The sequence below is a fragment of the Hevea brasiliensis genome, chromosome 2 (assembly GCF_030052815.1).
Source record: "Hevea brasiliensis isolate MT/VB/25A 57/8 chromosome 2, ASM3005281v1, whole genome shotgun sequence".
Classification (NCBI taxonomy): Eukaryota; Viridiplantae; Streptophyta; class Magnoliopsida; order Malpighiales; family Euphorbiaceae; genus Hevea; species Hevea brasiliensis.
Window position 1 is genome coordinate 58,304,950 of NC_079494.1, and position 144,179 is coordinate 58,449,128.

The 144,179-nt window shown below is 35.2% G+C and overlaps 2 protein-coding genes and 1 pseudogene across 10 annotated transcripts; all 3 read right to left on the reverse strand.

Annotated features, from left to right (window-relative positions):
* Positions 1–2,587: 2,587 nt before the first annotated feature.
* Positions 2,588–8,977, reverse strand: LOC131177909 (uncharacterized; annotated as a pseudogene).
* Positions 8,978–49,219: 40,242 nt separating this feature from the next.
* On the reverse strand, positions 49,220–75,744 carry LOC131173334 (vacuolar protein sorting-associated protein 26B-like). Of its 7 annotated transcripts, XR_009143633.1 has the most exons (7): positions 74,546–75,218; positions 74,035–74,069; positions 73,850–73,924; positions 73,437–73,511; positions 73,252–73,324; positions 50,016–50,079; positions 49,220–49,440 (listed from the first exon to the last, which is right to left on the reverse strand). XR_009143633.1 is itself a non-coding variant. In XM_058135571.1 (6 exons), the coding sequence occupies exons 2-6, from the start codon at positions 74,035–74,037 to the stop codon at positions 50,033–50,035; spliced, it is 273 nt and encodes a 90-aa protein (XP_057991554.1). In that variant the 5' UTR covers positions 74,038–74,069; positions 74,546–75,213; the 3' UTR covers positions 49,719–50,032. The 7 variants fall into 7 exon arrangements, 5 of the variants coding, with proteins under 5 accessions (XP_057991554.1, XP_057991565.1, XP_057991551.1 ...); XM_058135571.1 differs by lacking the exon at positions 49,220–49,440 and having other exon boundaries at positions 49,719–50,079; positions 74,546–75,213; XM_058135582.1 differs by lacking the exons at positions 49,220–49,440; positions 50,016–50,079 and adding an exon at positions 68,759–69,613 and having other exon boundaries at positions 74,546–75,204.
* A 740-nt stretch (positions 75,745–76,484) lies between these two features.
* On the reverse strand, positions 76,485–89,452 carry LOC110657112 (RNA-binding protein 1). 3 transcript variants are annotated; one of them, XM_021814196.2, is made up of 7 exons: positions 89,142–89,433; positions 84,217–84,338; positions 83,894–84,128; positions 83,753–83,814; positions 83,557–83,638; positions 82,560–82,685; positions 82,171–82,439 (listed from the first exon to the last, which is right to left on the reverse strand). In XM_021814196.2, the coding sequence occupies exons 1-6, from the start codon at positions 89,233–89,235 to the stop codon at positions 82,582–82,584; spliced, it is 699 nt and encodes a 232-aa protein (XP_021669888.2). In that variant the 5' UTR covers positions 89,236–89,433; the 3' UTR covers positions 82,171–82,439; positions 82,560–82,581. The 3 variants fall into 3 exon arrangements, with proteins under 3 accessions (XP_057991515.1, XP_021669888.2, XP_021669890.2); XM_058135532.1 differs by lacking the exons at positions 82,171–82,439; positions 82,560–82,685 and adding an exon at positions 76,485–76,781 and having other exon boundaries at positions 89,142–89,452; XM_021814198.2 differs by lacking the exons at positions 82,171–82,439; positions 82,560–82,685 and adding an exon at positions 83,227–83,420 and having other exon boundaries at positions 89,142–89,439.
* Between the last annotated feature and the right edge of the window lie 54,727 nt (positions 89,453–144,179).

Genomic DNA, 144,179 nt, shown 5'->3' on the forward strand with positions numbered 1-144,179 from the left:
TTTCCTCTGAATAGTGACGACAATCAAACACAGCTTCTACCTTCCTTTCCCATTCAAGATACACATCCGGATCATTTTTCCCTTGGAAAGAAGGGATGCTCATTTTAATACTTTTGATATTGTCATCTACCCTATTCCTCTCTCTTTCCTCTCTTCTTATCCTCCTATCCCCATTCCTCCTATCTTCAGCTCTTCTCTCATATCTACCCCTCCTAGGTCTTTCAACCTCAAAATCATAGTTATCAACCTCAACTTCATCAGATTCAACTACTGGAGGTACAAGATCCCTCCTATTTGGCCTTCTCTCATTTTGCCTATCTCTTTGCTCCAATCTTTCCAACCTATCTATGATTTCATTGCACACAACATTCATTCTTTCAAATTGTTGTCTGACAGCCTGCATGTAGAATGGATTTTCACCTTCCCCCTCACTACCATCACCCCTTCTAGACATGTTTTCAGACCTGCAAGAAAATGGTTAGTGTAAAGAAAACACCTCACTCACTCCCTTACGTGTTTACACTCAACTCGTGTTTAACTCAACAAGGCTTTTTCCCTCTTATGAACTCACCACTCTGTGCCTTTTACCTCTCTTGGCTATGTCCACAAGTTCTTATCAAACTTGAAAACCCACATTCAAGAATTAAATGAACAATATGGAAAGCACCAAATCAAGATGTATGAATTTGAATCTTTGAACCAGCACAATCAGATTGTTGTGTAATTCAAAGAAAATATCAGAAATGGGATTCTTGACCTAATTCATATGGAGAATGAATAAACCAAGAATATTATGCACATTAAACCTTGCAAGATAGAATCTCAGCAAGTTAATGAGCTTCACAAGAACAAAGACAACAGCCAATTTACTCACTAGAGGAGCAGAAACAATCTCTCATTAATATTCAAGTGTGTCCTCCACTCTCTCATTACACTTGTATTTATAGCCTCTTGGCTTCAAAGCTAAAGACAAAAATATCCCTACTTTTGTAACAGCTGTAGGGAGCTTTAAGTCCAAACAAAAATTAATCTATCAAAAGACTAAAAACTCCTTACAAAAAGTAAATTTAATGCAGCAGCAAATAAGGGCATTTAAGTCCAAAAGAGAAGTGGTTATAACAAATGGAATATTCCTTGAAATAGGTGCCAGCAGATACATGTACATGGGTTGGATCTGGTGCATGCATGTCCACAGGTTATTCCATGTAATCTAATGCTCCACATGACACCTGGTCACTTCTAAGCATAATTTTCACCAAATTTAATCCCTTACATTTTTCTTCATGCCATTCCAGCTTATAATCCTTGCTCCTTATGATTTCACAAATTAAATTCTGAAGTGATTTAGCTCTAGCCCTAGTAATTGGACCTTGGATGAAATCCTTTGTTGTGGATGTAGCTTGATTCTCATCACTAACTCACGCTTTCCTTAAACCGTGTTTTAGTTGATGCTCATCAATCCTGCCCAAAATTCGTTCGAACTGTGCAGTCGCCACAGTTGCATCCCAAAAAGACTCCATATTAAATTTCACACCAAAATTACATGATTTGCCTAGTGATCTAAGATCTCACCCCAATCAACCTTTGGCTCGAGATCAGTATGAAGCCTTTTCATATGTTTCCAAACCCTTTATTTTACCTTTAATATAATTACTTTAGAGTTTTTAAATTGACTGATCATTTTTTTGAGCACTTGCTATTCATGATTTGTTTGGCTTTTGGCATTTCTTTGCCACTAAAATGATCCTAGTTGCTTGGAAAGCACAACTAATAAGTTTTCCTTCAGTCAAAAGCAACTTTAAAATATCCCAAATGTCGCCTCTATTCATTCCGATTGAATCTTTGGTTCCAAATCCGCATGAAACCCTGTCAAATCTTTCGAACCCTTTATCTTACCTTTAATATCATTATTTCACCGTTTTTATGTTGTCTGGCTCTTATTTCAAACGTTTCGCTATTCATAACTTCTTTAGTCTTTGCCATTTCATTACCACCAAAAAGATCTGTTACCTTAGTCCCTCGATAGCATATCAATTAACTTTTATTTTTGTCATAAAGTAGTCCTTAAATATCCTAAATAACTTGTTTTAGCTTTCTGAAATGTCATCTTCAACCCTGGTCTTTTTTAAAACTTGTTTTAGGGCCTGTTTTAGCTAATTGGCAGCGAACCTGCCCATAATTCTTTCAAACTTTACGATCACCTTAGCTGCGTCCCAAGTGAACATGTTTCTAAATTTCAGGCAGAACTTCCATCGGTTGCCCAGCGATCTAAAATCTCCCCTCAATTCGCCCCAATGGAACCTTTAGCTCCAAATCTGTTGTGAACGGTGCAAAATCAATCCTGTTCCTTGATTTTTCCTTTGATATCATTATTTCAGTGCTTTTAAATTTTCTGATCATTATTTTATGCGCTTGCTATACATAATTTGTTTAGTTTTTGTCGTTTCTTTGCCGCCAAAATGATCCTAGTGGCCCGAAAAGCACATGTAATGAGTTCTATTTTGGTCAAAAGCAACTACCTTAAGATGTCCCATATAACCTATTTTCAGCTCCTGCAAACGCGATCTTCAAGTCAGAACCTGATTTTCTACAAAACACGTTTTGGGCGCTGCTTTAGTGAGCCCTGGTCAAACTTGTATGGAATTTGTTCCAACTTTAGAATGACTTTAGCTGCATCCCAAATGGACCCCATTTTAAATTTCACGTCAAAATTACATCACTTGCCTGGCGAGCCAAAATCTATCCTCAATTTGCCCCAATTGAACTTCGGTTCCAAATCCGTATGAAACCTTGTCAAATCTTTGAAATCCTTTACTTTGGCTTTCATATCATTATTTCATCGATTTTAAGTTTTCTAACTCTTCTTTTTTACTATTCATAACGTGTTCAGTCTTTTATTGTGACGTTGCCGCCTAAACGATGTGCGACCTTTGTGCCTTCGATAGCACATCGATTAACTTTTATTTTCATAAAAAACAATCTTAAAATATCCCAAATAACTTGTTTTAGCTTCCAGAAATGTGATCTTCATGTCCTAACTCACGCTTTCCTTAAACCGTGTTTTAGTGGATGCTCATCAATCCTGCCCAAAATTCGTTCGAACTGTGCAGTCGCCACAGTTGCATCCCAAAAAGACTCCATATTAAATTTCACACCAAAATTACATGATTTGCCTAGTGATCTAAGATCTCACCCCAATCAACCTTTGGCTCGAGATCAGTATGAAGCCTTTTCATATGTTTCCAAACCCTTTATTTTACCTTTAATATAATAAATTTAGAGTTTTTAAATTGACTGATCATTTTTTTGAGCGCTTGCTATTCATGATTTGTTTGGCTTTTGCCATTTCTTTGCCACTAAAATGATCCTAGTTGCTCGGAAAGCACAACTAATAAGTTTTCCTTCAGTCAAAAGCAACTTTAAAATATCCCAAATGTCGCCTCATTTCATTCCGATTGAATCTTTGGTTCCAAATCCGCATGAAACCCTGTCAAATATTTCGAACCTTTTATCTTACCTTTAATATCATTATTTCACCGTTTTTATTTTGTCTGGCTCTTTGATGAGCACTCCTAGGATGCCAAGAAACACAACATCTAAATATTGGAACCAAGATCTTTAATCATCCAAACAAGGCAGAATTTCAGATTGAAAATCCCAAGTGTCAATACACAAATAGTAACAAGCTAAAGCATATTGATCATCAAAATAAGACTAGCAAGGGGTTCATGCTGCTAGAATCCAAGTTCTTTCAAGAAACATGGAAGAAACATAGAAGAAACTCAAGCTCCAGCAATGGAGTTCTCTCCCTAATACTCACACTTAAACTAGAAAAATGAAGGCTACCCATACAATCTGAATATCTTGGGTTATATATAGCATCTCTAAAACCCTAAAAGTGTGCCAAAACCCTAAAAGTGTGCCAACATGGCCAAAAAGACAAAAATAAAAGGCTCCTCAATCAGATGGGGCGTTTCCATAGGGGGGGGGGGGGACCATTTGGGACCACTTGCTTTATGGCAGCCCTTTATGTAGTGGGGACCATAAGTTGGCGAGAACACTTTAGGTGGTGGTAGCCTTTTTAATGTAGTGGGGACCAACAAAGGTATCGACACATGGCAAATCCAAATAAGAAGCTCCTCCAATCCACTTGGCCAAATGGTCTTGTGCCAAGTCATGCTGATGTGGCGAAGTCACGCTGATGTGGCGCCACTTGTCAAGTCTCCCATGCCAACTTGTGTGAGAATGATCCACCTAGATTCCAACAATATGCAAGAAAGTCCAACATGGCAATTTCGATCCCCCTTGTGCTCACAATGCTCCAACACCAATGCTTGCAGCTCTCTAGCTCGGCTCGTGATGGGTCCTCTAAATAATGGCATAGGCACTGGTGCTTCTTCATCATCCCCTCCTCCTTTGAAAGAATTCGTCCTCGAATTTGGTCCTGCATCAATGCAAGGGGAAAGATCAGTAATGTTAAAAGAATTCCTAACACCATACTCACCAGGTAAATCAATCTTGTATGCATTGTTGTTGATCCTTTCTAACACTTTGAATGGACCATCACACCTTGGCTGTAATTTCGACTTTCTTAGGTTTGGAAACCGCTCTTTCCTTAAATGCACCCAAACAAAGTCACCTGGTTCAAACACAAGAGGCTTTCGGCCTTTATTAGCATGAGTAGCATATTGTGCATTTTTCTTTTCAATTTGTAACCTGGCTTGCTCATGCAATTTCCTAACCAAATCTGTTTACCATCAAGACTATTAATATGATCAACAGGTAAAGGCAACAAGTCTAATGGTGTCAATGGATTAAAACCATACACAATCTGAAATGGTGAAAATCCGGTAGAAGAATGCACTACTCTGTTATAAGCAAACTCAACAAAAGAAATGCAATCTTCCCAAGATTTCAAATTTTGTTTAACCATCACACGCAATAAAGTAGTTAAGCTTCTATTCACTACTTGTTTGTCCATCACGATGCAGGGATGACAAGTAGTTGAGAACAACAGTTTAGTACCTAACTTACCCCACAACACCCTCCAAAAGTGACTTAGGAACTTAACATCTCTATCACTTACTATAGTCCTAGGTATACCATGTAACCTGACTATCTCCTTAAAGAACAAATTGGCTATGTATGTGGCATCATCTGTTTTGTGACACGGTATGAAGTGTGCCATCTTAGAAAATCTATCAACAACCACAAATATAGAATCATGACCTCTCCTAGACCTAGGCAAACCCAAAATAAAATCCATAGAAATATCAGTCCAAGGTTCCTTAGGAACAGGCAAGGGTGTGTAAAGACCATTTGGCATTACTCTAGACTTTGCTTTCTTACATTCAACACACCTAGAACACATTCGATCAACATCTTTCCTCATATGTGGCCAAAGAAGTGTTCTTGCAATATGTTTAAAGTCTTAGCAACACCAAAATGTCCCATCAAACCACCACTATGTGACTCCAAAACAAGCAAGTCTCGCATAGAGCATTTAGGCACACACAATTTATTCTCCTTAAACAAGTATCCATCATGCCTATAAAATTTCTGAAATGCACTTTTCTCACAAGCAGCATATACATTACAAAAATCTGCATCATCAACATACAATTCTTTCATGAACTCAAAACCAAGCAATTTAGCATCAAGTGTAGACAAAAGTGCATGTCTCCTAGAAAGTGCATCAGCTACAACATTCTCTTTTCCTTGCTTGTATTTAATCACATATGGAAATGACTCCAAAAATTCAATCCACTTAACATGCCTTCTACTCAACTTATTTTGACTCTTAATATGCTTCAATGATTCATGATCTGAATGTATGACAAACTCTTTAGGCCACAAATAATGTTGCCAAGTTTTCAAGGCCCTAACTAATGCATACATCTCCTTATCATAAGTAGAGTAATTCAAGGCAGCTCCATGCAATTTCTCACTAAAATATGCTATTGGTCATTTCTCTTGCATGAGAACCGCACCAATTCCTACACCACTTGCGTCACATTCAATCTCAAAAGTTTTATCAAAATCTGGCAAACTCAACAAGGGTGCAGAACACAATCTATCTTTAAGTTCAGAAAATGCATGTTCATGTTTCTTTTTCCACTCAAATGCAACATTCTTTTTCACCAATTCATTCAAAGGAGCAGCAATTGTACTAAAATTAGGCACAAATCGCCTATAGAAACTAGCCAATCCATGGAAACTCCTAACCTCAGACACATTCTTAGGATTTGCCCAATCTCTAATGGCTTTGATTTTCTCTTCATCAACCTGTACACCTTTACTACTTACAACAAAACCAAGAAAAACAACCTTATCCAAGCAAAATGAACACTTTTTCGCATTCGCATACAAATTCTCATTTCTCAACACATCAAAAACAAGTCTCAAGTGATGCAAATGCTCGTCTATGTTACTGCTGTAAATCAAAATGTCATCAAAATACACAACAACAAATTTTCCAATGAAATTCCTCAACACATGATTCATCAAAGCATAAAATTGCTTGGAGCATTTGTGAGCCCAAATGGCATCACCATCCATTCATACAACCCATATTTAGTTTTGAAAGCAGTTTTCCACTCATCACCAATTTTCATTCTTATTTGGTGGTAACCACTTTTCAAATCTATCTTAGAAAACACACTTGCACCATGCAACTCATCAAGCATATCATCAAGGCGAGGATTGGGTGTCTATACTTTCTGTGATTTTATTGATGGCTCTGCAATCCACACACATGCGATAACTCCCATCCTTCTTAGGCACTAGCAACACAGTACAGCACATGGGCTCATGCTCTCCTAACATAGCCCTTCTCCATAAGCTCCTCCACTTGCCTTTGTAACTCCTTTGTTTCTTTAGGATTTGTTCTATATGCTGGTCTATTCGGTATTTGTGCTCCAGGTACCAAGTCGATCTGGTGCTCAATCCCTCTGATAGGTGGCAATCCTGGTGGCAACTCATTCGGGAAGACATCTTCATATTCATGTATAAGAGACAAAGCATCACTAGGCAAATGTGAATCAAGGTGAGTAACACATAAATTAACCTCCTTGTACATAAGTACACAAAGAGGTCTTCCTGAATGTAAAGCCTCTCTAACTTCTCTTTCCTTCACATACAAACTCATTCTTTTCTCTCCACTCTCCTTTTGCCTCGAGCTTTCCTTTTTCTCATTTGTTCTCATTTTCTTTTCTTTTGTTTCTCTTTTTCTCTCTTTTTCTTCTCTCTTCTCTTTCTTTTCACTCTCATCCAGCTCGGCCTCTCTAAGTTTTTCTCTCCAAGTTTCTTTCTTTTCTTCAATGGATCTAAGAATCCTCATTTGATCTTCATGCACTTGACCTGGTGTCATAGGAAGCAATGAGTATGTTCGACCTTCCTTAGTGACCGTGTACCTGTTCTTCCTACCATCATGCACAACACTTCTATCATACTGCCATGGACGGCCCAACAAAAGATGCGTAGCAACCATAGGCACAACATCACAAAGTACCTCATCATTATACTTGCCAATGGTGAATGGCACAACCACCTGTTTTGTAACCCTCAACTTCCCACAATCATTCAACCATTGCAAGCCATATGGTTTTGGATGTGTAGTAGTAGGCAAACCCAACTTGTCCACCAAGAGTGAACTAGCCACATTACAACAGCTCCCACCATCTACAATCACACTACACAACTTGTCATTCACCAAGCACCTAGTATGGAAGATGTTCTCCCTTTGCATTTCATCACCACACTCCATACTCACTTGTGCACTTAGTGTGCGCATGGTGACAAGGATATTGCCATCCATAGGTGGCTGATCTCCCTCATCGTAGCAATCATCCTCATGCTCATCAACATTATCAGATTCTTCCTCCCTTTCCTCTTCACTTTCTAACTCTCCATTTTCCCTAACAACCATCACTCTTTTATTTGGACATTGTGAGGCATAATGTCCATTTCCCAAACACTTAAAACACTTCAATTCTCTAGTCCTAGTAGGAACTCCCTTATTCTTCTCCTCTACTTTCTCCTTTCCTTTCCATTCTTCTTTCTTGAATTTGGGAACTTCTTTCTCCACCCTTGAGGGAGCAGACCAATTCGACTTCCAATTACTCCTAGGAGCCGAATGGTTGGCTGGTGCATATCTAGCCACATTCTTCCTTTTTAGTTGCTTCTCCACTTTAAGTGCCATTTGTAGCATATCCTCCACCTCCACACAAGGTTGCAGCTCCACAATATTAGCAATTTCAGGATTTAACCCATTCAAAAAGCGAACCATTGTAGCTTCCCGATCCTCCTCAACATCAGCTCTAATCAACGCTATCTCCATGGCCTTGTAGTATTCTTCGACACTTTTAGTACCTTGAGTGAGTTTTTGTAACCTTTGAAGCAGCTCTCTGTGGTAGTAAGGTGGCACAAACCTGTTTCGCAAGATTCCCTTCATTTCGTCCCATGTCTCCACGGTTCGTTGCCCATTTCTCCTCCTCCTACTCAACAACTGATCCCACCATACAATTGCATACTCTTTGAATTCTACAGCTGCTAACTTCACTTTCTTTTCTTCAGAATAATGGTGGCACTCAAAAATCAACTCCACTGTCTCTCCCACTCCAAATAAACTTCTGGATTATCCTTCCCATGAAAAGGTGGAATTTGCATCTTTATACTAGCTAAATTCCCATCAACTCTCTCCTCATTTCCATCTCTATCCCAATGATCACCGAGCCTAAAATTTCTGCCACCCCTTCTTCCCCTAGGCCCTCTACCCCTAGGTGGTCTATGCCCTCTTCCACCATAATGGTAGTTCCCATAGTCATAAGCTTCATCATACTCATCATCATTCCATTCAGCTTCTTCATACCCTTCATTCCTATGTTCTGCCCGAAATCTACCTTCATTTCTATTCTGATTTCCCACATTTGCTCCCCCATCATTCCTCCTATTTCTATCTTCTCTGTCCCTTCTCATCTCTTCCATAAACCTGGTAATCTCATTTCTCATTCCCCTCAATACATCCAATTCATCTCTAAAGTCATTCATTTGCACATTCATCCTTTCAAAGCTTTGTGCTACAGATTCTTTAAAAATTCGATCATCAGGAAACTCCCTTTTTTCTTCATTACCTCCACTACTACCACTTGTCTCTTGTAATTGAGACATGATTTGGCTGCAAGAAAACGAAGTTAGTAGAAATGGCTCACCCTCTCAAGTGTTTAGCTCAAGTGTTTTCGCACAAATTTCTGGCTCTTACCCTCTTTTGGCACTCACACACTCTTGCCTTTTACCACTCAAGAGTTTGCTTCCCTTGTTCCTTTGGGAACTAAAATTCACAAACAAGCACAAATACTTGCTAATTTTATCAAAATAATCAACAAACGAAACTGGAAGAAACGAAATTGCAATAACTAGAGAGTGTGACACTAGAGCCAAAGAAATGGAAGACGCCAAAGTAGAAGCAAATGTGAACGAAATGGTATGATTTTTGAAAACTGTATGAGAGACAACCCAACAGAATGATATCAAGCTCAAACTTCCAATTTCATAGCCAACTTTGCACAAATACCAGCAGTTCACACAATTAACAAAAAATATGCAACAATTTTGGTTCACCACACAAACGAATATATTTTGATCTGAAATTTGGTAGACATACGCATCCCAATACTGACTAACTACTGGTAAAATTTCAGGAGTTTCTGGATGAGTTTACTAGGTGAACGAAATTTGACGAGGTCTGCCGTAAAATTTTGGTTCGGTAGGCAAACAATGTCACAAAACCCTGAAAATTGACACAAAAGCTACTGAGATAGAGTATAATCAGCCTGCAAAATTTCGGAGCTTTCTGGGTTGGTTTGGTGTGTTAACTCAATTTGATCAGGTTTGCCGCAAATTTTAGTTCGGTAGGCAAACAATGTCACAAAACCCTGAAAATTGACACAAAAGTTACTGAGATGGAGTATAATCAGCCTGCAAAATTTCGGAGCTTTCTGGGTTGGTTTGGTGTGTTAACTCAATTTGATCAGGTTTGCCGCAAATTTTGGTTCGATAGGCAAACAGTGGAATTTTCACATCAAATATGGCATGTGATGTGTCTAGTAATACCCAAAGTTGTTGGTAGATTATCAGGCTCAAATTCAATGTTTAACTCCACAATTCACAATTTCATCACTTATGTCAGCTTGTCAATTTTTTTTTTTCAGCACAACACAACTCAGCTTACAATCCAATCTCCTTTTCTTTTTTTTTTCTTTTTTTTTTTTTTATACTGATGCAAAGGATAAAAATTGCAGAATCAAATACTGATACCACTCAAGTATTTTAGCAATCCAAATCAAGCTCTACCCACTAGCACACAGGCACATCCCAAGCATTAATTACCCAATTTAACATACTCAGACTTGATATCATATAACTCAAGAGGCAAATAGCTAGTGTCAAAGATAGGTTTCAGCTTGATTAACTCTAATCCTACATACAAGCTCAAAGAAAACAAGATGAACAAGAGATTTAATCTAAGATTAAGCAAAATCCTACACTAAAATTAAGACTACCAAGTTTCAGCCAGCAAGAGTTCAAACAAAAAAAAAGAAGAAAAATCAGTACCCTAAAATGCAGATTTGATTTGGCTACAAAGAACAAGGCACTAGATGATGAAACTAATAGATATCTAAAGGTCCTACAATGGCTGACTATTATAGTTAACCAAACAGAAAAGAAAAAGAAGTTTTAATGGATAAATACCTTGTTAGATGCCAAGGCTCTGATACCAAAATGATGAGCACTCCTAGGATGCCAAGAAACACAACATCTAAATATTGGAACCAAGATCTTTAATCATCCAAACAAGGCAGAATTTCAGATTGAAAACCCAAGTGTCAATACACAAATAGTAACAAGCTAAAGCATATTGATCATCAAAATAAGACTAGCAAGGGGTTCATGCTGCTAGAATCCAAGTTCTTTCAAGAAACATGGAAGAAACATAGAAGAAACTCAAGCTCCAGCAATGGAGTTCTCTCCCTAATACTCACACTTAAACTAGAAAAATGAAGGCTACCCATACAATCTGAATATCTTGGGTTATATATAGCATCTCTGAAACCCTAAAAGTGTGCCAAAACCCTAAAAGTGTGCCAACATGGCCAAAAAGACAAAAATAAAAGGCTCCTCAATCAGATGGGGCGTTTCCATAGGGGACCATTTGGGACCACTTGCTTTATGGCGACCCTTTATGTAGTGGGGACCATAAGTTGGCGAGAACACTTTAGGTGGTAGCGACCTTTTTAATGTAGTGGGGACCAACAAAAGGTATCAGCACATGGCAAATCCAAATAAGCATAAGAAGCTCCTCCAATCCACTTGGCCAAATGGTCTTGTGCCAAGTCATGCTGATGTGGCGAAGTCACGCTGATGTGGCGCCACTTGTCAAGTCTCCCATGCCAACTTGTGTGAGAATGATCCACCTAGATTCCAACAATATGCAAGAAAGTCCAACATGGCAATTTCGATCCCCCTTGTGCTCACAATGCTCCAACACCAATGCTTGCAGCTCTCTAGCTCTGGCTCTGGTGATGGGTCCTCTAAATAATGGCATAGGCACTGGTGCTTCTTCATCACTCTTATTTTAAACTTTTAATATTCATAACTTCTTTAGTCTTTGCCATTTCATTCCCACCAAAAGGATCTGTTACTTTAGTCCCTCGATAGCATATCAATTAACTTTTATTTTTGTCATAAAGTAATCCTTAAATATTCTAAATAACTTGTTTTAGCTTTCTGAAATGTCATCTTCAACCCTGGTTTTCCTTAAAACTTGTTTTAGGGCCTGTTTTAGCTAATTGACAGCGAACCTGCCCATAATTCTTTCGAACTTTACGATCACCTTAGCTGCATCACAAATGAACATGATACTAAATTTCAGGCAGAACTTCCATCGGTTGCCCAGCGATCTAAAATCTCCCCTCAATTCGCCCCAATGGAACCTTTAGCTCCAAATTGTTGTGAACGGTGCAAAATCAATCCTGTTCCTTGATTTTGCCTTTGATATCATTATTTTAGTGCTTTTAAATTTTCTGATCATTATTTTATGCGCTTGCTATACATAATTTGTTTAGTTTTTGTCGTTTCTTTGCCGCCAAAATGATCCTAGTGGCCCGAAAAGCACATGTAATGAGTTCTATTTTTGTAAAAAGCAACTACCTTAAGATATCCCAAATAACCTATTTTCAGCTCCTGCAAACGCGATCTTCAAGTCCGAACCTAATTTTCTACAAAACACGTTTTGGGCGCTGCTTTAGTGAGCCTCGGTCAAACTTGCATGGAATTTGTTCCAACTTTAGAATGACTTTAGCTGCATCCCAAAAGGACCCCATATTAAATTTCACGTCAAAATTACAACATTTGCCTTGCGAACCAAAAATCTCGCCTCAATTTGCCCCAATTGAACTTCGGTTCCAAATCCGTATGAAACCTTGTCAAATCTTTGAAATCCTTTACTTTGGCTTTCATATCATTATTTCATCGATTTTAAGTTTTCTAACTCTTCTTTTTTACTATTCATAACGTGTTCAGTCTTTTATCATGTCGTTGCCGCCTAAACGATGTGCGACCTTTGTGCCTTCGATAGCGCATCGATTAACTTTTATTTTCATCAAAAACAATCTTAAAATATCCCGAATAACTTGTTTTAGCTTCCAGAAATGTGATCTTCATGTCCTAACTCAAGCTTTCCTTAAACCGTGTTTTAGGGGATGCTCATCAATCCTGCCCAAAATTCGCTCGAACTGCGATGCCACAGTTGCATCCCAAAAAGACTCCATATTAAATTTCACACCAAAATTACATGATTTACCTAGTGATCTAAGATCTCACCCCAATCAACCTTTGGCTCGAGATCAGTATGAAACCTTTCCATATGTTACCTTCATTTTACCTTTAATATAATTACTTTAGAGTTTTTAAATTGACTGATCATTTTTTTGAGCGCTTGCTATTCATGATTTGTTTGGCTTTTGCCATTTCTTTGCCACTAAAATGATCCTAGTGGCTCGGAAAGCACAACTAATAAGTTTTCCTTCAGTCAAAAGCAACTTTAAAATATCCCAAATGTCGCCTCTATTCATTCCAATTGAATCTTTGGTTCCAAATCCGCATGAAACCTTGTCAAATCTTTCGAACCCTTTATCTTACCTTTAATATCATTATTTCACCGTTTTTATGTTGTCTGTCTCTTATTTTAAACGTTTCGCTATTCATAACTTCTTTAGTCTTTGCCATTTCATTCCACCAAAAGATCTGTTACTTTAGTCCATCGATAGCATATCAATTAACTTTTATTTTTGTCATAAAGTAATCCTTAAATATTCTAAATAACTTGTTTTAGCTTTCTGAAATGTCATCTTCAACCCTGGTTTTCCTTAAAACTTGTTTTAGGGCCTGTTTTAGCTAATTGACAGCGAACCTGCCCATAATTCTTTCGAACTTTACGATCACCTTAGCTGCATCACAAATGAACATGATACTAAATTTCAGGCAGAACTTCCATCGGTTGCCCAGCGATCTAAAATCTCCCCTCAATTCGCCCCAATGGAACCTTTAGCTCCAAATTGTTGTGAACGGTGCAAAATCAATCCTGTTCCTTGATTTTGCCTTTGATATCATTATTTTAGTGCTTTTAAATTTTCTGATCATTATTTTATGCGCTTGCTATACATAATTTGTTTAGTTTTTGTCGTTTCTTTGCCGCCAAAATGATCCTAGTGGCCCGAAAAGCACATGTAATGAGTTCTATTTTTGTAAAAAGCAACTACCTTAAGATATCCCAAATAACCTATTTTCAGCTCCTGCAAACGCGATCTTCAAGTCCGAACCTAATTTTCTACAAAACACGTTTTGGGCGCTGCTTTAGTGAGCCTCGGTCAAACTTGCATGGAATTTGTTCCAACTTTAGAATGACTTTAGCTGCATCCCAAAAGGACCCCATATTAAATTTCACGTCAAAATTACAACATTTGCCTGGCGAACCAAAAATCTCGCCTCAATTTGCCCCAATTGAACTTCGGTTCCAAATCCGTATGAAACCTTGTCAAATCTTTGAAATCCTTTACTTTGGCTTTCATATCATTATTTCATCGATTTTAAGTTTTCTAACTCTTCTTTTTTACTATTCATAACGTGTTCAGTCTTTTATCATGTCGTTGCCGCCTAAACGATGTGCGACCTTTGTGCCTTCGATAGCGCATCGATTAACTTTTATTTTCATCAAAAACAATCTTAAAATATCCCGAATAACTTGTTTTAGCTTCCAGAAATGTGATCTTCATGTCCTAACTCAAGCTTTCCTTAAACCGTGTTTTAGGGGATGCTCATCAATCCTGCCCAAAATTCGTTCGAACTGTGCAGATGCATACGCTTGCATCCAAAAAAGACTCCATATTAAATTTCACACCAAAATTACATGATTTACCTAGTGATCTAAGATCTCACCCCAATCAACCTTTGGCTCGAGATCAGTATGAAACCTTTCCATATGTTACCTTCATTTTACCTTTAATATAATTACTTTAGAGTTTTTAAATTGACTGATCATTTTTTTGAGCGCTTGCTATTCATGATTTGTTTGGCTTTTGCCATTTCTTTGCCACTAAAATGATCCTAGTGGCTCGGAAAGCACAACTAATAAGTTTTCCTTCAGTCAAAAGCAACTTTAAAATATCCCAAATGTCGCCTCTATTCATTCCAATTGAATCTTTGGTTCCAAATCCGCATGAAACCTTGTCAAATCTTTCGAACCCTTTATCTTACCTTTAATATCATTATTTCACCGTTTTTATGTTGTCTGGCTCTTATTTTAAACGTTTCGCTATTCATAACTTCTTTAGTCTTTGCCATTTCATTCCCACCAAAAAGATCTGTTACTTTAGTCCCTCGATAGCATATCAATTAACTTTTATTTTTGTCATAAAGTAATCCTTAAATATTCTAAATAACTTGTTTTAGCTTTCTGAAATGTCATCTTCAACCCTGGTTTTCCTTAAAACTTGTTTTAGGGCCTGTTTTAGCTAATTGACAGCGAACCTGCCCATAATTCTTTCGAACTTTACGATCACCTTAGCTGCATCACAAATGAACATGATACTAAATTTCAGGCAGAACTTCCATCGGTTGCCCAGCGATCTAAAATCTCCCCTCAATTCGCCCCAATGGAACCTTTAGCTCCAAATTGTTGTGAACGGTGCAAAATCAATCCTGTTCCTTGATTTTGCCTTTGATATCATTATTTTAGTGCTTTTAAATTTTCTGATCATTATTTTATGCGCTTGCTATACATAATTTGTTTAGTTTTTGTCGTTTCTTTGCCGCCAAAATGATCCTAGTGGCCCGAAAAGCACATGTAATGAGTTCTATTTTTGTAAAAAGCAACTACCTTAAGATATCCCAAATAACCTATTTTCAGCTCCTGCAAACGCGATCTTCAAGTCCGAACCTAATTTTCTACAAAACACGTTTTGGGCGCTGCTTTAGTGAGCCTCGGTCAAACTTGCATGGAATTTGTTCCAACTTTAGAATGACTTTAGCTGCATCCCAAAAGGACCCCATATTAAATTTCACGTCAAAATTACAACATTTGCCTGGCGAACCAAAAATCTCGCCTCAATTTGCCCCAATTGAACTTCGGTTCCAAATCCGTATGAAACCTTGTCAAATCTTTGAAATCCTTTACTTTGGCTTTCATATCATTATTTCATCGATTTTAAGTTTTCTAACTCTTCTTTTTTACTATTCATAACGTGTTCAGTCTTTTATCATGTCGTTGCCGCCTAAACGATGTGCGACCTTTGTGCCTTCGATAGCGCATCGATTAACTTTTATTTTCATCAAAAACAATCTTAAAATATCCCGAATAACTTGTTTTAGCTTCCAGAAATGTGATCTTCATGTCCTAACTCAAGCTTTCCTTAAACCGTGTTTTAGGGGATGCTCATCAATCCTGCCCAAAATTCGTTCGAACTGTGCAGTCGCCACAGTTGCATCCCAAAAAGACTCCATATTAAATTTCACACCAAAATTACATGATTTACCTAGTGATCTAAGATCTCACCCCAATCAACCTTTGGCTCGAGATCAGTATGAAACCTTTCCATATGTTACCTTCATTTTACCTTTAATATAATTACTTTAGAGTTTTTAAATTGACTGATCATTTTTTTGAGCGCTTGCTATTCATGATTTGTTTGGCTTTTGCCATTTCTTTGCCACTAAAATGATCCTAGTGGCTCGGAAAGCACAACTAATAAGTTTTCCTTCAGTCAAAAGCAACTTTAAAATATCCCAAATGTCGCCTCTATTCATTCCAATTGAATCTTTGGTTCCAAATCCGCATGAAACCTTGTCAAATCTTTCGAACCCTTTATCTTACCTTTAATATCATTATTTCACCGTTTTTATGTTGTCTGGCTCTTATTTTAAACGTTTCGCTATTCATAACTTCTTTAGTCTTTGCCATTTCATTCCCACCAAAAGGATCTGTTACTTTAGTCCCTCGATAGCATATCAATTAACTTTTATTTTTGTCATAAAGTAATCCTTAAATATTCTAAATAACTTGTTTTAGCTTTCTGAAATGTCATCTTCAACCCTGGTTTTCCTTAAAACTTGTTTTAGGGCCTGTTTTAGCTAATTGACAGCGAACCTGCCCATAATTCTTTCGAACTTTACGATCACCTTAGCTGCATCACAAATGAACATGATACTAAATTTCAGGCAGAACTTCCATCGGTTGCCCAGCGATCTAAAATCTCCCCTCAATTCGCCCCAATGGAACCTTTAGCTCCAAATTGTTGTGAACGGTGCAAAATCAATCCTGTTCCTTGATTTTGCCTTTGATATCATTATTTTAGTGCTTTTAAATTTTCTGATCATTATTTTATGCGCTTGCTATACATAATTTGTTTAGTTTTTGTCGTTTCTTTGCCGCCAAAATGATCCTAGTGGCCCGAAAAGCACATGTAATGAGTTCTATTTTTGTAAAAAGCAACTACCTTAAGATATCCCAAATAACCTATTTTCAGCTCCTGCAAACGCGATCTTCAAGTCCGAACCTAATTTTCTACAAAACACGTTTTGGGCGCTGCTTTAGTGAGCCTCGGTCAAACTTGCATGGAATTTGTTCCAACTTTAGAATGACTTTAGCTGCATCCCAAAAGGACCCCATATTAAATTTCACGTCAAAATTACAACATTTGCCTGGCGAACCAAAAATCTCGCCTCAATTTGCCCCAATTGAACTTGGTTCCAAATCCGTATGAAACCTTGTCAAATCTTTGAAATCCTTTACTTTGGCTTTCATATCATTATTTCATCGATTTTAAGTTTTCTAACTCTTCTTTTTTACTATTCATAACGTGTTCAGTCTTTTATCATGTCGTTGCCGCCTAAACGATGTGCGACCTTTGTGCCTTCGATAGCGCATCGATTAACTTTTATTTTCATCAAAAACAATCTTAAAATATCCCGAATAACTTGTTTTAGCTTCCAGAAATGTGATCTTCATGTCCTAACTCAAGCTTTCCTTAAACCGTGTTTTAGGGGATGCTCATCAATCCTGCCCAAAATTGCTCGAACTGTGCGATGCCATGATTGCATCCCAAAAAGACTCCATATTAAATTTCACACCAAAATTACATGATTTACCTAGTGATCTAAGATCTCACCCCAATCAACCTTTGGCTCGAGATCAGTATGAAACCTTTCCATATGTTACCTTCATTTTACCTTTAATATAATTACTTTAGAGTTTTTAAATTGACTGATCATTTTTTTGAGCGCTTGCTATTCATGATTTGTTTGGCTTTTGCCATTTCTTTGCCACTAAAATGATCCTAGTGGCTCGGAAAGCACAACTAATAAGTTTTCCTTCAGTCAAAAGCAACTTTAAAATATCCCAAATGTCGCCTCTATTCATTCCAATTGAATCTTTGGTTCCAAATCCGCATGAAACCTTGTCAAATCTTTCGAACCCTTTATCTTACCTTTAATATCATTATTTCACCGTTTTTATGTTGTCTGGCTCTTATTTTAAACGTTTCGCTATTCATAACTTCTTTAGTCTTTGCCATTTCATTCCCACCAAAAGGATCTGTTACTTTAGTCCCTCGATAGCATATCAATTAACTTTTATTTTTGTCATAAAGTAATCCTTAAATATTCTAAATAACTTGTTTTAGCTTTCTGAAATGTCATCTTCAACCCTGGTTTTCCTTAAAACTTGTTTTAGGGCCTGTTTTAGCTAATTGACAGCGAACCTGCCCATAATTCTTTCGAACTTTACGATCACCTTAGCTGCATCACAAATGAACATGATACTAAATTTCAGGCAGAACTTCCATCGGTTGCCCAGCGATCTAAAATCTCCCCTCAATTCGCCCCAATGGAACCTTTAGCTCCAAATTGTTGTGAACGGTGCAAAATCAATCCTGTTCCTTGATTTTGCCTTTGATATCATTATTTTAGTGCTTTTAAATTTTCTGATCATTATTTTATGCGCTTGCTATACATAATTTGTTTAGTTTTTGTCGTTTCTTTGCCGCCAAAATGATCCTAGTGGCCCGAAAAGCACATGTAATGAGTTCTATTTTTGTAAAAAGCAACTACCTTAAGATATCCCAAATAACCTATTTTCAGCTCCTGCAAACGCGATCTTCAAGTCCGAACCTAATTTTCTACAAAACACGTTTTGGGCGCTGCTTTAGTGAGCCTCGGTCAAACTTGCATGGAATTTGTTCCAACTTTAGAATGACTTTAGCTGCATCCCAAAAGGACCCCATATTAAATTTCACGTCAAAATTACAACATTTGCCTGGCGAACCAAAAATCTCGCCTCAATTTGCCCCAATTGAACTTCGGTTCCAAATCCGTATGAAACCTTGTCAAATCTTTGAAATCCTTTACTTTGGCTTTCATATCATTATTTCATCGATTTTAAGTTTTCTAACTCTTCTTTTTTACTATTCATAACGTGTTCAGTCTTTTATCATGTCGTTGCCGCCTAAACGATGTGCGACCTTTGTGCCTTCGATAGCGCATCGATTAACTTTTATTTTCATCAAAAACAATCTTAAAATATCCCGAATAACTTGTTTTAGCTTCCAGAAATGTGATCTTCATGTCCTAACTCAAGCTTTCCTTAAACCGTGTTTTAGGGGATGCTCATCAATCCTGCCCAAAATTCGTTCGAACTGTGCAGTCGCCACAGTTGCATCCCAAAAAGACTCCATATTAAATTTCACACCAAAATTACATGATTTACCTAGTGATCTAAGATCTCACCCCAATCAACCTTTGGCTCGAGATCAGTATGAAACCTTTCCATATGTTACCTTCATTTTACCTTTAATATAATTACTTTAGAGTTTTTAAATTGACTGATCATTTTTTTGAGCGCTTGCTATTCATGATTTGTTTGGCTTTTGCCATTTCTTTGCCACTAAAATGATCCTAGTGGCTCGGAAAGCACAACTAATAAGTTTTCCTTCAGTCAAAAGCAACTTTAAAATATCCCAAATGTCGCCTCTATTCATTCCAATTGAATCTTTGGTTCCAAATCCGCATGAAACCTTGTCAAATCTTTCGAACCCTTTATCTTACCTTTAATATCATTATTTCACCGTTTTTATGTTGTCTGGCTCTTATTTTAAACGTTTCGCTATTCATAACTTCTTTAGTCTTTGCCATTTCATTCCCACCAAAAGGATCTGTTACTTTAGTCCCTCGATAGCATATCAATTAACTTTTATTTTTGTCATAAAGTAATCCTTAAATATTCTAAATAACTTGTTTTAGCTTTCTGAAATGTCATCTTCAACCCTGGTTTTCCTTAAAACTTGTTTTAGGGCCTGTTTTAGCTAATTGACATAGATCCGGCCCATAAGTCTTTCGATCTTTACGATCACCTTCTCTGCATCACAAATGAACATGAAACTAAATTTCAGGCAGAACTTCCATCGGTTTCACAGAGATCTAAAATCTCCCCTCAATTCGCCCCAATGGAACCTTTAGCTCCAAATTGTTGTGAACGGTGCAAAATCAATCCTGTTCCTTGATTTTGCCTTTGATATCATTATTTTAGTGCTTTTAAATTTTCTGATCATTATTTTATGCGCTTGCTATACATAATTTGTTTAGTTTATTTAGATTCTTTTAAGACAAAATGATCCTAGTGGCCCGAAAAGCACATGTAATGAGTTCTATTTTTGTAAAAAGCAACTACCTTAAGATATCCCAAATAACCTATTTTCAGCTCCTGCAAACGCGATCTTCAAGTCCGAACCTAATTTTCTACAAAACACGTTTTGGCGCTGCTTTAGTGAGCCTCGGTCAAACTTGCATGGAATTTGTTCCAACTTTAGAATGACTTTAGCTGCATCCCAAAAGGACCCCATATTAAATTTCACGTCAAAATTACAACATTTGCCTGGCGAACCAAAAATCTCGCCTCAATTTGCCCCAATTGAACTTCGGTTCCAAATCCGTATGAAACCTTGTCAAATCTTTGAAATCCTTTACTTTGGCTTTCATATCATTATTTCATCGATTTTAAGTTTTCTAACTCTTCTTTTTTACTATTCATAACGTGTTCAGTCTTTTATCATGTCGTTGCCGCCTAAACGATGTGCGACCTTTGTGCCTTCGATAGCGCATCGATTAACTTTTATTTTCATCAAAAACAATCTTAAAATATCCCGAATAACTTGTTTTAGCTTCCAGAAATGTGATCTTCATGTCCTAACTCAAGCTTTCCTTAAACCGTGTTTTAGGGGATGCTCATCAATCCTGCCCAAAATTCGTTCGAACTGTGCGATGCCATGCTTGCATCCCAAAAAGACTCCATATTAAATTTCACACCAAAATTACATGATTTACCTAGTGATCTAAGATCTCACCCCAATCAACCTTTGGCTCGAGATCAGTATGAAACCTTTCCATATGTTACCTTCATTTTACCTTTAATATAATTACTTTAGAGTTTTTAAATTGACTGATCATTTTTTTGAGCGCTTGCTATTCATGATTTGTTTGGCTTTTGCCATTTCTTTGCCACTAAAATGATCCTAGTGGCTCGGAAAGCACAACTAATAAGTTTTCCTTCAGTCAAAAGCAACTTTAAAATATCCCAAATGTCGCCTCTATTCATTCCAATTGAATCTTTGGTTCCAAATCCGCATGAAACCTTGTCAAATCTTTCGAACCCTTTATCTTACCTTTAATATCATTATTTCACCGTTTTTATGTTGTCTGGCTCTTATTTTAAACGTTTCGCTATTCATAACTTCTTTAGTCTTTGCCATTTCATTCCCACCAAAAGGATCTGTTACTTTAGTCCCTCGATAGCATATCAATTAACTTTTATTTTTGTCATAAAGTAATCCTTAAATATTCTAAATAACTTGTTTTAGCTTTCTGAAATGTCATCTTCAACCCTGGTTTTCCTTAAAACTTGTTTTAGGGCCTGTTTTAGCTAATTGACAGCGAACCTGCCCATAATTCTTTCGAACTTTACGATCACCTTAGCTGCATCACAAATGAACATGATACTAAATTTCAGGCAGAACTTCCATCGGTTGCCCAGCGATCTAAAATCTCCCCTCAATTCGCCCCAATGGAACCTTTAGCTCCAAATTGTTGTGAACGGTGCAAAATCAATCCTGTTCCTTGATTTTGCCTTTGATATCATTATTTTAGTGCTTTTAAATTTTCTGATCATTATTTTATGCGCTTGCTATACATAATTTGTTTAGTTTTGTCGTTTCTTTGCGCCAAAATGATCCTAGTGGCCCGAAAAGCACATGTAATGAGTTCTATTTTTGTAAAAGCAACTACCTTAAGATATCCCAAATAACCTATTTTCAGCTCCTGCAAACGCGATCTTGAAGTCAGAACCTAATTTTCTACAAAACAAGTTTATGGCGCTGCTTTAGTGAGACTCGGTCAAACTTCCATGTAATTTGTTCCAACTTTAGAATGAATTTAGCTGCATCCCAAAAGGACCAAATATTATATTTCACTTCAAAATTACAACATTTGCTGGCGAACCAAAAATCTCGCCTCAATTTGCCCCAATTGAACTTGGTTCCAAATCGTATGAAACCTTGTCAAATCTTTGAAATCCTTTACTTTGGCTTTCATATCATTATTTCATCGATTTTAAGTTTTCTAACTCTTCTTTTTACTATTCATAACGTGTTCAGTCTTTTATCATGTCGTTTGCCGCCTAAACGATGTGCGACCTTTGTGCCTTCGATAGCGCATCGATTAACTTTTATTTTCATCAAAAACAATCTTAAAATATCCCGAATAACTTGTTTTAGCTTCCAGAAATGTGATCTTCATGTCCTAACTCAAGCTTTCCTTAAACCGTGTTTTAGGGGATGCTCATCAATCCTGCCCAAAATTCGCTCGAACTGCGAGTCGCCACAGTTGCATCACAAAAACACTCCATATTAAATTTAACACCAAAATTACATGATTTACCTAGAGATCTAAGATATCACCCCAATCAACCTTTGGCTCGAGATCGTATGAAACCTTTCCATATGTTACCTTCATTTTACCTTTAATATAATTACTTTAGAGTTTTTAAATTGACTGATCATTTTTTTGAGCGCTTGCTATTCATGATTTGTTTGGCTTTTGCCATTTCTTTGCCACTAAAATGATCCTAGTGGCTCGGAAAGCACAACTAATAAGTTTTCCTTCAGTCAAAAGCAACTTTAAAATATCCCAAATGTCGCCTCTATTCATTCCAATTGAATCTTTGGTTCCAAATCAGCATGAAACCTTGTCAAAACATTCTAACCCATTATCTTACCTTTAATATCATTATTTCACCGCTTTTATGTTGTCGGCTCTTATTTTAAACGTTTCGCTATTCATAACTTCTTTAGTCTTTGCCATTTCATTCCCACCAAAAAGATCTGTTACTTTAGTCCCTCGATAGCATATCAATTAACTTTTATTTTTGTCATAAAGTAATCCTTAAATATTCTAAATAACTTGTTTTAGCTTTCTGAAATGTCATCTTCAACCCTGGTTTTCCTTAAAACTTGTTTTAGGGCCTGTTTTAGCTAATTGACAGCGAACCTGCCCATAATTCTTTCGAACTTTACGATCACCTTAGCTGCGTCCCAAATGAACATGATACTAAATTTCAGGCAGAACTTCCATCGGTTGACCAGCGATCTAAAATCTCCCCTCAATTCGCCCCAGTGGAACCTTTAGCTCCAAATCTATTGTGAGCAGTGCAAAATCAATCCTGTTCCTTGATTTTGCCTTTGATATCATTATTTCAGTGCATTTAAATTTTCTGATCATTATTTTATGCGCTTGCTATACATAACTTGTTTAGTTTTTGTCGTTTCTTTGCCGCCAAAAAAATCCTAGTGGCCCGAAAAGCACGTGTAATGAGTTCTATTTTGGTCGAAAGCAACTACCTTAAGATATCCCAAATAATCTATTTCCAGCTCTTGCAAACGCGATCTTCAATTCCGAACCTGATTTTCTACAAAACACGTTTTGGGCGCCACTTTAGTGAGCCCCAGTCAAACTTGCATGGAATTTGTTCCAACTTTAGAATGACTATAGCTGCATCCCAAATGGACCCCATATTAAATTTCACGTCAAAATTACATCATTTGCCTGGCGAACCAAAAATCTCGCCTCAATTTGCCTCAATTGAACTTCGGTTCCAAATCCGTATGAAACCTTGTCAAATCTTTGAAATCCTTTACTTTGGCTTTCATATCATTATTTCATCGATTTTAAGTTTTCTAACTCTTCTTTTTTACTATTCATAACGTGTTCAGTCTTTTATCATGTCGTTGCCGCCTAAACGATGTGCGACCTTTGTGCCTTCGATAGCGCATCGATTAACTTTTATTTTCATCAAAAACAATCTTAAAATATCCCGAATAACTTGTTTTAGCTTCCAGAAATGTGATCTTCATGTCCTAACTCAAGCTTTCCTTAAACCGTGTTTTAGGGGATGCTCATCAATCCTGCCCAAAATTCGTTCGAACTGTGCAGTCGCCACAGTTGCATCCCAAAAAGACTCCATATTAAATTTCACACCAAAATTACATGATTTACCTAGTGATCTAAGATCTCACCCCAATCAACCTTTGGCTCGAGATCAGTATGAAACCTTTCCATATGTTACCTTCATTTTACCTTTAATATAATTACTTTAGAGTTTTTAAATTGACTGATCATTTTTTTGAGCGCTTGCTATTCATGATTTGTTTGGCTTTTGCCATTTCTTTGCCACTAAAATGATCCTAATGGCTCGGAAAGCACACCTAGCAATCATATAATCAAAATAATTAAAGTACCTGTGTTTTCCGAAATTCAACTCCTTTTGTTTAAAGAGTGAATCTCCCCAATCATCGTAGGATATAACCCTTTTGATGATAAACTTGCTGAATGCCCACTCATTAGCGGACCTTTCTGTGGGAGAGAAGACCACTGAATCGGTCTCTGCTAGAATAGCTTGATAATAAGTGTAGTCCCTTTGGTAAATAAGGATTCACTGTATGATGTTCAATGTAAAAATTGGCAACCTCATAAGGTTTCAAATCTTTGTGTTTCCTGTCTATGGGCATTAGGAAACAGTAACTGATTGGAATGTAGGGGTAATTAGCCTCTTTTGCATTATTTGCTTCGACACTGATAGCATAAGCGTCGTCTCTGAGTTTGTCCATCATTTTAGACGGAGGTGGAGATACCTCGTGTGTCCGTTTTGACGGAGTTACTGAGGCCTTTGAATTCATGTCCTGTAAGGAATTCACGTGTCAAGAAATCAGGCAATGAGTTAGTTTCTCCTTTAATAAACTCAATTTCAAAATCGAATACAGACAAAATAGCCTGCCATCTTGCAAATATCTGTTTAGATGCGATGTTTTTAATAACTTTCATTAATATTTCTTTTGCACTTTTACAATCAATCCTTATAAGGAATTTCTGATTTAATAAATCAGATTCGAACTTTTGTACACAGAGAACTATAGATAAGATCTCTTTTTTAACCGTATAGTAATTAACTCTAGGTCCTGTCCAAATTCCACTGGTAAATCTGACTAGGGTTTCTTTGGCATCTAGTCTTTGTTTTAAGATTCCTCCGTGCAGATGTCGGATCGTCGGTTCCACTACCTTTAAGGCAGATGGATGAGGAATTGCCAGACAGGGAAGGGTTTTAACCTTCTGCTTTATCCGTTTAACAGATAAAGTATGTTCTTTGGTCCATGGGCTTGGGTTTTTTCTGAGTCTTTGGAATAAAGGTTTTGCATCATGGGCCATGTTTTTATAGAAGTCTGAGACATAGTTAAGGCTTCCTAAAAACCATTGAAGTTGGGTTTTTTCTTTTATTTCATCAGGAAATTTACTTGCAAATTCTATGGCTCGATCAATAGGAATAATTGATCCTTGTTCAATGTTGTGACCTAAGAATCTGACTTTAGTCTGAAAGAGTTTAATCTTTCGGCCGAGACTACCAGGCCATTTCTTTTGACAATTTTCATGAACACATTTAAGTGTTTGAAATGTTGATCAATTGTCCTGGAGAAAATAAGGACATCATCAATGTAAACAATTGAGAATGCTGAATAAGTATTGAATATTTCATTCATAATTTTTTGAAATTATGATGGGGCATTTTTAAGCCCAAAGGGCATTACGTTCCATTCGTAATGGCCAAATGGTACAGTAAAGGCAGTTTTATACTTATCTGTTTCGGCTATCTGGATTTGCCAATACCCTGACTTCATATCAAATTTTGAAAAGATTTGGGCCTCAAAGAGCCTGTTTAACAGATCTCTTTTATTAGGCAATGGGTATCTAATCCATCTCAAGGCCTTATTTAAAGGCTTGTAATTGATAACCAATCTTGGTACTCCTCTTTCTAGTTCAGCAGCATTTTCAACATAAAACGCTGGACAACTCCATGGGCTTTGACTTTTTCTAATTAGCCCTTTTGACTCGAGGTCAGCAATTTCTTTTTTACAGATCTCCAAATGTCTTGGTCCCTTGACAATGGGCCGGGCTTTAGTAGGAATCATTTTTTCATTAAAATCAGGTTCATATGGTAAATTAACCGCATGACTTTTTCTATCCCAAAAGGCATTGGGTATTTCTGCACAGATGCTATTAGTCATCTCATTTTGAAGCTGTTTTATTTTTTCTTGTATCAAAGGTTCATTAACCTTTTTGTGAACTGTTTTGTAGTCTACTTCTCTTTTAAGAGAATAAATAAATTTTTCTTTTTTCTTGATGTTGCCTTTAAGCACATCAATTTCTCTTTCTATTGGTAAGGAGATAAATTCAAAAATAATTTCTTTCCCATCTATTTAAGTAGTTATCCCTTTCTCAGTAATTGACTTGATAGGGTATAACATATAAAGAAACGGGTTTCCTAAGATGACTGGATGAGATAATCCTTTTACCATTATAAATGGTATTTCAAAACATATTCCCTGATTACAAACTACCGTATCAGATAATTTGTATTTAATGTCCATTTTAGAACTGTCTGCTATATGTAGTTCTTCTACTGTTTTAGAGAAGTATTTTGAAGGTACAAGTCCTTCATCAATACAACATAAATCTGCTCCTGAATCTATTAGGGTAATATTACTGAATAAGTACTCTTTCTGAACAATTATCGTGACTTTAGTATGCCATTTGTGAGTTATAACTCTATTTATTCTATTGACATACTGGAGACTATTTATCTCTACTGGTTCCTTTTCTTCTTCCTGTTCTGCCAATTCCATAATTAATGGAGATTCTTGTTTTACTTCTAGTAAAACTAATCTTTCTTTTAAAGATTGTATTTCAGATTTTACTGAATTTATTTCTTGTCTTAACTCTTTTAGAGTTGGTTCTCTTGGCATTTTAGCTCTCTTAATTCTTTCCATAATTTTTTTAAGGTCATATGGATTTTCTCTTTCTTCCATTTTCTTTTCTAAAGGACTTTTATCCTTGCACATATTTAAATATTCTTCTAATTTTTCTCTTTTTTCTTCCTGATTTTCTATTTTATCTATAAGATCTAACATCAGGTTTTGTTCTTTTGTTAAGACACATAAACCATTTAAGGTACAGAGTGATTTATAATAATCACATTTTCCATTACAATCCGATTTTTTATCAGATTCCGTTGAGGACTCTTCAGAAGTATAATCTAAGACATTGACTTCTAAATCCTCTGGTTCTTACTCATTTAAGAGTATCTTAATCAATGAATCTTTAAGATTTTCATCAATTGCTAGAGCTTGTATCTACTGTTTGACTCTACACTTATTAGCGTAATGTCCAGTTTTACCACATTTATAGCAGACTACATTAGTCTCTTGTTTCTTCTATTTTTTCTGTTTAGAAGTTGTAACAGATTTCCTTTTGACTGGTCTTTTAAGTCTTTTTTCTTTCTGAGGGTAAAAAGTTCTGTGTTTTTTAAACTGTCTTTTACTTCCTCTCCCCAGTTTTTTAACTTTGCCTTTATTAGGAAAAGTTACTGGTGGTAAACCGTATTGTTCACAGAAATCACCGAGTAGTCTTTTACCCGGAGTTTGTACCTAGATAGATCTCAGGAACAATTAATGAATTTAAGATGTCCTGATCTTTCTCATTTTAAATGGTATAAAGACACCTTCTTTTCCCTTATATTCATTAGGGAAGACAATCAGTATGATTTCTGGTAAGAAAAAATTTCTTTCTGGATTACCCTCGTTATTTTCTGAACGAGTCAAAAAACAAATAAGGGATAAAAACAACGGTGCCCTACCATACAGTCACTACACCTTTGGCGAATTAGCCTCTGAAGTAGTTACTGCAGGAGTAACATTGTGCAATGAATTAAGACTTCAGCGCCAGTTACACAAAGAAAGGATCACGGGTAAAAGACTACTCGGTGATTTCTGTGAACAATACGGTTTACCAACAGTAACTTTTCCTAATAAAGGCAAAGTTAAAAAACTGGGGACGTTCAGAAAATAACGAGGGTAATCTAGAAAGAAATTTTTCTTTCCAGAAATCATACTGATTGTCTTCCCTAATGAATATAAGGGAAAAGAAGGTATCTTTATACCATTTAAAATGAGAAAGATCAGGACATCTTAAATTCATTAATTGTTCCTGAGATCTATCTAGGTACAAACTCATGGATCCTATAAAATGTAACCCTATGGTGTATAAAAGGGTATTTATACAATCCGGGACTTGAGTTGGACCATCAGTACGTTGTTCTGTTTTAACAGCATCGTATATTTGCCTTTTTCCTTCATCTGATAAGGAAAAATCCCACCAACCTTTAAGTTGGCCAGTAAATCCTGAGACAATAGCATGGGCTATTTGTCTATCATTGTTTCCTTTAGTCTTTGCGGCTAAAGCATACATGGTCATATAATGGATAACATTTTTAACCTGATACTCAGATAATCCATCTATGTTCCATTCTACGATTGAAGTTCCATCGTATTGTACATAATTGAATCCTGGGTCTTCAAATTGTAGATTTATTGGTGAAGGCCTAGAATAATAAGGCTTCATTTCTATTGTTGCCCTAGGTTTAGGGTATACAATTCTGTTAACTTCGAGAGGCTCGGGTTGTTTAAACATGGCTTCTAGAGAGTTAATTTGTTCTTCTGTATTAGAAGAATCTTCAAATTCAGTTTCTTCAGTTTCTTCTCGTCCTTGACTTAAAGGAGCAATGTTAAGATTTTTTAACCTTTCCTCTAGTTCTTCTTGAAAACTCAAAGTTTTAGTTAAGGGGGCTATAGTTTTCTTTTTATCAAGCCTACTAGTTGGAAAAGTTCCGTAAGTATCACTATTCATACTATTTAAATACTGTTTATATTATTGGAAGCACTGTAAGCATTATAACTGTTTAAGTATGCTCTGCACTTGCCCTTAAAGATCCACAATGTCACGGGACTTAGCTTCTAGTTCTTTGTTTAAATTTTTAGCTTGATTTATTAAAACATCTATTTCGTTACCTACTTTGTTAAGAGAAGATTCAAGGGAAGAAGTTGATGAAAAACTCATATATTTTATTGATATATAAAAACAGTACACTCAAGAACACTTTGAACAAAACAGTAGCAAAGCAGAGAAAACAAATTGAGAAAAGCTCACACTTATTTTACAACTTAGTTTTTTTTTTTTTTAAGATACATTCTGCTTCATAAGCAAGTCGGGAGGCCTTCTTATACAAGTTAGAAGGAATCTTCAATTGTCATGGCATGCGTCACTTTAAGTGGCAGACAGGATAAGGTGGAGTTGGCAATGGCTACTTTTATAGCTGGCAGGAATCTTTTGTACCCTTTACAGCGCAAAAGGGTCTTGGCTGTCTTCCCAATAGTGTCCTTCCATGTCAGTATCGCTGTCGCTGTCGTCCTTTTGATGAGACTTAGAGCACTCTGCAGCATATTTTGCTTTTGAGGTGGATGCTTTTGAGCTGATTTCTTTGTCGTCTTCTTGTAGTGCGCTAAAAAGTTATCGACGAAGTTCTTCTTTCGGCACTGATTTGAGTAGATCTTTGAATAAGTCTGACAGGCCAGATGAGACTGATGGACTTGGCAGAGATGGCTTTTTAGCCAGAGTAATTAGTCCTTTGGAGGAGTAAATAGAGGGTGGCTCAAAAAAGTCACATTTATCCCACCATTTAATTAGGACTCTTCTGGTTAACCAGGGAATATGATCGGTAGAGAATTCACCGAACCTTTTCATTTTCTTTTTTGAGATAATATAATCCCATCTGACTATCCATGGAATTTTATAAAGGATAGCAAAAAGTAATCTTGAATCCTTTAAGGATTTATTTGAATCGGTAAACTGTTCATAAACAGTCCAAACCTTATTAGGTAAAGAAATGGGATATAATCCCCAGTTAAAGAACCATTCATAGAACCATGAAGGAAATTCCCATGATTCTTTGTCTAACTGGAATTGAATAAACCAGCTGAATTTCCTTTGCCTATTTTCGTAAATTAAGGCACCAGACCAGGCAATCATATAATCAAAATAATTAAAGTACCTGGGTTTTCCGAAATTCAACTCCTTTTGTTTGAAGAGTGAATCTCCCCAATCATCGTAGGATATAACCCTTTTGATGATAAACTTGCTGAATGCCCACTCATTAGCGGACCTTTCTGTGGGAGAGAAGACCACTGAATCGGTCTCTGCTAGAATAGCTTAATAATAAGTGTAGTCCCTTGGGTAAATAAGGATTCACTGTATGATGTTCAGTGTAAAAATTGGCAACCTCATAAGGTTTCAAATCTTTGTGTTTCCTGTCTATGGGCATTAGGAAACAGTAACTGATTGGAATGTAGGGGTAATTAACCTCTTTTGCATTATTTGCTTCGACACTGATAGCATAAGCGTCGTCTCTAAGTTTGTCCATCATTTTAGACGGAGGTGGAGATACCTCGTGTGTCCGTTTTGACGGAGTTACTGAGGCCTTTGAACTCATGTCCTGTAAGGAATTCACGTGTCAAGAAATCAGGCAATGAGTTAGTTTCTCCTTTAATAAACTCAATTTCAAAATCGAATACAGACAAAATAGCCTGCCATCTTGCAAATATCTGTTTAGATGCGATGTTTTTAACATCTTTCATTAATATTTCTTTTGCACTTTTACAATCAACCCTTATAAGGAATTTCTGATTTAATAAATCAGATTCGAACTTTTGTACACAGAGAACTATAGATAAGATCTCTTTTTTAACCGTATAGTAATTAACTCTAGGTCCTGTCCAAATTCCACTGGTAAATCTGACTAGGGTTTCTTTGGCATCTAGTCTTTGTTTTAAGATTCCTCCGTACCCGATGTCAGATGCGTCAGTTTCCACTACCTTTAAGGCAGATGGATGAGGAATTGCCAGACAGGGAAGGGTTTTAACCTTCTGCTTTATCCGTTTAACAGATAAAGTATGTTCTTTGATCCATGGGCTTGGGTTTTTTCTGAGTCTTTGGAATAAAGGTTTTGCATCATGGGCCAGGTTTTTATAGAAGTCTGAGACACAGTTAAGGCTTCCTAAAAACCTTTGAAGTTGGGTTTTTTCTTTTATTTCATCAGGAAATTTACTTGCAAATTCTATGGCTCGATCAATAGGAATAATTGATCCTTGTTCAATGTTGTGACCTAAGAATCTGACTTTAGTCTGAAAGAGTTTAATCTTTCAGGCCGAGACTTCCAGGCCATTTTTTTTGACAATTTTCATGAAAACATTTAAGTGTTTGAAATGTTGATCAATTGTCATGGAGAAAATAAGGACATCATCAATGTAAACAATTGAGAATGCTGAATAAGCATTGAATATTTCATTCATAATTTTTTGAAATTCCGATGGGGCATTTTTAAGCCCAAAGGGCATTACGTTACATTCGTAATGGCCAAATGGTACAGTAAATGCAGTTTTATACTTATCTGTTTCGGCTATCTGGATTTGCCAATACCCTGACTTCATATCAAATTTTTAAAAGATTTGGACCCAGGATTCAATTATGTACAATACGATGGAACTTCAATCGTAGAATGGAACATAGATGGATTATCTGAGTATCAGGTTAAAAATGTTATCCATTATATGACCATGTATGCTTTAGCCTCAAAGAGCCTGTTTAACAGATCTCTTTTATTAGGCAATGGGTATCTAATCCATCTCAAGGCCTTATTTAAAGGCTTGTAATTGATAACCAATCTTGGTATTCCTAGTAAATGATATTGCTACAGTTCCATTATTTGTTTCAATAATGGACTCTACATCTTCTGATTCTCCTTTCATATCATTATTTCATCGATTTTAAGTTTTCTAACTCTTCTTTTTTACTATTCATAACGTGTTCAGTCTTTTATCGTGTCGTTGCCGCCTAAACGATGTGCGACCTTAGTGCCTTCGATAGCACATCAATTAACTTTTATTTCCCTTAAAAACAATCTTAAAATATCCCAAATAACTTGTTTTAGCTTCAAGAAATGTGATCTTCATCTCTTAACCCAAGCTTTTCTTAAACCGTATTTTAGTGAATGCTCATCAATCCTGCCCAAAATTCGTTCGAACTGTGCAGTCGCCACAGTTGCGTCCCAAATAGACTCCATATTAGATTTCATACTAAAATTACATGATTTGCCTAGTGATCTATGATCTCGCCCAAATCAACCTTTGGCTCGAGATCAGTATGAAACCTTTTCATATGTTTCCAAACCCTTTATTTTACCTTTAATATAATTACTTTAGAGTTTTTAAATTGACTGATCATTTTTTTGAGCGCTTGCTATTCATGATTTGTTTGGATTTTGCCATTTCTTTGCCACTAAAATGATCCTAGTGGCTCGGAAAGCACACCTAATAAGTTTTTCTTCAGTCAAAAGCAATTTTAAAATATCCAAAATGTCGCCTCTATTCATTCCGATTGAATCTTTGGTTCCAAATCCGCATGAAACCCTGTCAAATCTTTCGAACCCTTTATCTTACCTTTAATATCATTATGTCACCGTTTTTATGTTGTCTGACTCTTATTTTAAATGTTTCGCTATTCATAACTTCTTTAGTCTTTGCCATTTCATTACCACCAAAAAGATCTGTTACCTTAGTCCCTCGATAGCATATCAATTAACTTTTATTTTTGTCATAAAGTGATCCTTAAATATCCTAAATAACTTGTTTTAGCTTTCTGAAATGTCATCTTCAACCCTGGTTTTCCTTAAAACTTGTTTTAGGGCCTGTTTTAGCTAATTGACTGCGAACCTGCCCATAATTTTTTCAAACTTTACGATCACCTTAGCTGCGTCCCAAATGAACATGATACTAAATTTCAGGCAGAACTTCCATCGGTTGCCCAGCGATCTAAAATCTCCCCTCAATTCGCCCCAATGGAACCTTTAGCTCCAAATCTGTTATGAACGGTGCAAAATCAATCCTGTTCCTTGATTTTGCCTTTTATATCATTATTTCAGTGCATTTAAATTTTCTGATCATTATTTTATGCGCTTGCTATACATAATTTGTTTAGTTTTTGTCGTTTCTTTGCCGCCAAAATGATCCTAGTGGCCCGAACAGCACATGCAATGAGTTCTATTTTGGTGAAAAGCAACTACCTTAAGATATCCCAAATAACCTATTTTCAGCTCCTGCAAACGTGATCTTCAAGTCCGAACCTGATTTTCTAAAAAACACGTTTTGGGGGCTATTTTAGTGAGCCCCGGTCAAACTTACATGGAATTTGTTCCAACTTTAGAATGACTTTAACTGCATCCTAAATGGACCCAATATTAAATTTCCCATCAAAATTACATCATTTGCCTGGCGAGACAAAATCTCGCCTCAATTCGCCCCAATTGAACTTCGGTTCCAAATCCCTGTGAAACCTTATCAAATCTTTCAAATCCTTTACTTTGGCTTTCATATCATTATTTCACCGTTTTTAAGTTTTCTAACTCTTCTTTTTTACTATTCATAACGTGTTCAGTCTTTTACCATGTCGTTGCCGCCTAAACGATGTGCGACCTTAGTGCCTTTAATAGCGCATTAATTAACTTTTATTTTCATCAAAAACAATCTTAAAATATCCCAAATAACTTGTTTTAGCATCCAGAAATGTGATCTTCATCTCCTCACCCAAGCTTTCCTTAAACCGTGTTTTAGTGAATGTTCATCAATCCTGCCCAAAATTCGTTCGAACTGTGCAGTCGCCACAGTTGCGTCCCAAATAGACACCATATTAAATTTCAAACCAAAATTACATAATTTGCCTAGTGATCTAAGATCTCACCCCAATCAACCTTTGGCTCAGATCAGTATGAAACCTTTTCATATGTTTCCAAATCCTTTATTTTACCTTTAATATAATTACTTTAGTGTTTTTAAATTGACTGATCATTTTTTTGAGCGCTTGCTATTCATGATTTGTTTGGCTTTTGCCATTTTTTTGCCACTAAAATGATCCTAGTGGCTCGAAAAGCACAACTAATAAGTTTTCCTTTCAGTTAAAAGCAGCTTTAAAATATCCCAAATGTTGCCTCTATTCATTCCAATTGAATCTTTGGCTCCAAATCTGCATGAAACCCTGTCAAATCTTTTGAACCCTTTATCTTTCCTTTAATATCTTTATTTCACCATTTTTATGTTGTCTGACTCATATTTAAAACGTTTCACTATTCATAACTTGTTTAGTCTTTGCCATTTCATTACCACCAAAAAGATCTGTTACCTTAGTACCCTCGATAGCATATCAGAAAACTTAGAGAGCACTCTTTTTACAACTTATTCCCTAAGTTACATTCTGCTTCTTGAGCAAGTCGAGAGGCCTTCCAATCAACCTTTGGCTCAGATCAGTATGAAACCTTTTCATATGTTTCCAAATCCTTTATTTTACCTTTAATATAATTACTTTAGTGTTTTTAAATTGACTGATCATTTTTTTGAGCGCTTGCTATTCATGATTTGTTTGGCTTTTGCTATTTTTTTGCCACTAAAATGATCCTAGTGGCTCGAAAAGCACAACTAATAAGTTTTCCTTTCAGTTAAAAGCAGCTTTAAAATATCCCAAATGTTGCCTCTATTCATTCCAATTGAATCTTTGGCTCCAAATCTGCATGAAACCCTGTCAAATCTTTTGAACCCTTTATCTTTCCTTTAATATCTTTATTTCACCATTTTTATGTTGTCTGACTCATATTTAAAACGTTTCACTATTCATAACTTGTTTAGTCTTTGCCATTTCATTACCACCAAAAAGATCTGTTACCTTAGTACCCTCGATAGCATATCAATTAACTTTTATTTTTGTTATGAAGTAATCCTTAAATATCCCAAATAACTTGTTTTAGCTTTCTGAAATGTCATCTTCAACGCTGGTTTTCCTTAAAACTTGTTTTAGGGCCTGTTTTAGGTAACTGACAGCGAACCTGCCCATAATTCTTTCGAACTTTATGACCACCTTAGATGCTTCCCAAATAAACATGATACTAAATTTCAGGCAGAACTTCCATAGGTTGCCCATCGATCTAAAATCTCACCTCAATTCGCCCTACGGGAACCTTTAACTCCAAATCTGTTGTGAACGGTGCAAAATAATTCCTGTTCCTTGATTTTGCCTTTGATATCGTTATTTCAGTGCTTTTAAATTTTCTGATCATTATTTTATGCACTTGCTATACATAATTTGTTTAGTTTTTGTCGTTTCTTTGCCGCCAAAATGATCCTAATGGCCCAAAAAGCACATGTAATGAGTTCTATTTTGGTCAAAAGCAACAACCTTAAGATATCCCAATTAACCATTTTTCAGCTCCTGCAAACGCAATCTTCAAGTCCGAACCTGATTTTCTACAAAACACGTTTTGGGGGCTATTTTAGTGAGCCCTGGTCAAACTTACATGAATTTGTTCCAACTTTAGAACGACTTTAGCTGCATCCCAAATGGACCCCATATTAAATTTCACGTCAAAATTACATCATTTGCCTGGCGAACCAAAAATCTCGCCTCAATTTGCCCCAATTGAACTTCGGTTCCAAATCCGTATGAAACCTTGTCAAATCTTTCAAATCCTTTGGCTTTCATATCATTATTTCATCGATTTTAAGTTTTCTAACTCTTCTTTTTTACTATTCATAACGTGTTCAGTCTTTTATCGTGTCGTTGCCGCCTAAACGATGTGCGACCTTAGTGCCTTCGATAGCACATCAATTAACTTTTATTTCCCTTAAAAACAATATTAAAATATCCCAAATAACTTGTTTTAGCTTCCAGAAATGTGATCTTCATCTCTTAACCCAAATTTTTCTTAAACCGTGTTTTAGTGAATGCTCATCAATTCTGCCCAAAATTCATTCGAACTGTGCAGTCGCCACAGTTGCGTCCCAAATAGACTACATATTAAATTTCATACTAAAATTACATGATTTGCCTAGTGATCTATGATCTCGCCCCAATCAACCTTTGGTTCCAGATCAGTATGAAACCTTTTCATATGTTTCCAAACCCTTTATTTTACCTTTAATATAATCACTTTAGTGTTTTTAAATTGACTGATCATTTTTCTGAGCGCTTGCTATTCATGATTTTTTTGGATTTTGCCATTTCTTTGCCACTAAGACGGTCCTAGTGGCTCGGAAAGCACAACTAATAAGTTTTCCTTCAGTCAAAAGCAGCTTTAAAATATCTCAAATGTTGCCTCTATTCATTCCGATTGAATCTTTGGCTCCAAATCCGCATGAAACCCTGTCAAATCTTTTGAACCCTTTATCTTACCTTTAATATCATTATTTCACCGTTTTTATGTTGTCTGGCTCTTATTTTAAACGTTTCACTATTCATAACTTGTTTAGTCTTTGCCATTTCATTACCACCAAAAAGATCTGTTACCTTAGTACCCTCGATAGCATATCAATTAACTTTTATTTTTGTCATACAGTAATCCTTAAATATCCCAAATAACTTCCTTTAGCTTTCTGAAATGTCATCTTCAACCCTGGTTTTCTTTAAAACTTGTTTTAGGGCCTGTTTTAGCTAAATGACAGCGAACCTGCCCATAATTCTTTCGAACTTTACGATCACCTTAGCTGCGTCCCAAATGAACGTGATACTAAATTTCAGGCAGAACTTCCATTAGTTGCGCAGCGATTTAAAATCTCCCCTCAATTCGCCCCACTGGAACCTTTAGCTACAAAACACTTTCTGGGGGCTGATTTAGTGATGAGAATCATGCTACATCCACAACAAAGGATTTCATCCAAGGTCCAATTACTAGAGCTAGAGCTAAATCACTTCAGAATTTAATTTGTGAAATCATAAGGAGCAAGGATTATAAGCTGGAATGGCATGAAGAAAAATGTAAAGGATTAAATTTGGTGAAAATTATGCTTAGAAGTGACCAGGTGTCACGTGGAGCATTAGATTACATGGAATAACCTGTGGACATGCATGCACCAGATCCAACCCATGTACATGTATCTGCTGGCACCTTTTTCAAGGAATATTCCATCTGTTATAACCACTTCTCTTTTGGTCTTAAATGCCCTTATTTGCTGCTGCATTAAATTTACTTTTTGTAAGGAGTTTTTAGTCTTTTGATAGATTAATTTTTGTTTGGACTTAAAGCTCCTTACAGCTGTTACTAAAGTAGGGATATTTTTATCTTTAGTTTTGAAGCCAAGAGGCTATAAATACAAGTGTAATGAGAGAGTGGAGGACACACTTGAATATTAATGAGAGATTGTTTCTGCTCCTCTAGTGAGTAAATTGACTGTTGCCTTTGTTCTTGTGAAGCTCATTAACTTGCTGAGATTCTATCTTGCAAGGTTTAATGTGCATAATATTCTTGGTTTATTCATTCTCCATATGAATTAGGTCAAGAATCCCATTTCTGATATTTTCTTTGAATTACACAACAATCTGATTGTGCTGGTTCAAAGATTCAAATTCATACATCTTGATTTGGTGCTTTCCATATTGTTCATTTAATTCTTGAATGTGGGTTTTCAAGTTACCAATTACTTGAAGGTTCACATCAGTTTTGGTATCAGAGCAAAGGAACGTCCAAACAAGGTAGATTCTCTATTTGCCTTTTATTCTTTGTGTTTCTTACCTTCTTCATATTTGCTGTTTGGCTCTTGGGGTTTAGTTGGACCTGTTTGTTTAAAAATTTTTTTTGTTGGGTTTGTCTTAGGGTTTTGGTTTAATCAAGCTAAAGCGATTATTCTAGCCATCCATTTTGCTTCCTTCATTTTGATATTAAGCATGAGAGATTATCTGGTTCATTGAGTTCGACTTACCAATTTGGCCTGAAACTGTACCAGCATTATTTGGGTGTGTTTAAGACGTTGGGTGTAAATTTTGGGGGTTGTTTGATATCGTTTGCCTGCTGAACCAAAATTTTGCGGCAGACCCGATCAAATTATGTTCACATAGCAAATAGACCCAGAAATTCCTGAAAATTTACAAGGTGTTTATACCCCATATCAGTAGTTCCCATATTAAATTTCAGCTTAAAATTCAACCATTTGTGTAGGGAACCAAAATTTTGCGGCAGAATCGATCAAAATAAGTTCACATAGCAAATATACCCAGAAATTTCTGAAAATTTACCGAGTGTTTATACCCCATATCAGTAGTTCCCAAATTAAATTTCAGCTTAAAATTCATCCGTTTGTGTGGGGAACCAAAATTTTGCGGCAGACCCGATCAAATTAAGTTCACATAGCAAATCAGCCCTGAAATTCCTGAAAATTTACAGGCCATTTGTGCCACATTTGAGCTATTCTCAAATTAAATTTCAGCTCAAAATTTAATCGTTTGTGTGGGGAACCAAAATTTTGCGGCAGACACGATTATATTTGATTTACATAGTAAGTCTGTCAAGAAAAGCGTGAAATTCTTGCAGCAATTAGTCAGTATTGGGTTGCATTTGCCTACTCAATTTTAGATCAAAATACACTCATTTGCTTGGTGATCCTAAATTTATGCAATTCTTGGTGTATTGTGTGAACTGCTGGTAATTGTGATAAGTTGGTGGCAAACTTGGATATTTAAGCTTAATATCTCTACTTTAGGTTGTCTCTTTTCCAGCTTACTACTCTTTTATTTTGGTGTCTTCTTTCTTGATTCCTATTGCATTACATTTCCATACTTGAGCTTTTCTTTTCTTGACTTCTTGAATCACATTATTGTTTTCTTGATTACTCGCTTTGATCCGTCACGTTCAGGAATTTTATTGTGTGTTAAATTTTTATGGGTACAGTCTTGGTTTGAGTTACTTGAGTTTGATAAGAACTTGTGGACATAGCCAAGAGAGGTAAAAGGCACAGAGTGGTGAGTTCATAAGAGGGAAAAAGCCTTGTTGAGTTAAACACGAGTGGAGTGTCCTCTGTTGAGTGTAAACACGTAAGGGAGTGAGTGAGGTGTTTTCTTTACACTAACTATTTTCTTGCAGGTCTGAAAACATGTCTAAAAGGGGTGATGGTAGTGAGGGGGAAGGTGAAAATCCATTCTACATGCAGGCTGTCAGACAACAATTTGAAAGAATGAATTTTGTGTGCAATGAAATCATAGATAGGTTGGAAAGATTGGAGCAAAGAGATAGGCAAAATGAGAGAAGGCCAAATAGGAGGGATCTTGTACCTCCAGTAGTTGAATCTGATGAAGTTGAGGTTGATAACTATGATTTTGAGGTTGAAAGACCTAGGAGGGGTAGATATGAGAGAAGTGCTGAAGATAGGAGGAATGGGGATAGGAGGATAAGAAGAGAGGAAAGAGAGAGGAATAGGGTAGATGACAATATCAAAAGTATTAAAATGAGCATCCCTTCTTTCCAAGGGAAAAATGATCCGGATGTGTATCTTGAATGGGAAAGGAAGGTAGAAGCTGTGTTTGATTGTCATCACTATTTAGAGGATAAGAAAGTAAAGTTAGCAGCAGTTGGTATGGTGGGATCAAGTGTTGATTAGTAGAAGGAGAAATTATGAGCAATCAATTGCAACCTGGGGTGAGATGAAAACTATAATGAGGAAGAGATTTGTTCCTAGTCATTACTATAGAGAGCTACATCAGAGATTACGAAAATTGACTCAATGATGAATTGCAAAGAGAAACAATTTTTCATACAAGGTGTCTTATCCAAGACAAAGCTTGTAGTGTCATCATTGATGGGGGAAGTTGTGCCAATGTTGCTAGTACTATTTTGGTGCAGAGATTAAGGTTGAGGACTTCGAAACACCCTAGACCCTATAAATTGCAGTGGTTGAATGAATGTGGTGAGGTGAAAGTAACAAAACGAGTATTGATTTCCTTTGCAATAGGAAAGTATCAAGATGAGGTTATGTGTGACGTGGTTCCAATGCAAGCTGGCCATTTATTACTTGGCCAACCATGGCAATTTGATAGAAAGGTGATCCACGATGGGTATAAAAATAGGTATTCTTTTGAAATGAATGGAAGGAAAATCATTTTGGCACCTATGACACCAAAACAGATTTATGAAGACCAAACAAGGCTTAAGCAAGCAATGGGTGAGGAAAAATCAAGAGTGGCCGAAAAGAGAGCAGAGAAGAAAAGAAGGAGTGAAAAGAAATTGAGTGAAAATGTTGTGAGTGAGCAAGACAAGGGTGGTTGTGAGGAAAGAAAAGAGAGTAAAGAAAACATTCCAAGAGTGCTTGAAAAAGGTGAATCTTTGGCGCAAAAGGAGAGCTGTGCGGAAAGAGGGGAGAGAAAATTAAGCTTGTATGCTAAAGGAAGAGATGTGAGGAATGCCATGTTTGCCAACAAGTAAATATTATTAATTGTGTTTAAGGACTCTTGTTTATCCACATCTGACCTTGACCCCAATTTGCCTAGTGTTGTTGTCTCCCTTTTGCAGGAATATGAGGATGTGCTACCGAAGGAGATGCCGACTGGACTACCACCTATTCGAGGGATTGAGCACCAGATTGATTTTGTACACAGGCGATTATTCCCAACCATCCAGCCTATAGAAGTAACCCTGAAGAAACCAAAGAATTACAAAGGCAAGTTGAGGAATTGCTAGCTAAGGGATATGTGAGAGAAAGTATGAGCCCTTGTGCTGTACCCATCCTTTTGGTACCAAAGAAAGATGGCACATGGCGCATGTGTGTGGATTGTAGGGCGGTCAACAAAATCATCAGAAAGTATCGCCATCCTATACCTAGATTGGATGATATGTTGGATGAACTTTGTGGTGCTTGTGTTTTTACCAAAATTGACTTGAAAAGCGGATATCATCAAATTCGCATGAAAGTAGGTGATGAATGGAAGACTGCATTTAAAACAAAACATGGACTATATGAGTGGTTAGTGATGCCTTTTGGGCTAACTAATGCTCCTAGCACTTTTATGAGATTGATGAATCATGTGTTGCGTGCTTTTATTGGAAAATTTGTTGTTGTTTATTTTGATGATATATTGGTTTCTGAGAGGCATGAATGAACATATGCATCATTTAAGGGCTGTATTCGATGTGTTAAGAAAGGAAAAATTATATGCTAACTTGAAGAAATGTTCATTTTGCATGGAAAAGGTTGTCTTTTTAGGATTTGTCATTAGTGCTAATGGTGTTGAAGTTGATGATGAAAAAATTAGAGCTATTAGAGACTGGCCCATTCCAAAGACTGCATCTGAAGTACGTAGTTTTCATGGACTAGCTAGTTTCTATAGAAGATTTATTAAGAATTTCAGTACCATTGCAGCACCATTGAATGATCTTGTCAAAAAGAATGTTAATTTTGTTTGGGAACAGAAACAAGATGATGCTTTTCACAAAATTAAAGAGATGTTATGTTCCGCTCCTGTATTGGCTTTACCTAATTTTTCTAAAACTTTTGAGATTGAGTGTGACGCATCAGGAATAGGTATTGGAGCCGTTTTAATGCAGGAAAAGAGACCAATAGCATACTTTAGTGAGAAGCTTAATGGAGCAGCTTTAAACTATTCTACATATGACAAGGAGTTGTATGCATTGGTACGTGCCTTGGAAACATGGCAACATTACCTTTGGCCAAAGCAATTTGTCATCCACACAGATCATGAGTCATTGAAGCATATCAAGGGGCAAAATAAGTTGAGTAGGCGCCATGCAAAATGGGTTGAGTTCCTTGAGACCTTCCCATATGTGATTCAATACAAACATGGGAAAGAAAATGTTGTGGCTGATGCCTTATCTCGAAGGTATAACCTTCTTGCCCTTCTTGATGCAAAGTTATTAGGATTCGAATATGTGAAAGAATTATATGCTAAAGATGATGACTTTGCTAGAGTGTATGCAGCTTGTGAAAAGAATGCTTTTGAGAAGTTTTATAGGCATGATGGATATTTGTTTAGAGAAAATAGATTGTGTGTGCCTAAGAGTTCCATGCATGAATTACTTGTGAATGAGTCTCATGCTGGTGGATTAATGGGTCAATTTGGTGTTGCCAAAACTTTAGATGTATTGAAGGAACATTTTTATTAGCCGAATATAAAAAGAGATGTTGAAAGAGTATGTGCTAGGTGCATTGTGTGTGCTAAGGCTAAATCTAGAGTTTTGCCACAAGGTACAAATACACCTTTGCCTACCCCTAGTGATCCTTGGGTTCATTTGTCTATGGATTTTGTGTTGGGATTACCTAGGTCTAAACAAGGTCATGATTCAATTTTTGTTGTTGTTGACAGGTTTTCAAAAATGGCACATTTTATTCCATGCCATAAAACTGATGATGCTACAAATGTTGCAAATTTATTTTTTGAAATTGATTCATCAATCTCATAAAAGTGCCAGGAGCATTAGTTAGCCCAAAAGGCATCACCAACCACTCATATAGTCCATGCTTTGTTTTAAATGCAGTCTCCCATTCATCACCTACTTTCATGCGAATTTGATGATATCCGCTTTTCAAGTCAATTTTGGTAAAAACACACGCACCACAAAGTTCATCCAACATATCATCCAATCTAGGTATAGGGCGGCGATACTTTACAGTGATTTTGTTGACCGCCCTACAATCCACACACATGCGCCATGCGCCATCTTTCTTTGGTACTAAAAGGACGGGTACAGCACAAGGGCTCATACTTTCTCTCACGTAACCCTTAGCTAGCAATTCCTCAACTTTCCTTTGTAATTCTTTGGTTTCTTCAGGATTAGTTCTATAGGCTGGACGGTTGGGAATAACTGCTCTAGGTACAAAATCAATTTGGTGCTCAATCCCTCGAATAGGTGGTAGTCCAGCTGGCATCTCCTCAGGTAGCACATCCTCATATTCCTGCAAAAGGGAGACAACAACACTAGGAAATTGGGGTCAAGGTCAGATGGGGATAAACAAGAGTCCTTAAACACAATTAATAACATTTGCTTGTTGGCAAACATGGCATTCCTCACATCTCTTCCTTTAGCATGCAAGCTTAATTTTCTCTCCCCTCTTTCCGCACAGCTCTCCTTTTGGGCCGAAGTTTCACCTTTTTCAAGCACTCTTGGAATGTTTTCTTTACTCTCTTTTCTTTCCTCATAACCACCCTTGTCTTGCTCACTCACAACATTTTCAGTTAATTTCTTTTCACTCCTTTTCTTCTCCGCTCTCTTTTCGGCCACTCTTGATTTTACCTCTCCCATTGCTTGCTTAAGCCTTGTTTGGTCTTCATAAATCTGTTTTGGTGTCATAGGTGCCAAAATGATTTTCCTTCCATTCATTTCAAAAGAATACCTATTTTTATACCCATCGTGGATCACCTTTCTATCAAATTGCCATGGTCGGCCAAGTAGTAAATGGCCAGCTTGCATTGGAACCACGTCACACATAACCTCATCTTGATACTTTCCTATTGCAAAGGAAATCAGCACACGTTTTGCTACTTTCACCTCACCGCATTCATTCAACCACTGCAATTTATAGGGTCTAGGGTGTTTCAAAGTCCTCAACCCTAATCTCTGCACCAAAGTAGTACTAGCAACATTGGCACAACTTCCCCCATCAATGATGACACTACAAGCTTTGTCTTGGATAAGACACCTTGTATGGAAAATTGTTTCTCTTTGCAATTCATCACCAACATCCTCCTTTACTTGAGTATTTAATGCTCTCATAATCACTAGAGCACTTCCTTCAGCAGCATATTCTACCTCTGCATCCTCCTCCCTTGAAGATGTGGAATCACTCACAATTTCCTCCTTCGTTTCTATCTCACCATTTTCTCTCATGACCATGACTCTCTTGTTAGGGCATTGAGAAGCTATGTGTCCACTACCCAAACACCTAAAACACTTCACATCTCTATTTCGGGTAGCAGTTGCAACCTCCTTTCCTTTACTTTCTACAAATTTCTTCTCCACCTTCTTTTCCTTATCCTTATTTTTCTTATAGTTGCTAACAGCCTTTTCCCTATCCTCCTTCTTCCAGTTAGACTTCCAAGATGAAGAAGTACCTGCATTTCCTCCAAATTTTGACTTGCTTTTAAGTTGCCTTTCTACCTTCACAGCCATGTGAACCATATCCTCCAACTCAACATAGTGATGTAACTCAACAATATGAGCAATCTCCTTGTTTAGCCCATTCAAGAATCTAGCCATGGTGGCTTCTCTATCCTCCTCCACATTTGCTCTAATCATAGCAATTTCCATTTCTTTATGATAATCTTCAACACTTTTAGAACCTTGAGTCAATCTTTGTAACCTCTAATGTAGCTCTCTATAGTAATGACTAGGAACAAATCTCCTTCTCATTATAGTTTTCATCTCACCCCAGGTTGCAATTGATTGCTCATAATTTCTCCTTCTACTAATCAACACTTGATCCCACCATACCAAAGCATAATCAGTAAATTCTACTGCTACTAACTTTACTTTCTTCTTCTCTGAATAGTGATGACAGTCAAAGATAGCTTCTACCTTCCTTTCCCATTCTAGATACACATCCGGATCATTTTTCCCTTAGAAAGAAGGGATGCTCATTTTAATACTTTTGATATTGTCATCTACCCTATTCCTCTCTTCTTATCCTCCTATCTTCATCTCTTCTCTCATACCTACCCCTCCTAGGTCTTTCAACCTCAAAATCATAGTTATCAACCTCATCTTCATCAGATTCAACTACTGGAGGTACAAGATCCCTCCTATTTGGCCTTCTCTCATTTTGCCTATCTCTTTGCTCCAATCTTTCCAACCTATCTATGATTCCATTGCACACAACATTCAATCTTTCAAATTGTTGTCTGACAGCCTGCATGTAGAATGGATTTTCACCTTCCCCCTCACTACCATCACCCCTTCTAGACATGTTTTCAGACCTGCAAGAAAATGGTTAGTGTAAAGAAAACACCTCACTCACTCCCTTACGTGTTTACACTCAACAGGGGACACTCCACTCGTGTTTAACTCAACAAGGCTTTTGCCCTCTTATGAACTCACCACTCTGTGCCTTTTACTTCTCTTGGCTATGTCCACAAGTTCTTATCAAACTCAAGTAACTCAAACTAAGACTATACTCACAAAAATTTAACACAATAAAATTCTTGAACGTGACGGATCAAAACGAGTAATCAAGAAAGCAATAATGTGACTCAAGAAGTCAAGAAAAGAAAAGCTCAAGTATGGAAATGTAATGCAAAAAGGAATCAAGAAAGAAGACACCAAAAATAAAAAAGTAGTAAGCTGGAAAAGAGACAACCTAAAGAAGTGATATCAAGCTTAAATATCCAAGTTTGCCACCAACTTATCACAATTACCAGCAGTTCACACAATACACCAAGAATTGCATAAATTTAGGATCACCAAGCAAACGAGTGTATTTTGATCTAAAATTGAGAAGGCAAATGCAATCCAATACTGACTAATTGCTGCTAGAATTTTAGGCTTTTTTTGACAAGATTACAATGTAACCAAATTTAATCGTGTCTGCCGCAAAATTCTGGTTTCCCACACAAACGGTTAAATTTTGAGCTGACATTTAATTTGAGAATAGCTCAAATGTGGCACAAACAAGCTGTAAATTTTTAGGAATTTATGGGCTGATTTGCAATGTGAACTTAATTTGATCGGGTCTGTCACAAAATTTTGGTTCCCCACACAAACGGAAGAAATTTAAGCTGAAATTTAATTTGGGAGCTACTGAAGTAGGGTATAAACACCCGATAAATTTTCAGAAATTTCTGGGTATATTTGCTATGTGAACTTAATTTGATTGATTCTGCTGCAAATTTAATTTGGGAACTACTGAAGTGGGGTATAAACACCTTGTAAGTTTTCAGGAATTTCTGGGTCTATTTGCTATGTGAACTTAATTTGATCGAGTCTACCGCAAAATTTTGGTTCAGTAGGCAAACAATATCAAACAACCCCCAAAATTTACTCCCAACGTCTTAAACACACCCAAATAATGCTGGTAAAGTTTCAGGCCTAATAGGTAAGTCGAACTCAATGGCCCAAATAATCTCTAATGCTTGATATCAAAATGAAGGAAGCAAGATGGATCGCTAGAATAATGGCTTTGGCTTGATTAACCCAAAACCCTAAGACAAACTCAACAAAACAAATTTTTAAACAAACAAGTCATACTAAACCCCAAGAGCCAACTTCGGTCAAGCATACAATGAACAAAAATGCGAATAACAGAAACACAATAAGAAGCAAAACAAGGTTTAGCAAGAAAGAACCAGATGCAAGGTGAAGAAGAAGAAACAAATATGGAACTAGAGCCAAACAGCAAATATGAAAAAGGTAACAAACACACAAAGAATAAGAAGCAAATAGAGAATCTACCTTGTTTGGACGTCCCTTTGCTCTGATACCAAAACTGATGTGAACCTTCAAGTAATTGGTAACTTGAAAACCCACATTCAAGGATTAAAGGAACAATATGGAAAGCACCAAATTAAGATGTATGAATTTGATTCTTTGAACCAACACAATCAGATTGCAGTGTAATTCAAAGAAAATATCAGAAATAGGATTCTTGACCTAATTCATATGGAGAATGAATAAACCAAGAATATTATGCACATTAAACCTTGAAAGATAGAAATCTCAGCAAGTTAATGAGCTTCACAAGAACAAAGGCAACAGCTAATTTACTCACTAAAGGAGCAGAAACAATCTTTCATTAATATTAAAAGTGTCCTCCACTCTCTCATTACACTTGTATTTATAGTCTCTTGGCTCCAAAACTGAAGACAAAAATATCTCTACTTTAATAATAGCTGCAAGGAGCTTTAAGTCCAAACAAAAATTAATCTATCAAAAGTCTAAAAACTCCTTACAAAAAGTAAATTTAATACAGCAGCAAATAAGGGCATTTAAGTCCAAAAGAGAGGTGGTTATAATAGCAAGGAATATTCTTTCAAAAAGGTGCCAGCAGATGCATGTACATGGGTTGGATCTAGTACATGCATGTCCACAGTTTATTCCATGTAACCTGATGCTCCACATGACACCTGGTCACTTCCAAGCTTAATTTTCACCAAATTTAATCCTTTATAATTTTCTTCATGCCATTCCAGCTTATAATCCTTGCTCCTTAAGATTTCACAAATTAAATTCTGAAGTGATTTAGCTCTAGCTCTAGTAATTGGACCTTGGATGAAATCCTTTGGTGTGGATGTAGCTTGATTCTCATCAGCAGGTCCGGAGTCCTTCTTATAGGAGCTGGAGAGAATCTTCTGGCGTCATTGAGGATGTCACTTTTAGTGGCAGACAAGGATGAGTGGATGAGTGGATGGCTGGTAGTAGTGGATGGCTATCAGTAGTGTGTCTTTTAGACATGACAGATGCTTTAACACAGACACTTTTAGTGCTGATAAGAATCTTCTTACCCTCTACAGTCCATAAGGGTCTTGGTTGTCTTCAAGGTATTGTCCTTCCATGTCAGTGTCACTGTCACTTTCTTCTTTATCGTGGGCTCTTGAACACTCAGCCGAATCTTTTGCTTTTGAGCTGGCTTCTTTGTCGTCTTCTGATAATGCATTGAACAACTATCGGCGAAGCTTGTCTTTTGGTACTGACTTGAGTAGATCTTTGAATAGGTCAGTAAGATTTGAAGAGACTAATGGACTAGATACTGATGGCTTTTTAGCCAGATGGATTAGTCCTTTGGAGGAGTAGATTGAAGGCGGTTCAAAGAACTCACATTTATCCCACCATTTAATTAGGACTCTTCGAGTTAATCATGGAATAGGCTCTATAGAGAACTCGGAAAATTTTTTATATTTCTTTTTTGAGATAATATAATCCCATCTAACTATCCAGAGAATTTTATATAGGATAGTGAATAATAGTCTTGGATCCTTTAAGGATTTATTTGAGTCAGCAAACTACTCATAAACTTCTTTGACCTTATTAGGTAGAGCTATAAGAAAAAGTCCCCAATTGAAAAACCATTCATAAAACTAAGAGGGAAATTCCCAAGAATCTTTGTCTAACTGGAACTGTATGAACCAGCTAAACTTCCTTTGCCTATTTTCATATTTTAAGGCTCCAGTCCAGGCTTGCATATAATCAAAATAATTAAAGTACCTAGGTTTTCCAAAATTTAATTTCTTTGGCTTGAACAGAGAATCTCCCCATTCATCATAGGATATTATCCTTTTAATTATGAATTTGCTGAATGCCCACTCATTAGCGGACCTTTCTGTTGGAGAAAAGACAACCGAATCAGTTTCGACTAAGATGGCTTGGTAATAAGTGTAGTCCTTGGGTAAATAAGGATTCACTGTATGGTGCTCAGTGTAAAAATTGGCAACCTCATAAGGTTTTAGGTCCTTATGTTTTTTATCCATTGGCATAAGGAAACAATAGCTGATAGGGATGTAGGGGTAATTAACCTCTTTTGCATTATTAGCTTTGATGCTGACAGCATAAGCATCTTCTCTGAGTTTATCCACCATTTTAGGCGGAGGAGGCGATACCTCATAGGTTCGCTTTGAGGGAGTCATTGGTGCCTTTGAACTCATCTCCTGTAAGAAATTCACGAGTTAAAAAATCAGGCAAAGAATTATTTCCTCCCTTAATGAATTCTATATCAAAGTCAAATGCAGATAAGATGGCTTGCCATCTAGCGAAGATTTGTTTTGAAGCAATGTTTTTAACATCTTTTAAAAGTATCTCTTTACCACTCTTACAATCAACCCTTATAAGGAATTTCTGATTTAACAAATTAGATTCAAATTTTTGTGTACAGAGAACTATAGATGTCAAACCTTACCCGAGGTAAGGCATAACATGATCTCGTAGAATACCTAATGAACTACCGAACTTTACCTACCGATAACTCATTAAGCACCCTATAAGAGATTTTAAAACAATTTTCTTACTTTTGATAAGTGGTGAGCATTTTTTAATAGATATTTAAAACATTTAGTTAAATTTAAAACTAGTTAATATTTTTGGTCCATTTTATTTTTCCGCAAATTTCATAAAAATTTTGACATAGTTTCGTTTATATCTCGAGAAAACAGTTCTTCAAATACCTATAAAAAGCACTTCCAATAAATTTTCTCAACTACTACTTCAATTTCACAATCAATCTCAATCAATTTCAACTCATTTATCAATTTCCAAAAAAAAATCAATCCACCATTTTCAATATCCAACAATCATCAAATGCTAATAATAAATTTCATTCAATTCAAAATAATTAAAATAGTTCCGTTCATAATTCTTTAAGGACAAAACAATTTATATACATCCTTACAAAATTTGCATTAAGAGAAATTCAACTAAAATTTATTACAAACTTTACACAAGCTTTATACAAGCTGCTCAAGACCGAATTTACATGTCCATACATTTATGTGCAATACATACATCAAAAGAAATATTTACAGTCAGGGTATAAATTATACCCGATAACTTCAAGCTGATAGATCCTCACACCTCAGCAGCTCAGTTTGCTGCTCCTCTAGTCTCTAAATCTGCGACAGTGGTGCACAACATACTAAAATAATCTTTATGCAGAATTTAAATCACATTTATTCAAAAATTGAACTGAGCATGCGAGTTAAACACAAAACATGATTATGAGATTTTATTCCAAACAATTTCATTTCGAATTATCAAACACATTTCATAAAACCTACAGTTAGATCATGCCATTCGAAATAAATAGAATCTCAATAGCCAGAGGCTAAAGAGAAATCACATCACAAGGCTAACTAGCTCAAATATATGGATATCCATTCACACCCTCTTCTACTAGCACACCTCAACACTTCTCCAGAGAAGGAATCAAAATTCGAAACTAATTACCTCCACTAGTTATGCTAGTGAGGTGTTCAAATATATCGTCATGACACTGTGATTTCAAAACTTATCTTAACAATTTGCTAAACATTGCTATTTCAAATATACACAATAACTTTCACAATTTAAATCAAAACATCATAAATAATGTCACAAATAAACTTTCAACAATTCAAAGCAAAAGTAAAATACATATTTTATTCACTTTATCAATGAATTTTAAAGCATAGTGATGTTGTGCACAAACCTCAAGCGAGTCCCCTTTTAGCCTTGACTCGATTCTTCGGGTTCTTTCCCGGTGTTCTTTTCAACTGAAACACACAATTTCACAGTGTTCAGTACCACAACTTAACACCTATGTCTAAATATTGCATCCGTCTAACAACTAACTCGGAGGGTTAAAACAGAGCCATAGCTCCTCAAAAATTTTAAGTTTTAATTTAGCGTATTTTAAATATGGATATAATTTAACTATTTCTCACATTTAGCCTCCAAAAAATCCTAACAAAACTTTAAAAGGTTATTTTTTTATTAGCTCAATTAGATAAAAAATTTATTTAGCTCATATTCTAATAATTTGAAACTTATTTTGTTATTTGCCCAACTTAGATAAAAAATTGACAACCGATATTTTTTAAATTTAGTTTTGAGTAATAAAAAATAATTTAAAGAGAATTAAATTATAAACGAAGTACATAAAATACTTAATTCTAGTTATTATGTACATCATTGGCCCAATATATCTATATATTATAATTGTCATCAATTGATATTTTGTTTGTTAGCCCAATAAAACAAAAAAATTTAAAGGACCAATATTATAGTAATTTCAAAGTTTTTTTTATTGGCCTAATTAAGCAAAAACTTAAAGAGTTCATATTTTAATTTTTTAAAAGGTTAGCTTTTTTTTACCTAACAAAATTAAAAAATCAGTGGCCTACATTTTTAAAATTTTTCTTTAATTAATAAAAAAATGTAAAAAATATTTGAATTATGAGTTAAATACACAAAACACCTTCATCTAAATGTTGTATTCATTTAACACCAAATTCGGGAGTTCAAACAGATCTACAACCCCTTCAAAATTTTAGGTTTTAATTTACAGTACTTCAAATATAGATATGTTAACTATCTCTGATGTTTAGCCTCAAAAAAATCTTAAGAAAATTTTAAATAGTTGATTTTTTTTATTAACACAATTAAATAAAAAAAATTATTAAGCCCATATTCTAACAATTTGAAACTTAATTTTTTTGGTAGCTCAACTTACTTGAAAAATTAATCATCGATATTTTTAAATTTATTTTTATGTAAGAAAAAAATTAAAAAGAATTAAATTATGCGTGGGGTACATAAAACACCCAGGACTATTTGTTATATTGATCATTAGCCCCATATATCTAAATATTATAATCATCATTAATTGTAAATTTTATTGGCCAATAAAGAAAAAGAAAATTTAATAGACCAATATTTTAGTGATTTAAAAGCTTTTTAAATGGCCCATTTAAACAAAAAATTAATGACTCCATATTTTAATTTTTAAAAGATTACTTTTTATTGACCTAACAAATTTGAAAAATTAGTGGAACATATTTTTAAATTTTCCTTTAAGCAATAAAAAAATATTTTTAAAAAATTCAAATTGTTTGTTAAATAACCAAACACCTAGGTCTAGATATTACATCCAACACCCCTCGAAAATTTTAATTTTTAATTTATAGTACTTTAAATGTGAGTATGTTCTTAACTGTCTCTCATCTTTAACTTCAAAAAAACTCTTAAAAAATTTTTAAGAGGTTGATTTTTTTATTATCCCAATTAAACAAAAAAATTAATTATCTCACATTCTAATATTTTTTAACTTATTTTTTATTTACCCAACTTAGTTGAAAAATTATTGCTGATACTTTTAAATTTATTTTTAGGTAATATAAAAGAATTTAAAAGAATTAAATTGTCAGTGAGGCACATAAAACACGTCTAGTTATTATATCTTATATCTAAATGATAATCGTCATTAATTGATATTTTATTGACCAAATAAAATAAAATTTAGTGGGCCAATATTCTAATAATTTAAAATTTTTTAGTCCCAATTAAATAAACAAATTATTGAGTCCATATTTCAGTTTTTAAAAAAATTAGTTTTTATTGATCTATTAAAACTGAAAAATTAATGGCCAACTGTTTTAAAATTTTCTTTTAAGTAATAAAAAATTATTTTAAAAATATTCAAATTGTAAGTTAAATGCATAAAACACATGTCTAAATATTGCATTCGTCTAACTTCAAACTCGGGGGGTTGAAACAGAGCCACAGCCCCCCCTAAAATTTTAATTTTTACTTTAGATTACTTTAAATGTGGGTATATTCTTAACAGTCTCTCATGTTTAGCCTTAACAAAATTTTAACAAAATTTAAATATTGATTTTTTTAATAGTCCAATTAAATAAAAATATTGATGAGCCAATATTCTAATAATTTGAATCTTATTTTTTTATTGGCTCAACTTAGTTAAAAAATTGATCGCTGATTTTTTTAAATTTAGTTTTAAATAATAAAAAAGTAGTTAAAAAGAATAAAATTATGAGTGAGGTATATAAAATACCTAGGTCTAGTTGTTATATCCGTCATTGGTCTCATACATCCAAATATTGTAATCATCATTAATTAGTACTTTTTATTGGTCCACTAAAGTAATAAAAAAATATTTTAAAAAGATTCAATATGCATGCTAATTGGATAATATGCAAAGTGAGACCATAATAGTAATTAAGCTGGCCACTAAATCTTCCAAACAAATGATTACGTTGGAAATGGTATAATTAATGTAACACCCTCACTGTAGCTATTCTGTACATTCTACTGTTCAGGTGACCGGTGTCGGTCCGGACAGCTAGAACATCTAGAAAAATATTTAGACTACAGTGAGGAGTCATAAACAACTCAAATAATAATAAGAAAAATTTAGAAAAAATTTTAAAAATAAAATACAATCAAGTTAAATGAGTCAGTGCCCTAGCGATGGGTAATCCAGTGGGAAGTTGCGGTATTTGCAGCTAGAAGCTAGAAGCCCTAAACCCAAGAGAAAATTCATAAAATTATTTTTGGGACTCCAGAGAAGAGTCATTGAGGTTTCTATGGCATTAGAATGCCAAGAAACGGCTTAGAAAAATTTTTCGATCGGTACAGACGATTTTGGCTCAATAAGCCAAACAGAGGGTATTTTGGTCATTTCATCTTCAAAGATGATTTTTAACCAACTTGTCCAGTTAAGTAAATAATTATTATGATATAAAATATGAATAAATATTGTTAAAAATTTAATTGAAAATAAGTAGAAAAGAAAAGGAAAGAAAAATAAAAGAAATTAGGAATTATGACATCACATGATGTCATTAAAATGTCCCAACCCAATCACAATTTAACAAATTAACTAAAGAGATAAAAAGGAAACAAAAATGAGATAAAAACAAAAGAATTCAGCAACCTCTTCTTCCATAATAGCCGAACCAAAAGAAAGAGAGAGAGACCTCCATTGATGCACTCACTCAAGCTCCAAAACCTAGCCAACTACACCATAAAACCTCATAACCCCTTCATGAAAAATTGATCTTACACCTTGGGCAAGTTAGAGGCAGTAAAAAGAAGAAGAAAAGAAGAGTTTTTCAAGCTTGGGAATTTCCATAAGAGAGATATCTGCCATGAAACCTTAAAATTGTTATTTGAATCTTGCAAATGAGTTGATAGAAGTTAAAATTTTATCTAAAAGGAAAGAAATCTAGGTTTAAGGAGGAAGTGGAAATTTCAGTCCCTTAGAGAGGGTTAAGGTGTTGAAGTATTTGATTAAATTAAACTTGTATATTTATGTTACTTAAAGTGTATATATGAATAAGGTTGAAATTGAATGAACTTACATGAGATTTGTAATTTTAACAAATTAGGGTTTGCTCATATAATAGTGTATGAACATTTTAATGGTCAATTAGTGACTATTTGATTGTGTTTGAGTAGGAAATGAAGTGAATTGTGCCATGAGAATTGAGGTTAGGTGTGCTGCCTTGAGTACCCTGCAGGTCTGGATGTGAGTCCAGCATGTTTGGGCAGCTATAACTTGGGTTGTGTAGGTTCAATTAGTGCAAGGCCAATTGGACATGAAATTAGACACATAATGACACAACTTTGATGAAGGAACCCTGTCTAGATACTAAACTTAATGCCCTAAAAATTGACCAAATCCGGGTAACACACATTCTGCTTGGGCAAAATGACCAAATGAACAGTGTTCATTCATTTGGTCATAACTCAGAGTAGAAAGGTCCTATTGACCTGAAATTTATATCAATGAAGAGCTTAGACAATTTAGAACAACTTTCATGGAGAACACAAACTCTAATTCTGGACTTAACCAAATGAAATTATTGGCCAAAACTGAACTATCAAATCTGGTAGAATGGTATTCTGCCTAGAATTTTTGGATAAATACCAATCTGGCCTGCCTTGCTTAAATTAACATATCTTGGGCTAGAAAACTCCAAATGGAGTGATTAAAAAAGAAAATTAAAAAAGACACATAAAGGAACACTTTCATGAAGACAATATTGTCAATTCTTACTGAAAAATTGACCAATGGAACAGTAAACCAAGTACTTAAAATCAGAAAATTTTAAATAACCAATCCTAAGCTTTAAAATGAAATTGGAAACCAATGCCAACAATTTTAGAATGAAAAATGTGGTATGTTGGTGATATTAGAACCAATATACCTATTGTTTATGAAAAAGTTAACATGATGTGAACCCTCAAGTAATTGGTAACTTGAAAATCAACATTCAAGAATTAAAGGAACAATATGGAAAGCACTAAATCAAAAAGTATGAATTTGATTCTTTGAACCAGCACAATCAGATTGCTGTGTAATTCAAAGAAAATATCAGAAATGGGATTCTTGACCTAATTCATATGGAGAATGAATAAACCAAGAATATTATGTACATTAAACCTTGCAAGATAGAAATATCAGCAAGTTAATGAGCTTCACAAGAATAAAGGCAACAACCAATTTACTTACTAATGGGGCAGAAACAATCTTTCATTAATATTCAAAGTGTGTCCTCCACTCTCTCATTACCCTTGTATTTATAGTCTCTTGGCTCCAAAGCTAAAGACAAAAATATCCCTACTTTAGTAACAGCTGCAAGGAGCTTTAAGTCTAAACAAAAATTAATCTATCAAAAGACTAAAAATGTAACACCCTCCCTGTAGCAACTCCGTACATTCTACAGTTTCGGTGACCAGTATCGGTCCGAACAGCTAGAACGTCCAGAAAAATATTTAAACTAAAGTGAAGAACCATAATTAACTCAAATATTAATAAGAAAAATTTAGGAAAAATTTTAGAAATAAAATACAATCAAATTAAATGAGCTGGTACCCCAGCGATGGGTAAACCAGTGGGAAGTTGCGGTTCTCGCAACTAGGAGCCCTAAACCCAAGGGAAAATTCATAAAATAATTTTTGGGACTCCAAAGAAGGGTCATTGAGGGTTCTATGGCATTAGAATGCCAAGAAAAAGGTTTAGAAAAATTTTTAAATCGGTACAGACAATTTTAATCTGTTAAGCCAAACGGAGGGCATTTTGGTCATTTCGTCTTCAGAGATGATTTTTGACCGACTTGTCTAGTTAAGTAAATAATTATTATGACATAAAATATGAATAAATATTGCTAAAAATTAAATTGAAATTTAGTAGATAAGAAAAGGAAAAAAAATTAAAGAATTGGAATTATGACATCATTATGATGTCATTAAAAATCCTCCCACCCAATCAAATTTTGACACATGGCATTAACTTATTTAAAATGACTTATTGGGCAGAAAAAAAGAAAGAAAAATCAGTTGCTTCTTGAACCTTTGGGGCAGCAAAAAACGTGGATACAGAGAGAGAGGAAGGAAAACTCCATTAAAGCTCACCCAAGCTCCCAAGCTCACCAAATCTCACCCAAAAACCCTAGCCTTCTTCACAAAAAATTAACCTAGCACCTTGAGGAAGCTTTGGGCAGCAAAAAGAAAGAAAAATCAAGAAGTTTTCTAAGCTAGGGAAACTCTCCAACAAAGGTTAGTGTCAATTAATTCTTTAAACTTGTATATGCATCATTAGGAGTATGAATTGATCCATTGATTGTATGTGTTTGAAAAATTGAAATGGTAGAGCTAGGGTTTGGACCCAAAATTGAGATGTTGATCATGTAATGGTGAAAGTAAGTTTTAATGGTCAATTAGTGACCATTTGGTTATGTGTGAATGAGAAATGAAGTGGTTTATGTAGTGGGAAATGAAATTGGTGTGGCTGCCCTTGGTGACTGCTGAGCATGAGTCCAGCAGGTTTGGGCAGCAATAACTTGAATTGTAGAGGTTCAATTGGTGCAAAACCAATTGGACATGAAACTAGACACATAATGGCACAACTTTGATGAAGAAACCATGTCCATAAAACCAAACCAAGTTGACCAAAAGCTTACCCTAATCCGGGTGACCTGTATTCAGCCTGGGCAAAATGACCAAATGAACAGTGTTTGGTCATTTGGCCATAACTCAGTGTAGAAAGATGCAATTGACTTGAAATTTTACCAGCACCAAGCTGAGATATAGATATACAACTTTCATGAAGAAACCTAACCCAAATTATGAACAGAACATATTCAAAAGGTGAGTTACAGTCACTGTTCATTGCACTGTAGATATGGTCAGTTCAGAAATTCTGGACAGAATTTCAATCCTGCCAGTTGTGGTTTTTAGACCATAACTTGAGTTACAAAACTCCAAATGGAGTGATTCAAAAAAAGAAATGCAACTAGACAAAATAAGAAACAACTTTCATGTTGATCAGTTTGTCAAATTCCCACTGCAAAATTAACCAATGGAATAGTAAAACAAGGCATAAAAAGTGAAAATTCTGCCCAACTAACATTTAGCTTAGAAATGGTATTGGCAACCAATACCAACAAATTTTGAATGCAAAATGTGGCATGTTGATGATATTAAAACCAATGTACCTATTGCCTATGCAAAAGTCAACATTTTTGTTGACCAATGAATGGAATACTAACACTAAAAACTTAAATTCCAAAAATTATAAAACTTAAAAGTGTGAAATGCCCTAGTATACCTAACAAGATTGGTTTGAATAGCTTGGCATGCCAATAGGGTTCAGTTAGTAGTACTGCACATGGCATTATATCATTCTGTGATTTCATGGCTTTTAGCCATTCTAACATTATGTTGATACTTGGCCTTGTGCCTAATGTTATTACAGCTTATTAGCTGTTCTGTTGCACACCGGGAGATACATATATGACCGATGGTGTGACGGCCCAAGGTATTTGATACTCAGTGCCAATTTACCCGTTTATCCAGTCCAGTCATCCAGTATAGGTTACTTGGGCACCCAAAAATGAAAGTGAACAAATTTAATGAAATAATGAATAGAACAAGTGCATAATAAATAAGATTACCAATAATGATCGAAAAAAAAAATTTGTCTGCATAAGACATCAAAACATGCACTGCATATTTACTTCCTGTTATTTCTTTTTATTTTATTATTGGCACCACTAAGCATTATTGCTTAGTACGTTCCTTTTGCCATGCGTAGATTCTGGAGATACTGACCGAGAGCCCAGTAGACCACAGACTGGGTGAAACCTCCTGCAGCTCTGCATAGTATCCGTGTCACCTCACCATCTTCAGTGCATTAGTAGGACACTAGGTTTCATTTTGGTATTTTGTAACTAACTTTTATTTTCTCATGTGTAATTGAGACTTATGTAATGTATTTTGATGTTAATGTAAATAGTGAAAATTGTGTTTATGAATGAAAAATTGAGTATTTATTTATTGCTTGTATATGAATACCATGAGAAATGAATGATTGAGAAATGGAAATGTTGTTAAAAAATATTGAGATTTTGATGATGAAATGGAGTTTGGGATTGGTTGAAAAATTTGGAAGTATTTTTCACAGGTCCCGAAGAACTGTTTTCTCCATTTTTAGCCGGTACTCTGCCGGATTTTCTATAAAATTTTCGGATCCTCAAATAAATTATAATTTCAATAAATGACTTAAATGAATTATATTTCATAAATTTTACTTCATAACTATGAAAAAACAAAAAAAAATAAATTAGGAAAAAAAATGATTGAATTAAAATAGGGTGTTCCGATACATTGCGTGGCATATCTTACTCGGCTACACTGTAGACGGGTAAGGGGTGTCATATTTAGTGGTATCAGAGCACGGTTTAGGCGTTTATAGGCCTAGATTGAGTCCATACCATGCATTGCGTTTGTAAGAGTCGAGGTGACACTAATGCAGATCTGTTTGTCTTTGTTATTTTGATTAGGATATGGACCCCATATCTCAGAGGGCAGTTGAGGAGGAAGTGGAGAGTCATGCTCCACCTGCAGCAGCTGAGACTGGGGGTAGGGGAGAACCTGCTCCGCCAGCTCAAGCAGAGCCTGCTTAGCCTCCACAAGCCATGTCCAGCAAATGGCCGAATTCTTCAGACAAATGGCTGGGGTAATGCCACCACTTCCACAACAGAAATCACACCTAGAAAGACTGAGAAAATTTGGAGCAGTGGACTTCTTTGACAAGAGAGAAGATGATTCTGTTGCAGCCGAAAACTGGTTGAACAGAACAGGCAGAGTTTTAAAGCAACTCCATTGCACTCCAGAAAAAAATCTAGAAGCTACTGTATCTCTGTTGCAAGATGATGCATATGAATGGTGGGATACGATGTCCAGTGAAGTACAGCCAGAAGTAATAACTTGGGACTTCTTCCTCACAGAATTTAAGAAGAAATATGTGGGTAGTGTATACCTGGAAGAGAGAAGAAGAGAGTTCATTAACCTGAGGCAGAGACAGCTAACAGTGGCCGAGTATGAAAAGGAATTTGTCAGACTAAGCCGCTATGGAAGGGAGATAGTCCTTAATGAAGCTGAAAAGTGTAAGAGATTTAAAGATGGATTAAATAACAATATAAAGATCATGATCATTGCCTTGGGAATCACAGACTTTACCAAGTTAGTGGAAGCTGCAATAAAAGTTGAAAAAGTAAGAATAAGTGAGCAGACCAAAAGAGAGAGACAGCAGAAGAGGGGCCCGGGTCAGTCTAGCTCATCTCCTGCACTAGGAAAGAAGTTCAAAGGTCCACCTGCACAGAGTTCAGGTTAATCACAAGGTCAGGGTCAGTCCCAGGGACCCAAGCCACAGTTCACCCCTAGGAGAGGTCAGTCCACACCATCTGATATGAACCTGCCTAACTCCACCTCAAAAGCTAGCTCACAAGGGGAGGTTTGCAAACTTATATATATAACACCCAAGACCTCCTTGCAGAACCGATGTGGTACGCATCATTCACGATCCCTTTAGACTGAACGTCCTCGTGAAGTAACCGGGGTCATGACTCGTTCACCCCGACCTCTCTCGAATAACGTCAGGGAACCTTTGTACATGGCCCACCGACCCATACAGAGTGAGGCTCTGATACCAAATGATATGAACCTGCCTAACTCCACCTCAAAAGCTAGCTCACAAGGGGAGGTTTGCAAACTCATATATATAACACCCAAGACCTCCTTGCAGAACCGATGTGGGACGCATCAAAATGTGAATAAATATTGCTAAAAATTAAATTGGAAATGAGTAGAGAAGAGAAAAAAAGAAAATGAAAAAAAATACCTAATTATGACATCATATGATGTCATTAAAAACCTATCCACCAATCACAATTAAGTACCACTTAAATTAACCTATTAAAGAGGATAATTGAGACAAAAAAAAAAAAAACAAAAGCCATCTGCTCTTTCTCACCAAAACCAGCGTCACTTTCTCTCCCAAAGCCATTCCACCATGAAAGCTCACTAAAGCTCCCAAAACTCACCTTATTTCACCTTGAAACCACAAACTGCTTCACAAAAAATTAACCTAGCAACTTGAACATCCTCTAGATAGCCAAAAGAGGAAGAAAAAAAGAAGTTGGGTAGCTTGAAATTCTGCTCCATTCAAGGTTAGTGCCCTAAACAATTTCTTTTCTTTCTTTAATCTTGTAAGCATGCTAAATCAAGTAGAAATGTGTGAAATTAAAAGAAAAACTTGAGTAAATGAAATCTCTAAATTTGGCAGCCATGAGAAAGTTTAAGGATTGTTGGTTTTTGATGAAATTAAGTGGCTTAATTATGTTATTTATGAGTATAGATGATGGATAAAGTGATTTGGTATGAGTTTGGTGTGTGTATGCCATGAATTGGAAATTGGAGTTAGGGTTTGAGCATGAAATTGAGACTTTGATCATGTAATGATGAAAGTGAGTTTTAATGGTTAATTAGTGACCATTTGGTTATTGGTAAACAAGAAATGAAGTGTGTTTAGTGATGGGATTTAGGTTTAGTGTGGTCGCCTAGGTGACTGCGAGCAGAATTGGACATGAGTCCAGCAGGTTTGGGCAGCCATAACTTGAATTGTAGATGTTCAATTGGTGCAAGGCCAATTGGACATGAAACTAGACACATAATGGCACAACTTTGATGAAAAAACCATGCCCATAAAACCAAACCAAGTGGACCAAAAGCTTACCCCAATCCGGGTGACCTGCAGTCTGTTTCTGCAGAATGATCAAATGAACAGTGGCCATAACTCAGTGTAGAATGATCCAATTGACCTGAAATTTTACCAGCAACAAGTTGAGATATAGACCAACAACTTTCATGAAGAAATCTAACCCAAATTATGACCAGAACCTATCCAACAAGTGAGTTGCGATCCACTGCTCATCGTGATCAGAGATATGGTCACCCGTAAAAATTCCAATCCGGCCAGTTGTGGTTTTTGGACTATAACTTGAGCTACAAAACTCCAAATGGAGTGATTCAAAAAAAGAAATTTAACTAGACAAAATAAGGAACAACTTTCATGTTGATTATTTTGCCAAATTCCCATTGCAAAAATGACTAATGGAACGGAAAAGATAAGGGATGAAAACTGAAAATTCTGCTCAATTAACTTTAAGCTTAGAAATGGTATTGGCAACCAATACCAACAAATTTTGAATGCAAAATGTGGTATGTTGGGAGTATTAAAACCAATGTACCTATTGTCTATGCAAAAGTCAACATTTTGGTTGACTAATAAAGTGAATAGTAACACCAAAACTTGAAATTCAAAAATTGTAAAACTCAAAAGTGTAAAATGCCCTAGTATACCTAACAAGATTGGTTTTGATAGCTTGGCATGCCAATAGGGTTCAGTTAGCAGTACCGCACATGACATTATGCCATTCTGTGATTTCATGGCTTTTAGCCATTCTGACATTATGTTGATACTTGGCCTTGTGGCTAATGTTATTACAGCTTATTAGCTGTTCTGTTACACACCGAGAGACACATATGTGACCGATGGTGTGACGGCCCAGGGTACTTGATACCCAAAGCGGTTACCCGCTTATCCATCAATCATCCAAAGATAGGTTACTTGGGCAACCAAAAATAAAAGTGGATAAATTTAATAAAATAATGAATATAACCAGTACAAAATAAGTACGACTACAAATACTCATCGAAAATTTATTTGCAATGAGACATCAATACATTCATTGTATATTTATTTTCTGTTATTTCTTTTTATTTTATTATTGGCACCACTAAGCATTATTGCTTAGCGCGTTGCTTTTGCCACGCGTAGGTTTTGGAGATACTGACCGAGAGCCCAGTAGACCACAGACTAGGTGAGACCTCCTGCAGCTCTGCATAGTGTCCGTGTCACCTCACCATCTTCAGTACATTGGTAGGACACTAGGTTTCATTTTGGTATTTTTTAACTAACTTTTATTTTCTCTTGTGTAATTGAGACTTATGTAATGTATTTTGATGTTAATGTAAATAGTGAAAATTGTGTTTATGAATGAAAAATTGAGTATTTATTTATTTCTTGTATATGAATACCATGAGAAATGAATGATTGAGAAATGTAAATGTTGTTGAAAAATATTGAGATTTTGATGATGAAATGGAGTTTGGGATTGGTTGAAAATTTTGGAAGTATTTTCACAGGTTCCGAAGAACTGTTTTCTCCATTTTTAACCGGTACTCTGCCGAATTTTCTATAAAATTTTTGGAATCTCAAATAAATTATAATTTCAATAAATGACTTAAATGAATTATATTTCATAAATTTTACTTCATAACTATGAAAAAAAAAAAACAAAAACAATAATAATAAATTAGGAAAAAAAATGATTGAATTAAAATAGGGTGTTCCGATACACTGCGTGACATATCTTGCTCGGCTACACTGTAGACGGGTAAGGGGTATCACAATACCAAATTAAATTGATTCCTGGATATCCGAATTTTGATTTATTACTTTCTTTATTTGTATATATATTATTTCTTGTTATATTATTGCACCACTAAGCAGAAATGCTTAGCATGATGGAATTGCTTCCTCACGCAGGTACTGAAGGTAAAACCAGTAGACTGTCGACTGAGATTTTTGGAGTCCAGATCTGCAGAAGTGTCAGAAGAGTTCAAAGTTGTCACCTCCTCAGCAATGCATGTAGATGGGGCTCATTTTAAGCATATTTTCTAATATGTACATTATAATTACTGCTTATATTGTAATGTGAATTAGTAACTGTAATTTCATTTGTATATTATGTACTTGACAAATTTATATACTTAATTGGCAAATTATATACGTTAATGAAATATAAAAATTCTGATATCTGAATTGATTATGTAATCATAATGATTCTGAATGAGATTGAGTTTGAGAAATTTTGAGACTGAATCTGAGTTTGAGAAACTGTTGAGAATGCTTTAAGACAATCTGAGTTATGAATTTGAGTATATATTGTAATTGTTTTTGGCAGGTTCAGAAGAACTGTTAGTCCAAATTACAGTTGGCACTTTGTCGAATTATCGTTAAAATTTTTTAAATTTCCAAATTAGTTAGATTTTGATAAAAGTAAAAATAGCCTAAACCTTAGATAAAGTTTTTGAATAAATAAATCAAGAACTGTAATGAAATCAGATAAGATCAGGTGCTCCGGCACTCCGTGTGACATACCTTGCTCGGCTACACTGTAGACGGGTGAGGGGTGTTACAACCACTTTCCCTTTTTGCATTAGAACACACCCAAGCCCATTGTTGGAAGCATCACTATAAATCACAAAGTCTTTTCTAGATATTGGCTGTGTCAACACTAGTGCCTCTATCAACATAGCCTTCAACTTCTTAAAACTGGCTTGACACTTATCATTCCAGTTAAATTTTGTATTCTTATGCAACAACTTGGTCAATGGTGCAGTTATCAGAGAAAATCCCTTCATAAACCTTCTGTAATACCCAACTAGCCCCAAGAAACTTCTGACTTCAGTTGCATTCCTGGGAGGCTTCCATTCTATTACAGCTTCAATCTTCTTGGGATCCACTCTAATCCCATCAACTGATACTATATGTCCAAGGAAAGCAATCTCATTCAACTAAAAGTCACACTTGGACAGTTTAGCATATAGTTTCTTCTCTCTTAGGGTTTGCAGTATAATCCTCAAATGCTTATCATGTTCTTCTCTGTTCTTGGAATACACCAGAATGTCATCAATAAAGACTACTATAAACTGATCTAAGTATGGATGGAAGATACGGTTACTGAGATCTGGGCCTCTGTGACTAGCCCTGACTTTGTGTCTGACTATGGCCCTGAGCCGAAGGACCTCTAAACTTCTTACTGGGTGCAGATGAAGACCTAGCTTGACCCGGAACCCTCTTTTGCTGCCTGTCTCTTTTGCTCTGTTCATTTATTTTGACCCTCTCAACTTTAAGTGCAGCTTCAACCAACTGTACAAGGTCTGTGATCCGCAGGGCTGTGATAAGCAGCTTAATATTATCATTTAGCCCCTATTCAAACCTCCTACATCGATCTGCTTCTGTAGGGACTATCTCTCTTCTATATCTGCTTAATCTGACAAATTTTTGTTCATACTCTGCTACAGACAATGATGAGAATCAAGCTACATCCACAACAAAGGATTTCATCCAAGGTCCAATTACTAGAGCTAGAGCTAAATCACTTCAGAATTTAATTTGTGAAATCATAAGGAGCAAGGATTATAAGCTGGAATAGCATGAAGAAAAATGTAAAGGATTAAATTTGGTGAAAATTATGCTTAGAAGTGACCAGGTGTCACGTGGAGTATTAGATTACATGGAATAACCTGTGGACATACATGCACCAAATCCAACCCATGTACATGTATCTGCTGGCACCTTTTTCAAGGAATATTCCATCTGTTATAACCACTTATCTTTTGGACTTAAATGCCCTTATTTACTGCTGCATTAAATTTACTTGTTGTAAGGAGTTTTTAGTCTTTTGATAGATTAATTTTTGTTTGGACTTAAAGCTCCTTACAGCTGTTACTAAAGTAGGGATATTTTTGTCTTTAGTTTTGAAGCCAAGAGGCTATAAATACAAGTGTAATGAGAGAGTGGAGGACACACTTGAATATTAATGAGAGATTGTTTCTGCTCCTCTAGTGAGTAAATTGGCTGTTGCCTTTGTTCTTGTGAAGCTCATTAACTTGCTGAGATTCTATCTTGCAAGGTTTAATGTGCATAATATTCTTGGTTTATTCATTCTCCATATGAATTAGGTCAAGAATCCCATTTCTGATATTTTCTTTGAATTACACAACAACTGATTGTCTTTGGTTCAAAGATTCAAATTCATACATCTTAATTTGGTGCTTTCCATATTGTTCATTTAATTCTTGAATGTGGGTTTTCAAGTTACCAATTACTTGAAGGTTCACATCGCTTTGGTATCGTGAGCAAAGGGACGCCCAAACAAGGTAGATTCTCTATTTGCTTTTTATTCTTTGTGTTTCTTACCTTCTTCATATTTCTGTTTGGCTCTTGGGGTTTAGTTGGACTGTTTGTTTAAAAATTTGTTTTGTTGGGTTTGTCTTAGGGTTTTGGGTTAATCAAGCTAAAGCGATTATTCTAGCCATCCATTTTGCTTCCTTCATTTTGATATTAAGCATGAGAGATTATCCGTTCATTGAGTTTGACTTACCAATTTGGCCTAAATCGTACTCAAAGATTATTTGGGTGTGTTTAAGACGTTGGGTGTAAATTTTGGGGTTGTTTGATATCGTTGTCTTTGAACCAAAATTTTACTACAGACCAGATCAAATTATGTTCACATAGCAAATAGACCGTAAATTCCAAAAATTTACAAGGTGTTTATACCCCATATCAAGAGTACCCAAATTAAATTTCAACTTAAAATTCATCCGTTGTGTGGGGAACCAAAATTTTGCAGAGACCAGATCAAATTAAGTTCACATAGCAAATCACCAAATTCCTGAAAATTTACAGGCCATTTGTGCCACATTTGAGCTATTCTCAAATTAAATTTCAGCTCAAAATTTAATCGCGTTTGTGTGGGAACCAAAATTTTGCAAGCAGACACGATTATATTTGATTTACATAGTAAGTCCGCCAAGAAAAGCGTGAAATTCTTGCAAGAATTAGTCGATTGGGTTGCATTTGCCTACTCAATTTTAGATCAAAATACACTCATTTGCTTGGTGATCCTAAATTTATGCAATTCTTGGTGTATTGTGTGAACTGGGTAATTGTGATAAGTTGGTGGCAAACTTGGATATTTAAGCTTAATATCTCTACTTTAGGTTGTCTCTTTTCACCTTACTACTCTTTTATTGTGGTGTCTTCTTTCTTGATTCCTATTGCATTACATTTCCATACTTGAGCTTTTCTTTTCTTGACTTCTTGAATCACATTATTGTTTTCTTGATTACTCGTTTTGATCCGTCACGTTCAAGAATTTTATTGTGTTTTAAATTTTTGTGGTGATCTTGGTTTGAGTTGCTTGAGTTTGATAAGAACTTGTGGACATAGCCAATAGAGGTAAAAGGCACAGAGAGGTGAGTTCATAAGAGGGAAAAAGCCTTGTTGAGTTAAACACGAGTGGAGTGTCCTCTGTTGAGTGTAAACACGAAAGGGAGTTAGTGAGGTATTTTCTTTACACTAACCATTTTCTTGCAGTCCGAAAACATGTCTAGAAGGGGTGATGGTAGTGAGGGGAAGGTGAAAATCCATTCTACATGCAGTCATCGGACAACAATTTGAAAGAATGAATGTTGTGTGCAATGAAATCATAGATAGGTTGGAAAGATTGGAGCAAAGAGATAGGCAAAATGAGAGACGGCCAAATAGGAGGGATCTTGTACCTCCAGTAGTTGAATATGATGAATTTGAGTTTGATAACTATGATTTTGAGGTTGAAAGACCTAGGAGGGGTAGATATGAGAGAAGAGTCAAGATAGGAGGAATGGGGATAGGAGTATAAGAAGAGAGGAAAAAGATAGGAATAGGGTAGATGACAATATCAAAAGTATTAAAATGAGCATCACTTCTTTCCAAGGGAAAAATGATCCTGATGTGTATCTTGAATGGGAAAGGAAGGTAGAAGTCGTGTTTGATTGTCATCACTATTCGAGGAAAAGAAAGTAAAGTTAGCAGTGAGAGAATTTCTTGATTATGCTTTGGTATGGTGGGATCAAGTGTTGATTAGTAGAAGGAGAAATTATGAGCAATCAATTGCAACCTGGGGTGAGATGAAAACTATAATGAGAAAGAGATTTGTTCCTAGTCATTACTATAGAGAGCTACATCAGAGGTTACAAAAATTGACTCAAGGTTCTAAAAGTGTTGAAGATTATCATAAAGAAATGGAAATTGCTATGATTAGAGCAAATGTGGAGGAGGATAGAGAAGCCACCATGGCTAGATTCTTGAATGGGCTAAACAAGGAGATTGCTCATATTGTTGAGTTACATCACTATGTTGAGTTGGAGGATATGGTCCACATGGCTATGAAGGTAGAAAGGCAACTTAAAAGCAAGTCAAAATTTGGAGGAAATGCAAGTACTTCTTCATCTTGGAAGTCTAACTGGAAGAAGGAGGATAGGGAAAAAACTTTTAGCAACTATAAGAAAAATGAGGATAAGGATAAGGAAAAGAAGGTGGAGAAGAAATTTGTAGAAAGTAAAGGAAAAGAGGTTGCAACTACTACCCGAAATAGAGACGTGAAGTGTTTTAGGTGTTTGGGCAGTGGACACATAGCTTCTCAATGCCCTAACAAGAGAGTCATGGTCATGAGAGAAAATGGTGAGATAGAAACAGAGGAGGAAATTGTGAGTGATTCCACATCTTTAGGGGAGGAGGATGCAGAGGTAGAATATGCTGCTGAAGGAAGTGCTCTAGTGATTATGAGAGCATTAAATACTCAAGTAAAGGAGGATGTTGGTGATGAATTGCAAAGAGAAACAATTTTTCATACAATGTGTCTTATCCAAGACAAAGCTTGTAGTGTCATCATTGATGGGGGAAGTTGTGCCAATGTTGCTAGTACTATTTTGGTGCAGAGATTAAGGTTGAGGACTTCGAAACACCCTAGACCCTATAAATTGCAGTGGTTGAATGAATGTGGTGAGGTGAAAGTAACAAAACGAGTATTGATTTCCTTTGCAATAGGAAAGTATCAAGATGAGGTTATGTGTGACGTGGTTCCAATGCAAGCTGGCCATTTATTACTTGGCCGACCATGACAATTTGATAGAAAGGTGATCCACGATGGGTATAAAAATATGTATTCTTTTGAAATGAATGGAAAGAAAATCATTTTGGCACCTATGACACCAAAACAGATTTATGAAGACCAAACAAGGCTTAAGCAAGCAATGGGTGAGGAAAAATCAAGAGTGGCCGAAAAGAGAGCAGAGAAGAAAAGGAGTGAAAAGAAATTGAGTGAAAATGTTGTGAGTGAGCAAGACAAGGGTGGTTGTGAGGAAAGAAAAGAGAGTAAAGAAAACATTCCAAGAGTGCTTGAAAAAGGTGCCAGCAGATACATGTACATGGGTTGGATCTGGTGCATGTATGTCCACAGGTTATTCCATGTAATCTAATGCTCCACGTGACACCTGGTCACTTCTAAGCATAATTTTCACCAAATTTAATCCTTTACATTTTTCTTCATGCCATTCCAGCTTATAATCCTTGCTCCTTATGATTTCACAAATTAAATTCTGAAGTGATTTAGCTCTAGCTCTAGTAATTGGACCTTGGATGAAATCCTTTGTTGTGGATGTAGCTTGATTCACTTGCGCAACCTGGAGATTGGGTATGGGTTCACTTGCGCAAAAAAAGGTTTCCCTCTCGAAGGAAATCAAAATTACAACCAAGATGTGATGGACCTTTCCAAGTGCTGACCAAAATTAATGATAACGCTTACAAAATAAACACCTTGGTGAGTATAATGTCAGTGCCACCTTCAATGTTGCTGATTTATCTCCTTGTGTTGATGCAGGAACAGATTCGAGGACGAATCCTTTTGAAGCGGAGGGGAATGATGAGAATCAAGCTACATCCACAACAAAGGATTTCATCCAAGGTCCAATTACTAGAGGTAGAGCTAAATCACTTCAGAATTTAATTTGTGAAATCATAAGGAGCAAGGATTATAAGCTGGAATGGCATGAAGAAAAATGTAAAGGATTAAATTTGATGAAAATTATGCTTAGAAGTGACCAGGTGTCACGTGGAGCATTAGATTACATGGAATAACCTGTGGACATACATGCACCAGATCCAACCCATGTACATGTATCTGCTGGCACCTTTTTCAAGGAATATTCCATCTGTTATAACCACTTCTCTTTTGGACTTAAATGCCCTTATTTACTGCTGCATTAAATTTACTTGTTGTAAGGAGTTTTTAGTCTTTTGATAGATTAATTTTTGTTTGGACTTAAAGCTCCTTACAGCTGTTACTAAAGTAGGGATATTTTTGTGTTTAGTTTTGAAGCCAAAAGGCTATAAATACAAATGTAATGAGAGAGTGGAGGATACACTTGAATATTAATGAGAGATTGTTTCTGCTCCTCTAGTGAGTAAATTGGCTGTTGCCTTTGTTCTTGTGAAGCTCATTAACTTGCTGAGATTCTATCTTGCAAGGTTTAATGTGCATAATATTCTTGGTTTATTCATTCTCCATATGAATTAGGTCAAGAATCCCATTTCTGATATTTTCTTTGAATTACACAACAATCTAATTGTGCTGGTTCAAAGATTCAAATTCATACATCTTGATTTGGTGCTTTCCATATTGTTCATTTAATTCTTGAATGTGGGTTTTCAAGTTACCAATTACTTGAAGGTTCACATCAGACAATGTCTCTACCTCAAACTGATAAATTCTCTTCTTCACTCCTCCAAATACACATTACTGATGTATTTCTTCTTGAACTCTGTAAGGAAGAAATTCCAGGTTATCTAAATTGATTGCACCTCCCTTGATACTGTGTCCCACCATTGATAGGCATCCTCCTGTAGTAAGGACACAACACCTTCAAATTTTACTCTGGGGTGCAGTGGAGCTGCTGAAGGACCCTTTCCGTCCTTTCTAGCCAATGTTCAGCTGTTGCAGGGTCATCTTCCTTTTTACCCATAAAATCCACAACCCCATATTTTCTAAGTTTCTCCAAATGGGACTTTTGTGGTGGCTGCTGAGGTTGTAGAATAGCTCTAGTCATTTGTCTAAAGAATTCTGTTATTTGTTGAAATAAGGCCTGCTGAAGCTGTGCAGGTACCTCTTACACTGGTGGAGCAGGTTCTTCCCTGCCTCCAGCTTCAGCCATGGGTGGAGCATGACTCTCCACCTCTTTCTCAATGGCTCTCAGCGATGTCGGATCCATATCCTAACAAAAAATAACCAAAGACAAACAGATCTATATTAGTGTCACTTCAACTCTTACAAATGCAATGCATGGTATGCACTCTATCTAGGTCCAGAAATGCCTAAGTTGTTCTCTGATACTACTAAATGTAACACCCCTTACCCGTCTACAATTTAGCTGAGCAAGGCATGTCACACCCTGTACTGGAGTACCTTTTCTTATCTTATTATATTTTTTTTAATTAATTATAATTTTTGTTAATTTAGGTTCACTTATTCAATTGGAGAAACCGACAGAGTTTTCCCTAATTTATTTACATTCTAACGAATTCCCACCTATTTAAAATCTCAATAGTTTAAATTCTTCACAATTTCAATGCTTCATCTCAATAATCTAAAACTCACAAATTCATTCGTTCCATACATAAATAATATCATGCTCACATTCATAAATAAAACACTCAAATTTTATTAATTTACAAATAATTACATGAGTTCATAATCAACATAACAAATTTTAATGTCTGAATACAAAATACAAAATACAAAATTACTGATGAGCCTAGTAAGTCCTACCAGAATGCACTGCAGAGGATGGTGACACTAGACTCAAGTGCAGATCTGGACTCTCAAAAATCTCAGTCTATGGTCTACTGGGCTCTCTCTCCTGGTCTCCAGTACTTATGCGTGGCAAAAAGTGACGCGTTAAGCATAATGCTTAATGGTGCAAATATAATATAAAGATAAACTAAATAATTAAAAGTAAAGAAATTATGCTATTATTCCACACAGACTGCATTTTTTATAGCTATTTGTAATATATTTAATTTAATGATTTTAATATTCATTATTTAGTTGTAAATTTTTAGAATTTATTTTAATTGCCCAAGCAACCTATACAAATTGACTGGACTGGATAAACGGATAAACTAATACTGAGTACCAAGTATCTCGGGCCGTCACACTATCGATCACATAGTATCTGCCAGGTGCGCAACAAAATGGCTAAGAAGCCATAATATCAATCGGTTATAAAGCAACATATATCAAGGAATAACGGAATGGCTAAAAGCCATAAGTCACAAAATGGCAATAAAATCCATAAATCACAGAATGGTACGGAGCCATAAGCAGTACTACAAATCAAAACCCTATTGATATGCCAACCTATCCAAAACCAATCATAATTAGGCATACAAGAGCATATTAGCATCTTAGGTATTGGTTCTTTGCATGTTGTATCATTGTTGTTACTATTCACAATACTATTCATACTAAATTCTTTATTTTTCCATAAATAATAGGAACACAGGTTCCAAATTCATGTTCATACCACATTTTGGATTATAAAGTTGTTGAAAGTCCCTTTTAGAGTGTTTTAAGAATTTCAGATTTTGTAACCTAAGTTTATTGTTCCATTAGGCCAATCTACAATGGAAATTTGGCCAACTTTTCTTCATCAAAGTCATTCCTTAATGTCTTAACTTCAATTCCCTTTTTAAATCACTCCATTTGAAGTTTTGTAGCTCAAGTTATGGCATTTTTACCATAACCGGCTGGATTGGTCAATATCCAGAATTTTCTGGACAATTTGGTTCTGACAGTTTTTATAAACCAACTTTGGTTAGCAATTTGATTAGGTTATGGTCAGAATTAGGATTTCTGTTCTTCATAAAAAATATTCTACTATGTCTAAGCTTTCTATGGGTTCAAGAATCAGGTCATTTGAACCTCTCTACAATGAGTTATGACCATTTGAACAATCACTGTTCATATGGTCATTTTTTTAAGTCCAGCATATGGTTACCCGGATTCAAGCCAATTTTAGGTCACTTTGTGCTGGTTTTCTGGGCAGGGTCCCTCATGAAAAATGTGACATTATGTCCCTAGTTTCACCTCTAATTGGCTTTACACCAATTGAAACTATCTATCTTTACTTATGGCTACCCAAACCTACTGAACTCAAAGTTCAGATTTCCAGCACAAAGGAGCACTTCTCCTTTAAGCATTTCAATTCCACAACCAAGTCCATTTTGAGGTCAAACCACATCAAATGGTCATTAATTGACCTTAATAACACCTATTCAACAATAATTTGACAAACCCTTAATTTTGGTTCAAAACCCTAACTTCCAATGTCTCAATTTCATACTATACATAGAAATTGAAGTTCTAATCTATATATACTTATCAAAGACTATCACTAAACAATTTTTAATTCAAACAAAATCATCAAACACTCCCCTTACTCATGACTGCCGAATTTTATGCTTGGTTTTACATACATGTTTTATTCCATTTTTCAACAAATTTTAACTCAAATCAACTTCCTAACAAAGATTAAAGAGAGAAGGGAGTTAGTATTTACACTAACCTCTCTTGCCCCAATTGTGACTTTGTCTAAACTTCACTTTCCTTCTATTTCTTGGCTGCCAAACACTTATTCAATGCCTAATTACTAATTTTTGTGTTGGAGTTTATGAGTTTTGTAGTGTGTTTGCATGGGAATTCAAGCTTGTATGAAGAAGAAATGGTGAGAAGCTTGCAACAATGGAGTTCGGCCAACTAGTGGGAGAGGAGGAAGATGACTTATTTTTGTCTCTTTTATTCCTTTTATATCTTTTAATTATGTTTGTCAAATTTTAATTGGTTGTGAAATTTTAATTACATCATCATTACATAATGAATATGTCATAATTAGATTTTAATTTCATTTTGTTTTTATTTTTCTTTTCTTCTTTCTTTTACTCATTTCTAATTAATTTTTTATCAATATTTCTTCATATTTTATTACATAATTCTCACTTACTTAAATGGACATGTTGGTCAAAAATCAACTCTGAGGGTGAAATGACCAAAATGACATTCATTGTGTTCACCAAGTTATAATTGTCTGTATCGATTAACATAAATTTTCTTGACATTTTCTTGTCATCTAAATCTCAATAATTCTTCAATTAAGTCCTAAATAATTATTTCACAGGGTTCCCCACGGGTCTGAGGTTGGCAACTATCTTCACAGTCGCTTCCCGTTAGGATTAACCATTGCCGGAGCTGCGGCTCATTTAACCTCTTTGCATTTCATTTCGTTAATTTCTCCTTAATTTTTCTTAGTCATTACTTAGATTATTTATGACTCCACTTTAATTTAAATATAATTCCAGACATTCTGACTGTCTAGATAGACATTGGTCATCGGAACAATAGAATGTACGGACTACCTAAAGTGAGAGCGTTACAAAAATGGCAAGATATTTCAAGGCCAAGTTCTATTTAACCAAATTTTATGGTATAGATTATCTTTCTAACTTTCTTTTGAGTATAGGCTTTTAAGGGGTTTCTCTTGTTGATATTCAATGAGATTAGAAAGCATTACTTCATAAATCTTTTCTCTTTTTTTAATTGCATTTAGAACATCATCCTCGTAATCCCTTCATTCTGTTAATAAATTCTACTTTGATCCACACACACAAAAAAAAAAAAGTTGCAGGTGTTAGGAATTCACTATTGAGTCATCAACAATACATTCTTCCATAGTATCTGGAATTATTAAAGTCATGAATTGCACAAGGTATAAGTGTATAATGTAAGGCATTCTAAATACCCTACGCCCATCATTTAATAGAAATCATCATGTGGAGAAGTTGAATAGAAAGTCACCTATTTGACCAAGAAGCTCAACTTTGATGCCATTGTGTTCAACCTTCTTCCCTTGAAGTGGCTCTATTGAAATCTAAAATATTGGAAAATTTTTAAAGCATCAAGTCAACAATACCAACTTGGAAAACCATAAGATGTTTTACCATAATAAATAACATACACAACATTATTATCAAACAGAGCACCTTTCCAGCAATATTTTCTTGACTTTGGAAAAGAGGAACCATAACAGTATGACCATTTTCCTTCTTCATTGGAACCTATACAAAGACATAAAGATACCAACACCATTAGACATGTCAACATAATATGTTCAGAAAAGAAACAACCTAAATTATTACCTAGCATGATCCACTTCTAAAGCACATTAATATTCTGTATATTTAAAGCAAATGTAGCGATAATTTTCTTTTTTAAAAGTAGAATCCACAATTTGTACTAAAACTTTGCATGCATTCCACAGCATAATTACAGAGTGAATGCATTAACTTTCATTTTCATTTTATGTTTATTTCACTTTCTCAAACTACATTAACCCTAAATTAGCAATTTAACACGAAACTAAACTACAGTATACCAGAAAAAAATTGTAGGCTACCTGCTTACGAGTTTTCCCATCAGAAAAAGCAATGGAGATATTACACGCGGGCTTGAAAGCTCCAATAAGGTAATTCTATGGTAAAATAGAAAAGGAATAAACATTAACCGCAGCTTAACAACTGTAATAAACCCAGAAAAAGATTTTCCAAGAAAATAATAATCACAAAGACAATGAGACCTCACCATGTTGTTTATGACCCAATTTCAATCCCAACACCCTGTTCAAAACACCAGCAAAAAACTCAGTGTCACTACAACAAGAAGTACGAATTCACTTAGTTAGTGTTTTGCAGATGAGAGAATCAAAACTCAAATTTCAAGTAAAAAAAAAAACTGCATAGCCAAAACTAAGCTCAGATTATTTACACCAAAATCTAAAACTATACATATCAAAAACATGACCATTATAAGCTATTCTTTGCAAATAAACCATGTAAAAATAGGCAAAGATGCAGAAATAAAACTGATTATTTATCAAAGGAAATCAAGAGATAACATGAAATAATGAAATGAAAATGGCAATGCTAACAAATAAATGAATGGACTGCAATTTGAATTAGGAAACCGATCACCACACCTTTAGATATTAACTTAGAGAAAGATCAGAGGAGAAAGAGATCCAGAGCTTATAGAGAAAGTAAACCCTAACTTGCCCGCCAGAGATTGGAGATTTGGCAAAGAAGAGAGAACTAACCTGTTTAATATGGACCCTTGCGGGGTTATGAGAGGAGAGGAATCGAAGCATCTGATTGCTGATGATACGCGTCTAATGTTGATTGGTGTGGTTGCAAACTGTTGAACAGTTAGCGAGAGAGCAGAGCTGATTGTACGCTCTATAAAAGAGATCAAACCTTGTCTAATATGCGTGTTGTGAATTGAATAATAACTGTTCTCTTTCTTAAGTTTCTCTGATTCTTTAATCTTCTTTCTCTTCTTCGCCTTTTCTATATTTCATCTTGGTAAAATCTTCTTAGGTTGCATCAGCAGAGAAGTGTGGTGGACGTCACGACGGTGGTGGTTTTTCTGCTCATGACTCCTTGACTAGGCTCCTTCCGGAATCTAACGGTGAGCCAAGACCTTTGAACAGTTACAAATGAAACGATGTCTTTTTAGTCTTTGTGTGTTGTTGTAGGTTCCAGGAATTTTTTTAATAAAATGTTCAGGGAATTTTTTTTTTTAAATGTTCGAGGAGAGTTGGGAGTTCTAAAAGTAAATCTACTTTTTGTCATTGTCATAAAATCTTTTTTTTTTTAATCATGTAAACAAAATAAATTTTCCTCTTTTCTTTTTTTTTTCTTAACTCATTTTCCTCTAAAATTAAATGCAAATTAATTTTTAATTATATAAAAAGATAATAAAATAAAATAAAATAAAAAATTTTAAAAATTTGCTAATGAAATTTCTTTTTCAAACAATAAATAGAAACATTTCAAACAGTTTTCTTGACATCTTTTAATATTCAATTTCTTACTTACCAAATGTTAAAATATTAGCAAATTTTGAAATTCAAAAGTAATCTTATTTTTAAAAGAATTTATCAAGCAACAATACAAAATTCATCGTATATTTCAAATAATTCTTTAAACTAACAATGATGATCTAAAATTAATCATGTTTCAAATAATTTAAGATGAAACTTATTGAAGATTCCAAAGTAGCAAAAAAATAATAAAATATTTTTGTGTCAATTTGAGTAATTTTTATATTTTTATTTAAATGTCTCATATTTTTAAAAGATTTGATGAATTATTGAACATTTTTTATTTAAATTGAGAGAAGGATTAAAAAAAATACTTTATAAGATTGACATAATTAGAGTCTGTAAATAAAGTAGGCTCCAAGAAATGTTAGCAAGCGAAGCAGAGTAATTAGTCTGCAAAAAAACAAAAAAAAAAAAAAAGCCTGATTAATATTGAGTTTAGTGACTCAATTCATTTTAAGGATAAGAAGGTCGTGTTTGAGCCCAAGTGAATAATTTTGTTAATCATCAAATTTTTAATTAATTATAATTTTATTTCAAGTGTTAATAAGTAAATAAGTTGATTAATAAATTATTTTTTATTATTGTTTAAAATTATTTAACATATACCAATAAAAAATATAAAAAAAAAAGAATTATACCACATCACAATTTTTGAAGTATCATCATTAAAATTTTTATATTTTAAATATAAGCTATATTTTTAGAGATAAATGTTTAAATTTTATAAATAATTTTAGTGAATATATATATATATATATTATTTTTTAAAAAAATAATTCACAATTTTCTAAATTAACAAAAAATTTAATTAAAAAATAAATTTTCAAAATATAAAATATAATAAGCGAGTTTTATATGAAAAAAGATTTTAGTAATTGAAATGTAAAAAATATTTAAATTAAAATTGATATTTAATTCGAATGAGAAAAGATTTTTTATTTCTTTTAAAAACTTTTATTTTAAAATTTATATAAAAAATATTTTTTAAATGAATTATTTTAAAAACATTAAGGATTATACTTCAATCAGAATTTTTTATTTTATCATTCAAATTCTAAATTTAGAGTTAAAATAAATTTTTATTTTGAAAGGAAAGTAATAAAATTAATATTTTGAATCAAAATATTACAAATTCAAATAGATAAATAACTTAATAAAATATAAAAAATTTTAAATTTAAGTGCTAATTTAAATTTAAACATATAGGACCATACTAATTTTATTTTTATAAAGCTAGGGGACCAATTTAATTTTAAACATATATAATAACATTAAAAAAAATTTTAACTATATTAAAAAAAATTAACAAACCTAGCAGAGACATGGCGCCCTAGGCCCTCTGTCCGCCCCCGCTCAAAATCACAAAAATGGCCTCCACCGAGGTAATCTGCCACAATCTTCACTGCCGCCGCCACCACCATGCTCCTTTGCTCCATTGTTAAGGACTCTACAAGCCAGCTCCAACAAGAAGTCTACTTCAAACTCATAACATTGTTCATCATATTATGTACCTCAAAAATTATTTTTTAATTAAATTTTTTTTGTTAAATTAGAAAATTGGAGAATTATTTTTTAAAAAAATTTATATTAATATATATTTAAATAACCATTCACTAAAAATTTATTTATAAAATTTGAACAAATTTTTTTGAAAATGTCCTATATTGAAATATAAAAATTATGATAATAATATTTAAAAATCGCCACGTCTTTTTTTATTTTGTTTATCCTTTTATTAGTACATGTTATATAATTTTAAGAAATAATAAAAAATAATCTATTAATCATCTTATTTACTTATTGTCACTTGAAATAAAAATTATAATTAATTAAAATTTTATCATTAATAAAATTTTATAATATGATTGTGAGAATATAAAATATAGAAAAATAAATATTCAATTATATTATTAAAATAAAATAATTATTTTATTTTAATAATATAATTTAATATGTATATCATTTAAAATAATATACTTATTACTAGAATAATATTTAATTTAAATTCAATTAAAATATCTCAAATTGTAAGTACTTATAAAAATATAATTCTATACTTTATAATAATTTAAATAATAATAATATCAGTAAGGTAATATAAAAATTTATAAAATTATAATTTAAAAATTCAAGCCATTACAATTTTATTTTGTTTGTTTATTTATTTGATTATTTTAATCTTCAAACTTCATAATGACATTAATAAACATTATATTAACAAATTATATATATATATTAGCTATTAGAGTTGAGTTAGACTCCACAATTTGTTTTATAATATTTTATAATATTTAATAATATTTTATTCATACGATTAGCCTTGAGCTCGGATTTGATAGCAATAAAGCTTACTACCTTTATACTAAACTAAATCTAGTGTCTTTTTGACCAATAGTGCTGGATTACGACAATAAAATGATTTTAAATTTTCTTTATTTCTTAAATATAGTATATTTTAAATCTCATATCTGCATATAAAAATTAACTTTAACCTAACTGGATCTGATGTAGTGATGAACGTGTACTGCACTACATAAATTGATTAAATGTCCGATCCATGAAGTCAACAACCTAAGGTGAGCCTGACTTTGCATGTCTAGCACCTGAAGGGGAATGGTATTCCGTCAATCGTAAAATGAGGATAGGAGAATACCCTACTCAATGCACCAAAAAAAATCATTTAATTTAAAAAGACTAGACCAAATTTTTTTTAATGCTTTATTTTTTATAATAATATAATTAACTTTTTATCATCATAAATAATAATTCAATATTTTATCATTGTAAACTTTTCCCATTCTCCTTGCCTAGCAGGCTACACATCTGATTTATGAATTCTGAAGCCATTGAATTCAGATTGAAAGAGCTCCTAGGATTTCGGGTTCATGGAACTTGGGACTCCCATTGCAGCCTTGCAAGTGCTGCAGCACAGGTACGTTAATGGCCTTACAGCCTTGCAGGGTTTATCCTGCAGCACTTTAGGCTGTAAGGTTGCCTTGCTATACTTGGCCGGCTGGAGTTGCAAATATGGCCTCGCGCGTTTCTAGCATTAACCACTAATGGTACAAATTGATTAATGATTATCATGGCAAATCAAGTTTAAATTATTGAGAGCGAGCTCTGTATGTAGTTCAACTTGTACATGGTTATTTCTTACCAAAGATTTCTTCTTCTTCTTCTGTCACAATAAGTTGCGTTTCTGAGTTTTTCTATCCTTTTGATCTATAAACACTTAAATCTTGAGAAAATTTAACTTACTAATTTCTTTGAACAAACTTACTCAAATACAACTGAATATTCAAAATATAATCTGACACTAATCTCAACTTATAGCCCACATGGAGATAAATAAAAGAATGAACTGAAAATAACTAAACGCCCAACCCATCCATTCATATTAAGCTAAGCCACTGCTCCTACATTCTTGACTATAACATCACTCTCCCCATCGTCTTCGGACTTGTCCTCAGGCTCAAGGGATGGATAAGGGTTGGACATGACTAAAACATCTTTCCAAAACGGAATTTGCTCGTGAAAGTCCCTCCCTACCTCACAAGGATGATAATACTGCAAAGGCTAAACGCCATGTAGATGCTTCCCCTGGCTGTTATGCAAAGGCACAAACTCATGGCAGAGAAGTCTCAACAGATGAGGCCAAGAGTTCGTAGCCAATCAACTGACAACACGCTCCAAAACCACTCAAGGATAACAGAACTAAATCCAAATACCAAATGCAAAGGAATTGCACACGACATATCCCCTCTCTTCATTACCTACCTGTACATGCAATTCTTCGCTCCTTGCAATCCGAAGCTACAGCTAGGTACCCTAGTCAATTACACAATCATGGAATAGCCTCGAGTGTGTCCTTAAACCTGCAAGACGTGGCAGAGGCATGTGCAATCTCATCATAACATGAATAAAATTTAATGGTTCTCCAATTCTTTATTGGATGCCTCACTCTCTTACACTGTTAGATGCTCCTAAATTCCTTCTAATCCGAATAGCTTTTTATACAAATAGATAACTTTGACAACCGTCCCTGAACTTATCTAGTTGTAACATTACAATCTCTCAACTTAAAAATGTAATATAAAACCCCATTAATTTTTAAATTTTATACAATAAAATCCCTCTAACCCAGCATAGAGCTTAGTTAGTATTTCTCTTTTCTCTTTTAAGCTATGTGTAAATTGAATCATTTTTCTATTTGTAGATAAAATAATTTTTCACATGTAGAGAGAATAATTTTACACTTTGCATAAGATAGGAGAGAGAAATATTGACTAAACACCATGCAGGAACTGTTCACGTCAGTTTCTAACTGAAAAATCAATAATTGAAAATCAGAGTGATTTTATTGTGCAAAATTTAAAAATTTAGGAGATTTTATGTTACATTTTAAATTTGAAGAACTGTAATGTTACAACTATATAAGTTTAAGAACAATTGTTAAAATTTATCTTTACATGGATGCCCACGATTATAAACTCATCACAACATAAACAGAGACCTCCTTCTCCATGCTACTCCATCTCAGTCCTACTTTAATCGCTTTACAAATTGAGGCTGGCTGAGGCATTTTCCACACTACTTGGAGGGAAAAATTTGTGTTCTCCTCTCCGTTATGGTCATCGAAGATTCTAAGAACTAGTTGAATCATTGGGTGGGTTCTTGCAATTCAACCTCAACTGCACTGCAACCTTTTCCACCCAGAAAAATATGCAATTCTTGTTCCCAAGTTAAAGAAGTTGCTTAGGCTAATAACAGCTCAAATTTTCGTTGGTAGTCTTCCACAGAACCCAACCGACCAACTTTTGAGAGTTATCTCAATCAATTACTGCGAATAGTTCAGCGAAAACGCAGATTACATTGTTGCTCAAAATCATCCCAACACAATTCAAGAGAGTCGCAATTAAATTAGAGGAATCACATTTGTGCATCCCCTTGCACTTTCTCTTTCATCTAACGATATTTGACGATGAAGAAAGTGTTCACAACCATTCAAGGGATCCCCTATGCCATTTAGAATATTTAGGAATGTAAGTAACATTTTCTGTCTTGTGAATTCCTTCTCTTCCATCGCGTCCTCCCCAACACCCCTGTTCACGATATTGCCTTCAGCTCTTGTTGGTTGGCTTCGTTTGCAACATGTTTCTGTTCACATTCTCGATTGTGATCCTCACAGTACATCATCAAACAAGCTTCAAACTTTTGCTCCAAAACTTCCATCTTCAACAATGATCTCGGGTTTAAGATCTAGTTGTTGGGGATTGATTTGAACATCAAAGAAAGGGTTGAAAGTTGTGTTTCTGAGTTTTTCTACCATTTCGACATACTTTGGATGGAATGGAAGAGAAGGCTCGTTTGAAAGAACCCAACAACCTCAATTAACGCGTTTGAGTTTTGAGGAGCTTACTAATTTCATTGAACAAACTTAAATGCGATAGAATATTCAAAACAACATTAAAAAACCACCCACAAACTAATCCCAACTTTATAGCCCATCAAAAAAAGCATAAACCGAAAATAAGTATCTACACCCACGATTCCCATTAAGCTTAGAATAAACTTGCCCAGCTTCTACTATTGCCGACTCATTAAATTCGTAAAGACAAAGCACACAATAGTATGCCGGATACTTGACATTTTAGTTGAATTATAAATGGAAATAATTATAAAGAAAAAAAATCATTTCCTGAGTTAGATATCATGAATCCACAATTTTCGTAATTATTTCCTGATTACAACTTTAATACTCAAATATTCACATGCTTAGCTTGTCCCTGAAATCTTTATTAACTACAAGAATCACTGTTTAAGAAATTTGAAGCAGTAAAAAAAAAAAAAAGCAGCAGCAGCTAAATTGTCAATGACTTTATTACTCAGTACATCTCTTGCAATTTCATTCTTATACAAGCAGTCATCCACAACAAAATGATCCTTGTTCTGATGGACACTTGCATCATACTTAAAACTAGTTCGATTGCAGAAATATTTTGTCCATTTGACATAAATTATGCACGTTTGTTGATTCAGAAGAACCAAACCAATATTAGAATAATAGTACGAGCCATGAAATAAATAAAACAATAAAATAAGGCCTCAAGATCTATAACCCAACTTAATCAAAGATCTGAATATATTCCAATCTGCAACAAGCAGGGCTCACAATTGTTGGATACTAAGTTGTGGTACTGTAAACCACTACAATATATGCTTGTGGCTACCAGCACACTTGCTAGGGGTTGAATAGTCCGTGAGAAAAAATATCCTCAGGTTTCAAAATCCCAATTAGATCAAATTCTCAATCTAAAAGTACAGTCAGGACATGGTTGAGAGCCTTAGGCACGTAGTAAAAGCGAGTTGCCTAGATCTCATATCCAATCAAAAACACTCAAAATATAAACCCATCAAAATGCACTCAAGGGCTGAACTACTCAACCATAGACCCCAAAATAATAATTTAAATAGGATGAAAAAAGAAACGGTCATGTTTAGGATAAAATTTTCAACAAAATGTTAAAGAAATAAGGAAATGGAACCAGTAAGCATTCCCAATTTAAAAACTTAAAGATAACCTGAAAATCAGAATTTCAAAAAATAACAAGCAAGAAATTCTGTCCCCTTTCATTTCCAAGACAACATTTATTTATTTGTTTTCAAAAAGTTTCAAAGAAAAGTGACGAAAATTAATATTACCATTTTCATGGGTTCATACTCGCATTAGCACTGCCCAGCCTTTGCTACATTTTTTGTCAGTGCACATATTTCTATGAACATATGTGCACATATTTTGTCACTAATTCCCAATCCCAATAGACATGCAAAAGATCTTCACTATGCTCATCTAGAAATAAATTTATCAGCATCTTCCAAAATGCATATGGACAGTCTTTAAGTAATCTGAAGAAAATAAAGTTGGCAGTTTTCTAACAGAAAAGCACACTCTATCAGTCTCCAGTAATTGCCCTATAATTACTGAAAAACACAAAATTCAATTTCGTCCTAAAGAAAGTGCCCATTCAGAGATTTGTGTAATTCTTGTAACTGCAACACCATTGAATCATCCCAATTATCATAACCTCCCCGGTTTGCGCAAATCCTACAGAGAAGGGTCGTTCCATGATTTAGCTTGATTCATTGTTTCACAATAAAGTTTTTCGTAGCACCTAAACACCAAGAATAATAAGAGGTCGAGCGGATAAAGGAAAGCATTAATCACCTGCGCAGCCACATTATTTATTTTAACGTTTGCCACGATGCCCGCCACCTGACCTTGCACCAGGGTAGCGAGCAAATTGCAACCTTAAATGGACTGAGTCACGGTCATGCTCGTCAAATTTATAACCTGCAAAATCCAGCTCGACTATTTTATGCTGCACAACTGACCACGCTTTGCATGTCGAATAAGGGTGGCAGATAGAGCATATAAGAAGTTCAAATTATTTACCGCACTTTCACACTCGAACTATACCTTATGTTCATCATTAATTTGAAATGCACTAAGTCGCAAATGCAAGTTATCAATTATACTGGATTGAAAACGGCACTGCAAAGAGGAATAGGACAATATATCCTGTCTGCTTCCTAAGGTAACTCACCAACAAGATGTCTCTACCTCATGCATAACACGGAAATATTTTGCCCTGTATTAGCTAGTCCCTTTGCTTAACATGGTAGGAGGAGATTAGAAAATGGTGAGGCTAAAGATAACAGCCAGATTTAGATTCCAGCTAAACTGAACAGATAACTGGACGGACCCAAATATTTTACGTAGCATGTCTGACTAGTTCCTCGTGATCCATTGAATCCAAGCACATACACAAGAGAGAGAGAGAGAGAGAGAGAGAGAGAGAGAGACCACCAACAACATCCATCAACAACGAACATTGTTAACGAGATATCTTGCTAACAATCTTATTACCAGTTAGTTATTTAGTTTGTCCCCCACACTCTAGTGTTTTAGGTAAGAATTGAATCTTAAAGCGAGCTAACATCACCGACAGTCTTTAATACCACAAAATTCAGCCTACTTGTAGGCGTTAAACCACCACTGAAGCTGCTAAACAACCCAACCAGTCACCTCCACCCAGTGCAGCAGATGATATACAACCAAAACGAGAACAGGTGGCCAAGACAAGAAAACTCAATGCGTAAATTGATATGAAAGATTACAAGACCTATAAAGGGATAAAAAGAGTAAAGCATGTTAACCTTACCTTGCAAGGCATCCATCGCAGTGGCAGCATGGGCAGGACTCAAAAAGTCAACAAAACAGAGTACCAGTGGATCTCCTCCTGGCTGCAATTTTTAAGTTGTTAACCCATCAATGTACTAAATTTTCACTCTGCATAAATTTTTTTTCCCTTAAAAACGAAGAAGAAGAAGAAGAAGAAGAAGAAGAAACAAACTTACACGCCTTGACTCCTTGCTCACAAGTCTCACTTCTTTGTAGCCAACAAAAGGGCGAAAGATATCTGTTAACAAGGTAAAGGAATAAAACTAGAAAGGCAAAGTCATAGTAGCATTGACTCATGGAGGCCAATTGAAGGATACGTGACACCTCCCGTCGTGTACAATCAGATGGCAAGCCCTCTACAAACAGTGTACTAGTAGCATCAGGAGGAAGAGGGGCCTCAGATCTTCCACTTCCCAATCCCATTGTCCTATCTTTTACAGTAGCCCCTGGATCCAGGCTCCCAACACCTACAACACGTGGATCATCAACAGGACGACTAGGCACTCCACTAATTGGTCTAGCAGACTGTCCTCCACTGTAGGACGACATAGGCTGAAATATAACATTGTTGGTTAGTTTCAACGCTAGAAAGCAACAAAATTGGAAATAATGTTGAAAGACAATTAGAAACAATAAGCACCGTGCTACGCAGGTATCGATCATAGGATGCTCCAATAGACTCTGAATCTCTAATTGCACGGAGAGCTGCTCGGTCATCATCACGGGGATAGTAATTGGGCAGCTCATTGCCACCAGGGACATCTACAAGATTAAGCATGTACTTCAATAAACAAGCTATCAAAGAACATCAGGGGACAGGGTGAAAGGACAACCTATGGCACATTATTCTAAGAAATGAAAAAGCAAAGAAATATCATATAAGTACAAAATGGAAATCAAAAGACCACAAGACAATTTATAGGAAGTGAAAGTTATAAACAAGGCTGGATTTTTGATCTCCCAATGCTAACAAAATATATTGTTACTAAAAACTACTAGATCGTCAGAATCAGCGACATCCTAAATTGCCAGACCTGGAGAAATTATTGTATATCTATCAGTAAACTGTTTTGAAGATGTTTTGCACTTAATGTAAAGACAAATTTCCTATTAAATTTTCTGTGAACATATATATTTACCAAAATTGAGGAAGTTTTAAAAGCTAGCTTAAAACATAAGGAGAAAAAAGAAAATCAAAAACAATACTTTAGGAGAGATTAAAGAAAAGGAGAAAGAAGACTTAGTTATAAACCTATAATTTATTCAAAAGAATAAACTTCATATCCCCTTGAAGGTTTCTTTATTCTTAAACCTTGCCTGCAAGAAAGAAATTAATGGCTCAGAAACAGCCAAGACTGTCACGAGACATGGGGTCCTTTAAAAATCACAGGCTACAAGAAAAGAGTTAATGAAAGACCATGCCAATGGTTGCCCCTTACTTTTGAAAAAAACAAAACATGGGAATACGCCATTATTAGGACTATCCCTTTATTTGTATCAAATGTGGGAGAAAAAAACAAGTTCAGTAGCACATTTCATCATATATAAAAAAGGGTATGATACGACAACCTACGAGTCCTAACTTAATATAATTAATTAAGAGATTGCGTATATTCACTTATAAGGTTATCAATATTTTCTTAATTGGTAATAATTGATTATTTTTATCTTGTTTGGGAAATTACTCCTTGAACAAAAAGCAAATAGAAGTCTCTTGACTTTCCTTCAATAATTGGAGATAGAGTCAAATAAGATCCTTGAAATGAACAGAAAAATTTATTGAAACATATACTTCCTAATACATGAACCATTAGCAGACACAATGTGATAGAGTTAGGAACAATGGAAAAATGTAAAATGACTGATTATGAAGAAGTATATGAGTTTGTATTGAAACAAAATGGTAGAATATGGATTACAAACTAGAATCTCAATTACATTGACAATCTCTTCCTCAGAAATTCTCTAATGGAGATAACAACGGCTAAAATATACCAAAACAAGGAAACAAAGAAAGAAATGGTTGCCAAGCAAACCCAGGAACAATTCCTGTACTAGCAAAGCTAGTTCCCAGCTCACAACTGTCAAAATAACCAAATGATTTCTGGATGCCCATCTTCTATCTTCTCTTCATTATTTATAGACTCTCCCCTGCTTCTATTTGCTTCAATTTGCACATGTCACGTGATTCCGTTACACCAGCTGGCACCACCATTTCCCTCTATTCCTTCTGTTAGCCTTCTCCTTAGAATACTCCATCCATATTCCTATCAATACCACCACCTCAAAAATATCCTTGTCCTCAAGGTTGTCTCGTAGACACGAGAAGTAATTCAAGCCACGGATTATTTAGCAACGCCAGCAATGGCACAAGATCCTTATAAAACAAGCAATAAATCTTTAGTTCCTGGGCTAGCATCACTAATGGTAACTTAATCTCAAATTTTTCCACCAAATCAATTTCAAAGCTTAGCACCAAGAATATCTCATTCTCCATCCATTCAAGTAATTGAATACTATAGACAAAGATAAGAAAAATATTATGGCCATGAAAATAGTGTGGCCTGGCATTTTCCTAAGGCGGTCTAACAAAGTGGTACAATAATTTTAATGGACCAAAGATTCTAAGTTCAAGATTTGGGCCTGTTAGTGAACTTGGGCTTGTCTCTCTTACCATTGCCTTTGATCCCAACCCATTGTTTTCTCATCTTCCTTAACCTCTCTACAAACACAAATGGCGAAAAATCTTCCACCTGCATAGGAAGATGAAATTCTCGTTTACTCTCTTCCTCTTCCATCATGTGATTTGCACCTTTGGTGTGTTGCAACCACATCTATGCCTTGAAGTCCTCACGTGATCCCAATATCACAAAATCCAAGCCATATTCATTAGAAAGCCCCCCCGTATCCTCTTGTAATTCAGCAATCAAAATGCCCTTATCGTGAGCATCAATGAGCTCCAACACTAGCGTTGTTGTGGAGATTGAACCTCCATCAAACTTTGTCACCAAGTTCATTTAAAAATACCACCATCTTTCATGTTCCACACACAGACTTCCCAAACAGAGGACGTAAAGTTCTCGCCTGCTCTACCGCCAAAAGAACTCATTCTCTTTCTCTAGTGAATCTTATCGAGCAATTTCGTCTGTCGAATAATGGAGACCGTTCCCTTGAGTCTTTGCGCGATTCTGGCATGGAAGAACACAAGCCGTGTTTCGCTGAGAACTCAATCCCTTGCTTTGATTTAAAACCGAATCCTTGAACACTCTTTATCACTAATTCTTTATGATCATCACCAACACACTTCTCCTCGGATTTGCAACAGCTAGCTTCATCGAATTGTTGCAGTAACTCAACATTGTTAACTACCAACTTGAGCTCATTTAGTACCATTTCAGTAAGCTCTTGATTGTTTAAACTAGGATGCTTGATCTTGTTTGCTTTGAGTTGTGAATTATCAATGCCGATGGGTGAGTCGTGGGTGTTGGGTATTGGAATGAGTTGGGTACCCCTGCCTTCCATGGCTATGAGCTACCTCACTAGTCCTTCAATCCTATCTAATTGCTATAATATCTTGTCCCCCATGGTTGACCTTTTCCTCTGCCTCGTTCCTCTATATGTTTGCTATGTGATTTTCCCATCTGATTTTTGGATCTGGCACGTCAGACCAATTGATAGAGTTAAGAACAATGGAAAAATGTATTGTGTTGAAATGAATTGGTAGAACATGGATTACAAACTAGAATCTCAATTACACTGACACTCTCCTCCTCACCAATTCTCTAATGGAGATAAAAATTGCTAAAATATACCAAAACAAGGAAACAAAGAAAGAAATGGTTGCCAAGCAACCCCAGGAACAATCCCTGTACTAGTAGAGCTAGTACCCAGCTCACAGCTGTCAAAATAACCAAATGATTTCTGGATGGCCCTCTTCTTTCTTCTCTTCTTTATTTATAGACTCTCAGTGCTTCTATTTGCACACATGATTCTATTACACCAATTGGCACCACAATTTCCTTCTATTCCTTCTGTTCCTTCTGTTAGCCTTCTCCCTAGAATACTCTATCCATATCCCTATCACAAGGCATTTGCTTTGGCCATTTGAACAAATGATCCATGCATATTTTGTACAAAATGGAATTACATCCCAATACAATAAGGAAAACTACATTTTTGAATCAGGAACTCCAAGCCATAAAATCGAATTGAGCCTGAGACTCTAAATAGTAATGAAGAGCATTGAGCAGTAGAGAAACTAGCTACAGTTCACTTCGATTGTCAACTAGAATTCCCCAATTTGGTAGAAACATTGATGAATCGTGTGAAAACTATTCAAATAGCAGCAACTAAATTTGTCACAATGACAATAACAAAAATAAAAACATATCACCGTGTATACCACATTTGTTAAAGGTGAATCTGAGACACTTGCACATCAATCACTGAAGGGCAGGCAACATAATTGATGTTAACATCAATTCTGTCTTTTTCTTCTTCTTCTTTTATAAGCAATTTTCAATGCATGAATTAATGTTAAAATTGTCATTTTGGCTATAAGCAATCTGCAATTAGGTAAAATACAGACGGTAGAGTGACAGCATCCAACAATGTTTTCCCTATCATGATTTTCTACTGTGTTACTGTTATAATGAGTAGTTATCTTATGGTGGTTTAGCAATCATTGCTATTTAGTTGGAAAGTAAGATTATGGTTTAAGACTTTTTAATATCATTTGTTGTATTTTCATTTGGATTTCAAGAACATTTGCAAATATTATATGCTATAAATATTATACATTTTTAATATGTGTAGTTGTCTTCTATAGGATTGATTATCTCATTTTATTTCTTTCGCACCTTACCTCTCTTAGGCACATGCCCGCACCTTGTGCCTAGGTTTTAAAACCCCTCTGAACCTTTAATAACTATGATGCATGCATAGAAAACAATCCTTTATATTAATCAAAGTAAAAAAGACAAATGCTGGTCCTTTGCCAATCAAGCCATTCCAATATTTTTGGGATTCACCACACCACATTTTTGAAGCAAATACGAGTTAACATAAAACTCTGCTCATGTTGTCTAAACAATTGCTAGCATTACCAACGTAAATTTCACCACTTAAATCTATTATTGAAGTCAAACGGACAAAGAAAACATGGCTTTTGTAGGAAACAAGTTTTCGCATAATTCAAGGAATTATACTACAGAAAGACTGAACAAATAGTTATAAACACATAAAACAAAACAAAAAAATGAGGCGAGGCTTCAGTAATAAGCTAATCCACAATATGAGACACAATTCAATCAATCATTAACAGTGGGATAATTTAACTAAAAAGAGAAGATAAAATAAATCCAAATTCTCCATTTCTCCAAATCTCCTTTAAATTTTCGAGAAATTTAAGGAAAAGAAAAGAAATTGAAACCGTCCTTTCTCAAAATATTATAGAAAACTTAAAAACACAACAAAAAAAACCCTGATTTCTGCAATAAGTAGGAGTGCAAAACTTAATAGAGCATCAAAAAGAGAAGAACTTTCATAAGAGAAATTGTCAATTACCATAGTCGGAGCGAGGGCGTTTTCCGACGAGAGTAGGTATGGCCTGCTGTTGCTGCTGCCGTGCGTCGCCGTATCTCCAATAGGCATCGGCCATAACTTAGGGAGAACTTTTAGAGAGAGAGGGAGAGAGAGCGAAAGAGAGAACACGGGAGAAGGAACAGAAGAGAAAAGCAGAATTTAGAAGGACGAGTCGAGAGTTGATTGTTGGATTTGTTTAATGTGGCAAAAGGCAACGGATTGACTGGCTTCTTACTCAAATCAAGCTCGTTCGACAAGATTACAAAATAATCTCGGTGTAAAGTTAGTAAATTTGGTCCTTCAATTTTATTTCAATTAATTCTGACAAAAAAAAAATTTTCAATTAATAAATTAGTGAATTTGAATTTTGAAGACTAATCTTCTATGTGTTAGGGATAATTTTGATGACTAATTTATTAATAAAAGTAAAATATAAAAATTAAATTGTTACAAAAAAATTGAAGGACCTTATTAAATTTGTACTAATGACTAATTCATAAGTTTTATTAAATCTAAATAACTTGTTATAGTTTATACTTTTTTTTCTTATTAAGGATAAATTATTAAGAAAAGCTTCTAACATGTAATAAATTTATATTCAATATCTATTTTTTAAGTACTGTAATTAATAAAAGGTTCTTTTATCTGCGTTTTACATTAATTATTTATTATTTTATTTTAATAATATCATTTAAAATAAGATTCCGAAGAAGTGTAACATCTCTAATTTTTAAATTTATTATTTTCGGTTAAATATTGATATTTTATTTTATTTAAATTTTAGGAAATTATTTGAAATTTTTCGGATTTTAGAAATTGGGTTCGATTTTTCGAAAATATAAACTTTGATGTTACACTTTCTAAAATTTTTTCGGAATTTTTAGACCTCGTTTTCAGTCCCAAGGCAAAGTAAAAAATTTAAAATTTTGTATTCTGAATCGAACTGGCAGAATCGAACCGGACCGGATCGGACCAGTCGAATCGGACCGGCCTTTCTTCTTCCTTTTTCTTCTCCCCGCGTGCGTTCCGACCTTCCTCTCTCTCTCTCTCACTCGTTTTCTCTCTCCTCCCACCCTAGCCCTCCGGCCAGCAGCCTCCCCCGCCATCCCAGCTTGCCGGCTGCCGCCTGGAGCGCAAGCAAGCGTCACACAAAGCAACGCAACGCACAAGCGCGTCGCTTCGTCTTCCCGACCGAAATCCGGCCGATCCGGCCACCATTTGGGCCGGGTCTTGTGTCCAAACCCATCTACACCTCGAGAGCTTTTCATAGACACCAAAAACACCAAAATCCATCGAGCAGTTTGTCCAATTTTTGTTCGGGAAGTTTTAGCCTATTTTGACTTTTAGGCTAGATTTCTCGCAAACCGTGAACCCCACGAGAAAACCGAGAGTACCAGAGCGCTCCACTCATCGAGAGTTTGGCGGCAATATAAATTTCAAAATTTTCCGACACTATTTTTCAGTGGGTCTCACGAAACTTCGCAGTGTTTTTCCAAGCATTAAATGAGCTTAGAAAATTCCGTAAAATTTATGTACTAACCCCCGTGTTGTGGGCTTCATGTTGGTATCTTCAATTAGTGGAAATTTGACAATTGTCCGGGTCTGTGAATTTTCGGTCAGACAGACCGACTATCGGAAAAGTCTCCGAATTGGATCGAGATTTTGACTACCCCATCATTGTTAGACGTCTCGAGCGCGTCGCAGAAGTCGGAATCGGCATAGGTAAATCCGAACCTTACTTTATCATAATTTTCTAGTGCTTAAATGGGATTAAAAATCCATAAAATATTCGTGGTAGCTCAGAAAATTATAATTCTTTTTGTAATAGCCTAGTAATATTGCTAAGGACTGGGGGGCAAAGTTTTAGAATTTTTAGAGCTTATTTGGACAATTTTTGTAAAAATGATCAATTATAAGGACTAAACTGTAAATTTACATATTGTGATTGAGGACTGTTTGGACGGGCCCAGGAGGGGCTGTGTGATGTGATTGAGTTGTGAGTGTATGATTTGTGAATATAGAAGTGCATTTTGAGCCCTTTTGCAGGTTGGGTAGGTCCTAGGGATAGGGGAGACTCTGTCGGATTTTCAGCACGATTTAGGACGTATTTGATTTTTTCTTAGCTTGTATTGAGTCAAATTTATTAAATGATTGTAATAAAATTGTCAGGTGAGCCGGGATAGCCTTCTTCCTCCGCCCAGCCGCCACAGTGACCGCTGTCAAGTCTGTGAATAAAATATTAATTTTAATTGTAATTTCAATATTATTATATGTTTAAGCATGCCCATGCATCACTTATATATATGTATCTATGTAGTTAAACTCTAGGCACGTTTTATATTGCATTCATAACTGTTAAAGTGCCATGGATGTTGTTGTGGTAATTTAGAGCAGTGTGCGTGCTTTGGCGTGCGTGCGATGTGGTGTTGACTATGGATAGGACGGGTAGACACGGCTTGAGATCTTCGCTGGGACTCGGTCCTTCGGGGTAGACACGGCTTGAGTTCTTCGCTGGGACCCCGATTTGGTTTATTAAGTGAAAGTCCGGCTTGAGTTCTTCGCTGGCACAGGTTGGATTTAAGAGAGCTGTATAGGGGATCAGCTCCCATATATTATGATCGATATTACTGGGTGTGTGAGTGCTCCAAATTATCTTTTTGCTGTTATGATATAAAAATATTGCTGATGTTGCATTCCACTCTACAAGGTGCATTAGTTTTAGATAGTTATAGAGATTATGGTTAAAATTGATATTTTACTCTCTGAGTCAAACGCTCACTCCTGTTCAATATTTTTTCCAGGCCACAGGAGGATATTTTTGAGGTTAACCTGCATTTCTCCCTCGCAGGTCGTTTATTATTATTTGTATAACCTGTTAACTCTAGAATTTCTGCATGTGTTAGAAATATTTATTTGAATTGGGTCTGTAATATAAATTGTCAATGTGGACCTGTAAACTTATTATTTTATGCATGTGTGTTGGGCTGGATGAGGAAGCTGAGCTCCCATTTATTTTATGTTGTTATGAGTATGTGGAGGGTGAGCTGAGCTCCCCAGTTGATATACATTGTGTTTACAGGTCGGGTGAGTCAAAAACTCCCCGTTGAAAGGTCCATTTATGGCTGGACTCTTTCCGGTTGAATTCTTGAAATTGGGCCCAAATGGGCCTTAGAGTTGAGTTAAGGAATAGTTAGGCTTACTACGGGTCTCGGGGCTTTAGGCTGGCCCAGGTCCTAGTGCCGGTCCGGCCCATAGGTTGGGTCGTGACAAGAAGTATATCTCTAAGCCAAGGAGATGAGATGGGAGCATGCCAAAGAGCAAGGGAATAAGTATTTTAAGGTGCAACTAGGTTGCCCAAGTAAGCAAATTCATCCATGTTGGTGGTGCTTAAAGTCTGTACCGCTTTTTTCCTAAAAGGTTCTTTTATCTGCTTTTTACATTAATTATTTATTATTTCATTTTAATAATATCATTTAAAATAAGATTCCGAAGAAGCATATCTCTAAGCCAAGGAGATGAGATGAGTGCATGCCAAAGAGCAAGGGAAGAAGTATTTTAAGGTGCAACTAGGTTGCCCAAGTAAGCAAATTCATCCATGTTGGTGGTGCCTAAAGTCTGTACCGCTTTTTTCCTTTCCTAGATAGGATTTGATTACAATTCTTCCTATCTAATGTTTATCAACATTGAATTGGAATATCTCATATTAAATTTGCCTATTTTGGTCTCCTGTACTCGTTAGGAAAAAAAAATCTTACTCATTAGAAAGAAAAAAATCTCATATTATTTGCATATCTTTCATGATATTGGAAAAGTCAAATCCTAGTCTTTCAACGATAACAACTAATTCAAACAACCAAAAGCACCACATATGCTTTCCTAAGTCACCCTACACAACACCGATGTGGTTGCAATGTCAAATGCTATGTCATCAGTGGTCCCCACCAATAGGGGTGAGCATTCGGTTCGAACCAAATCAAATAGAATCGAAATGGATGAAAAATTGAATCGAACCGAACAGCTCTATTTTGGTTCAATTTGGTTCAAACCGATCAGTTTTGATTTTTTATTGATTTTTTAATTTAGACTTGATTTTCAAGTTATTTCGTTTAATTTTGACTTTGGTTTGAACATAATAACCATTAATCAATAAAATTAAATAATTTATATATATAATTAAATATAATTCATAAATTTTTCATAAAAATAAATCAATTTAAAAATCGATTCGGTTCGATTTAGTTCGATTTGAATATCTAAAATTACTATTCGATTCAGTTCGGTTTAACCGATTTTTTTCTCTTCAAAACCGAACCGAACCGAAATAACCTAAATTTTTATAATATAAAATCGAATCGAACCGATTGAATTTTAAAACCGAACTGATTGAATCGAATTGATTTGGTTTAGTTCGGTTTATCAGTTTGAACCGAAATCTGCTCACCCCCACCCACCAAAATTGCATTTCTACACTCCTTTTTGCTTCAAATGACTCCAAATTACTTCCAATTACTTTGAACACTCGCAAAACATAATAAACACTAAAATAACTCAAGAACAAGAATAATAGACTAAATGTAAGTATGCAAATATATGACATTTTATGTAGCTATCAAATTCCCTCACACTTAGCCTTTTGTTCATTCTCAAACAAAACAAACCTAAAACCTAGAAAAACTACTCAATCTACACTTCACAAGATTATTAGAAACAAATATATATCATAAGCATGAAAATAACTAAGCTCTTTAAGAATCATAAATATTATGGAAAATCTCTCACAAACATTAGAACTACACTTAACATAGCAATCTCATCAAAAAGCTAAACATACTAGCATGGAGCATCCTCATATAGGCATAAGAATCACTCCATCTCTCTTGTGTTTAGGTTAAAGTGTTTTTTGCTTAAAATTCAATCCATGAATATGACCTACCGTAAGCTTGCTTGTTCATCTCATCTCCACTACTTAGATTATATGCACAGCACAAATTTGAAAGTCCTTATCAAGGTTCTCTCTTTCTTTTCTTTGCTCATTTTCATTATTTTCTTCTTTTTATATTCTTCTTTTTTTTTTTTTTGCTCATTCATCCCTTAAATACAATAAGAATGCAACTTGTGTTCCTTGCACATATGTAAGAGTCATATCATATTTTTCTTTACTTTGTATTTTCATTACTCGTCACTTTTGATTTTTCTTTATGCACATGAGATAAAAGAAACACTAAGCTTTACATTAAACACACACAATAATTTCACCACTTTTTTTTTGCATATGAACCAACCATAACCCATCCTTTTACATATTGAAACGTTCTACTAATCCTAAGATTTGGGGTAGAAACATTTGTTTTATAGGGCAAGGCTTGTAATGTGGTTAAAATAACAAAAAATAGAATAATGTAGGCTAAAAATTGGCTCACTGATGGGATAACTCTTAATTGTTAATGGGTTGTGTAACACCCCTCACTAGACTACAGTGTAGCTGAGCGAGGCATGCTACATTCGGTGTCGGAGAGCACCCTATCTTATCTTACTTTATTCCTTTAATAATTTGATCTCGTTATATTTTAATATCAATTAATTTTTTACGGAGAAACCAGTGGAGTTTCCCTATTTTAATACCGTTTGGCGTATTTCACTATTCACCTGCTTGAAATTTTCAATAATATTTTACAATAAAAATATCATTTATGCTCATCATATTCATCTCACATTTAATTCTTATAATTCACAAACTCATTTGTACAAATCTATTCATACTCAATTCATATGTAAACATTCTCAAATTACATAAGCAAATTTTCAAATTTCCTTAATTTACATGATCTACAAATTAATTACAGTTTCATAATCTATATTTCAACATATAATTCATAGTTTACATTACAAATAATAACTAATTATAATGTACAAAATACATAGTATGATCTATATGGGCCCTATCTACATGCATTGTTGAGAAGGTGATAACCTTGAACACTCTGCAGATCAGACTCCAAAATCTCTGTTTAGTATTCGCTGGGCTTTAACTTTAGTACCTGTGCGAGGAAACAAATCCATCGCGCTAAGCATTGCTACTTAGTGGTGCAATAATATAATAAGAAATAATGTATACAAATAAAAATAATTGGAGCATATTTTCTATACTCAAGAATTTTACTGGGTTCATATGAAATTTGCCATACAGTATATTTTTCGTCATTTATGTTACTCTCTAGAATCTCTTCTGTCATAAGTTTACAATAATCATTTATATAATGTATAAATAAATCTAAATATTTAGTTTATATTTATATTATTATGGAGGATGCATTTCTAATAAGTATTTACGTTATGCTTATTTTGCTAGTCTTTCATTTACTCTCCTAATATTTTCTATGTGTTGTGGATCATTTCGTAATAATTAAATTCTTAATACTAGTTTAATACCTTTCGGATTTTTTTCACTGATTTATTTAGTTTTTAATATTTTTAACTTATTTCAATAAAATTTTTTTTCTGCCCAGGTAACCTATGACAGGCTGACTAACTGGATAACGGGTCATTGACACTGAACACCGCGGTGCCTCGGGTCGTCATACCATGGGACGCAGAATGTCAACCACGTATGCAGTCAATATGGCTAAAAAGCCATGATAACACCGAATCGGGCATAAAAGCCATGAGTGCGGGCATAAAGCCATGAATACAGGCATAAAGCTTTCGCAGTACTGTTAAAATAATACCCTATTAGCATGTCAATCTATCCAATCTGACACACATGTCTAGGCAATATAAGGGCATATAATATCATTAAATATTAATATATTGTACTTTATGACTTTATTATTTCATGACAAATTCCATAATTTATACATTCATCATAATATTCATACATTTCTTACATTATTCATATTGATCACAATTCTCAACAATGGTATTCATGTACCATTGTACTCAAGACATTCCTCCTTTACTCATAAAGAAAACTAATGTTCCATTCATTTTTTCATGTGATTCATTTATTCATTACAATATTTATATGAATTCATAACTCATACAAGGTATTATTATCTTATTTGTAATGGAAACATAAGTCCTAATGTAAAACTCATCCCATTTATACTCAACAATCCATTTATGTTAATTTCATTTCATATTCAAGTGGTATTACTTATGTTTTATTAGACCTACTAGTAATGGGAATACAAATCTTAACTATATACTCACATAACTTAAATGTTCATTAAGTCATTTAGGTGAATTACTATTTCTATTCCAAGTAATCCATGAACATTTCATGGATTCTAAATTTCATACCTTAATTTCCTCTACCAATCTAGTTCTTACACTTTGTGTCTTTGTATTATTATTTATATTACTATTCACTCAAATTGTTGACTTTTTAATACATAATAAATTTATTGAACCTAAGTTCATCAAGATACTACATTTTGCATTCTAAAGTTATTGGTATTGGTTGCCAATACCATTTCAAAGCTTAGTGTTGGTTACTTTACAATTTTTCAGATTTCAAGCACTAAGTTTACTGTTCTATTGGTCATTTGTACAGTAGGAATTTGACAAAATTGTCTTCATGAAAGTTGTTTCTTATTGTGTCTAGTTACATTTCTTTTTTCGAATCACTTCATTTGGAGTTTTGTAGCTCAAGTTATGGCCTAAAAACCATAACTGGACGGATTACAATTTTTCAGATTTTCCGGGCAAAATCAATTCTGCAGTTTTTGTACACTGACTCCAGGTTAGTTTTTGGGCATGTTATGGTCAAAATTTGAGTTTATTTTCTTCATGAAAGTTGTAGGACTATGTCTCAGCTTTCTGCTGGTAAAATTTCAGATCAATTAAACTTTTCTACACTGAGTTATGACCATTTGAACAAACACTATTCATTTGGTCATTTTCTAGGGACAGCATGTTGGTCACTCGGATTAGGGTAATTTTTAGGTCAACTTGGTTTAGTTTTCTGGGCAGGGTTTCTTCACCAAAGTTGTGCCATTATGTGTCTAGTTTCATGTCCAATTAGCCTTTTATGAATTAAACCTATACAACTCTAGTTATAGCTGCCCAAACCTGCTAGACTCATACCCAGTCTTGCAGGTCAACAAGGGCAGCATGCCTAAGCTCAACTCCATTATCTTTACTCACTTCAATTCCTTCTCACACACATTCAAATGGTTACTAATTGACCATTACAATGTTAATATACCATTACATGAGAAAAACTCTAATTTTTCACAAACCCTAATTTCCAAAGTGTCCATTTCATGCTATCCATGCCATCTAACACATCCAACACACATAATTCAACATCTAACTCAAGTTTTCTCATCACAAACCACTTCTAAACAATTCAATTTATACAAATCAAGAAATCTCATCCTTCTCCCATGGCTGCCAATTTTCATACATACTTCAATATAAATGTTTTGTTCAATTTTATAACAAATTCTCATCTAATTTGTTTTCCTAACAAAGATTAAAAAGAGAGGGAAGTAAGTATAGGCACTAACCTTTTTAAGTACTCTCTTGGCTTGTTGAAACCTTAGAATTTTTTCCACTTTCTTCAAATTTCTTGGCAGTCAAACTGTCACACCTTACCCCTCTGTAAGGCATAACATGATCCCGTAGAATACCTAATGAACTACCGAACTTCACCTACCGATAACTCATTAAGTACCCTACAAGGGAGTTTAAAACAATTTTCTTATCTTTGACAAGTGGTGAGCATTTCTAATAAGTATTTAAAACATTTAGTTGAAATTAAAACTAATTAATATTTTTGGCCATTTTAGTTTTCCACAAATCTTATAAAAATTTTGACAGAGTTTCCTCTGTATTTTGAGAAAACCGTTCTTCAAATACCTGAAATAAAAACACTTCCAATAATTATCTAACCACTGCTTCAAATTCATACTCAATCTCAACCAATTTCTCAAAATTCACAAGTTCAAAAATTCTCAAAATACTGTCCATCAATATCATTTATTCATATTCCATTCAAGATAAACAATTTATATATTCATCATACTAAAATTTACATTCAAAAAGTCCAATTTAAATTTTATTACAACTTTTATACAAACTTTGTACAAGCGCTCAAGACCCATGTACATGTCCATACATTTATGTGCAATATATACATCAAAAGAAATATTTACTGATTAGGGTATAAATTATACCCAAGACTTCAAGTGATGACTTCACACACCTCAAGAACTCGATCTGCTTCCTCTAGTCTCTGTATCTCGACAAAGAATAAAGCTATCACGAGTACTAGGACTCAGTGGTGCACAATATACTAAAATAATCTTTATGCAAAACTTAAAGCACATTCATTCAAAAATTTGACTAAATATGAAAATTAAATACAATCATGCATTGTAAGATTTTACATGTAAACCAAGTTTATTTCAAAGTATCAAAACACATTTCATAAAACCCACAGTTAGATCACGCCATTCGAAACAAATAGAATCTCAATAGCCAGAGGCTAAAGAGAAATCACATGAATCTCAATAGCTAGAGGCTAAAGAGAAATCATATCACAGGCTAGCTAGCTCAAATATATGGATATCCATTCACATCCTCTTCTACTGGCACACCTCAACACTTCTCCAGAGAAGGAATCAAAATTGAACTAATTACCCCCACTAGTCGTGCTAGTGAGGTGTTCAAATATATGGTCATGACAGTGTGGTTTCAAAACTTATCTTAACAATTTGCTAAACATTGTCATTTCAAATATACACAATAACTTTCACAATTTAAATCAAACATCATAAAAATGCTATAATCCAATATTTCACATTATTCAAAACATTATGCAAAAGATGATTATAAAAGTATATGTTGTGCACAAACCTCAAACGAGTCGCCTGTTGGCCTTGACTCGACTCCTCGGGTTCTGTCCCGGTATTCTTTTCCACTGAAACACGAAATTTTCCAATGTTTCAGTACTAAAACTTAAAATAAATCCAAAATAAACTTAACTTCACATTTACCTAGCTCTAACGTGTTAAATTCGACGTTCTCGAAATTGTGTTTCGAGTTACTATTCACTGCACTATTCAAGTCAAATTATTGACTTTCTAAGGCTTAATGGGTATGGGAACTCCAACTTCACCCACATACCACATTTTGGTCACCAAACTTGTTGGTTTTGGTCATTTGTTTAAAGCTTAGGTCATTTTGGCAAAATTGCCAATTTTCGGTTTTGGTTCTCCGAAGTTGTACTGTTCCATTGGTCGATCTACTGTTGGAATTTGACAAAACTTCCTTCATAGAAAATGTTCCTTATTGTCTTAAGTGTATTCTCATTTTTGGATCACCCCAATCGGAGTTTTGTAGCTCAAGTTATGGCCAAAATAAGTTTATTGTTCACATGTACTTTGCTCATACCGAGATTTTAGTCTTTGTGATTTTTGGTCCAACTTTGGTTAATAATTTGACCAAGTTAAGTTCATAATTTGGTCTCACTTTCTTCATATGAAATGTTGTACTATGTCTTAGGTTTCCATCGGTTCAAGAATCGCCTAAATCCGAGTTTTCTAGAGAGAGTTATAGCATCCAAACATTGCTGCTCAATGAAAATTCTGCAGAATCTCAGTACAGTAATTTAATTTTGCTCAATGATTTTGAAAGGGTTAATGGCCTAATTTGGGTTGGTGTTCTTCATGAAAGTTTTAGGTCTATATCATATCTAATTGCTGGTAAAATTTCAGGTCAATTTGACCTACCTAGCTCGAGTTATGACCAAATGAACAGTTACTGTTCATTTGGTCAGTTTAGTGCATTGTCAGCTGCAATCAATCCACTTTGGTCAATTGTTTCACCAAGTTTTGGTCAGTTTTTGGCCATGGTTCCTTAATGAAAATTGTGCTCTTTTATGTCTATTTTCATCTCCAATTGGTGGCATATCAATTGGACTTGTAAAATTTGAGTTTTGGTCCTTCAGTGGGTTTGGTCATGCTGCCAAGATGACCATTGACCTACGAATTTGATTTTTATTCCAACAATTCCCACATAACTTATTTGGTCATAATTGACCATTATTTCACTTCACAATAAGTCCAACATGCCATTTATGCATTTTTCCCAAAATTTGGTTCACAACCCTAGCATTTAAAACCCTAACTCATCAATTTCACTACTTTGTTGCAATTAATCACACTTAATGGTTTTAATACTAATCATTCAACCAAGAAAGGTTTCTAAACTCATTCAAATGTATCATATCCATGCAAATCATATTCCTCTCAAGCTGCCCAAAATTTCAGTTTAATTCTTCCCCCATATTTGTTTCATTTAAATCAAGTTCTAAGCTCACTTTCAACCATCACATGTGCATTTGAATGGATAAATGAAGAGTTTAGCATACTAACCTTAGGTGAACCTTAAATCTTCACTTTTTGTTCTTCTTCTTCCTTCTTCTTCTTGCTTTCTTATGCTTCTTCTATACTCTTCAAGATGCAATAATGAAATTCATGTGGAGAATTTTAGGGAAAGCATGTTTAATTTAGGGTTTCAAAAGCTTGGTTAGACTTGTCCATGGTGGAAGATGAAATAAGTGAGAGGGAAGAGTGAGTCACGTTTTTCATTTTGAAGATGATGAATTTAATTTTTTTTTTCTTTTGTTTCTTTTATTTATTTTGCTATGGAAGACCATAAATATCAAATTTAATAAATATTTAATAAATTTGTTTATGACATCATTAATGATGTCATCAACTTTGACTTTTCCAACCTCTTTCCTTTTCTTTTTTTTTTCTATTTATTTCTCTATTAGTTCTTTAATTTTATTCTCGATTTCGAAATTTTCTTTTCTCCGATTTTATTTGACAGTTAGGTCAGGAGTCAGCTCTCGGGGTCAATTGACCAAATTGCCCCTCGCCGGTTCATCCCGGTTTGCAAATAATCCAATATTTCTTCCGGCTCCCTGACCTAATTATTTGACTGGCTTAACAGTTCTTTTTCATGGTTTTCTCTTTTCCACTGTGTTCATAAGGGTCCTAAGGACCGCAGCGTCACTTTTTACGGTTCAAAATTTGAGTTTAGAATGACTTCGCAGTCATTCCCGAGGAGGTCACTCATCGTTGTGACTCTCGACTCGTTTAACCTCTTATGTTCTGTTTTTCTTATTTATAGTTAACTAATTAAACATTACTAATTATTTGTGTTTATGGCTTCTCAAATTGTCTTAAGTGTGGCCCTAATCCCATTAATTGTCCGGACCGACACCGGTCACCGGAACAGTGAAATATACCAGGCTATACAATGGGGGTGTTACAATTCTCCCCCCCTTAAATAAATTTCGTCTCGAAATTTTTACCTGGTATCAATCTCTGAACAGCTGTGGGTGTTGTCTCCTCATGTCCTCCTCTCATTCCCAAGTAGCTTCTTGGCCCGAATGATGGTTCCACAGCACTTTTACCAACGGTATCTGCTTATTCCGTAGCTGCTTCACCTCATAAGCCAGAATCTTTATGGGTTCTTCTTCATATGTGAGGTCTGGATTCACTTCTATTTCTTCTACTGGTAGTACATGAGATGGGTCTGATCGGTACCTCCTCAACATGGACACATGGAAAACATTATGTATCTTCTCCAACTCTGGAGGTAGTGCCAACCGATATGCCAAAGGACCCACTCTTTCTAGAACCTCATATGGCCCGATAAAACGAGGACTTAGTTTCCCCATCCTGCCGAATCTCATAATCCTCTTCCAAGGAGAAACTTTGAAGAAAACTTTTTCACCCACTGCATACTGAATATCCCTTCTTTTCAAATCAACATAGGACTTTTGACGGTCTGATGCAGCTTTAAGTCGATCTCTGATCACCCGGATTTTCTCTTCAGTCTGTTGAACAATTTCGGGTCCAATCATCTTTCTTTCACCCACGTCATCCCAACACAATGGGGTTCTACATTTTCTGCCATACAAAGCTTCATATGGAGGCATCCCAATGCTTGATTGGTAGCTGTTGTTGTAAGCAAACTCAATCAAAGGCAAGTGTGTATCCCAACTACCCTCAAACTCAATCACACAAGCCCGTAGCATGTCCTCCAAGATCTGAATTACCCTCTCAGACTGGCCATCTGTCTGTGGGTGGAATGCAGTACTGAAGTTCAATCTAGTTCCTAGGGCTCTCTGAAGACTACCCCAGAATCTAGAAGTGAACCTAGGATCTCTGTCTGACACGATGGATACTGGCACTCCATGCAATCTCACAATTTCATCGATGTATAACTTGGCCAATCTTTCTAAACTGTAGTCCATCCGGACTGGCAGAAAATGAGCAGATTTAGTCGACCACAACAATGACCCAAATCGCATCATGACTCTTCTGTGTCCTTGGAAGTCCCATCACAAAATCCATTGTTATTCTTTCCCATTTCCATTTCGGCACTGGTAGTGGATGTAACAACCCAGTGGGTACTTGATGCTCTGCCTTTACTTGCTGACAAGTTAGGCATTTGGACACAAACTCTGCCACATCTCTCTTCATACCCATCCACCAGTAATGCTCCTTTAGCCCTCTATACATTTTTGTTCCACCAGGGTGCATGGCAAAAGGAGACTCATGTGCTTCCTTCAAAATGATCTGCCTCAAATCAACATCATTAGGAACACACATTCTCGCCTCGGTGTAGCAAAGAGACCATCATCTCTCGATTGAGAATTCGGTTTCTTGCCCTCGGACTTCTTCCATCAACTCGATACTTCGATCATTCGAGCGACCATTCTAACTGATCAATCAACACCGGCCAGTACATGCCATGCAACTGCTGTCTGCCCATCATCACTAATCTCTAAGCTAGCATGCAATGATCTTAACTCATGTACCAAAGACAAAGGAGTAACCAGTAGACTTGCCATAGTCTTGCGACTTAAGGCATCAGCCACAACATTAGCTTTCCTTGGCTGATAGTCTATCAGACAATCATAGTCTTTTATCAACTCTAACCATCTCCTCTGTCTCAAATTCAGCTCTTTTTGGGTGCCCAAATACTTTAAACTCTTATGATCTGTGTAGATGTAGCACTTCTCCCCATACAAATAATGTCTCCAGATCTTAAGAGCAAACACAATGGCTGCAAGCTTCAAATCATGTGTTGGATAATTCCTCTCATGCGGTTTTAGCTGGCGTGATGCATAGGCAATGATATTTTGATCTTGCATCAACACACAACCTAACCCGTTGTGAGAAGCATCGCTGTAAACTGTATATTCTTTACCCAGTGTAGGTAAAGTTAGGACTGGAGCTTCAGTCAAACATCTCTTCAATTCATCAAAACTCTGCTGGCATTTATCCGTCCACTGAAATTTTACATCTTTTCTAAGCAGCTTGGTCAATGGAGATGCCAACATGGAGAATCCTTTCACAAATCTACGGTAGTATCCAGCTAAACCCAGAAAACTACGAATTTCTGTGACATTTCTGGGTGGCCTCCAATTAAGGACAGCTTCAATCTTACTTGGATCTACCTTGATGCCCTCTTCTGATACTACATGCCCCAAGAAAGATATCTCCTTTAGCCAAAATTCACATTTCGACAATTTGGCATATAGCTGTTTCTCCCTCGAAATCTGCAGTACAATCCGCAGATGTCTATCATGCTCTTCTGCATTCCTCGAATAGACCAATATATCATCAATGAATACCACAACAAACTGGTCGAGGTATGGTCTGAAGATAGTGTTCATCAGATCCATAAAAGCAGCCGGAGCATTAGTTAACCCGAATGGCATAACCAAAAACTCATAATGGCCATAGCGGGTTCTAAAGGCAGTTTTAGAAATACTCTGCTCTTGTACCTTCAGCTGATAATAACCTGATCTCAGGTCAATTTTGGAGAACACAGCTGCACCCCTCAACTGATCAAACAAGTCATCAATGCGGGGTAATGGATATCTATTCTTTATTGTCACCTTATTCAACTGTCGATAATCAATACACAAGCGGAGAGTGCCATCTTTCTTCTTTACAAACAACACTGGCGCTCCCCAAGGTGACACACTAGGGCGGATAAAGCCCTTGTCAAGCAATTCTTGCAACTGCACTTTCAATTCTTTCAATTCTGCAGGTGCCATTCTATATGGCGTTATGGAGATTGGGTCCACACCAGGCATAACATTAATCTCAAATTGCACTTCTCTTTCTGGAGGTAATCCTGGTAGTTCATCAGGAAATAATCCGGAAAGTCACATACAGTAGGGATGTCCTTCAGTGCTGGACTCCGCACTTGGGTGTCTATCACATGTGCCAAATATGCTTCACACCCCTTTCTAATCATTCTTCTGTCTAGTGCAGCCGAAATGATGTTTGATGGCAGTAAATGCCTCTCCCCGTGTATTACCACATCACCGTACAAAGGGAGACAAAAGTGACTGTCTTTAGTCTACAGTCAATCATAGCGTGATGCCTGGCTAACCAATCCATGCCCAAGATAATATCATACTCTCTGAAGGGCATTTCAATCAAGTCTGACAGGAAAACATGTCCTTGGATCACCAAAGGACAATCTCTATAAATTCTGTTGACCCGGACTTCTTGTCCTAACGGACTAGTTACTAGCACTTCAAAATCCATTTGCACACATGGAACAGCAAGTGAACTGACTATGCTAGCACTAACATATGAATGGGTTGAACCCGGATCAAACAATACAAATACATCTTGACCAGAGATAGAGAATGTACCAGCTACCACATCGAAGTCTCACCTCTTCTCATTGTTTCATTGCGTAGATTCTGGTTGAAGCACTTCCTTGTCTTTGATTGACCAATCGTGCCTCGATCGTCAAGTAGTGCCTCTACCTGCCTCTTCCTCTGCCAAATGACTCGTGAACCTCTAGGAGCGGGACTGCAATAGATCCTTCAGCAGAGTAGGAGCTGGACCATATCTCGGAGCACTAGTGCAGTCTTTAGCTATATGGCCCTTGCCTCCACGCTTAAAACAGGCTCCAGTGGCCCAATAGCATTCCCATGAATCTTGCCACAAGTCTCACGGTAGGCGTAATGTGAACCCTTGCTTGATCGCCGACTGCACCTAGGGGTCTCCGACTGCAAAATCGCTCTGCCAAATCGCCACCTCGACCCTGCTGGGTCCACTAAACTTCTTTTTCTTTCCGAGGTAGCACCGTAAATCTGCTCAACCGATTTTTCCCCTTGTCTTTTCTAATTTCTCGACTTTTTCCTTCACTGGGTTTGCTTCTGCTTCAACTCTCTCCAATTCAAGTGCTTGAGGCATAAGCTCTGAGAAGTTGCTGTGTCGAAATCCTACAACTTGCATCCGTATGCTGGGCTTCAAACCCGTTTCAAATCTCTTGCACCTTGCCTTACTGGTAGTAAGGAGACTCTCCGCACAGTGACTCAAAGTGAGAACTCCTCTCATACTCCGCCATCGATCGATTTCTTTGTTTTAAGCTCAAAATTCTTGCGCTTCGATCAACATATGCATCCGGGATGTATTTGCCTAAACTCTCTCGATGAAGTCATCCTGTGTCAAGACCGTGGTTCTCGCTAAGCCGTGGGGATGGTCTTCTACCAATCATATGCATCCCCTTGCAGTAGCGACACAGAATATTCAAACTTCAACTCATATGGGCAGTGCAATTTCTTAAACACTGGTCCATTCTTTCAAGCCATTGCTTCGCCTCTAAAGGGTCCACAAGACTTTAAATTCTGCACCCCATACTTCAATAATTTATCATATTGTCCGGCCGAGGCGTGGTTGTGCCACAGTGGTTGGGGTGGAGCATGAATGGGCATACCCCACCATTTGTTGAAACATCGCGACCATCTGTCAGGCGAACTATGCAGAAATCGCGCATTTGTGGGGTCTGTGACCCACTAACATTCTCGCAAAGTCGGGCTTCCTTGTGCCTTAGCTTCAACAGATCGCTCAATCGAGCGATCCCTTCCTCCATTTCATCTGAAGTTAGGTATCTCTGAACAAGTAACACATGGAGATTTCCCTCCGTTAGTTCATATTCATGATGTAATGCACTGTATGTAACAATTATGGACATTGAGCAGTTGTACTTAACAAGAAAGACACAAATTTATATGTTAAAACATACTTCAAAAATTTGCTCTGATACCACTAAAACATGTCACACCTTACCCCTCTGTAAGGCATAATATGATCCCGTAGAATACCTAATGAACTACCGAACTTCACCTACCGATAACTCATTAAGTACCCTACAAGGGATTTTAAAACAATTTTCTTATCTTTGACAAGTGGTGAGCATTTCTAATAAGTATTTAAAACATTTAGTTGAAATTAAAACTAATTAATATTTTTGGCCATTTTAGTTTTCCACAAATCTTATAAAAATTTTGACAGAGTTTCCTCTGTATTTTGAGAAAACCGTTCTTCAAATACCTGAAATAAAAACACTTCCAATAATTATCTAACCACTGCTTCAAATTCATACTCAATCTCAACCAATTTCTCAAAATTCACAAGTTCAAAAATTCTCAAAATACTGTCCATCAATATCATTTATTCATATTCCATTCAAGATAAACAATTTATATATTCATCATACTAAAATTTACATTCAAAAAGTCCAAATTAAAATTTATTACAACTTTTATACAAACTTTGTACAAGCTGCTCAAGACCCATGTACATGTCCATACATTTATGTGCAATATATACATCAAAAGAAATATTTACAGTTAGGGTATAAATTATACCCGAAGACTTCAAGCTGATGACTTCACACACCTCAAGACTCGATCTGCTGCTCCTCTAGTTCTCAGATTCTGCGGCAAAGAATAAAGCTATCACGAGTACTAGGACTCAGTGGTGCACAATATACTAAAATAATCTTTATGCAAAACTTAAAGCACATTCATTCAAAAATTTGACTAAATATGAAAATTAAATACAATCATGCATTGTAAGATTTTACATGTAAACCAAGTTTATTTCAAAGTATCAAAACACATTTCATAAAACCCACAGTTAGATCACGCCATTCGAAACAAATAGAATCTCAATAGCCAGAGGCTAAAGAGAAATCACATGAATCTCAATAGCTAGAGGCTAAAGAGAAATCATATCACAGGCTAGCTAGCTCAAATATATGGATATCCATTCACATCCTCTTCTACTGCACACCTCAACACTTCTCCGGAGAAGGAATCAAAATTGAAACTAATTACCCCCACTAGTCGTGCTAGTGAGGTGTTCAAATATATGGTCATGACATCGTGGTTTCAAAACTTATCTTAACAATTTGCTAAACATTGTCATTTCAAATATACACAATAACTTTCACAATTTAAATCAAACATCATAAAAATGCTATAATCCAATATTTCACATTATTCAAAACATTATGCAAAAGATGATTATAAAAGTATATGTTGTGCACAAACCTCAAACGAGTCACTGTTGGCCTTGACTGACTCTCGAGTTCTCATTCCAGATTCTTTCCACCTAAACACGAAATTTTCCAATGTTTCAGTACTAAAACTTAAAATAAATCCAAAATAAACTTAACTTCACATTTACCTAGCTCTAACGTGTTAAATTCGACGTTCTCGAAATTGTGTTTCGAGTTACTATTCACTGCACTATTCAAGTCAAATTATTGACTTTCTAAGGCTTAATGGGTATGGGAACTCCAACTTCACCCACATACCACATTTTGGTCACCAAACTTGTTGGTTTTGGTCATTTGTTTAAAGCTTAGGTCATTTTGGCAAAATTGCCAATTTTCGGTTTTGGTTCTCCGAAGTTGTACTGTTCCATTGGTCGATCTACTGTTGGAATTTGACAAAACTTCCTTCATAGAAAATGTTCCTTATTGTCTTAAGTGTATTCTCATTTTTGGATCACCCCAATCGGAGTTTTGTAGCTCAAGTTATGGCCAAAATAAGTTTACTGTTCACATGTACTGTTGATAATGAGATTTTAGTTATGTCAGATTTTTGGTCCAACTTTGGTTAATAATTTGACCAAGTTAAGTTCATAATTTGGTCTCACTTTCTTCATATGAAATGTTGTACTATGTCTTAGGTTTCCATCGGTTCAAGAATCGCCTAAATCCGAGTTTTCTAGAGAGAGTTATAGCATCCAAACATTGCTGCTCAATGAAAATTCTGCAGAATCTCAGTACAGTAATTTAATTTTGCTCAATGATTTTGAAAGGGTTAATGGCCTAATTTGGGTTGGTGTTCTTCATGAAAATTTTAGGTCTATATCATATCTAATTGCTGGTAAAATTTCAGGTCAATTTGACCTACCTAGCTCGAGTTATGACCAAATGAACAGTTACTGTTCATTTGGTCAGTTAATCTGATGGCAGCCTGCAATCAATCCACTTTGGTCAATTGTTTCACCAAGTTTTTGTCAGTTTTTGGCCATGGTTCCTTAATGAAAATTGTGCTCTTTTATGTCTATTTTCATCTCCAATTGGTGGCATATCAATTGGACTTGTAAAATTTGAGTTTTGGTCCTTCAAAGTGGGTTTGGTCATGCTGCCAGCAGCATGACCATTGACCTACGAATTTGATTTTTATTCCAACAATTCCCACATAACTTATTTGGTCATAATTGACCATTATTTCACTTCACAATAAGTCCAACATGCCATTTATGCATTTTTCCCAAAATTTGGTTCACAACCCTAGCATTTAAAACCCTAACTCATCAATTTCACTACTTTGTTGCAATTAATCACACTTAATGGTTTTAATACTAATCATTCAACCAAGAAAGGTTTCTAAACTCATTCAAATGTATCATATCCATGCAAATCATATTCCTCTCAAGCTGCCCAAAATTTCAGTTTAATTCTTCCCCCATATTTGTTTCATTTAAATCAAGTTCTAAGCTCACTTTCAACCATCTCATGTGCATTTGAATGGATAAATGAAGAGTTTAGCATACTAACCTTAGGTGAACCTTAAATCTTCACTTTTTGTTCTTCTTCTTCCTTCTTCTTCTTGCTTTCTTATGCTTCTTCTATACTCTTCAAGATGCAATAATGAAATTCATGTGGAGAATTTTAGGGAAAGCATGTTTAATTTAGGGTTTCAAAAGCTTGGTTATACTTGTCCATGGTGGAAGATGAAATAAGTGAGAGGGAAGAGTGAGTCACGTTTTTCATTTTGAAGATGATGAATTTAATTTTTTTTTCTTTTGTTTCTTTTATTTATTTTGCTATGGAAGACCATAAATATCAAATTTAATAAATATTTAATAAATTTGTTTATGACATCATTAATGATGTCATCAACTTTGACTTTTCCAACCTCTTTCCTTTTCTTTTTTTTTTCTATTTATTTCTCTATTAGTTCTTTAGTTTTATTCTCGATTCCGAAATTTTCTTTTCTCCGATTTTATTTGATTAGGTCAGAGTCGACTCGGGGTCAATTGACCAAATTGCCCTCGCTGTTCATCCCGGTTAGCAAATAAACCAATATTTCTTCCGCTCACGACCTAATTATTTGACTGGCTTAACAGTTCTTTTTCATGGTTTTCTCTTTTCCACTGTGTTCATAAGGGTCCTAAGGACCGCAGCGTCACTTTTTACGGTTCAAAATTTGAGTTTAGAATGACTTCGCAGTCATTCCCGAGGAGGTCACTCATCGCTGTGACTCTCGACTCGTTTAACCTCTTATGTTCTGTTTTTCTTATTTATAGTTAACTAATTAAACATTACTAATTATTTGTGTTTATGGCTTCTCAAATTGTCTTAAGTGTGGCCCTAATCCCATTAATTGTCCGGACCGACACCGGTCACCGGAACAGTGAAATATACCAGGCTATACAATGGGGGTGTTACACAAACACTCTAGGAAGGTCCAAGAATTATTTTTAATGTTGGGACTTTGAGGTTTTTGGTAAGAAATAAGAAGATTCAAGCTTGAGCAAAAATAAAAATGGAGGAATATGGAGGAGCTAGTCCTGCTAGCTTTTGAGAAGGAAGAGGAAGACTGAATTTTTATTTAGTTAATCTTTTTTTTATCCCTTTTAAGAGGCTGGGTGAAGAGTGTTTAATGACATCATATGATGTCATAATTCCTAATTTCTTTTATTTTTCTTTCCTTTTCTTTTATTCTCATTTCCAATTTAATTTTTTAGCAATATTTATTCATATTTTAGATCATAATAATTATTTACTTAACTGGACAAGTAGGCCAAAAATCATCTCTGAAGACGAAATGACCGAAATGCCCTTCGTTTGGCTTAACATACTAAAATTGTCTGTATCGATCGAAAAATTTTTCTAAACCTTTTCTTGAAATCCTAATGCCATAGAAACCTCAATGACTCTTCTCTGGAGTCCCAAAAATTATTTCATAAATTTTCTCCCAGGTTTAGGGCTTCTAGATGTGAAAACCGCAACTTCCCACTAGGTTACCCATCGCTAGGGCACCGACTCATTTAACTTGGTTGTATTTTATTTCTAAAATTTTTCCTAAATTTTTCTTATTAATATTTAAGTTATTTATGACTCCTCACTCTATTCTAAATATTTTTCCAGAAACCGATACCGGTCACCGGAACAGTAGAATGTACGGAATTGCTACAGTGAGGATGTTACAAGTTGGCTATTTAAGCTCAAGTGGTTAGCCCTAATTTGCTTTCATCACTTTCATATATGCATATATCAATGTAATCTCAACAAGATTATAAGCAAGTTCTAGAGATACAATATCTATGAATGAATATCACACAACAAGAAATAGAGATCGACATAGATATTGTCACACCATACCCCTCCGTAAGGCATAACATGATCCCGTAGTATACCTAATGAATTACCAACTTCGTCTACTGATAACCCATTAAATACACTATAAGGGATTTTAAAACTTTTCTTACTTTTTTTTTATAGTGGTGAGCACTATTGACAGGTGTTGAAATTTTTTTTTTTTAACTGAAGTGAAACCAAATAACACATTTGAAGTATTAACAATTTCTGTAAAAATTTTGGCAGAGTGCCATCTGTATTTTGTGTAACACCCTCCCGGTAGCAACTCCGTACATTCTATTGTTCCGGTGACCGGTGTCGGTCCGGACAGTTAGAACGTTCGGAAAAAAAATATTTAAATTAAAGTGAGGGACCATAATTAACTCAAATATTAATAAGAAAAATTTAGAAAAAAATTTAGAAATAAAAAATAACCAAGTTAAATGAGCCGGTGCCCTAGCGATGGGTAACCTAGAGGGAAGTTGCGGTTCTCGCAACTAGGAGCCCTAGACCAGAGGGAAAAATCATAAAATAATTTTTGGGACTCCAGAGAAGGGTCATTGAGGTTCCTATGGCATTAGAATGCCAAGAAAATATTTAGAAAATTTTTTCAATCGGTACAGACAATTTTGACCCGTTAAGCCAAACAGAGGGCATTTTGGTCATTTCGCCTTCAGAGGTGATTTTTGGCCGACTTGTCCAGTTGAGTAAATAATTATTATAACATAAAATATGAATAAACATTACTAAAAATTAAATTAAAAATGAGTAGAGATGAAAAGAAAAGAAAAATCAAAATAAAGCAAATTATGACATCTTTATGATGTCATTTACAAGTTCCCACCAATTGTATTTAAACAACTATCTAATTAACTAATAAAAGAGACAAATAAAGACTAAAGAATTAAAAAGCCAACAGCCACCTTCATCCTCCCCAAAACCAGCCGAACCATGCCCTAGCACCAAACCTCCATTAAAACATTCAACAAGCTCAATTTCTCTCCTCCTTTCACCTTAAATCCTCCTACTCCTTTCACTAAAATTTATCTTTGCACCTTGCATAACCTTTTGGCAGCCAAGAAAAAGGAAAAGAAGTGAAGTTAAGCTTGGAAAATTCTGCCCTACAAGAGGTTAGTGCACATATATACCCTAAATTCTTTATTTCCATGTTAGTGACTTGAATTAAGTAAGAATTTGTAACTTAAATGAATAAAAATTATGTGTATGTCCACCATGAATTTCGGCAGCCCTAAGGAAGGGATAGGGTTGACTGTTTTGATGGATTTAAAGTGGACTAGAGATCATGTTTAAAGCATGTATGTATGTGGTTAGTGAATGAGTTAGCAAATTAAGGCATCTTGTGTGAATCATAATGGGAAGCTAGGGTTTGGGAGTAAAATGTAGACTTGGCTTATGAAATTGTTAAAGAACATTCTAGTGGTCAATTAGTGACCATTTGGGGTAAGTTGACTATAATTTAGACTGAAATATAGCATGGCAAAGTGAAATGTGTATGCTGCCTAGTGAGTGCAGCAGGGTGGCTGTGATTCCAGCCCACTTAGACAGCCATAACTTTGGCTGTGTAGGTCCAATTGGTGTTTGGCCAATTGGACATGAAACTAGACTTATAATGGCACAATTTTGCTGAAGAAACCATGTCCAAAAGACCAAAGCAAGTGGACCAAAAATTGGCCCCAATCCGGATCCCCTGCAAACAGGTTCTGCAGAATGACCAAATGAACTGTTCATTTGGCCATAACTCACTGTAGAATGGGTCAATTGACCTGAAATTTTTACAGCAATAAGTTAAGACATAGAAAAACAACTTTCATGAAGGAACCTACCCCAAATTATGACCAGAACCTATCCAACAAGGCACTCACAGTTACTGTTCATTGTACTATAGATTTGGTAAATTCTGCAGATTTCCAATCCAGCCAGCTGTGGTTTTTGGACCATATCTGGAGCTACAAAACTCCAAATGGAGTGATTCAAAAAAGGAAATTCAACTAGACAAAATAAGGAACAACTTTCATGTTTACCATTTCCTCAAATTTCCACTGCAACAGTGCCCAATGGAACAGTAAAATTGGGTTACAAAAACTGAAAATTTTGCTTCCCTTGGTTTAAGTTTAGAAATGGTATTAATGCTTAATGCCAACAAGTTTTGAATGCAAAATGTGGTATGTTGGGAGTGTCAAAACCAATGTACCTATTTTCTATCCAAAAGTCAACATTTTTGTTGACCAATGAGGTGAATAGTGACACCAGAACTTAAAATTCAAAAATTGAAGAATTCAAAAGTATCAAACGCCCTAGTATACCTAACTAGATTGGTTTGGATAGTTTGGCATGCCAATAGGGTTCAGTTAGCAGTACTGCACATGGCATTATGCCATTCTATGATTTTATGGCTTTTAGCCATTTTGACATTGTGTTGAGACTTGGCCTTGTGCCTAATATTATTTACAGCTTGTTAGCTGATCTGTTGCACACCGGGAGATACATATGTGACCGATGGTGTGACGGCCCGAGGTACTTGATACCCATTGGCAGTTACCCGTTTATCCAGTCCAGTCATTTAGTATAGGTTACTTGGGCAACCAAATGAATGAAAATGGACAAAGTTAAAGAAATAAATGAATATAACAGATACAAAACAAATAAGACATATACATTAAATACATATTTATTTTCTGCTATTTTCTTTTATTTTATTATTGCACCACTAAGCATCATTGCTTAGCGCATTGCTTTTGCCACGCGTAGGTTCTGGAGATACTGATCGTGAGCCCAGTAGACCGCAGACTGGGTGAGTCCATCCTGCAGCTCTGCATAGTGTCCGTGTCACCTCACCTTCTACACTGCATTGGTAGGACACTAGGTTTCATTTTGGTATTTTATAACTAACTTTTATTTTCTCATATGTATTTGAAATTATGTAATGTATTTTGATATTCATGTAAATAATGAGAATTGTGTTTGTGAATGGAAAATTTTGAATATTTGTTTATTGCTTATGTTTGAATACTATGAGAAATGAATGTTTGAGTAATGGAAAGGTTGTTGAAAGTCATGTTGAGACTTTGTTGATAAAATGGAGTTGGGATTGTTTGGAAATGATTTTGGAAGTGTTTTTCACAAGTTCCGAAGAACTGTTTTCTCCATTTTTAGCCGGTACTCTGCCGGATTTTTCTTTAAAATTTTCGGAACCTCAAGTAAATAATAATTTCGATAAATGGCTTAAATAAATTATATTTCATAAACTATACACAAAACTATGACAAAAATTGATTAAGGTAAAATAAAGGGTACTGATACACCGTATGACATTGCTTACTCGGATATACTGTACACGGGTAAGGGGTGTCACATTTTGAATAAAACAATTCTTCAAAAACCTGTAAAAAGCACTTCAAATATATAATTCCTCAATCCCAAATTCCAATAATTTGTTCAACACAATAAATTTCTCAACATTATCAACTCAGTTCAACAATCAATTTTCCAGTGTTTCCAAAAAACTGAGATAAGATAAATTTATCACAATACTTTTACAGGCCAAATAGTTTACAATTTTAGTTTACAACTGCTCAAGACTAAGTACAATATATACATACAGTCACATACATTACAACAAAAACTACACAATATGGTATACTCGATATATCCGGCGAAATCTCAAAATGTGGTACAAGCAGCCTACTCTGCTGCTCTGTTCGTCTGTCTACCTACGACAGCAATGAAAAAGCTATCACTGAGTAAAATTTACTTAGTGGTGCACAATAATAATTTAAAATGCGGTATGTAAAACTTTGTTGACAATTTACAATCCAAACAATTCACAATTTTTCAAAGCTCATATAACACAAATTTGATCAAACAATTGAATAACACAGTGTTGCCAATCGACAACACAATTTAGGTCATGACACAAACTTTTCCGAACATGCCGTGTGTACATCACCACAAGGCACACTCATCCCACTAATCAAAATCAATGAGGGAGGAAGCTAGATAGATAATGAGTACTCATCCACACTCACCTCAGACTGGCAAGTCAAAGAGGGAGGAATATGATCACACTCATCCCATAAATGGAGGAGGAACATAGTAACATTGTCATACTAAGTGTGAATCAAAACAATTCCAAATCACAATATTTCATACAAACCACAAATCACATTTTATCTCAAAATTTCCATTTGCAAAGTAGGCAACACAATAATTTTCAAATAATATTCCCAAAGCTAAAACAATAAAAAATTATTCATAACTCATTTCTCCAAATAAATTTTCTAGTAAAAGCAGTGAATATAAAAATATTGTGCACAGACCTCTGATATATGCCTCTTGGCCCTGACTCAGTGTTCCTTATGCTTTTCAATATCCTTTTCAACTGAAACACACAATTTAAAGTGTTTCAGTACTCAATGAATTTGTTTCTAACAATAAAATCCAATATTTAAATTTTCTTGATGCTATTCCCTTCAATTCATTTTATTAGTCAACCTATAATGTTGACCCTTGATGCACTATAAGTGAGTCAATTCTAATATTACCAATATGTCACATTTTATAGCCCTTTAGTGTTGGTATATTTCACCAATTTTATTTCCAAGTGTATTGCATTTTATTATAATTTACCGGATTTCGGTGTACTATTTTGACCTAGCTGGACGACCTAGTTCCCTTGGTTTTCGGGTTCCAGTCCAAACCACAAACTTGTAGGTCTGTCATATTGCACGCGGGACAAGATTTCAGGTCATTTTGAGTTATATAGACCAAGATATGGTCAATTTACCAATGCTGGACAGAATGCACTAAAATGGTAGGCTTAGGTCATTTTTAGGTCACTTTTGGTTCGGCCAGTTTTGGTACCTGAACTTGTGCAAGCAATTTGGCTTGGTTCTGGCCATTCTGGGCTTTGGTGTCTTCATAAGAATTATAGATCTATGTCTAAACTATTCATGGTAAAAATTTCAGGTCATTTAGACCTATTTTGAGTAAGTTATGGTCAAAACACTAACTACTGCTCAAATGGTCAATTTTCAGGCTTTCAAGTCACTAATCCGGATTTGGTCATTTTTCAAGTCACCTTCTAAGCAGAATTTAGGTAAGCTTCCTCCATGAAAGTTGGCACTTTTTGTGCCTAGTTTCACCTCCAATTGGTCTCATACCAATTAGAGTCACACACTTAAGGTTCTAAGCTAAAATGTACACTGCCCTGTTACACATTATTCAACACTTACCAATTACACATTCAGTACTTACCAAGTTTACCTTTCATGCCAATTCTGATTTGGTACCATAACATTAACACACTTTACATCACATTTTGATCATTTTGGGCAGCTTGTAACCACTCTTAACATACACATTATAACTCAGAATTTTCAAAGTCTAATTATAACAATTTAACCACATGAACATACCTCATTTACATGTATAAATCCCAACAATTAAACACATACACATGCTGCCACCATAAGCATCATAATTCAATAAACCATTCCATGAAACTACACATTTCTAACCACACTTTAAAGTTGCCGAATTACCCCATTGAATATAGCTCCTTCAAATTGCTTTCAAGCTTTCAAAACCAATTGCACCATTACACATACACTTAATATACATTGGCTAAATCACTCCTATACATATAAACACTTATATCAACATCTCAAACTACCATTTATATGCAAAAGCAAGCTATACATAATGAAGTTCCATGGCTGCCAAAATGTACATCTCCATTAATTCATCAAACCTTCAAACTTCTTCCATAAATCCATTCAACACAACACCCACACAAGCTTTAATGGAGAAAGGATGAAGAAATGAACATGTACCTCAAGTGGAGCTTGTTAAAACTCCTTCAAATCTCTCCCTTTTTGCTCCCAAACTACTGCCCAAGAGGTGTACTCAACTTTTAATGAAGAACTCTTAAGGAAATGGTGGCTTGAAGATGGTTATTTGGCCTTTGCATGTGGACGGCCATGGGAGGTTTTCTTCAAGGTTTGGTTCGGCCAAAGTGATGTTTAAGTGAAGAAGATGATGGATGCAGAAGGTGAGTGGATATTTCAGTCCACTTAGGGTATTATATGGTATATAATAATTTACTTAGTGCTCCACTAACATAGGGTAATTATATTATAATCCAAGGTTTCCATAATTCACATTTTACCACCATTTCTTTCACCATTTACATTATGCACCACAATTTTAATTTTCATGACATTTTCAAACTTTAATATCATTTATTTTTAATGGACATTTAGGTCAAAAGTCAACTAGGAGTGTCAATTGACTGCAATATCCTTGGTCTAGTTGTATTCCCGATTTTTCAGTAACACAAATTTTTGTCAGTTTCTTGATTTTTCGTTTTTCTTTGTACTAATTAATTAATTTTTCTTTGACATTTCTAATGTCATTTATACTTCAATAGATGTTTATTTAAGTCCCAAAAATATTTTCTAGGGTTCCCCACAGTTCAAGGCTAGTCAACGATCCACGCTGCAACTTCTCGGTGCGATCACCCATCGCTACAGTTTTTGGCTCGTTTAACTTGGTTACATTTCATTGCTATTATTTTTCCTTTATTTTTTTTTGTATTTTCCTTTCTTGTATTTCATTATTTTATGTCTCCTCACTAATATTTAAATATAATTCCAAGCATCCTAGCTATCCGGACAGACACTGTCATCGGAACAGTAAAACGCACTACCGAACATAGGGGTGTTACAATTCTCCCCCCCTTAAAATAAATTTTGTCCGTGAAATTTTACCCAATAGCCATTTTACAATAGTCATACGTTTATTTTCTTCTTTCTATATGATCGTATAATCTTCTTTCTTTTAAATTTGTATAAGACTTTTAACAATCTAATACAACATTTAATTTGTTTGTATAAAACCAATCTTCTCTTATTATTGTTCTGTCTAATATTTCGGTTCATGTTTTCTTATTGAATGACCCTTGAGGTCATGTTAGAATTATTTATCTAGTCATTGGTCCTCTGACTATTCTAGTCAACAATCTTACTCACATTCGTAACATTTCTTTGTTATATCTGAACCAACTGTTCAATTTTTACTTTCACAACTCTTTTTATCTATTAATATTCTATAACTTACTTCCTTTTGTACTAAATTATAACCTTTCAATATTCTAACTTTTGAGTTTTAAATCCCTAAGTAGGATTTTCAAACTTATTTCCAACAATAAAATTTTGTCCTGGCATAACTATATCAAAACAGATGCCATTGGCAACTATTCTCATCTTGGTGTACTATCGAGTAGTACGTTGCTCTACACAATAATCTCAAGTCAGTACTGTAATCTGCAGCTTACAGTACAAACATCAAGAACATTGCATAGTTACTACGATACACTCCCATAGATTAAACTTTCCTATCTTTTATCCTTTTTGAATTCACTAATATCCGAAACTTATTCTGATTATAATATCCATTGACAATTACTAACTGTAACATTTTTGCCCTCATCTAGAGCAATTCCATTACTATAACTTACTTTTAGGTGTCTAACAAATTTTTTTATATGAGGGATAGCAGGAAGGTAAAAAATACTGGCACTAACATAAAAGTATGCAGACCCCAGGTCAAACAACACATATATATATTAGTTACTAATTTAGAGAGTACCAGCAATGATGTCAAAAGTCTCAGCCTCTTTCCTCTATTGTATAGCGTATACTCTAGCTGAAGCATCACCCTGTTCTGGCTGATTCACAGTATTCTGACTTCTAAGTGTACTACCCCTACCTCTACCTCTGCCTCTGCCTCTACTAACTGATGGTGAACTCTTTGGGGTAGAAACTTGGGTTGATCCCTCTGGTATAGTAAATGATCCAGAACGGCGTGGATTTATACAATCCCTAGCAAAATGACCAGTCTCTCCACAATTAAAACATGCTCCTATGGCTCTATAACATACCCCACTCTGTGGTTTACCACAAGTTTCACAAAGTCGATCCGACAGTGCATTTCTGGGTCTTTGCTGAGTTTGCTAATCGGATCGAGGTGGTTTCTGTCCAGAAGATCTATCTCTACCCTGTCACACCCTACCCCTCCGTAACGCTGTAACATCCCCATTGTACGCGTTCTGTACGTTCTATTGCTCCAGTAGCCAAATAACAGTCCAGGCAAGTCAGGGTGTCTGGAACTACACTTCGGTGATAGTGAACAAACATATAATGATGAAATAAATAAAAAGAAAATACAAGAAAAATCAAAGAAAAGTGAAAGAGAGAAAATGAAGCTAAGTTAAATGAGCTAAACGCATGATGGGTGATCGCATGACGGAAGGTCGTTGCGGACCCAGATTGGAGAACCTCGAAATTTAATTTTGAGACATAAATAAAGGTTTATTGAAATGTAATTGACACTAGAAATATCAAAGAAAAATTAATAAATTAGTACAAAGAAAAACGAAAAATCGAGAAACAGACAAAAATCGGTGTTACCGAAAAATCGAGAATATAACCCGAAGTGGGGCATTTTGGTCATTTGACACCTAGGGTTTCCTTTTGACCTCAATGTCTATTAAAAATAAATGATATTACACTTAGAAAATATCATGAAAAATTAAATTGTGATACATTATAAGAATAGTGAAAGAAATAGGGGATAAAATCCAATTTATAAAACTTTGAATAATTAACATTAAAATCCAAGTTAGTGCTCCACTAACTCCTAATTTGGGACACTTAAATATGCCTTTGGGACAGCAGAACCATCATCTTCCACCTTGAGAAATAACCAGCCGAGAGAAATGAAGTTCACAATGGAAATCACCATGGCCGCCCCACATGCAACCTCTATGGGTGCATGATCAAGCCACCATTTCTACTTGGTTCCTTCATTAAAGCTTGCCTACTTTCCTTGGGGAAGATATTAGCAATAAGAAAAATAAGATTTGGTGAAGTTTTGATAAGCTTCAAAAGTGGGAAGTGTCCAAAACCTCTCCCTTGCTTTAGTAAACCTTGTGTTTAGGTTGAGGTGAGTATTTTGGTGAAGAGAAATGAAGAGAATAGTGAGAAATGAAATGGTTAATTTTTCGGCAGCCATGAATATGTGTTGTATTTAAGTTTTTCTTACCTCTAATGGATGGAAATTATGGTTGATTAACTCAAATGGAGGATGTAGTAAGTTAAAATCTAAGTATGTGCATGTAGTGCTTGAATTAAGGGTGTGAAATGGAACCTTAATGCTTTGGGTAAACTGCTATGATTGGCAGCCTATTAAATCATGAATTTGTGTGTGAATATGTAGTTTATTAATGAAATATGCTAGTGTTAAATTGTGGGCAGCATGTGTAAGTGATATTGAAGTATGAGTATGTTGAAGTGTATGTGTAATATTGACATTAAGATATGTTGAATTTTGGTGGAAGTAAATGTTGAACTTAATGGTGAATTGTGTGCATTAAGCACTTAAATGTTCTGCCCAAAAATTTTTGCTGGAATTGTGTATAATATATATATGGAAGTGTCATTGATTGAATATTGAAGTAATGAGGAGGAGAAGGAATATCAAATTAGAAGTGTATGTGTTTTGTGCAGGTTGTGTATTGATGGCAGTACTTAAATTAGGTCATAAGTGCCAAACTGTGAACCCAATTGGTATGAGGCCAATGGGGGGTGAAATTAGACACCAAATAGGCCAACTTTCATGCAGAAATGTTGACAAAATTCTGCCTAGAAACTGACCTTAAAAATGACCAAATCCGAAATAGCAACCTTGCAACCCAGATTTTTGACCATATGAATAGTAATTATTAGGATGACTATAACTCAAAACAGGTCCAATTGACTTAAAATTTTTACCATGGTTAGCTTAGACATAGAGCTACAATTCTTATGAAGACACCAAAGCCTAGAAATGACCAGAACCAAGTCAAATAGCTTGCACAAGTTCGGGTACCAAAACTACCAGGACTAAAAGTGACCTAAAATTGACCAAATTTTGCACTAAAGGTGCAATCTGTCCAGCTTTAGTAAATTGGCCATATCTTGGTCTATACAACTCAGAATGACCTAAAATTTTGCCTCGCGTGCAATAAGACATAGAGCTACAATTTTGCTTCTTTGAGCAGAAGCTAAAAACCAAGAGAAATAGGACTTTAAGCTAGACCAATCTAGCACACTAAAAATTGAGAATTTGACATTTACATACAATGATGCTTGAAGCAAATTGGCAATGAATGCCAACTTATAAAAATGGTAAATTGCATTATATTAGCAACATATTGAATTACAATATGTGACATGTTGATGCTAGAAACAACTTATCCATAGTACCTAAAAAGGTCAACATATGCATTGACTTATGAATTACATAATAGTTAGTAAATTCAAAAAAAAAAAATGATAAATTAAACAATTAATTTATAATGTACCCTAGTTTGCCTAGTTGACTAGTTTGGATAGTTTGGCATGCCAATAGGATTCTGATAGCTGTTCTGTAAATGGCTTCATGCCATACTATGTTTTTACGGCCTATTATGCCGCACTATGACTTTAATAGCCTACGGCTATACATATCGTGTATTTATTATTGGCTTATCACCAGATTGACTATATGGCTTTTTAGCCATGCTATTTGCACATTGGGAGACACTTTGTGACCGATGGTGTGACAGCCCGAGGTACTAGGTACCCAGTGTCAGTATACCCGTTTATCCAGTTTGGTAAGTATATAGGCTACACGGGCAGTAATTCAAGTACTATTAAATTCAAATAGCTAAATCCAGTCTACTGACATACAGTACCACCAAAAATTCATAAACACTTTATTTACTTTATTTTAGTGTATATTTCTTTATAATTGGCACCACTGAGCAAAATTGCTTAGCGCGTTGCTTTTATAACGCGTAGGTATTGGAGACACAGCTGGGGAGCCTAGCAGATCTATGACCGGGTGAGACATCAGATCTGCACAGGAGTCCAGAGTCATCTGCACTGCATTGCATACATGGTAGGACTTAGGATATCTTGTATTTTGTACTTTTGTTGTATTTTTGAAATTCGGCCTTGTATTTGGTAATGTTATGAAAGCTCTAAAGTTTGTAATATTTTATACATATTAAATAACATAGAGATTTTCTGGATATATTTAAATTATTATGGATTGTATCATGGAACTGTTTAATGACTATAAAAGTCTATTGACTTTACTGAGAAATAGAGACTGTGAAATATTTGAGATTTTGATATTATCATATTAAACTATTTTCAACAGGTTTGGAAGGACAGTTTGTCCGAAATATAGACTACACCTTGCCAAATTTTTATTACCAATCTTGAAACACTGATTTTATCAAAGTATAAAAATAGTATCAGTATGATATGAATATTACATAAAAGACTTCTTAAAATCAAATTGAGCTCAGGAAATGAAATAATCACATACTAGGTGTTCCGGCACGCCATGTAGCACGCTTTGCTCGGCTATACTATAGACGGGTGAGGGGTGTTACAAAGGCATAACATGATCCCGTAGTATACCTAATGAATTACCAACTTCGTCTACTGATAACCCATTAAATACATTACAAGGAATTTTAAAACTTTTCTTACTTCTTTTCTGATGGTGAGTACTTTTGTGTGTGTTAAAAGTTTTTTATCTTGAAGTGAAACCAAATAACAAATTTGAGTATCAATAATTTCTGTAAAAATTTTGGCAGAGTGCCATCTGTATTTTGAATAAAACAGTTCTTCAAAAACCTGTAAAAAGCACTTTAACTATATAATTCCTCAATCCCAAACTCCAATAATTTGTTCAACACAATAAATTTCTCAACATTATCAACTCAGTTCAACAATCAATTTTCTAGTATTTCCAAAAAAACTGAGATAAGATAAATTTATCACAATACTTTTACAGGCCAAAATAGTTTACAATTTTAGTTTACAACTGCTCAAGACCAAGTACGATATATACATACAGTGCACATACATTACAATAAAAACTACACAATATGGTATACTCGATATACCCGGCGAAATCTCAAAATGTGGTATAAGCAGCCTACTCTGCTGCTCTGTCCATTTGTCTACCTGCGACAGCAATGAAAAAGCTATCGCTGAGTAAAATTTACTCAGTGGTGCACAATAACAATTTAAAATGTGATATGTAAAACTTTTATTGACAATTTACAATCCAAACAATTCACAATTTTTCAAAGCTCATATAACACAAATTTGATCAAACAATTGAATAACACAGTGTTGCCAATCAATAACACAACATAGGTCATCACACAAACTTTTCTGAACATGCCGTGTGTACATCACGACAAGGCACACTCACCCCACTAATCGAAATCAATGAGGGAGGAAGCTAGCTAGATAATGAGTACTCATCCACACTCACCTCAGACTGGCAAGTCAAAGAGGGAGAAATATAATCACACTCACCCCATAAATGGAGGAGGAACATAGTAATATTGTCATGCCAAGTGTGAATCAAAACAATTCCAAATCACAATATTTAAATACTTCATACAAACCACAAATCATATTTTATCACAAAATTTCCATTTGAAAAGTAGGCAACACAATAATTTCCAATTAAGATTCCCAAAGCCAAAACAATAAAAAATTATTCATAACTCATTTCTCCAAATAAATTTTCTGGTAAAAGCAGTGAATATAAAAAGTATTGTGTACAAGCCTCTGATATATGCCTCTTGGTCCTGACTCAGTGTTCCTTATGCTTCTCAATATCCTTTTCAACTGAAACACACAATTTAAAGTGTTTAAGTACTCAATGAATTTGTTTCTAACAATAAAATCCAATATTTAAATTTTCTTGGTACTATTCCCTTCAATTCATTTCATTAGTCAACCTATAATGTTGACCCTTGATGCACTCTAAGTGAGTCAATTTTAATGTTACCAATATGTCACATTTTATAGCCCTTAAGTGTTGGTATATGTTACCAATTTCATTTTCAAGTGTATTGCATTTTATTGCAATTTACCGGATTTCGGTGTACTATTTTGACCTAGCCGGACGACCTAGTTCCCTCTGTTTTTGGGTTTTGGTTCAAACTACAAACTTGTAGGTCTATATCTTATTACACGCGGGGCAAAATTTCAGATCATTCTGAGCTGTATAGACCAAAATATGATCAATTTACCAATGCTGGACAGAATACACTAAAATTGTCACACCTTACGCCTCTGTAAGGCATAAAATGATCCCGTAGAATACCTAATGAACTACCAAACTTCACCTATCGATAACTCACTAAGTACCCTACAAGAGATTTTAAAACAATTTTCTTACTTTCATAAGTGGTGAGCATTTTCTAATAGGTATTAAAATTATTTATTCAAAGTTGAAAACTAGTTAAAATTTTAGCCCAGTTTATTTTTTCGTAAATTTTATAAAAATTTCGACAGAGTGCTGTCTGTATTTTAAGAAAACAGTTCTTCAAATACCTGTAAAAAGCACTTCTAATAATTTATCTCAACAATTTCAACAACTCCACAACAATCCCAACCAATTTCTCAAGTTTCAAATTTCAACAATCATCATTTCTCAATTTCTAAAAATTCAGTAATCATCAAGATACTATCAATCAATTTCATTCAAATTAAAATAAAATATTTCCATTCATATTTCATTAAAGATAAAACAATTTATATACATCATACTAAAAATTTACATCAGGAAAAATCCAACTAAAATTTATTACAACTTTATACAAACTGCTCAAGACCAATTTTACATGTCCATACCTTTACATACATTACATACATCAAAATAAATTTTTACAATCAGGGTATAAAATATACCCGATAACTTCAAGCAGGTAGCTCCTCAGTCCTCAGCAGCTCAATCTGTTGCTCCTCTAGTCTCTAAATCTGTGACAACAATAATAGCCATCGCTGAGTACTAGGACTCAGTGGTGCACAACATACTAAAATAATCTTTATGCAGAATTTAAATTATATTTATTCAAAAATTAGACTGAACATGAGAATTAAACACAAAACATGAATCATGAGATTTAAATCCAAACAATTTCATTTTGAAGTGTCAAAACCAATTTCATAAAACCCATAGTTATATCATGCCATTCGAAACAAATATAATCTCAATAGCAAGAGGCTAAGGAGAAGTCACATCACAAGGCTAGCTAGCTCAAATATATGGATATCCATTCAATTTCTTCTTCTTCTGGCACACAACTCAACACTTCAGCCAGAAAAGGAATCAAAATTCGAAACTGATTACCCCCACTAGTCATGCTAGTGAGGTGTTCAAATATATGGTCATGACACTGTGGTTTCAAAACTTATCTTAACAATTTACTAAATATTTATGCCATCTCAAATATACATGTAACACCCCTCACTCGACTACAGTGTAGCCGAGCAAAGTGTGCTACATTCGGTGCCGGAGCACCCTATCTTATCTTACTTTATTCCTTTCATATTTTAATCTCGTTATATTTTAATATTAATTATTTTTCGACGGAGAAACCAGCGGAGTTTCCCCTATTTTATTACCAGTTGACGTATTTTACTATTTACCTGTTTGAAAGTTTCAATAATATTTTACAAATAAAATCTCATCAATTATTTTCATAACCATCTCATAATTCACATCTCATTCATATATCTCAATTTCATATTCATTTCCATGCATTATCTATATATTTCAAATTTGTCTTCGAATCCATACAATCTCATTCATGCTCAAATCACATAAGTAAAATTTTCAAATTTCTTTAATTTACATAATTTCATAATTTACATGATATATAAATTAATTACATATGAAAAAGCTAATTTATTAAATTACATTACATTTCTATTAATTACCTGCTCATGATCTACATTATAATACAATATCTAGCATTTTATACTAAATACAAAATATGATCTATATGGGCCCCATCTACATGCATTACTGAGGAGGTGACAACCTTGAATACTTCAGGCACTTCTGCAGATCTGGACTCCAAAAATCTTAGTCAAAGTACCTGCGCGAGGAAACAAATCTATCGCGCTAAGCATTGCTGCTTAGTGGTGCAATAATAGAACAAGAAAATAAAATATACAAATAAAGAAAGAACGAACTAAAATTTGAATATTTAAGAATCAATTTAATTTAATATAATGTGTCTAATATTAATTATCTTTTGTTCTCATTTGTTTCGCTTTGGAAGCGTTTAATTTCGAAATTCACAGTAATAATGTACAATATACAGAATTAATAAAAATACTCAATTTGTATTCATATGGCAATAGAAGGTACATTTAAAATATTTGGTTAAGTTATACCTATTTTTGCAACTCTTTTGTCATTTTACTTAACAATTTTTATGTGGTTTGGATCATTTCATAATTGTAACTAATTCTTTTAAAGTCTTATTAACTCATTTATTTGATTTCTAATATTTTTAATTACTAATAGTCTTAATTTAGTTCAATAAATTACACTGCCCAAGTAACCTACGACATGCTGACTAAACTGGATAGCGGGTCGTTAGCACTAGACACCGCGGTGCCTCGGGCCATCATACCATGGGACGTAGAACGTCAATCACGTATGCAGTCAGTATGGCTAAAAAGCCATGATAACACATAATCAGGCATAAAAGCCATAAATGTTGGCATAAAGCCATGAATACAGGCATAAAGCCATGAATACAGGCATAAAGCCTTTCGCAGTACTGCTAAAACAATACCCTATTGGCATGCCAAACTATCTAATCTGACACACATGTCTAGGCAATACAAGGGCACATAATATCATTAAATATTAATATGTTGTGTTTTATGACTTCATTATTTCATGATAAATTTCAATTATAATTCATACATTCCTTTCTCATTTATACATTCAAAAATCTACTTATGTAATTACAAATTTTATATTTCAAGTTGAGTTACTAATATTTTATGAATTCCATTTGTAATGGGCATATAAGCCCTAACTATCTATTTACATCAATTAGATGACTTATTTTTCATGTTTCAAGTAATCCATGAAAATTTCATGGACTTCAAATTTATGCTCTTAATTTCCTTTTAACAATTTTGACTAAGATACATAGTCCACATTTGTCATACCAATTCTAAGCATTTAAGCTTAGAATTGGTTCTAGGTCTTCATCTTAATTTGCTAATTATTTTGATTACTATTCACCTTACTAGTCAACCAAAATGTTGACTTTTTTCATACATAATAAATTTATTGAACCTAAGTTCTCAAAGATACCGCATTTTTCATTCAAAATTTATTGGAATTAATCTCCAAATCCATTTCCAAGCTTAGCACTAAGGGGGCAGAAATTTCAGATTTTGTGCCCTAATTTCACTGTTCCATTAGGGACTGTTACATTAAGAATTTGAGGAAATGGTAAACATGAAAGTTGTTCCTTATTTTGTCTAGTTGAATTTATTTTTTTGAATCACTCCATTTGGAGTTTTGTAGCTCCAGATATGGTCCAAAAACCACAACTGGCCGGATTAGAGAACTGCAGAATTTACCAAATCTACAGTACCATGAACAGTGACTGCCACTGCCTTGTTGAATAGGTTCTGGTCATATTTTGGGGTAGGTTTCTTCATGAAAGTTGTTTGTCTATGTCTTATCTTGTTGCTGTAAAAATTTCAGATCAATTGACCCATTCTACAGTGAGTTATGGCCAAATGAACAGTTCATTTGGTCATTCTGCAGAAGCTGATTGCAGGGTATCCGGATTGGGGCCAACTTTTGGTCCTCTTGCTTTGGTCTTTTGGGCATGGTTTCTTCAGCAAAATGGTGCCATTATAAGTCTAGTTTCATTTCCAATTGGCCAAACACCAATTGAATCTACACAGCCAAAGATATGGCAGTCCAAACAGGCTGGACTCACAGCCTCCCTGCTGCTGTCACTAGGCAGCCTGCCCATTTCACTTTGCCATGCAATAGTTCACTCCTAATTATGGTCAACTTACCTCAAATGGTCACTAATTGACCATTAGAATGTTCTTTAACAATTTCATAAGCAAAGTTAAATTTTCACTCCCAAACCCTAGCTCAAATTCATGGTTTTGTACAAACTACCCTAGTTAACTAACTAAATCAATATCCTTATGTTTATATACTTTAAACATGATTTATAGTTCACTCCAAGTCCATCAAAAACATTCAATCCTATTCCTTCCTTAGGGCAGCCGAAATTCATAGAGTACATATACATGAGTTTAGTTCATTTAATCTACCATTTCATAACAATTTCAAGTTCCTAACATGAAATAAAAGAAATACTTATATAAATAAGCACTAACCCCACTTGAGAGCTTTTCAAGAGCTCAAATTCTTCACTTTCTTTCCTTTTCTAGGCTGCCAATCACTTTCCCAAGATGAGTGGACAAGTTTTAATGAAGAGACCTAAGGGTTTTAGGGTAAGAAATCAAAGATTGGAAGGTATAAAAAAAAATAAAAGCTATGGAGGAAGAGGAATGGATTTTCGGCTGGTTGAAGATGAAGAAGGAGACCAGAAATTTTTGGTCTATTTTTGACTCTTTTAAGTGTTTTAAGAATGCTTGTTAACTTGTGATTGGTTGGGAGTAAGTGAGTGACATAATGTGATGTCATTATCTTTAATTTTCTTTATTTTCTTTTCTTTTCTTTTCTACTAACTTCAAATTAATTTTTCATCAACATTAATTCATATTTTATGTCATAATAATTATTTACTCAACTGGACAAGTCGGCCAAAAATCGTCTCTGAAGGCAAAATGACCAAAATGCCCTCCATTTGGCTTAACGGGTCAAAATTGTCTGTACCGATTGAAAAATTTTTCTAAATATTTTCTTGGCATTCTAATACCATAGGAACCTCAATGACCCTTCTCTGGAGTCCCAAAAATTATTTTATGAATTTTTCCCCAGGTCTAGGGCTCCTCATTGCGAGAACCGCAACTTCACTCTGGTTACCCATCGCTTGGGCACCGGCTCGTTTAACTTGGTTGTATTTTATTTCAAAATTTTTTCTAAATTTTTCTTATTAATATTTGAGTTAATTATGATTCCTGACTTTAGTTTAAATATTTTTCGACGTTTCTAGTCCGATCGACACCGGCCACCGAATAAGAGAATGTACGGAGTTGCTACCGAGAGGGTGTTACAATACACAAATAACTTTCAACAATTTAAATCAAAAGCATAATAAACATTTCATCACAATGATGTCACAATTCAATATTTTAAATTATTCAAAACAATATGCAAAAGATAATTTACAGAAATTATACGTTGTGCACAAACCTTAAGCGAATCGCCTTTTGGCCTTGACTCGATTCCTTGGGTTCTTTCCCAGTGTTCTTTTCAACTGAAACACACAGTTTCACAGTGTTTCAGTATCATAACTTAGCATAAATCCAAAAATAAATTTAATTTCACTTTTACCTAGTTCTAATGTGCTAAACTTGATGTTCTTTAAAATTTGTGTTTCGGGTTACTATTCACGACACTATTCAAGTCAATTTGTTGACTTTCTAAGGCTTAATAGGTATGGGAATTCCAACTTCACCCACATACCACATTTTGGTTACTAAATTTGTTGGTTTTGGTTGTTTACTGAAAATCTAAGTCTTTTAGGCAAATTTGTAAATTTTTAGTTTTGGTGTCTTAAGTTTCACTGTTCCATTAGTCATTTTTATTTTAGAATTTGGCAAACCTTTCTTCATAGAAAATGTTCCCTATTGTCTTAAATTTATTCTCCTTTTTAAATCACTCCATTTGGAGTTTTGTAGCTCAAGTTATAGCCATTTGAATCATGGCTGCCGGATTGGACTTAACCCATATTTCTGGGCACCAAACTGGTTCTAGCAGTTTTAGGTCACCAAATTTGGGTGGCCAAATGACTTGGTTAATGGCATAATTTGGGTTTGTGTTCTTCATGAAAGTTTTAGGCATATATCTCAACTATCCACTGGTAAAATTTCAGGTCATTTAGACATGCCTAACCCAAGTTATGGCTAAATGAACAAATACTATTCATTTGGTCATTTTTGTACAAGTCAGACTGAGAAAATCCGGATTTGGTCAATTTGTTCACTAGGTTTTGGTCACTTTTTGGGCATGATTCCTAAATGAAAATTGTGTCATTTTGTGTCTATTTTCACTCCCAATTGGCCTCACACCAATTGGACTTGTAAATTTTTAGTTTTGGTCCCTCAAAAGGACCTTGGTCCTGTTGCCTGCAGATGACCCTAAGTAACCCAAATTTGCATTTGGTTCCAATACTTCTAACATACTCTAATTGGTTTCAAATGACCATTTCTCACCTCAAACTAGGTCAAACACATCATTTAACAATTTCTAATATTTTTGTCTTCCAAACCCTAGGTGCCAAAACCCTAATTCATGCAATTGATTAATTCATACTCAATTTACTACACTAATCACATATTCAACCTTAATCAATGTCAAATTCATGTCTAAATTAAATTGAACATATCAAAACTTCAAGGTACCATGGCTAGAAGAAATTTACATTTGGTCCCTCAACTATGTTTTCTTTTGATTTGTTTCCATTTTCTCATAATTTCCAAACTATTTCATTACATACACATGAATCAAACCTAGGAAGTGAAGAGTTAGAGCACTAACCTTTACTTTGAATTTCAACTTCTCAATTCTGTAACACTCCTGTTTGCATAGCCTAATATATTTCACTATTCTGGTGATCGGTGTTGGTCCGGATAATTAAGGGGATTAGAACCATACTTAAGACAACTAGATAAACCATAAAAATAAATAATTAGTAATGTCCAATTAGTTAATTATAAACAAGAAAAACAGAACATAAGGAGTTAAACGAGCTGAGAGTCACAGCGATGGGTGACCTTCTTGAGAACGACTGTGAAGTCATTTTAAAATCAAATTTCGAACCGTAAAATGTGACTCCGCGGTCCTTAGGACCCTTATAAACATAGTGGAAAAGAGAAAATCACGAAAAAGGACTGTTAAGCCAGTCAAATAATTAGGTCAGGGAGCCACAAGAAATACTGAATTATTTGCAAACCGGGTTGAACCGGCGAGGGGCAATTTGGTCAATTGACCCCGAGAGCTGACTTCTGACCTAACCGTCCAATAAAATCGGAGAAAAAAAAATTTTGAAATTGAGAATTAAATAAAAGAACTAATAGAAAAATAAATAGAAAAAAAAAGAAAATGGAAAAGTCAAAAGGTGATGACATCATGCATGACATAATGCATGATGCCATAAAGAATATAATTTATTTATTTACTTATTTAGATTTTTGGTCTTCCTAAAGAGATAAAGACAAAAAGAAAAGAAACAAAAAAAAAAATCAATTGGTCTTCTTCCTTCCTCCCATTGCCGCCCCATCACTCCCACTTCTCTCTTTCATCCCTTTTTCACCATTAACAACCAATTCAAGCTTTTAAAAGCTTGATTTTATTCTATATATATACCCTAACTCCCTTAAGTAAATTTTGTTCTTGGATCTGGACAAGTATTTTATGCATAGAAAGGAAGAAGAAAGTGGAAGAATTGAAGCTTTGGGAATACCTCCTTAAAGGTTAGTTAAGAATCCTCTCAATTCTCCTTATATTCATGAATTTGCACTTGAAATGAACTAGTATTGATGAAAATAAAATAAAAACAACATATTTAAGAATATAATGAAATTCAGCCAGCTTAGAGGTAACTTGAAATTGATGGATTTTGATACAATTAAAAGGGTAGGCAAGCTTGATTGAAGGTGTAGTTGAGGTTTACATAGTTTAATTGCATGAAATGAGCTTAACATGGAAATTAGGGTTTTGGACATTAGGGTTTAGAGACCAAAAATGTGAAAAACGTGTAAATGGTGTTTTTGACCTAATGTGAAGTGAGAAATGGTCATTTGTGACCTAATTAAGTGTGTTAGAAGTGTTTGAATCAAAGCCAAATTCGGATTAGGTATGCACCATGACCAAAAGTCAACTTTGAGGGACCAAAAATGGAATTTTACAAGTCCAATTGGTATGAGACCAATTGGGAATGAAAATAGGCACTAAATGACACAATTTTCATTTAGGAAGCATGCTCAAAAAGTGACTAAAACCTAGTGAACAAATTGAACAAAGTTGAAAAATTGTTGGCTGCCCTGCACAAATTGACCAAATGAACAGTGTTTGTTTATTTGGTCATAACTCGAGCTAGGCAGGTCAAAATGACCTGAAATTTTACCAGTGGTTAGATGAGATATAGACCTAAAACTTTCATGAAGAACACAAACTCAAATTATGCCATTAACCCAATCAAATTACTGAGCAAAGTTGAGTCACTGAATCTGCAGAACTGCAGATTTGCCATATGAATAGTAAAGTTTCAATGGCTATAACTCTCTCTAGAAAACTCTAATTAGGTGATTCTTGAACCGATAGAAACCTAAGACATAGTAGTACATTTCCTATGAAGAAAATTAGACCAAATTATGGACTTAACTTGATCAAATTGCTGAACGAATTTGGAGCAATAAATCTGCAGAACTAAATTCTGCAGCATGAATAGTAACTGTATTTTGGCTATAACTTGAGCTACAAAAATCCAATTGGAGTGATTCAAAAATGAGAATAAACTTAAGACAATAGAGAACATTTTCTATAAAGAAAGTTTTGCCAAATTCCAACAGTAAAAGGACCAATGAAACAGTGCAACTTAGGACTCCAAAACTGAAAATTGGCAATTTTGCCTAAAAGACCTATGTTTTGAGAAAATGACCAAAACCAACAAATTTAGTGATCAAAATGTGGTATGTGGGTGAAGTTGGAGTTCCCATACCTATTAAGCCTTAGAAAGTCAACAATTTGACTTGAATAGTAACCCGAAACACAAAAATTTGAAGAACGTCGAGTTTAGCACATTAGAGTTAGGTAAAAGTGAAGCTAAATTTATTTTGGGTTTATGTTAAGTTGTAGTACTGGAACATTGTAAAATTGTGTGTTTCACTTAGAAAGAATACCGGGAAAGAACCCGAGAAACCGAGTCGAGGCCAAGAGACGACTCGCTTGAGGTTTGTGCACAACGTGTAATTTTTATAAATTATTTGCTGCATATTGTTTTGAATGATTTGAAAAAGTGAATTGAGACATTATTTATGATGCTTTGAACAAAATTGTTGAAAGTTAGTTGTGTATATTTAAAGTGACAATGTTTAGCAAAGTGTTAAGATAAGTTTTAAAACCACAGTGTCATGACCATATATTTGAACACCTCACTAGCACGATTAGTGGGGGTAATTAGTTTCGAATTTTGATTCCTTCTCTGGAGAAGTGTTGAGGTGTGCCAGTAGAAGAGGATGTGAATGGATGTCCATATATTTGAGCTAGCTAACCTTGTGATGTGATTTCTCTTTAGCCTCTGGCTATTGAGATTCTATTTATTTCGAATGGCATGATCTAACTGTAGGTTTTATGAAATATGATTTGATACTTCAAAATGAAATTGTTTGGGATTAAAATCTCATAAGGCATGATTTGTATTTAATACTCATGTTCAGTCAAATTTGTAAATAAACGTGATTTAAGTTCTGCATAAAGATTTTTTTTAGTATGTTGTGCACCACTGAGTCCTAGTACTCAGCGATAGCTTCTATTGTCATGAGATCATCGAGACTAGAGGAGCAGCAGAGTCATTTCGAGGTGTGAGGAGCTATCAGCTTGAAGTCATCGGTTATAATTTATACCCTAATTATAAATAATTCTTTTGATGCATGTATTGCATATAAATGGATGGACATGTAAATGGGTCTTGAGCAGCTTGTACAAAATTTGTATGAAGTTTGTAATAAAGTTTAGTTTGTATTTCTTTTGATGTAAATTTTTTAAGGATGTATATAAATTGTTTTGTCTCTAATGAAATATGAGTGAAACTATTTTATTTAATTTGAATAAGTATTGCTAGTATTTTGAGGATTATTGAATTTTAAACTTGAGAAATTGATTGAAATGATTGTGGAGTTGTTGAAATGGATTGAGTTTGATTGTGAAATTGAAGTAGTTGTTGAGAAAATATTTTTAGAAGTGCTTTTTACAGGTATTTGAAGAACTGGTTTCTCAAAATACAGATAGAACTTTGTCAAAATTTTTATTAAATTTGCAAAAAACTAAAATGGACTAAAAATATTAACTAGATTTACTTTTAATCATATGTTTTAAATACCTATTAGAAAATGCTCACCACTTATCAAAAGTAAGAAAATTGTTTAAAATCCCTTGTAGGGTACTTAATGAGTTATCGGTAGGTGAAGTTCGGTAGTTCATTAGGTATTCTACAGGATCATGTTATGCCTTACAGAGGGCTAAGGTGTGACATGTTTTAGAGGATGTGAATGGATATCCATATATTTGAGCTAGCCAGCCTTGTGATGTGATTTCTCTTTAGCCTCTGGCTATTGAGATTCTATTTGTTTCGAATGGCATGATCTAGCTGTGGGTTTTATGAAATGTGATTTGATACTTCAAAATGAAATTGTTTGGGATTAAAATCTCATAACGCATGATTTGTATTTAATATTCATGTTCAGTCAAATTTTTGAATAAACGTGATTTAAGTTCTGCATAAAGATTTTTTTTAGTATGTTGTGCACCACTGAGTCCTAGTACTCAGCGATAGCTTCTATTCTTTGTCGCAGATCTGAGAGACTAGAGGAAGCAGATCGAATCACGAGGTGTGAGGAGCTATCAGCTTGAAGTCATCGGGTATAATTTATACCCTAATTGTAAATAATTCTTTTGATGTATGTATTGCATATAAATGTATGGACATGTAAAAGGGTCTTGAGCAGCTTGTACAAAATTTGTATGAAGTTTGTAATAAAGTTTAGTTTGTATTTCTTTTGATGTAAATTTTGTAAGGATGTATATAAATTGTTTTGTCTTTAATGAAATATGAGTGGAACTATTTTATTTAATTTGAATGAAATGTATTGCTAGTATTTTGAGAATTATTAAATTTTGAACTTGAGAAATTGATTGAAATGATTGTGGAGTTGTTGAAATGGATTGAGTTTGATTGTGAAATTGAAGTAGTTGTTGAGAAAATATTTTTAGAAGTGCTTTTTACAGGTATTTGAAGAACTGGTTTCTCAAAATACAGATAGAACTTTGTCAAATTTTTTATTGAATTGCAAAAAACTAAAATGGACCAAAAATATTAACTAGAGTTACTTTTAATCATATGTTTTAAATACCTATTAGAAAATGCTCACCACTTATCAAAAGTAAGAAAATTGTTTAAAATCCCTTGTAGGGTACTTAATGAGTTATCGGCAGGTGAAGTTCGGTAGTTCATTAGGTATTCTACGGGATCATGTTATGCCTTACAGAGGGGTAAGGTGTGACATGTTTTAGTGGTATCAGAGCAAATTTTTGAAGTATGTTTTAACTTGAGAATTTGTGTCTTTTCTTTGTTAAGTACAACTGCTCAATGTCCATAATTGTTACATACAGTGCATTACATCATGAATATGAACTAACGGAGGGAAATCTCCTTATGTTGCTTGTTCAGGAGATATCCTACTCTAGACAGTTATGGAAGAAGGGGATCGCTCAGTCGAGCAATCTGTTGAAGCTGAGGCACAAGGGGAAGCCCCAGCTCTATGGAATGTTAGTGGATCAGTAGCACCGATCCCACAAATGCCGTAGTTTCCTGCACAATTCGCACAGCAGATGGCTGCGATATTTCAACAAATGGCTGGGGGTATGCCTGCTCAAGCTCCACCCCAGAAACCTGTGACACAACCACTGCCTCCAGCCAAGCAGTATGATAAGTTATTAAAGTATGAGGCTACAGAATTTAAGGATACAATGGACCCTTTAGAGGTAGAGCAATGGCTCGAAAGAATGGACAGAGTATTTAAGAAGCTGCACTGCCAAGATGAACTAAAATTTGAGTATTCTGTGTCTCTACTGCAAGGGGATGCATATGATTAGTGGAAGACCATCCGCACAGCTTGGCTGAACCAGCAGTGCTAACCTGGGATGACTTCATCAGAGAATTTAGACAGAAATACATCCTAGATGCATATGTTGATCAGAAACTGCAAGAATTTTTAAGTTTGAAACAAGGGAATAGATCGGTGGCAGAATATGAGAGGGAGTTCTCCCGCTTAAGTCACTATGCAGGGAATCTCCTTACTACCAGCAAGGCAAGGTGCAAGAGATTTGAGACAGGTTTGATGCCCAGCATAAGGATGCAAGTTGTGGGATTTCGATATAGCAAATTCTCAGAGCTCATGTCTCAAGCACTTGAGTTGGAAAGAATAGAATCAGAAGCAACCCCAGTAAAAGAAAAATTAGAGAAAGCTGAGAAATCAGAAGAAGATAAGGGGGAAAAGTTAGTAGAGCCGAGTTCTGGTGGTACCTCTGGAAAGAAAAAAAAGTTTAGTGGACCCAGCAGGGGTCGAGGTGGAAGATTTGTTAGGGGTAGATTTTCCGGACAAAGACCCCTTAGGTATAGTCAGCAGCGAGCTGGGGTTCACATTCTGCTTGCCCCTGTGAGACTTGTGGCAAGATTCATGGGGGGGGTGGGGGGGGGGGAATGTTATTGGGCCACTGGAGCCTGCTTTAACTGCGGAGGCAAGGGTCATTTAGCAAGAGACTGCACTAGTGCTCCGTCTCCGAGATATAGTCCAGCTCCTACTACTGCCGAGGGATCTATTCAGAGTCCTGCTCCCAGAGGTTCACAGTCAGTTGGCAGAGGAAGAGGCAGAGGTAGAGGCACTACTTCAAGCAGTCAGGGCACAGTTGGTCAATCAGCACAGGGAAGTGCTTCAGTCAGGGTTTATTCAATGAAACAACGAGAAGAGGCTGAGACTTCCGATGTAGTAGCTAGTATATTTTCTATCTCTGATCAAGAAGTATTTGTATTGTTTGATCCGGTTTCAACCCATTCATATGTTAGTGCTAGCATAGCCAGTTCACTTGCTGTTCCATGTGTCCAAATGGGTTTTGAAGTGCTAGTAACTAGTCCGTTAGGACAAGAGGTCCGGGTCAACAAAATTTATAGAGACTATCCTTTGGTGATCCAAGGACATGTTTTCCTGTCAGACTTGATTAAAATGCCCTTCAGAGAGTATGATATCATCTTGGGCATAGATTGGTTAGTCAGGCATCACGCCATGATTGACTGTAGACTAAAGATAGTCACTTTTGGTCTCCCTCTGTACGGTGATGTGGTAATACACGGAGAGAGGCATTTACTGCCATCAAACATCATTTCGGCTGCACTAGCTAGAAGGATGATCAGAAAGGGGTGTGAAGCATACTTGGCACATGTAATAGACACCCAAGTGGGGAGTCCAACACTAAGAGACATCCCGACTGTATGTGATTTTTCGGATGTGTTTCCTGATGAATTGCCAGGATTACCTCCAGAAAGAAAGGTGCAGTTTGAAATTGATGTTATGCCTGGTGTGGACCCAATCTACATAATGCCATACAGAATGGCACCAGCAAAACTAAAAGAATTAAAAGTACAGTTACAAGAGTTGCTTGACAAGGGCTTCATCCGCCCTAGTGTGTCACCTTGGGGAGCACCAGTATTGTTTGTTAAAAAGAAGGATGGCACTCTCCACTTGTGTATTGATTATCTGCAGTTGAATAAGGTGACAATAAAGAATAGATACCCATTGCCCCGTATTGATGACTTGTTTGATCAGTTGAGGGGTGCAGCTGTGTTCTCCAAAATTGATATGAGATCAGGTTATTATCAGCTGAAAGTACAAGAGCAGAGTATTGCTAAAACTGCCTTTAGAACCCGCTATGGCCATTATGAGTTTTTGGTTATGCCATTCGGGTTAACTAATGCTTCGGCTGCTTTTATGGATCTGATGAACAATATCTTCAGACCATACCTCGACCAGTTTGTTGTGGTATTTATAGATGATAGATTGGTCTATTCGAGGAATGCAGAAGAGCATGATAGACATCTGCGGATTGTATTACAGACTTTGAGGGAGAAACAACTATATGCCAAATTGTCAAAGTGTGAATTTTGGCTGAAGGAAATATCTTTCTTGGTGCATGTAGTATCAGAAGAGGGCATTAAGGTAGATCCAAGTAAGATTGAAGCTGTCCTTAATTGGAGGCCACCCAGAAATGTCACAGAGATTCGTAGTTTTCTGGGTTTAGCTAGATACTACCGTCGGCTTGTGAAGGGATTCTCCATGTTGGCATCTCTATTGACCAAGCTGCTTAGAAAAGATGTAAAATTTCAATGGACAGATAAATGCCAATAGAGTTTTGATAAATTGAAGAAATGTTTGACTGAAGCTCCAGTCCTTACTTTACCTACCCCGGGTAAAGAATACACCGTTTACAGTGATGCTTCTCACAATGGGTTAGGCTGTGTATTGATGCAAGATCGAACTGTCATTGCCTATGCATCATGCCAGCTAAAACCGCATGAGAGGAACTATCCGACACATGATTTGGAGCTTGCAGCTATTGTGTTTGCTCTTAAGATCTGGAGGCATTATTTGTATGGAGAAAAGTGTTACATCTACACAGATCATAAGAGTTTGAAGTATTTGGGCACCCAGAAAGAGCTGAATTTAAGATAGAGGAGATGGTTAGAGTTGATAAAAGACTATGATTGTCTAATAGACTATCAGCCAGGGAAAGCTAATGTTGTAGCTGATGCCTTAAGTTGCAAGGCCATGGCAAGTCTACGGGTTACTCCTTTATCTTTGGTACATGAGTTAAGATCATTGCATGCCAGCTTAGAGATTAATGATGATGGGCAGACAGCAGTTGCATGGCATGTACAGCCAGTGTTGATTGATCAGATCAGAATGGCTACTCAGAATGATGAAAGGTATCAGAAGCTGTTGGAAGAAGTCCGGCAGGGCAAGAAACTAGAATTCTCAATCAGAGATGATGGTCTACTGCTACACCAGGGCAGAATATGTATTCCTAATGATGTTGATTTGATGCAGATCATTTTGAAGGAAGCACATGAGTCTCCTTTTGCCATGCATCCTGGTGGCACAAAAATGTATAGAGGGCTAAAGGAGCATTACTGGTGGATGGGTATGAAAAGAGATGTGGCTGAGTTTGTTTCTAAATGCCTGACTTGTCAGCAAGTGAAGGTAGAGCATCAAGTACTCGCTGAGTTGTTACATCCACTACCAGTACCAGAATGGAAATGGGAAAGAATAACGATGGATTTTGTGTTGGGACTTCTGAGGACACATAAGAGTCATGATGCAGTATGGGTCATTGTCGATAGACTGACTAAGTCTACTCATTTTCTGCCAGTCCGGATGGACTACAGTTTAGAAAGATTGGCCAAGTTATACATCGATGAGATTGTGAGATTGCATGGAGTGCCAGTATCCATCGTGTCAGACAGAGATCCTAGGTTTACTTCTAGATTCTGGGGTAGTCTTTAGAGAGCCCTAGGAACTAGATTGAACTTCAGTACCGCATTCCACCACAGACAGATGGCCAGTCTGAGAGGGTAATTCAGATCTTGGAGGACATGCTATGGGCTTGTGTGATTGAGTTTGAGGGCAGTTGGGATACACACTTGTCTTTGATTGAGTTTGCTTACAACAACAGCTACCAATCAAGCATTGGGATGCCTCCATATGAAGCTTTGTATGGCAGAAAATGTAGAACCCCGTTGTGTTAGGATGATGTGGGTGAAAGAAAGATGATTGGGCTTGAAATTGTTCAGCAGACTGAGGAAAAGATCAGAGTGATCAGAGATCGATTTAAGACTGCATTGGACAGTCAAAAGTCCTACATTGATCTGAAGAGAAGGGATATTGAGTATGCAGTGGGTGAGAAAGTTTTCTTAAAAGTTTCTCCTTGGAAGAGAATTATGAGATTCGGTAGAAAGGGGAAACTGAGTCCTCGTTTCATTGGGCCTTATGAGGTTCTGGAAAGAGTGGGTCCTTTGGCATATCGTTTGGCACTACCTCTAGAGTTAGAGAAGATACATAATGTTTTTCATGTGTCTATATTGAGGAGGTATCGATCAGACCCATCTCATGTACTACCAATAGAGGAAATTGAAGTGAATCCAGACCTCACATATGAAGAAGAACCCATACAGATTCTAGCTTATGAGGTAAAGTAGCTACGGAACAAGCAGATACCGTTGGTAAAAGTGCTGTGGAACCATCATTCAGGCCAGGAAGCTACTTGGGAACGAGAAGAGGACATGAGGAGACAGCACCCATAGTTGTTCAGAGATTGATACCAGGTAAAATTTCGAGACAAAATTTATTTAAGGGGGGGAGAATTGTAATACCCCCGTTTGCATAGCCTGGTATATGTCACTGTTCCGGTGACCGGTGTCAGTCCGGACAATTAAGAGAATTAGAACCATACTTAAGACAACTAGATAAACCATAAAAACAAATAATTAGTAATGTCCAATTAGTTAAGTATAAACAAGAAAAACAGAATATAAGAAGTTAAACGAGCCGAGAGTCACAGCGATGCGTGACCTTCTCGGGAACAATTGCGAAGTTGTTTTAAACTCAAATTTTGAACTGTAAAATGTGACGCCGCGATCCTTAGGACCCTTATAAACACAGTGGAAAAGAGAAAATCACGAAAAAGAACTGTTAAGCTAGTCAAATAATTAGGTCAGGGAGCCAGAAGAAATACTGAATTATTTGCAAACCGGGTTGAACAGGCGAGGGGCAATTTGGTCAATTGACCCCGAGAGCCAACTCTTGACCTAACCGTCAAATAAAATCGGAGAAAAGAAAATTTTGTAATCGAGAATTAAATAAAAGAACTAATAGAAAAATAAATAGAAAAAAAAAAGAAAATGGAAAAGTCAAAAGGTGATGACATCATGCATGACATAATGCATGCTGCCATAAATAATATAATTAATTTATTTACTTATTTAGATTTTTGGTCTTCCTAAAGAGATAAAGACAAAAAGAAAAGAAACAAAAAAAAAAAAAATTAATTGGTCTTCTTCCTTCCTCCCATTGCCGCCCCATCACTCCCACCTATCTCTTTCATCCCTTTTTCACCATTAACAACCAATTCAAGCTTTTAAAAGCTTGATTTTATTCTATATATATACCCTAACTCCCTTAAGTAAATTTTATTCTTGGATCTTGACAAGTATTTTATGCATAGAAAGGAAGAAAAAGTGGAAGAATTAAAGCTTTGGGAATACCTCCTTAAAGGTTAGTCAAGAATCCTCTCAATTCTCCTTATATTCATGAATTTGCACTTGAAATGAACTAGTATTGATGAAAATAAAATAAAAAAAAACATATTTAGGAATATAATGAAATTCAGCTAGCTTAGAGGTAACTTGAAATTGATGCATTTTGATACAATTAAAAGGGTAGGCAAGCTTGATTGAAGGTGTAGTTGAGGTTTATATAGTTTAATTGCATGAAATGAGCTTAACATGGAAATTAGGGTTTTGGACATTAGGGTTTAGAGACAAAAAATGTGAAAAACTTGTAAATGGTGTTTTTAACCTAATGTGAAGTGAGAAATGGTCATTTGTGACCTAATTAAGTGTGTTAGAAGTGTTTGAATCAAAGCCAAATTCGGATTGGGTATGCACCATGACTAAAAGTCAACTTTGAGGGACCAAAAATGGAATTTTACAAGCCCAATTGGTATGAGACCAATTGGGAATGAAAATAGACACTAAATGACACAGTTTTCATTTTGGAAGCATGCCCAAAAAATGACTAAAACCTAGTGAACAAATTGACCAAAGTTGAAAAATTACAGGCTGCCCTGCACAAACTGACCAAATGAACAGTGTTTGTTCATTTGGTCATAACTCGAGCTAGGCAGGTCAAAATGACCTGAAATTTTACCAGTGGTTATATGAGATATAGACCTAAAACTTTCATGAAGAACAAAAGCCCAAATTATGCCATTAACCCAATCAAATTATTGAGCAAAGTTGAGTCACTGAATCTACAGAACTGCAGATTTGCCATATGAACAGTAAAGTTTCAATGGCTATAACTCTCTCTAGAAAACTCCGATTTAGGTGATTCTTGAACCGATGGAAACCTAAGACATAGTAGAAAATTTCCTATGAAGAAAATTAGACCAAATTATGGACTTAACTTGATCAAATTGCTGAACAAAATTGGAGCAATAAATCTACAGAAATAAATTCTATAGCATGAATAGTAACTGTATTTTGGCTATAACTTAAGCTACAAAACTCTAATTGGAGTGATTCAAAAAGGAGAATAAACTTAAGACAATAGGAAACATTTTCTATGAAGAAAGTTTTTGCCAAATTCTAACAGTAAAAGGACCAATGAAGCAATGCAACTTAGGACTCCAAAACTGAAAATTGGCAATTTTGCCTAAAAGACCTAAGTTTTGAGAAAATGACCAAAACCAACAAATTTAGTGACCAAAATGTGGTATGTGGGTGAAGTTGGAGTTCCCATACTTATTAAGCCTTAGAAAGTCAACAATTTGACTTGAATAGTGTAGTGAATAGTAACCCGAAACACAGAAATTTCAAGAACGTTGAGTTTAGCACATTATAGTTAGGTAAAAGTGAAGCTAAATTTATTTTGGGTTTATGTTAAGTTCTAGTACTGAAAAATTATAAAATTATGTGTTTCAGTTGAAAAGAATACAGGGAAAGAACCCAAGGAACTTAGTCGAGGCCAAGAGACGACTCGCTTGAGGTTTGTGTACAATGTGTAATTTTTGTAAATTATTTGCTGCATATTATTTTGAATGATTTGAAAAAGTGAATTGAGACATTATTTATGATGCTTTGAATGAAATTGTTGAAAGTTAGTTGTGTATATTTGAAATGATAATGTTTAGCAAAGTGTTAAGATAAGTTTTGAAACCATAGTGTCATGACCATATATTTGAACACCTCACTAGCACGACTAGTAGGGGTAATTAGTTTCGAATTTTGATTCCTTCTCTGGAGAAGTGTTGAGGTGTGCCAGTAGAAGAGGATATGAATGGATGTCCATATATTTGAGCTAGCTAGCCTTGTGATGTGATTTCTCTTTAGCCTTTGGCTATTGATATTCTATTTGTTTCGAATGGCATGATCTAACTGTGGGTTTTATGAAATGTGATTTGATACTTCAAAATGAAATTGTTTGGGATTAAAATCTCATAAGGCATGATTTGTATTTAATACTCATGTTCAGTCAAAATTTTGAATAAACGTGATTTAAGTTCTGCATAAAGATTTTTTTTAGTATGTTGTGCACCACTGAGTCCTAGTACTCAGCGATAGCTTCTATTGTTGTCGCAGATACAGAGACTAGAGGAGCAGCAGACTGAGCTGCTGAGGTGTGAAGATCTATCAGCTTGAAGTTATCGGGTATAATTTATACCCTAATTATGAAGAATTCTTTTGATAAATGTATTGCATATAAATGTATAGACATGTAAATGGGTCTTGAGCAGCTTGTACAAAATTTGTATGAAGTTTGTAATAAAGTTTAGTTTGTATTTCTTTTGATGTAAATTTTGTAAGGATGTATATAAATTATTTTATCTCTAATGAAATATGAGTGGAACTATTTTATTTAATTTGAATGAAATGTATTGCTAGTATTTTGGGGATTATTGAATTTTGAACTTGAGAAATTGATTGAAATGATTGTGGAGTTGTTGAAATGGATTGAGTTTGATTGTGAAATTGAAGTAGTTGTTGAGAAATTATTTTTAGAAGTGCTTTTTACAGGTATTTAAAGAACTGGTTTCTCAAAATACCGATAGAACTTTGTCAAAATTTTTATTAAATTTGCGAAAAACTAAAATGGACCAAAAATATTAACTAGATTTACTTTTAATGATATGTTTTCAATACCTATTAGAAAATGCTCACCACTTGTCAAAAGTAAGAAAATTATTTAAAATTTCTTGTAGGGTACTTAATGAGTTTTCGGTAGGTGAAGTTCGGTAGTTCATTAGATATTTTACAGGATCATGTTATGCCTTACAGAGGGGTAAGGTGTGACAAAATCCTTCACTTTCTTCCCTCCTATTCTTCTTTAATCTTCTTTTCTAGGGTAACTTATAAGCTTTTTAGGGTTTAGGGTTTAAATTTATGGGGAAGAACTAAGTTTTTCAAACTTTAAAAGCTTGTTAATGGAGGAACCTTGGGAGAGAAAAGTGAGAGAGAGATGCGGACGTTTTTGAAGAAGAAGAAGAAATGATTTTCCTTTTTTTTTATGAATTTTTAAGTCTTATGGAAGACCACAATTATACAAAATTTAATTTTTAATTATATTAGTATTTATGACACCATGC

What these genes read in the sequence shown, in the direction of transcription:
- LOC131173334 (XM_058135568.1), bottom strand. An exon ending in ATGGGAAAACTCGTAAGCAG is followed by an intron (nt 73,512 to 73,849) that starts GTAGCCTACAAT and finishes GTCTTTGTATAG; the next exon opens with GTTCCAATGAAGAAGGAAAA. An exon ending in TGAGCTTCTTGGTCAAATAG is followed by an intron (nt 70,272 to 73,251) that starts GTGACTTTCTAT and finishes GCCACGCATAAG; the next exon opens with TACTGGAGACCAGGAGAGAG.
- LOC110657112 (XM_058135532.1), bottom strand. Translation starts at nt 89,235, where the DNA reads ATGGCCGATGCCTATTGGAGATACGGCGACGCACGGCAGCAGCAACAG. An exon ending in ACGCCCTCGCTCCGACTATG is followed by an intron (nt 84,339 to 89,141) that starts GTAATTGACAAT and finishes TTAATCTTGTAG; the next exon opens with ATGTCCCTGGTGGCAATGAG. An exon ending in ATCGATACCTGCGTAGCACG is followed by an intron (nt 84,129 to 84,216) that starts GTGCTTATTGTT and finishes GTTATATTTCAG; the next exon opens with CCTATGTCGTCCTACAGTGG.